The sequence below is a fragment of the Amphiura filiformis genome, chromosome 15, assembly GCF_039555335.1.
Source record: "Amphiura filiformis chromosome 15, Afil_fr2py, whole genome shotgun sequence".
NCBI classification, from domain to species: domain Eukaryota; kingdom Metazoa; phylum Echinodermata; class Ophiuroidea; order Amphilepidida; family Amphiuridae; genus Amphiura; species Amphiura filiformis.
This window is the reverse complement of record NC_092642.1, coordinates 10548638-10692816: the sequence shown is the minus strand read 5'-3', so window position 1 is coordinate 10692816 and position 144179 is coordinate 10548638. Positions and strand designations below refer to the sequence as shown.

Sequence of the window (144179 nt, the reverse complement as noted above, 5' to 3'; positions counted from 1 at the left end):
CATTTAAAAGTGACATACCGTTAACATTAATTGTAAAAGATAACAGACAGGGTGTTGGGATGTTGAATCCGGGTGATACAGAGTTATCATCAGGATAGCCGGGAAGTCTGAATGATTCACTTTGATAAAAGCTATATGACAGGGACATTGACTTGACAGGTTTGATAATATTGTACAATTAATATCCTGAGAATTACCAAAAATAATAGTTTTATTTGTAAATTTATTTGAAATAATAAATTGTTGCAGTGAAACTGAAATCCCATGGAATACATTTAGCATTTTTAGTGGATGATTGATATATCAGTAATGTTGATGTATTGGGGGGGGGGGGGTGTCTTAATGGAAAGGTGCATATGGTGATTTTTTGGCAGATTTGGGGGGCATTTTAGGAAAACTTTGGGTCACAATATTGTCAGTAAACTGGTTGAGAGTTGGGATATTTTTCAAAATTTTCTCCGAAACTCACTTGCAAAGACTTATCACAGTCTATCGCGGCGTATCGCCTAAAGTCACACCTGCATTATGCGTTGCTATGCAGATTGATTGGCGAATGAGGTGCTGAAGTGATGTGATTCAATTAGCCAATCAGAATCCGACTTTGTGTTTATGCCATAAACTGCGCCAAATCGGGCAGTGTAAAAGATCTTTGCAAGTACTGTAAAATCTGGACAAAATGCAGACCCTTACGCCAAACAAGTTGTAAACTATTTGGTAAGATTTTAGTGGGTTCGTCAAGCTTCCGTAAGGAGTAGCTCTGACTTCTTCAGGACAAAGCACCTAAGAATGAGACACGAGGCGCCTTGCCAACTGGTGGCTCTGAAAAGAGCCTTTCACCGAAGACTGATATGTACTAACAGAGAACAAGCAGACCTCGTCTATCTGCTAAATTAAAGATTTGATGACTGCCCTTGTTAACAGAAAACAAGCAGACCTTGCCTATCTGTCAATGCAACTGCCTATCCCACAATACGTTGTAAACTGTTTCTGAACATCGGAAAGGTAAGAATGCTCTGTTAGGAATCTATAAATGTAGGCTCTTACACAAGATATCTGACCATTGCCGGTTTTGATTTTGATTCACACTTCCTGGTTATTTAGTTAGCTGATTCAAATGTGTTTGAGCAAAATTTGCAAACGTGAGAATAGTGCACATTTATTGAAATTTTGAACAGAAATAATTGAAAATTAATATTTTTGGATCTTTTTTCCCCATCATATTTGGTATACTTTTGGTGTATGTTTTTTGAATGCCAGAGCCTCTGCATATCCTTGCCCAATCCAATCAAGAATCCGCCCTTGTGGATGTAAGTGAGCTAAATGACTGAATCATTTGCCATTTTACTGAACATGCCTATTTTTACAAATTCATAAGAAATTATTTTGTCATCATTTGCTGCATCAATGGATATTTATTAAATTATCTCTGTTTAAAATCAAGTTAAAACCATACACCCCTATGGAAGACATGACCTTAATCTCCCACACAGGGAGTGTGAATTTCAAATGGGGTTACCCGAATGGGTGACTTCATTTGAAATGTACAACCTATGTGTGAGATTTTCCTCCCACACCCAGACAGAAGACATACACCCTATAGAAGACATTATCTTAAAAGATACTGTCTTCTATAGAGGGTGTATGGATTTCAACTGAATAGCCCATTTCTAAGAGGACCAAGAGATAATTTTACACATTGGTTACATATTGCCAAGTACCACTTGTGAAATACTGTAAAAGTGGAAATTTTCGCGGTACATTATTTTTGTATTTTTTTTGTACAACACAGCTTCCGCAAAAAATTTTAAACATACATGTTCTTTTAATGTATAGGTCTGTGTAAGAAAACTCAAAATCGTGAAATTAAGAATTAGTAGTTCAAAATCGGTAAAGTGTGAAAAATTACACACAAAGATGACCACTTTTACAGTAGTGTAGGTGGTGTATATAACAAAGTATACCATATCTCTCTACTGTCTATGAGTATACATACCTCAGGGAACAGGAAATAAAGGGTAGCCTAGAAACAATATAGGACTTACTATCAACTACATGTTAAGAGCACCAACATAGGTATATGTTTACCATTGACTACCTCACTGTTCAGTTGTGATTACTAAAATGGTTTTGATCACTAAAATTTGATTGCAAATATGTGTATTTTCCATTAATTACATTTTTACAACAGGTATAAAGATTAATTGACACACCAGCAAGTGTACATGAGAATTATACTCCCACATCCCACCAGCAATTATCAATTAGGCTACTGGAGCAGTAAGTTTATGTGGACACAGTCTAAAAGTATAAGGTATCGGTACTTGCATACAATAGAACAGTAGAAAAGAAGAAAAAAACAAACTAACACAAACAAACAAACCAAGCAAAAAAACAAAAACAAAAACAAAAACAAACAAAAAAAACCCCCAAAAAACAACCAAACAAAACCCACACAAACCAAACAGCAAAACACAAAAAACATTCGCAGCTCGAAAGACAAAATTGCTTGAGCATGGCATGCAATGCTTGACATTGCATGCTGTTTGTGATTTGAAATGTTTTACAGTGTATATCGACTGCTCAGTGCCAGAAGTGGGTAAGTGCAATAAAGCTGCCCTGTAAACATTTGGCAATTTACACACAGTATATTGTACTCATCTACACATGGCAGCTATTGCACTTACCCAATTCTGGCACTGAGCAGTTCATATGTAAAAGTTTGTAAATAATAACCATTGTAATGTTTTTATGTTTGTCTGTCTATTTGCGATTGTATTAACCAATATCATCTTTTCTCCTTGCTCCCGTCAGAATTAAAAAAGGAATTCATAGCTGCCGTTGACCGACGGTCAGTAATCAGTTATGCGTCACTCGCAGCTAAAGCATCATACATCCAGAAAACCAGAGGTAGTATGCAGAGGCGGCGCTTGAAAAGTGGCGCCCCCTATCTGGGATTAGGTCGTATGTCGTATTCCAGTGGTGATGAGTTAGATGACGACGATGATGATTCTGTTATAGGTGATAACTTTGAATACTGGGATGGTAAGATAGATGCATGACAAATATATTTACCCATCATGCATCGTGCTCAGTAACCATATAGTAACGCATTGTTCCCAGCATGCATCTTGATCTTATAACACTATTAAAAATATGTTGCATGTGATGTAATGTTGAGCATAGACCAGTTCCATAGAATGTAATTCACATGATTAAAGGCATGTTACAGGATATTGTGACAGTTTCATTGACAACATTTCATGTCACATATAAGGAAATTATATTAAGTTGATGTTGATTTGGGCAATTTCAAAGATTTGTATGCATGGAATGTGATTCTTGCAAATGTTCCAATTCTACACAGTTGAATATTTGTCTTGCCAAATAATTCCAGCAAAATTCCTTTGCAGAATCAAGATTGATTTGCACACAATGATATTCATTATTATGTTTTGATGGATCCAAGTTGTGATAATATTGGATCCAAAACATAATAATGATAAAATTGGAGGCTTTACGCCCAATATTTATTGGCCTCGCTATGAGTTGTAAAATATTGGTCTCGACTTCGCCTCGTCCAATATTTTAAAACTCATAGCTCGACTAATAAATATGGGCTCAACCGATCCAATTTTATATCAAACTTGCCTGACATGCAGGAACTGGTCTTGCTTTAGCGTGCATTTTTTATGTTAATCATTTACTGATATTTTTTCTTTATTGTTTAATTTGAATAATTTAAATAATTTGATTTCAGTATTGTTGTATCATATGATTGTTCCAATTGCCTGCTTTGGAGCTTGGGTGCACATAATCCATAAGCCTTTTTGTTTATTTTTACATACAAGGTGGAGCTTTGAATTCATATAAATTACGAAGGGTTTTATTTTTGTTTATTTGCATTAAGAACAAGGTGTGATAACATTCTGTAAATAATGCGCACCATACACTTAATATGGATAATACATGGGAAGTTTTTCTACCCATTTTAATATTTTCCTTTGTAAAACACACATTTAAATGAAGTATAGGCCTACCTGTACTTCTATTATGTTTACTCAACTTCACTGTTTTTGATATCCTAAACAAGTGCAGCACAGAAAAACTACTCTTTTTACATGTTTTAAAAAAGAATAAAAATAAGCATGAAATTCACCCAAAATACAAGCCCCATTAATACAATACAAGTTCCAATTTCACCAGCTATTTCAGGTTGTTACTATGAAAGTTCATTCTCACGCCCATTATTCAACATGTTATACACATGCATTGTATATAACCAGTGTCATAGTGTCACAGGGGCACAAGTGAATGTGCCCCCCTCCCCATTTATTTGATGGCATCCTGTTTTAGATTGGATGTATAAAAAACTTGATTTATAATGAAATTAAAAAAATATGAAAGAAATGGTAAAATAGACAAATAACTCCAGTCAGAATTGAACAATGAGCAGCAAAGTTCATAGGTTATGTTTTCATTTTCTACTGGTAGTTTCATTGTGCTGTGACATTACCAAGAATTAAACAAATGAATTGAAACAAAAAATTACTAGTTTCAAGTTCTGAAAATATTAGCAAATATCATCCTCGTGGGCCAGAGGTTGATTCAATGTAATCCCAGCATGCAGTATGATAGTATGTGCAATGTGATAAAGGAGCCATTTCAACACCATTTCACATTTAAACTCATGTACAAAATAAGAACCAGTAGATTTGATGGAATATTCATCACGACTTTTATGTTTTGAATTGATAATTGGGTACTGGTAATGTTTGTGGATACATTGCTACCAAGAAAGTTAAAAAGTCGTGTGTTTTTAAAACAATTTTAGATATTTTAAATGCTTGGGAAAAGAAGGTGGAACCAGCAAAGTTTTCTTGCACATGCATGCATGAAGACACATAGCCTATCTTGTTGTATAACAACCTTGACCATGCACAGCAGGAGTCCAGTTTGATATTTTCTGAAAATAACCATGTGTTTCTCAAACATGCTGTCAGTGGCTGCAATGTATTCTGGGCTTACATTTAAACAACCTCTGCTCGTGGGCTGTGGTATTGTGTTACTAAATAGTATACAGGGTATTTGTTTTGAAGTTAGCATTTTCCAATCAAATTTGTGAATGATCTTGTTCAATTAATAATATATCAGGTGATCAGTATTTTGATTTCTGATGCCAAAATATATCCTTGGTTTATTAAAACATCAGTGTGTGGAAAGAAGGAGGGCAATTTTCTCATGACATTGTACAATTAATATCCTGAGAATTACCAAAAATAATCGTTTTATTTATAAATTTATTTGAAATATTAAATTGCTGCAGTGAAACTGAAATCCCATGGAATACATTTAGCATTTTCAGTGGATGATTGATATATCAGTAATGTTGATGTATGGATGTCTTAAAGTGGAAATTTTTGGACAACTTTGGGTCCGAATATTGTCAGTCAACTGGTTTTTAGAGTTGGGATGATTTTCAAAATTTTCTCCGAAACTCACTTGCAAAGACTTATCACACTGAAGGACCTAACGCCTAAAGTCACACCTGTGTTACGCGTTGCTATGCAGATTGATTGGCTTAATGAGGTGCTGAAAAGTGGAAATTTACGTAATTTCCCCCCTTAAAAGTGGGGGGGGGGGCAAACTGGGGGAAAGAATAAAATTGGGGGGAATTCCCCCTTGCCCCCCCCTGACATTATTGGGGGCTGAAGGGTATTCAAGCCACCGCACCCACCCAAATTATTGAAGGGAGGGGCACCCAAATTATTGAGGGAGGAGGACTGGGCACCTGCTAGTATGCTCTGTTCTGAAGCTGCCTATGCTTGACTGATTTTCTAAAACTTTGTGAGTTTGAAACTGTGAGTAAAATATCACCTACAGAACACTCAATAGAAAAAAAACTTGAAAGCCAAGTATGGTGAGACATAGAACGTACTGTTCCAAATTTGGAGAATTGGGTAAGCTGATAAAAAACCTGTTATTTCTAAGCAATGGCCCAGCTGAATTCTGTAGTGCAAGAAGTTAGTAGTACCAGGGAAGTGGTAGTACCTTTTATTATATTGTTCGGTGATCAGAATTATATGTCTTTGATAGTTGCATCTTTCAACAGTGATGACGAAACATGCCCACAGTTGTTATCTGTATTGGACTGATGACAACTGTAAAGCTTGTTTGGTGCCAGTTGAAGGAATACTCACAAGCTCCTGCCATCAGTACATTTGGTTAATCATGAAAAAAGAAGTTGGACTTTTCTCCTGGGTGTTGACCCCAGGACCCCTCGCGTGCCAAGTACTCCATCGGCGAAGTGTAGCCATTGGTGTTTCGCTAGTCCAGCCAATGAAACCGTGCGAGTATATACAACTTTAGATTGATTGCATCATGGTATCACTTGGGATGCATGTGCACTGGTTTTGCTTTGTAAGATTTTGTAAGATTTGATTGAGTTACAGAGTTAACAGGTTTTAAGAGGGTAGAGATTAGAAAACATGGTATTGACTTCTGTTTTAAGTTCTGTGCATGTTTGTGTGTTGGGATACAACTGATTTTTGATTTTGTTTTTGCTGAACCATGAAATGGTATCAGCCTATACAAGTGTATGTTACTTGCTTACTTTTACTTACTTTACTGACTCGCCTTTTGGTCTGAAATGGACATATCTCAAAATACCATGATGTATGACTTCCCCCCCTCAAGTGGTGTCAAATGAATCCTTTTCATATCTCGAAATGCCAAGAAGGTATGACCTCCTGAGTGCAAAATTATTTCCCCACCGGGTGCGACAATCCTCAAAAGATCTGGGTCAATAGTCATATTTTGGGTCCTTTTCATATCTCGAAATGCCAAGAAGGTATGGCCCCGAGTGGCGTCAAATGAAAGAGAATAAGTAAAGAATATAATAAAAATAATTTTCCCATCCGGGGGTAACATTCATCATAAGACTTGGGTCAAATTCATATTTTGGGTCCTTTTCATATCTCACAATGCCAAGAAGGTATCCCAAATGTTGTCAAATGAAAGAGAAAGAAGTGAAGAATGTATTAAAATCATTTTACCGGGAGGTGAAACTCCTCATAAGGCCTGGGTCAATATTGTGCCAAATTAGTGATAATTTAGAAATTATTTTGTGCAATCTTGAACACAGTAAAATAAAGTTACATCTGCAAAATTTTGCTGAAAAACCTTTTCTGGCTTATAAAGGATAGATGCAATTATAAAGGGGTAGAGTGCCGAAGGTCTTTTGAGGTAATAATACTTAGACAGACTTTAGACCAGCTCGATGCCTTTTTTTTGGTTTTTGACTTGAAACGTTGTTAAATCACCATCTAAATATATGTATGACTAAAATCATTATTATTAACTGTTGGGATTGATTATATCAAACACCCTTGAAGGCCCAGAGGAAACATCTTTTTCTGTGATTGGCTGAGTAAAATGTAGTGTGTTGCGTTTCCAAAATTGGCCAAATATTAAAATTTCTTTTATTGCCAGTTAGTGTTCCAACTAAAGAATTAAAATTGAGCTGTTTTAGTTGACAAAACAGGATAATATTGTTAAACCCCCTAAAATTAGTGCTATAATTGAGTGAAATCAAGAGTATATTATTCATTGTTTACAGCATTCTAAAAGTGCAAGAACAAGAAAAGTCTTTAAAAAGGACGAAACGGGGGAAAACGACATGTGGCGAATAGTTAAGGTTGGGATTGATGAATCGCTGATTGTCCTTATAAATGTTTGGCAAGCTTAGATGTTATTGACCCTACGTGTACATGTGTATTGGCACGCGTTGATAGACACAGGATGCAGTATTAATGGATTGCCCACTAATTAATGGATTAGACAAGGTTGCATGTGTAAATTAATTAACAAGTCGTTAGTACATCACTGTGGTGTCCATGTGGTAACTTGGCAAATTTGTTGTTACACAGGTAATACATGGGGCAGTTTCCGGCTCATGTAAGTAATCGGGTCAAAATATCTACAATTATATGCTTATTCACTGTCATAACCAGGCCAATCATAGCTTGATTTTTCTTTGCTGTATGCAGTTAATAGCAGTCATTTTTTGACTGATAGTCAATTGATTTTGACTAAAACATCTTGTAAAAAATTCATAAAATTGTCAAAAATATATTTGCGAAATTTTTTCAAATTTGTAAAACTTTCAGTGACTTTTTAGGGTCATTTAGCCTTTGCCACAGAAGTAGAGCTTGATCGGTTCCCTTGGATCGCCATGTCCAAACAACGAGCATGTTAGCATGAGTAGAGGTGTGTAAGGAGATGGGTCCACCCCCTTGGGCCACCCCTCAGCATAGTCAGTTGATTGCTAGCTATTAGAGTTACCACAGAAGTAACAAAAATCCTGACCAACTGACCCTATACTTGGCAAGTCCATCCGCCCGTAGAAAGAGGTGTTGATTTTTGTTGCCTGATGGGCAAGTTGATCAATGCGAAAGCGATATGTTCCACCTGACTGATACAACTGTTGCAATTATAGAATTGTGGGCTAATACAGACCTGACTTCTTCAGTTTGGACGGGAACATGACAGGCCCACTTCTGACATTAAAAATCCACTTGTGTAACCTTTGTGTATATTTTTGGTACAATTGCTGCATACAACAGAGGCTTCGGAAGATATTAAATATTGGGGGGCAATGGTGCCTGGCCCAAATTATTGGGGGGCCCAATGGTACTTTTCCATAGCCACCAAATTATTGGGCCCTCCACCCCCCCGGTTCCGGAACCACTGTGCAATATCTTTATATGAAACACAAAAGTAATTGACTATTTTGAACCTGATCCTCATCAAAATGCTACTAATACTGGTGTTCCTGCTATTATGGCCTCACAATTGGCTAAATGTGAAAAATATTTCTTCGTGAGGTCTGTGGACACAAAGTTTGATATGGATTAAGTTGTAGGTCTCAAATTATCTATATACAAAATGTGAAAAATATAGGGTCCAACACTGCAATTTTATTGTACCAGAAGATTTCAACATTGGGGTGTATCAGGAACCAATGTCAAAACAATTTTTACTTAAAAGAAGACAGTTGGTCTGAGGCAACAGAACGAAGAGTCTTCAAAATCATGCACGGGAAGCTTTTTTTTTGCAAATATTTAAAAAAAACACCATTTTTTTTCGCAAAATTAAAGTGAAAATCATCCACTTTGGCCAAAAAACGGTATTGTTGTCATACGCTTTCAGGCTTTGTTGTCATTACGTTTTTTCCATCATCTAATGGTAAAATTGCAATTGTTCAATATTACCGAATGCATGGTCAAAAATTGCGTGTGGCTTTCGAAACTTTAAAACTAAGTACGGTAGTCCGGCTCACATTTCATCAGCTTAATTCTCTCTATCATTCAATATTCTATTATTGTTCAATAATTTCAATCTTTAATTCATTAATTATATCCGTAATTTCCTCACCTCAAGACCAGAAATCTCAAACTTCCTTGGGGTTTTGTGACCTTGGTGGGATAAGGAAAGCTATATCCAGCTGTTATTGTGGACTTACAATGAGTCATATTTGAAACCTGTTCTCACAAAATGAGCGGAAAGTCATCAGTGAAGAAAAGGGATATGGTTCATTGTATGTGCCAGAAAACAATGGAAAACAAAAGAATTCTTCATTGAAATATTGACTTTTGAAGACCAAGTTAGGGAGCAACTGTGATAAGTTATATATCATATTAAAGCTTATGATCCAGAAAATCTGAATCGGGACATAACTCAAAATGAAAATTTGCAACTTTCCTCTTGTGGAAACAGGTCACATTTTTAGATTTTTAGATTCACAACCTTGAAAAGACAAGCAGATTTTCGTGCCTGATGTGAGGCTTTTTCTTCTTCATTTAACCCACAGCCTGGTTATTTTGGGAGCCATAAGTGTGCCATCTGGTGAACATGATCTACTAAAACTTTCTTACTCCATTGGCCTGCCAAAAATACAAAATGCATGTTGCCTTCTTTCAATGTGCTTAAACAATCTTTGCCACCCCCATCAGTCTTTGCAATGCCAAAAGCATTTATTTAATTTGATTTGAATTATAAATTGTCTAATTATGCTATGAGAAAACATCATACAGGGTAACTTTTGCTTATTTGGTATGTCTGTCTTCTACGAAAACATGCACCCAAAATGGCTGCCAAACAGTGGAGTAGCTAGGACTTTTTAAGGGAGGTAGGCAAAGGGGGGAGCGGAGGAGACAAGTCAACTTGCTCCTGTGGCTACATCACTGCTGCCAACATGGCTTACCCACCAAAACATGACTTGCCCCTCTTTGGTGTGTCACAAATGCTCCCCAGTATTCAGTCTCAGAAGATGCTCATAATGGGAACAGTCCATTATACTTTGATCAGCTCGTAATAGGCGGGAAATGTTAGGCTTTTACCACTACGCTGAAAAATAGACCCAAGTTAAGAGTCCTATTAGTTGACCTGTCTGGTCTATATTTTGTGTGTAAAGAAAGTAGACAAAGCATAAGACTTGGACTAATAATTTGGGATGCTTCTGGTGAGATGTCACAAGACAATTTTCAAAGTAAAATATTTTGATATTAATCCGCGATGTTATAAGGCCCGCCGATTACGAGCTGATCAAATATAGTCCAGAAATGGTTAAAATTAGGGTGTAGGACATTTAGGTTAATTACGATTTAAAGGTTAGCGTTTGGGTTAGCATTAGCAGAATGGTCGACTGCAGATCCGTCAGATAACGCCCCGGGATAACGCTTTTTCAATGGGAAATGAACTTTGCTGCTTGGATGATGTCACAATGAGGTTAGCATTTATTCTGTATTGAAAAGCGTGTTCTGACGGATCTGCACTCCACCGGCCTCTTAAAGGTTAGGGCCTCCTATTATCGGCCTATGTTTTTATGTGCGATTTATCATTTTACCAATACTCTTCATAAATGCAAGTCAAAGCAACTATGATGAGGTTTTTTAAAATTCTTCTCCCCAAAGCAAATTTATGGTCGATCAGAAGTCTTTAGGAAATGGGCTGAAAACTGAGGGGCCCTGGTTCAAAGCTTTGTTGGTCTATGCACGGTGGTATATGGCAAGATTAAAACTGGGCAGGGCATGTGATTTCATAAAGAGTGGAGAAATAGGAAGGCATCTTGTCAGGCTGGATTAAGCTCCTAATCTTATATCAAACCATATGATCTTGACATTGACATTCTTGTACATGTTATCGGACACAAAGTACATGACAAAGGCTTACAGATGCCCTGTCACTACTAGCCAAAATAGTCTCAGATTGATTGCATAGTTCATCAATCTGTGTCTAATATAACAGCGTGAAAATTGACCCTTAAGTTGGGGGTATGAGTTTTGTACCCATTGGTCATTCTATGAATATACAGGTATGACACAAGCTACATGACATAGGCTTACAGATGTCCTGTCACTACTTGCCAAAATGGTCTCATATTGATTGCATAGTTCATTAATCTATATCCAATATAACAGCTTGAAAGTTGACCTTTGAGTTGGAGGTATGAGTTTTGTACCCATTGGTCATTATATGAATATACAGGTATGACACAAAGTACATGACATAGGCTTACAGATGTCCTGTCACTACTAGCCAAAATGGTCTCATATTGATTGCATAGTTCATTAATCTATATCCAATATAACAGATTGAAAGTTGACCTTAAAGTTGGGGGTATGAGTTTTGTACCCATTGGTCATTCTATGAATATAGAGCCTACAGGTATACCTGTGTTACAGTGTGTCCTGGAGGATAAGGATGTCTAATAGGATGACACTCACGATAATGACATCGGCACAGGTGGTACACACCTGTGGTTATATAATTATAAGGTAATATTGATGACATAACAGTCTATGTTTAGTTCATGAATTATAGCGGAGTGTGAGCCAAGTTCATTCATTGTCAAAATTGTGTCAGCTGATTTTCTCTTATATAATGCTTTGAAAAATATCTTGTTGTTTACTTGTCAAAGAATTGTTATTATTATTCGCCCAGAAGTGGCGAAAGGGGCTATGGCAATGCTAGGCATTCGTTTCTTTTGATGTTAAAATCACTTTGAATAGTTTTAGTTTATCTTAAATCTACCAATTGAAATGTGAGTATCTAATATCTTTGGCAAATATTATTAAAGATGCATCAACAGTTTTCATTGTAAATCCTACATTTTCAATCATGAGAAATCTAAAAGGGAGAAAGAGGTAGATGTTTCCTGTGCCAACTTGAACCAAAATAAAATTAAGTGGCTTATATATCTTTTCCTGACATATTATCAGCTGTTGCTGTAGCTGATGTCAGTTGCTGATCAATGATTTATCTTTACAGGTGTTCTTATGATTCACAAAGAATTTTCACCTTTCTTGTTATAGTTAGATAATTTTCATGTTTTATTAACATATTTTTCCTTCGCAACTTGCTCCCCTGCACCTCCACAAATGGGTGCATAATATCAGCAATTGTAGCCTATTTGAATTTAACCACTTAAAGGAGGATTTTGTGATCCTAGCATCCTCTTTTTATGACATTTGTCAGTAGATATCCACAAAAAAAGCTTATTTCCAAAATTTCAGTTGATTCCGATTTTGCGTTTGCGAGTTATGCATGATTATGTGTATTACACTGCTCCATAGACAATGTGTTGTAATTTCGTTCTGGTGCACCAGAACAAAATTCAAATTTGGCGATATTTTTGCTAAACGAATTAATCTGCAAGAAATATTTGGTACATAAACATTATGTAGCCAGAGGTATCCAGTGGTGTAAAAATCTCAACTTTTTTTGGAAAAGTGGGGGATGAGGCTGTGGATCACGAAATGCCCCTTTAACACAAGTCTTTGGAAACAAGCTGCCCTTGCAGTGTGTTACCTGACAATATTTTGTTTTTCTGTTTTATCTCGCAAATTGGGGGTTGCTGAAGCAGATAATTAAGTGCACTACTTAGGTGCTGAAAGCTGATTCTCTGCAATTATGTAATTAAGTCCCCTTTAGTTTAAGGAACGGGATACAATCGGTTCCGCCGCAGTGACTGTAAAAATTGTATAGTCCCTATGCGTGGTAAATAATGAAGTGGTAGATCTGAAGTGGATTTGACATAAACACTTGGGTACACCAAGTTGACATCAACATACAGCGTAACTGATGATGAAGACTTCAATAAACACACAGTATCTTATAAAGTCTGTGCTACAGACCATGTACCTGCACTCTACTCACTGTGGGGCATCACGGTTTGTGACTCACAGCTTGTGTCCCCCTAAATTGCGAGTAGTCTTTGACAAATATTATATCTTATAATGATGTATCTTAATATCACTAGCAACAGCACATCTTCAGAGCAATAACATCCGCTGATGATGCCGGTTGAGGCAGCCGTGAAAACTCTCCGGCAGGTATAACCAAAATGTAGTAGCATAGAAGTTTAAAATTATCTCCTTACATTGTATCTTAATTATCACAAAGGTACAACTTCGTTTGTATCCATTGTAACATTATGATAGCTTTCTGATATAAATCCCTATACTTACTATAGTCTGTCCACTTTAAATAGAAGTACAAACCAAATCTGTGGCATCGGGGTCGATGCTTTGCGTCACACGCGAGTGCGACGCGATGCGTAACAAGCGTGGTGCACAAATCGCGCAGCAGTTGGCGTGCCAAAGAAGCATTGCACTGAAATAATTATTTTCATACCTCCAGTTTCCGAGGTCTATTTACTTTGTACTTCTAAGTGGACAGACTGTATGAGAGTGGCAACTCTTCTTGATGTTGATCCCACTTTTACTTTCAATGCCTTGAGTTGCTTTTTTGAGTTTTGTTTTCTGTGTCTTTGGATCATGCTGTATTTATACCTTGAAAGCAAACAGGATGGTATACATGGTATATATATGAGACAAGGCTTGGTCCATAACATTCTGGATAATTTTGATAAAATGAAAATTACATTAACATCTTGTGTTTTCAACATTTTACAATGCCTGTTTTAGCTTTATTTGTTTACATCTTATTCATTCTTTTGATTTTTAGCATATTAACTCGTACTTTTATTACAGTTACAATGGGGACAATTTGTTTATGTATTATTTATGTATTTTATCTGTTGATAAATGCTTTTCATTTTGTTTGTTGCAATGTACTTTCTTTTATAATGTTGCTTTTAATTTTACTGATTTCTTTTATTTGTTTATATATTTTCTGTTTATATAATTTGTTTTAATTTCTGTTTGCACAATGCTATTATATTTTTTTTTTTCATTATTTTCTTTTGATTTATAGATTTCCTATCCAACAAAGATGAATTTCATGGTAAAGTTAAACCAAAGGGCTTTCAAAGCACACAACCAGGTATGCATGCAAATGTTTCATCTACATTGGGAGCAGTTCTTTAATATCCCATACGCATCTACCGCTGTGAACTTATAGCATATTAGAACTTATAAGCGCAATAATATTAATATGGCGTAAGTCATGAAAGTGTAAAGCATCCAATAATGTTATGCTTATTTCTTGATTTTTACTAAAAACAAGGCTTGTGCTTAACTTTTTTAACAACTGGAATCAGTTAGTCCTTTCTTGTTACCAAAAAAGCTATGAGTACCATCCAAAAAGGAATGTCTAGATGCAAGTCTTATGAAATGGCATTTCCTGAAAGACGTATAACTGTATAGAAGTTATACCAACTTGGCATAGACTGGGGATGGGAGCAGCAACCCACCCTCTCCTATTATTGGTTGTTGTCGAGTTCCTACGGGAAGATCATTTCATTTAAAAAACTATAAAACTGGTCCACTGTTTCAGCCCGAAACAGTTGGCAATTGAGTTGGAACTAACAGAACAATGTGAGTGAGACGGCCATATGAGGAAAGTTTCCTCCTAGTTCTTGTTGTGACAATTTCCCCTTTTTTGGCATTTTATGGTCTTTATATACTGGCCCACTGATAAGAGGGAGGGGTAATTTAATTGGTGGAGGTGGAGAGCACACAAAGCCAAGAAGTTATATAGCCAGTTTCAAATATGTTGCTTCTGGGTTGCTTTGTTTCAAACAGTTTGCTTTTGAAAATGTTATACCACTTTGGTATAAAATAATTATTATTGTTTTATGTGCACAAAAACAGGGAGTGTGTTTTATACATTTCTGACGTATTCTACCAACACTTACTGTTCATATACTCCTTGGCTTGGTACCAGGGCCAACTGGAGGGAGAGGGGGGGGGGGAGGTCTTGGCCTGGTACCAGGGCCAACTGGAAGGAGGGGAGGAAGGGTGCTCAAGTTTGGTTTGGGTGTGCTACTGATAATTTGAAAGTGTACCCATCATATATATACCAATTTACAAGATATTCTGACCCATTGTTATACCAAAAGTCAATTTTTTTAAACTTTTCCCAAAACGTAAGGCGTATGTTGAAAATTACAGTTAGGCAAAATTTGGCTATTTTGGAAAAAAATGGGAAAATTTTGAAAAATTACCCATCCGTGTACCAAAATTGGCTAAGAAAAAGTGGTCATTGATTTACCAAATTGCTAAATATGTGACTCATGTTTGCAGCACATCCAGTATGGTCATTTAAATGTTCTGAGTAATACGTGGCCAGCTCTCAAAATTGGTTTTATCACAAGTGTGGAAAGGGTAATCTATGTTGCATCATGGGTTCTGGTGGAGGTATCAAAATTAAGCGAAGAAGTGGTTCTCATTGTTGCTTCTAGTTCTCAGTCACCGTAGAAAAGTATGTTTGTACTATTCACTTTAACAGGTCAGTTCCAAGATCCGACTAGGAATGGTAGTAGTAACCATAACAGCAATTTACCCATAAACCATTCTGCACCAAAACCAGGTATGCATGCTTTATAATACCATACGTTTTGTGTCTTGTTATTATTTTTTTTGGTGTTGAATTATATGGGCATTAAAGATCAGAATAGATATATGAACCATCTTGAGCGATTTTACCATTTTACAAACAATAGACTTTGATTTTTAATTTAAAATTTAATCCCCAGGTGTGGATTTACAGGAAACATTAAGTTGTCCTTGTATTGGTTGGACCAGTCTCATATAGATTGGCTAGTCTTCCTTTTGCACTACACACATAATTTGCCCTACACGTAGCTCATGTAGAATGCATGCTATAAGGTGCACAAAAGAATTAAGGTACCACCTATGTTTATCCATGTATATCCTATGTGTAAAAATTAAATACCTGTACTCTCTTTAATAGCTCTGATTTCTTGTTGAAATGGTTTATTTTTAAAGAAACGGTGATCTAAAACCTAAGGAAGGAACAAAATCAAAAGTTGCACTTTTGTGTTCAAATCAATGAAACCACAACATTGGTTTTAACGTGCTTATAAATGGAAAGCATGGCGTTAGAATGCTTTGTTCAAGAACTCTTTGTGTTCAAATCAATAGGGCATGCAATGGAGCAAACAGCAACTTTCGAATTTGCATCTTCCTTGGGTTTTTGGATTGTTGTATCTACATTTCATGAATGATTTCAACGAATGAGGTCTTCAGGAAGCAGCTATTGGCTGCTAGTTCCATTTATGACATATCTGTCTTTGTTTAGGATGTACAGGTGGTGAATATAACCTTAATTCTTTTGCATACTGTATATCAATTTCCAATGATAGTTCTGGAATGGGCCAACCAGTGGCCACCTTTTGTTGTTATTTTAGTTATTTTGCTAAATAATAATTCGCTGCCATTTAGTCCATTATTCCTCATTGGCCAATGGTTTATGTGAATTTTGTCCATGGTTTACGTGGACACAATTATGAGACCAGAGGAAATGTTGATTAAAATACATGTAAGCTCTAATCATTAGTGCAATAGAAGATATGTATAATGCTTTCTAGATTAAAAAGTATTAGGTATTTGGTCAAAATGCTCTAATTTATATCTGAATCAGCATCTTGTCCTCTCACAACTGTATGGTGTATGATCTTTAATTAAGAAATAAAGGGTAATGCATGATCCTTTACAAAAATAATGTGTCCGAGGCAGTAAAACGTAAATAATGGGTGAGGCGGCCAACCCATTATTTAAACGATTTACTGCCGAGGACACATTATTTGCATGTAAAGGATAATGCTGCACCCTTTATTTCTATTCTATTACCACAAAATAGTGCGATATAAAGAGAAAATATCACATTTTTTGCCCAAATATTTCAAGTTGTTTACCTCAAGGTGTAGTAGCGCCTACACGTAGCCAAAGCGTATGCACATTCCAATAACACAACCCAACATTCCATTCTCCCCTATAAGCAGGTATGCACATACAATAACACACCCCTGGCATTCCATTCTCCCCTACCTAAGCAGGTGTGCTGTGCGCTTTGCTATGCGCTGTGATGATATAAGAACATAAAGTTCGTTGCCCTTGACACTTTATCGCTAATTAATGGTCTGTCACGTGACGCGTTCCAACAAATCACAGTGTGCGATTTTGAATAATGGGTCGTGGGGGTAATAGAATAAGGATTCATGGGCTATTTTTGTGAGCCGATGAAAAATGTAGTCTTTGTCTTCCACATATGGGCACCATTCCTCTGCATGCAGATTTCAGCTCTCCTCAACATGGCATTCACATGGTCTGCCCTGCCTGAGGATGTCAAATTCTGCAATTATGCATCTCTGGAGTTCATCAAGGTCTGCTGGAGGAGTTATGAAAACTTTTGATTTCAGATAGCTCCCCGAGAGAGCTCCACAAGAAGAAATCCAGTGGTGTAAGATCAGGAGATCTTGGGAGGCGTTCCACTTGGTGATTTGATGCAATCACACGATTACCAAACAATTCAGCAAGGTGTTCTATCACAGTTGTCTTTCTGTGTGGAGGAACGCCATCTTGTGCCCAACTGCATTGATTCATGCAACTGCATTTGTACTCGGTTCACAAAAATGGCCATTGAGTCTTTATTAATGGTCATACACCAGTGATTTGACAGTTGTGGAAGGACAAGATTTTGATTCAGCTATCAATTAGTGCATAAATTTGGACCAAATACCTCATAATATAGAGGCAATTTTAAAACCGCTTACTTTATTTTGATTCACCCTGTAGTGATATTTTGTAGTGTCATTCAGGTTTACACCTGACAATTAAATATATTTTAGAAAACTTCTTGGAAGTTTGTTTTAATTGGGGCAGTATTTATGGTAATAAGTGTCCAACAACCATCGTTTCTTAATTTCGTACATTGTTTTCTTTTTCTCCTTGGCATAGCAGTAGAAGAACCTATTAGAGCAGAGCAGTCGTACAGTACAGAGTCCGCCTTGACTATGCTAGATTCAGATGAAGGTAGCTGTAGTTAGGCTATACACTATGATAACACTATTAGTGGATAATGGGTTGGCATGATAGTGGGCTTGGTTGTTCTTGCTGCTGCGTTGTGTATGATTCTGATCGCTTTAAGAAAGAATCGGGCAGTAACTTTTTCGCCAAATTCCCCTCTCTTTGCTAGTTGTGCCACTGATAGTGTTATAGGTGATACACTTAGTGCAATTATTGGTGGTCATTGGGTCTAAATGTTTCGCACTTTTATTTTTATATAATAAACCAAAAGAACAACAAAGTCCTATGAACTATTTTCATTATCATTGGTTTGTCTCAAGTTTGGTAGTAATGTAGGTGCATATTTTTCTGGCCACAGTACTATAGCAGGCAGAGAGTTAATCGAGCAGAGCATAATACAGGGTGTATCAAAATGATTGGTACCCATCCGTTTTGTTGTCTAATGAAACGGCTGCTTCTCCCAAATTCAGCATTAGATCATCTTGAAAATAACTACCATTTGTAGTTTTATGGCCTTTTATTACATAAATCTACAAATTTGGTACATGATATGCTCTATTTTGATGTGGCAGTCTTGGCCATGCTCATTGGATATTGATGGGTACCAATCATTTTGATACACCCTGTACGCACCTGTACTTGGGCAGCTTCTCAGTACGCTTGTAGCGCAACTGAGAAAATACATTGATGTCACTACCAAACTTGAGGTGAACCAAAGAATAAGGAGGGGTTTGAAAATGTTGATTGTGTTTTTCCTATACTCTAAAACACATCAATGTTATTTTCACCCACTGCCAGGTTTCTTTAGAGATGGGTAAGGTGGGATCAGCTATGAAACAAGACTATAGTTACGTTTACAAGACTACATTGATCTTTTGGGTTACAGAACAACTCAAAAGTTTGCTGACATCCTATGAATGAAATTGCTTTTGTTAGGATGCTGACCCTCTCCATCCTTTTCAGGATGTCAAAAATATTGAAAGAAAAAAAACCTTTTTCTGGAATTTCCAAAATTAGGGTCGGTATTCATTTGTACAATAAAAAAAAAAAAAGAAAACAATTTTTTTCCAGATTAGGGTCGGTTGGAGAAGGACAAGCAAACAATCTTTTTTTGTGTGGCTTAAGTGTGAAATATTAAAAATTCCAACCTCAAAAGGTCAACTTTGACCAATATTCTAACTAGTTTTTACAAAATTAGTCAAGACTTTTTGACCCCCTTCCTTCTAACGAAAGGACATCATCAAACTTTTGGTTTGTTTCACTTATGAGGAAAGATCTGCAATGCATATTTGCCAGCTGTACAGTAGTATTTCTGATGTCTATAATCGGTTTGATGCACCCCTGGGATGCACCTGTGATATTGAGGGATCAGTGCCACACTGCCTTATCTCCACTAGCTCTCAGGGGTAATGTTATTCATAATCACAATTGACCTTTTTCGGTAAATCCCACAAGCCTTTGAGTAGACCTGAGATGTCATCATTTGACATCACGCCGATCTGTGCCCAAAACGCACATTGTGATGTCAAATGAGGACATCTTAGGTCTACTCGCAAAGGCTTATGGGATTTATAGAAAGGGTTTATTGCATTTATGCACAACATTACCCAGGGGATGGATGTGGGGCCGTGTTGCACTGAGCACTCAAATTATAATAACTAGTACCATCTTTGTGTTCCCCCTCACTGATTTTGAGTTTTGTGTGATTTGATATCACCCCTTGGATATTACATGTGGTGTTACTAATACTGTATAAGGGTTGAAGATCTTAAAAATCAGATCAGAGACTCGATGGCATCTGGAATGAGATTGTCACAGCACTACCTCACTATGTAAGGGTCTAACAAGTGCCCCCTTCTAGCTATACCTAATGCATATTTGCATTAGTCAGGAGAGGGCAGTAGAACAACAATTTGAACATGCTAACTGTAGCTGCTGCGATGGATTATGCCCAGTTGTCGCCACATGGTAAACTGATTGCTTGATGCAGTTTCCTGGGGCAGGTTTTCTCTTTTTTGTGCTGTCAAAGTTGATCTAAAATAATTTAAATAATTACAATTGATATGAACCTGCCCTTTTCTTTTTGTTATTTGATAATTGCATGTATAGTCATATGCATTTGGCAGTTGAGGGCTAAGTTCATTAGCATAGTCATATGCATTTGACAGTTGAGGACTAAGTTCATTAGCATACCTGCTGAAACAAGTTATGGATGCACTTTGACATATTGGGGATATTAAACTGGGATATTAAATGATGGGGAAAAACCTGCTAATTGTACCTGTAAGAACTAATTTCACCTGTATATCATACCATAACTATAATATCTTAACTACCAAACACTTAAGATAAATCTTAAACAATATATGTTGTGACAATTTTTGCCAAATTTAATAGAAAAAAGAGTAATTTTCATGGAAAGGAAGAGTCATAGATCATTTTTCATGATTAGTGGTGATGGGTTGCTTTCTTCTTCACAGTGTAGTTAATAGTATTCAATATTAACACTCCATTACTCCCACAAAACAGGAACATATCAGCAGATCTATGTTTTAGAGAGGACTTAAAAGATACATAATTTTTGTCAAATTTCTGAAATTTACTTTTTGGTCTTTTGGAGGTTGTACCCAGGGTTCGAATTCAGTCAATTTTTTTGCATCGCAGTTTGTGCTATGCAAAACACATGTTTGCATAGCAGTATAGCACTTTTAGCTATGCATTTTGGAAAAGTGCATAGCAGTTGATGGAAATTGCATCGCATTTTGCGATGCGATACCGTCGAATTCGATCGCTGGTTGTACCTATATTTTTACGTATCCAAACACACAATAATTTGGAAAAAAGGGAGCTTATTTAATCAAGAATTGTATACCTACTTTTGCAAAATGTCCATTAGGGTGATTCACAAAAAATGAAATTGGTATTTTTCAACGGGACACCCCCTCATTTTGTTCATTTTGGTAATAAAATTATACCTGCAAAATATGAAAAAATTCAAAAAGTTTAGGGGTGCTACCGGTCAATGAACTTTTGTACACAAAGTCAATGGGATTTTTGTCAAAAATTTCAAACGCTTATTTCAGGGCCTAAAAAGTCTACCAGGCTTGCAAAACTGAAGTAAATGTTCAATGATATACCTAACTTTGTGAAAACATGGGTTTTACCAAATTAAAGTTCATAGTTGACTGTAATAATAAAAAATGTTTCAAAAGTGACAGAGGGAGTGTAGCTCAAGAAAAGAATACCCTGGGATATCCCCTGGAATCCCACCAGGCACCCCAAATTTATACCTTATTGAACTGAACTGTTGATAAAAAAAGATTAAAATTCTTCACATATTAGTTTACCCCAATGGTGATACCAGCTTTTGAAATCTTATGTAATAGTAACTATCAAAATCCATACATCTGTATCAGGGGTGGTCATTATGGCCATACCTGATGAAGATTTGTATTGTTTGAATTGAATGACCACAGGAAGGATTAGATTCACCATGGTTGAAAAGAAATGTATATAAATTGGGGTCACAACATTGGATAGTGGCCAGTTCAAAACTACACCATAATATTTTGGCTGTTCCAGCAACTGCCTTGCCCCAAATGTAACAGTTTTCAAAAAAATGCAATTTTCTGGAAAGCGGGTTAACATTTTTACAATTTTCTTTAGCATTTCTTTTAAGGACATTACTCACACTATGATCAAATATTTTTGGCACAATCAGGGAAAATTAACATGGCTTTTTTGTGTTGTAAAGAAAATGGCTCATAAATCCCATTGACTTTGTGTACAAAAGTTCATTGACCGGTAGCACCCCTAAACTTTTTGAATTTTTTCATATTTTGCAGGTATGATTTTATTATCAAAATGAACAAAATGAGGGGGTGTCCCGTTGAAAAATACCAATTTCATTTTTTGTGAATCACCCTAATGTCCATTCAGTGCTGTTAATGGAAAACTCAATTGGTTTTTGCGAATTGCTTATTAATTAAAAGAACCCTTGACAAGTTGTACCACATTTCAAAAATCAAAGAACAATATCCCTAAAACTTGGACAGTTTGACATGTTCCATGTTTTGTGGGATTGGGTCACAAAGTCATCTTGTAGAATTATGATTTAACTGTTCTAATCAATGCACATATGTATTCATTTTTTACCATTTTTCACTTTTTCACTTTTTGTTTCATTCATGCACAATGTTCTTCACCACGAGCAGGAAATAACCTAGCGTCTCGTATCGCAATCCTCACAGCACCGACTCTCCCACGACAGCATGCAGGTATTAAAAACAGTTTGACTTTCACTTTCTTGTTTTTATTTCCTTCTATGAATCTAAACTTGTGATCCCATGGAGTTCCTAGACTTGCTTGTAACATATTATAGAAAATTGTGTATGTTTAATTAATTCTTTATTCCAAAATTGCATTTTGGATCCTAGGGATTCAAATTGCCAGGATTCAAAAAAATCTATAAATTTAAACTTGTGGTAGTAGAGTCCTAATGCTAGATTGTAATATATAGAAAATTATGATATTTTAAAGTCTTTACTCTGAAATTGCATGGAAACATATCATTGTGTTCTTCTTCGCAGTGATGAGTACCAGACTGCTATTCTAAATGGTCATAATCAGTGAATTGCCCAATGAGGTGGAACCTATAAAAGAGTATTGACTCCGCCATGTTTGTGTGTTGCTCATGGAGGGCAAATCTGTACCGCTTGATTTTTTCTCTATGCACCTGGCATACTCTGATTCTAAGTGTATTGTTGTTTGCATTCAGCATATCGTGTTGTGCAAAAAACCTCGGGCAAAAAACATGTCTTATACACTATGCTCAAGCTTAAAGATGCCATTATCATTCCATTTTGGGCTTTTAGCCAGTGAACTGGAGGTACACTATTTGCCCACCATGAGCTGCAAACCAATATGGCAAATTTATCATAGCATTACACACTGGGCAATTTTGGGTTAGTACAATCTCTTTGGAAGTTCTTTGTGTCAGATCAGCTTTACACTGCAAAATGTTTGATTATGTCGCCCTCATTGGTGGCAATAACACAATGGGTTATTTATAATATATGGGATTGGTCACTATGAAAAAACATTAACAATAATTATGATTTTGCAGCAAACTGTATCATTTTAACTTTTATTCACAGTTTGTGCAAAAGAAAATGATAAAGTTGAACCATTATTTTGTCAAGTGGGGAAGGGGATGGAATAAAATTGGTATCCACTGCAGAATTGTGTATATTTTTTGTAGCAGTTCAGAAACTCAAGAAACTACATCGTTTGTTTCTATAACTGGATATGGATCACAGTTTTTGACAGCGATGTGATCTAAGTATTTCAGAGTTTATAGACTTCCCTACTATAAGTACAACTTTTTAACTGTGTTTCAATGGAGAAATGTTTTATTCAGAGAATAATAATGTTTTTCTAGAAATGGTAGGAGTACAAAACATAGTATATATTATTGTTAGTTTGACCGGATCTTAAATCAGACCGTTTGGCGGAGATCTGATCTATATATTTCATGCTGATAACCCTGATAACCCTGTTTTAAACTTGTGAACTTACCAGGCCTCTGAGTCTGCAGTAACGGATGTGGTTATGCAGTCACAATGTCATAAAGGAATGTCACTTCTTGGTTTTGATTCCTAAAATTAGATACTGGGATAGTAGCTGGTATCAATTAAGTTATAAGTGACATTAAACAGTGGTTGGGACAGCTTTAAGATCATAATGTTAAGGTAAAGGTAAAGGAGACGATCCTGTATAAACAGTGATCGGAGTGCCCATCTCTCTTTCATTGGCGATTGGGCTAGACTCCTCCATGTAATGTTGCTATAGGGGGGGCGCTCCACCTCCTCTACAGTGAGTCTGTTACCTTCCCAGCATTTAAGAATGCCGGTACCCATTTAAACACCTGGGTGGAGAGGAGTAATCGAGATAAAGTGCCTTACTCAAGGGCACAACACGATGGCGTCGCCAGGGCTCGAACCCGCAACCTTCTGATTATGAGTCAGTGCCCGTTCCGCTAGGCCACCGTGCTCTCTAAATTTAAGCTCACCAGTCAACTTTTTGATCTTGTTCCAGATATTACTGGTACTAGTAAGTGAAATTAGTAAAATATTTTTCTTGAAATTGAGAGAAAAACCTTTTTAGTTTGTAGTTTTGAAAAAGGGTGGCAAGTTACGGCAAGCAAGTATTTGTTTACGCATAATTGTAACTGATATAGCACCCTCTGTTGTTCAACATTCCCATGAACCATATGGCATTGTCTAAAAGGAAGTGGAATATTAAGTTGATGACACAAAAATAGACTAAGTAATTCGCTCTTACACGGTACCATCTGTCTTTGACATGGTTACTGAGGTCTTCACTGAGTAGGGAAGGCCTATAGACAGATTGCATCATTACAAAACATGGACTGCTATAATATGTTAAAAGATACATGAAAAGACATTATTTACATAGATTTAGTTTAAAGCCATATTGTAACATTTGCTGAGGAAGATGCCCTCAATATTTTTTTTTAATTCTGTTTTGAAACGATTATAATGTACTTTATTAAACGAGCATACCCTGCGAAAATCAAGACTTTAAGTTCTGTGGTCTGCCTGTCGTCTATCACATGGTAGAGGATAGTAAAAACAAAAAAAATCCTATCGTTTATTCTCTAATTACATACCGTACATCACAAAGGACCGTGCTGTAGCATGACTGGCGGAGTGGCACGCATTGGTGATATTGGCACTGGTAGTAAATTCCAATTTTCTTTGCTTTACCTCAGTTGTTCGGCTCAAAATTAAAAGGGGACATATCTGACAGTAAAGGCTAACATATGGAAAAAAAATGCTAGTCTATTGTTTTTTTATGGAAATGTTACAATATGGCTTTAAGTGTGTTATCAAATCGTTGGGATAAACCCTTTCCTGGGATCTCCATGTTTATTTGCTGAAATGAGCAATGTATTCCCAGGGGTATTAATTATTTTTCGATGGGGATCATGGATGTGCATCTCCTGCAAAACCCTAACCCTAACCCATTTCTAATTAGGGTCCCAGTGAGCACCAGCACCATTCATATGCTTTTTGGGATATCTCACCTCTGATCAGATTAGCAGTATTAAAAGCTATTCCAATTGAAATCCACTATCACCCCCATATGGAAGGCATGACCTTAATCTTCCACCAAGGGGCTAGTGTGAATTTCAAATAGGGTTACTTGAATGGGTGATTCCATTTGAAATCTACACTGCCTCTCTGGGAGATTAATGCCATGTCTAACATAGGGGTTGTATGGATTTCAGCGGCAATGCCCCGATGAGCCAGTGCTAGGTGATTCAGGTTAGTTAAATAGTAATTGTAAACATTTTTGATGGCTACTGTGCCTCATTTGGAAATGAGTAACCATGAACTGGATCATTGCCTACTTTAGATTGCATGGTTGTTAACAAAGGAATTGAACATATCAAAAGCTATCAAACCAAAACAAGGGTACTGGAGCACTGGAGAGTATAAACCTTATATAGTGACTAGCCAGATTACATAATAATGCGTAATATGGTTTTACTATACTACCTTGTTATTGGATCAGACCTGTGTTATACTTAGGGTTTGCTGGTCATCACTCCTCTTACACAGTGAATTTGTGTAATAGCCCATGTTGTATAATAGTAATATATACTTGGGTGGAGTGAAGCAGATTGAGGTGAAATATGCCTTCTGTATGTTCATGATATACTGGTGTTACCAGGGGCGGAACAAGAGATCACAAGCTATAGTCTGTTTACCTTTCTCGCGAGTCAGTAATTTAGATATTGTTTTTATTGTATAAATGTTATGAAGTATGTGTAAATATTCAAAATTAAACATATTCAGATGCAAGGAATGAATCCAACAACAGATTCCTGCAAAAATTAACAGTTTTTGAGAAAATACAGACTATACAGTGTTACTGGGAATGAAGATCCAGACTGTGGCACCACCTTAAGTGAAAGCGGTAAAGCTGTTGAAAATCATCTTTAAAAAAGTAGATTCTGACATATTCAGAATTGCTTGGAATCTTTATGATTTAAGCTTCTAGTAGATCTGGAACATTGTACCTGTTTTGTATAAAATACATGTAAATAAACTAAGATAAAATAAGATGTACCTGAAATTTTTGGCATACAATTCATAGATAGAAATGTTCCAGAACATGTTTATGAGTTATATGATGAAAGGATTTCCATGAATCATTTAAGAAAACAGTGGGTTCAAGGAATTGGAACTTTATTTATTTTTTCTTTATTAGGCCATTACTAAGTTAGAAAATATATGTGACAATGACTTCTAATTAACAGAATCTTATGCGTCTAAATTAGGTTCCAAAAAGTGCATGGATTGTATTTATGTAGTTTTAACAACTTGAATTTGTAATATTGGTTGACTTTAATTTTTCTACATTTTTTTCACAATCTTGTTCATGATGTTGATTTTCAGCAATTTTGAAATATTGCATGGACTGCGCATCATGTTTGAATGTGCATTATGCCATCAGAAATATTGATAGAAATGGAAATATTTATGTTTGCATTTTGATTGTCCAGTTTGGTGCACGTTAAAAACCTAAAACAGAAGTTCAGTAAAGAAGTTTTCTTGATGTAAATCACATCACCATATAAGTGTGGCAGGTATATGGAGGGTTTGAGCTTGTTTGAACAAAACCGGTAGGCTAAATTTATAATACAACCTAATAGAGGTTAGAGAGACTCACAATCACATCACCATGCATGTCATAAGCATGGTAAGTATGTTGATGGTTTGTAAACACGATTTGTTCCAGTTTCTTAGAACAAAACCCATAAACTAAATTCATAATATATACAACTAAAGAGATCAGAATAATGGAGTTGAGAGATTGCCATAATTGCATGTCATTCATGAAGGGAATAGTGAACCTCTGAAGCTTTGAGTTTAAGTACATGCTTTTGCATTCTCTATTTAAGTAATGCATTGTACCAATTATAATGCTAAGTGATATGTGCAAAAATCTTAGTAACATTCATTCCTGAAGTTGCCAATTGTTCAATTTTGGGTTTTTGCTGAAAGTTCAAGAGGTAGACTATTTTGGTCCCTGACTTGACAATTCAATATGGCTAATGTCCCATAGTGTTATTAACAGATGCTTAGTAGCATAACCCTCACAGTCACCTGCACATAGGCTTGTGTATAATGTGTACTTACATTTTCTTTGTTCATTCCATCCCACCAACAGAGGATCCAGCAGATGATGAGTGTCCCTACAGTGATCTCCACATAGTCCCATTAAGGGAAAATAAACTCCTCAAAAATGAACTTTTTATGGATCGCAGACGATCCAGATCGGTCGGTGACCTAACTGGGATGTTAAAAATCGAGAATGTGACGGGTCTATTTCAGAAAGCGGTGGCAACACGGTGCACAAGCGATGCATGGAATAGGAGGAATTGTAAGCTGACTTATTGATATATCTTGCTTCTATCTCTGCCTGCACACTGCTTGCTTTCTTCTTACACCCTATGAGGGAATGGGTTTAAATAACATGGTTCAGAGCAACTTTAGTATAGCAGTCACTACTGCAAACTTAATCCTAATCCTAAACTTAATCCTAATCTTAATCCTAAACCTAATCTTCACCATAAAACCTTACCCTAATCTTAAACAAAAACCTAACCCTTATCCTTACTATTTAATCCATTTGGTAACCTTGAGACAGTAACATCTGTGTGTCATACATGCGCAATCAAAGGCGGTGCATCAGTAGCGTGCGATGCGCCACCCTGCAGATACACCGCCTTTGATCATATGTAACACATGACATTATGAAAGCTACTGTCTCGATGAAGCAAAATGGACTGCATGTATATAACCTATATCTATAAACCTAATTCTAATCCTAAATCCTAACACTAATCTTAATCTCTTGGTGTGGCGGATGACTTGTCTTTAACTTGAACTTAATCCTAATTCTAACCCTAACTTCAAATTTAATGTCTTACACTTAACTGTAATCCTAAACCAATCTTAACCCTAAAACTGACTTTTGTATATAAATGTATTAAATTTAATGTAATTCTCCGGAATTAAAATTCTTCTCCAAGGGAGTAAGTCTCAGCTTTGACAGCAAAATACAAGACAGTGTTCAAGAGAGAGTTACCTGTCAGAAAAAGAGGGCAATAAGTTTCACTTTCAGATTACTAAATTTAGAGGTCTTCTTTTTTGTAAGGGTAACCTAATCTTAACCCTGAAACTGTCGTCTTCTCAAATATGCCTACATCTACTCTATTCCTAACCTAATCTTAACCCTAACATATTTATCTTTTGTATAGACATGTTCAACTGTATTATGTAATACCATTTCATGCTTGATGTGAATAAGTTTTTGCAATTTTAGTGCATGTATAGTGTTCATTGTATAGTGTTCATTGTGTAAAAATTATGTATTTGCTGTCATTTACAATGTACTGTTCATTTACTCATTGTCATTGTTCCTAGTGGTATAGCTAGTATTTTGTTTAACTCTCTTCACGCGGGTGTCGACTGCAGATGACAAGTTTCAAAAATGTTTTAAAAATTCAAAAATTTCAGAAATGTAAATTTTCATGACCATATTTGGAATCAGCATGAAAAATGCATTAAAATGAGTACAAACAAGCCTAGTATTGATTCAGTAGTTCTTAAGATAGCTCTTGATATTTTGAGAAAATAATTTGAAAACTTGAACTTTTTCCATTGAAGTGCATGGCTAGCACGGAGAGCATTAACATTTGAAGACTAGATAGTCTTCACCTTACTCCATCAAGAAGTTACCTTTGGTTTACTGGGCACCTAAGGCATGAGACGAGGGTCCTTCTACTTTTGCTATTACATGTGTGGAAAGGTTGATGCAAATTCCAAACACTGATAAAATATATTCGCCATAGTGATATCTATTGAGATGGGTCAAGGGCTTAGTTATTCAGACCATTTGCACCATTTTCCAATACCTTTGGTTGAAATATGTACCATTTTCCAATAATTATTGATCATATTCAATATGGGAGACAAGGCAGATCAATGTAGTTGGGGAAGTAAAGACCAGCTTTAGATGTAGGAGGATGCCACAGAACCCTGAAAAACCTGCAAGAGGGAGTATGGACTGGAGACCTAATGCTTGTTATGTAATCAGGGAATGGCCAGGTTTTGAATTTTGGGACCTCAGGTGTGAAAAGCATGGACAGAAGTACTATGCTATAAATTCACTCCCCCTCATCTGAGATGATGTTACTTGAAGGTGATAAATTAAACATGTCATTTTATTATTATATGATTTTATAGCCAATATCTTTCAGCAGAAGATGACCTGTATGCGAATTAAGATCCAAAAAATAAAACAGCTTGATACATATTAACACTCAAACTACAAATTAGTTAAATTAAATGAATTGGTCATCAAATAAATGTAGACTGATGGGATACAGGTGTCCAGAGTTTGGTCAAAATCTATTCAGGTTAATTAATGTAATACAATTACATCCACGCAATGATGACACAATCGCCCTAAGTGATATATACGCACGGTTTCGCTGGCCAGCGAAGCCCAAGACCCGTGGCAAGGTGTCGCCGACCCAGTGCTTGGCATGCGAGGGGTCTCGGGTTCGAATCCCACCCAGAGCAAACAACTTCTTTCTTTCTTTTCTCTCTTTATTCCTTCCTTCTTTCCCTTCCCGTCGCGAAAAAGCCGGTTGGGGGTTAGGGTTAGGTTAGTGCTATCAAAACTCAGTATAGGCTCAATTAACCCTAACAGGACCAAGTACTACAAAAATACTACTTGATATAGGCCTATGCGCTGTTCATGCGTGCATCCCACGTGGTGTGATGACGCAATCGCCCTAAGTGATATATAGGCACGGTTTCGCTGGCCAGCGAAGCCCAAGACCCGTGGCAAGGTGTCGCAGACCCAGTGCTTGGCATGCGAGGGGTCTCGGGTTCGAATCCCACCCAGAGCAAACAACTTCTTTCTTTCTTTTCTCTCTTTATTCCTTCCTTCTTTCCCATCCCGTCGCGAAAAAGCCTGTGGGGGTTAGGGTTAAGATGTTTCAGACATTGCTCTATAGCCTCTTATAGTCAACTGCCGTACAGCTTTTCTATTTGAGACATTGCTCTATAGCTCCTTACCCTTTCCTAAATCCTAATTAATCTTTATCCAAAGTCATATTAGCCTAAACCTTAAATTGACTCTGGATCAAATTCATCAGGTGGCATCATCAGGTGGCAGCAAAATTACTGCACTTTGAATCCTCTGGAAAAATGCACTATATAAATTCAAATTTTTAGCTGTGGTTCTTGTACATTAATGAGGAATGAGCAAGTATGAGGTTACATGCCGGGATTTCATGCCTCTGTATTTACATGACGTGTAATGATATGCACTTTTGAAGGCGCGCAGTGACCGACACAGTGTGAACATCTGTTAGATCCCACAACCAAGCTGTCAAAATCTCAAGTTCCAACTTGGTCAGCCACCAGAGGTCATTCTTTCCATCCTCAGCTCACCTTTGGATTGCTCTACCTGATCCAATTACCTCTAACCAGAATCGGCTGAGCTTTAAACGGGAGGTTAACAACTATTTTGGCGCCAACCTATCAGCGCTATCATACCGATAGCAGCTGTTAATGCCTTGCATAGTTCAGACATTAAAAAAAATAAAGAAAATATGATTGGCCCTCATTAAAGAATGAGGTGAACTTTTCCAATCTTTTCCTTCAGTAATAATCTCTAGGTTGTACACATATAATTGAAGACCGAATTAAAAAAACTAGTGTGCGTCTGACGTCAGGGCAAAGGCACAGCGTGAATGGTTGCTGACCTTAGCAGTACGGCATTTTTGGTCTGGTTGACAGGACGTCATTAAGTCTTTTTAATTCTGTCTTCAATTATAGGTCGTAAGTACAATGTATAGTAGACCCAAATTAGCCATTTCCCAAAAAATGACATAGTGACAATACAATTGTTTGTTTAATTTAGCAGGAAATCATGTTTTTAGGAGCTCACCTTGACCAGAGGATGGAACTCCTATGAAATGACTGTCCACATCGGTCATTGTAAAAGTATCTGAATGACCAATAGGGTATGTTACGGTACACTTGATTTGTAGCTAAGCCAAATTCAGGTGATTTTTGGCCCGGATTTTTGGCAAAAAGTTGTTGCTATGGATATAGAATGTCTGATGAGATGGATTCAAAGAAAACTAACATTAGTTGGATGTGTCGTGTCATGATGGTTTTTCACCGAATCAAAGGTATGTCGTGTTCACATGGACACAGGCTTGTTTTAGGATTGTCTGGTGTCTTTAATGCCATGTAAATACATTGGGCTAATTCAGTTGAAACTTATACACCCTATGGAAAACATGGCCTTAATCTTCCACACAAGGAGTGTGAATTTCAACTGGGATTACCTGAATGTTTGATTCCATTACATTAGTGCTTCCATTTGAAGTCTACAATTCCAAATGCATTAGCACATAATTATGTGCAGATCTACATACCTCTGAGGGCAAGCAGTAAGTTAAGCAATGATCTTATGGCTTTGTTACTAGATATCCGAGTTAACATTTTGTTAATGCCGAAAAGCTGGTATTTTAACTTATGCTAATTCTGAACTAAAATATGTTCCCATCATACTCATGGCATATTAAGGCTTTTATCTTCTGATGATGACTAGACTGATAAAAATGTTGGGGTACAATTACTGAATAGGGTGCAACTTGCTAGACTCTTATAATAAGACTATAGTAGAGTTGCACCCTATTCGGCAATCGCTCCAAAATGTTGGAGTGGTAACTCCATTGGAGTGGTAACTTTTTCAGCTTTGAAAGTCAACTCACTTGTCTTGTTATACTTGGAGGCTCTACATGTACAGGTCTTGTTCCTGTAGAGATGATCACTGCCCTCACATCACTGGGGCCAATAATTGATTCTTAAGAAAGCAGGTATTATAGCAATGCTGGATGTAACAGACCACAGACCACAGAACCAATTGCAATCTAGTCACCTTGTGTTCTGTGTGTGCTATTCGAGGGCTGTGACTTTTCTCTAGTCCAAAGGTTCTCTAGTCCGAGGGTTGCTAGTCCAAAAACCAAATTAAGTTTGCTGATCCGAAGGTTCTCTAGTCCGAGTATGGAATATGGGTATGGGTATGGGTTAGAGTTATGGTTAGTGTTAGTGTTAGTGTTAGGATTATGGTTAGGGGTTAGGGTTAGCGAGCCTTATTATATATTGGGACTAGAGAACCTTATTTTTTATTCGAACTAGCGAACCTTCGGACTAGAGAACCTGATATTCGGACTAGCAAACCTTTTTCAGAATTCGGTCTAGCGAATGGTAAATTACATGTTCGGACTAAACGAACCTTCTGACTAAGGAGCCTTCGGACTAAGGAGCCTTCAGACTAGGGAACCTTTGGACTAGAGAGTTGTCTCCTTCGAAGGCATGGTGATCAGAAGCACTGAGCCACTTCTAACTGTTACAATTGTATGTGATGGTGATTCTTTGGAATAGCCTTTATTTCCTTCAATGCCTAAAATCAGTCTCATACATGTAGCTATTGTTTCATATTTTTGAATGTAGTGAAAGTTACAAATACCAAATATATGGAAGGTTTGTAGTAGTGTATTCCTTTGCATTTTAGGTAACCTCAATTATTTTTTGGCAGAACATTTTGATGGATAAACAGGTTGTAGTTCAAGCCACAATAATTACCATTGGTTGTCTTTTGGAAGGCAGCATCTTTGGCGTATTGATTTGTGAATGCATTTACAGTGGTATAAGAGTGTGGGAGGAATATGTAAGAGAATGAATCACATATATATCATCATTGCAGGTGTTCCCAACCTGTTTTTGGAACATGGCTCCATATATTGTAGTCAGACGACTCATGACCTCCCCTCATGTCAAAAATGTCACATGTCCCACCTGGTGACCCCACATTGGGTTATTTCAGTTGAAATCCACACCCCAATGGAAGACTTGACCTTAATCTCCCACACAGGGGGTGTAGGTTTCAAATGGAGTCACCCATTCAGGTAACCCCATTTGAAATTCACACTCCCATGTGTGGAAGATTATGTCTTCCATAGGTCGAGCCAGAGGTGGTGTATGGATTTTAACTAGATAGCACATTTGAAATCAAAGATGGGACCATGGTCCACTTTTTGGGAATTGTTGATCTGCCAGAGACTCTTTTGTATTGATTTATGTTTGATTGAATCTTAGCCAGAATTGTGTCTAATATGTGCAATCAATTAAGTTTAAGAGAATGAATCACATCATCATTGCAGGTGTTCCCAACCTGTTTTGTTATTAAGTTTAGTTATATAAATAATACTCTGAGATGATGAAGCTGTTCAGTTTAAGATGGTATTTAACAAGAAACTTGTGAAATGTTAGATACATCATCTAAATTAATCATTCTGATCATCACAGTATGGTTACATCTGGATACAATACTCACAACAAAAGCTAAGGGCTATGTGACCTTTTATCAAATATACATTACTTGGGTCTACCATTATTTTGCATTGGCCGTGTGATTTGTATTGGCCATCACTTTTGGCCCTGTGTAAGTCTGGTCCTGTATGTAACATGCACTTGTATAATGATCTTTTCATCTTTCTGTTGGGCTACTCCAGTTGAAATCTATGCAGCTATGGATTTTGGAATTATGTAAGATCTAGTTCTAAGAACTCTTCCCAGCTTTCATTTACTACTGATAGTGGTGATTTGACTGACCCTGATGATATTGCTTGCGCTTTTAATAAACATTTTCAAGTAACTTTGGGACATCCTCTACTATTGATGTAAATTGTCTTCCTAACTCTCCCCCCTCTCATGGTGGTGCTTGTCTCTCCTTTGACATGTTTTCTGTTGATGAAGTTGTTGACATTCTTAATGGGCTTGATACCAACAAGTCTCCCGGTCCTGATAGTATTCTTCCTGTTTTCTTAAAATCATGTGCAAGTGAATTAGCTCCTGTTTTGTGTACCTTCTTTAATGAATGTATTTCAAAGGGTGAAATTCCATCTGCCTGGAAGTGTGCAAATGTTGTGCCTATTTACAAAGGTTCTGGTAAGCCTAAGAATGACATTTCGAGTTATAGGCCAGTTTCCTTAACAGCAATCCTTTGTAAGGTCCTGGAAAGATTGGTTTGTAAACGTCTTCTTGGTTATCTTGATGAGCATGGCATTCTTTCAGATAATCAATTTGGTTTTCGACATGGTAGGAATTGTGAGCAGATGTTGGCTAAGTTTTATCATTTTCTCAGTGGTAACCTTGATAACAGCAAATATTGTAATTTGGTGGATGGGATTTTTCTTGACTTTAGTGCTGCTTTTGATAGGGTAGATCATACAATTTTGTTGCAAAAGCTTCATTACCATGGTATCAGGAATAATGTTCTTAACTGGATTAAAAGTTTTCTTTCAGATAGAAAACAGAGAGTTATCTTTGGCGGAGCTAAAGCTGATTGGGCTTCAGTTACATCGGGAGTTCCTCAAGGTTCTGTTTTGGGGCCCATCTTGTTTCTGTTATTTGTAAATGACATTAATGAGAACCTGTCCACTCCCTTATTTCAATTTGCTGATGACCATACACTTGTACGTTCTATTCGCACTTTTGAGGATCACCTTGCTCTGCAGAAAGATCTTGACAGAATTCACAGGTGGACCATTGAGAATAATCTCCCCCTTAATGCTTCTAAGTGTGCTGTTGTTCATTTTTCGAGGTCTAGGGCTTGCAGTCTTTTTTACATACAAGTTAGGTGGTATTCCAATTAAGGTTGTTGATGAGTATAAACTACTTGGTGTTGTTTTCAACTCTTCCTTATCGCTCACTTCACATGTTGATAATATCTGTAAAAAGGTTTCTCGCCTAACTGGTTTTGTCATCAGAACTTCTCGCCATATGCACTTCAGTGCTCTTCTGCATCTATTTAAAGCATTGATACTCCCTCATCTTACATACTGTGCTGTAATTTGGAATCCTTGTCAGACTGGCCTGCTTGATAGGTTAGATAAGAGTCAGAGAAAGATTTCTAAAGTCTTGATGTATAGGAAGAGGTGTCCTTCTGATCTTTCATATGAGTCTAGATTAGACGAATTTGGATTACTTAAAACATGCAACTTATTTGATTTGTTAAGGTTGATCTTCTGCTTTAAATTGATTAATGGAATTGGTCCTTTTTCTTGCTTTTGCCAATTTTTCAAGCCTTCTAAGGTTAAAGAGCTTAGATATCTCCACTGTAGTTCTCATACCAATGCCTTTTTCAATTCTGTTTTTGTTTCCTTTCCACGTTTATGGAATGAACTTCCCACTGATGTCCTCTATGCGCCCTCCCTTAACTTGTGTAATGCAATGTGTAATGATCATTTTATGATGTAATTATGTTTTTCATATGCATGTATATCTAAAAATGTTTTGGAAACTTACATAGTTCCAATAGTTGTATAATTTGAGTTACATGTAGGCCCACTCTAAGGTAGTAACATTGTTCACATGTGTATTAATTTATTTTGCTGCCATGCGCCTATCTTGTGCTCTGTTGATACATCCTATGTGCATATGTTATGTCTTAGAGTGTTCACTCTTTTTTTTTTTTTTTTTTTTTTTTTTTCTAAAATGTTTTTTATTTTAATGTGTACATGTATCTTGAATTTATTATTATTTTTATATGTCCTTATAATCAGGAAAGAAGAACACATTGTGTTTGGACTGTTTAGTCTATTTCTTCTTTCCTGGATTGTCATTTAAATTGCTTTTAGTGGTTTTTTTTTCATGTTTGTAATTTATGACAATTGAAATAAATATTATTATATTATTATTATTATTATAAGACAACCACACAGGGGGTGTAGATGGAGCCACCCATTCAAGTAACCCCATTTGAAATTCACACTGCCTGTGTGGAAGATTAATGTCATGTCTTCCATAGGGGGTGTATGGATTTCAACTGGACTAGCCCATTTGGTGGTACCTTGGGTCCATTTGATATAAACTGGCTGATACACACCTATCTGAGGCATTGCTTGGTACGGAACTGTGGATCTTACCCTTTGAACAGGGTATTGATAATGAGTACACTTTGTAAAGTAAATGATAAATTTGCATAGTAAGATTCCTTCAGGCAAAGCTGTGGTGCAAGTTTATATTAGCGAAATAAAATATTTCATTATGTGCATGAGAATGCCAGTTTGGAAACTTTTAAGCATCTCAAAACTGAGTTTGAGCAGGTGGAAATAGAAAAAATGCATTTGCACTAGATTAATATTTGCAAGCTCAGAGACTTTTTTTTCAGAGACAATTTTTTAGAAATCAGATTTTAACTTTAGGCATTGTTCTTCTTCCAGCCTTTGTTTCTCTGCAAGCCCGTGAGCAGGGTTCATTGGGGGGATGTCAGGCTCAAAGTGGAACTTTTGAGAATTTTCCCTTACAAATTTTTTTGATTTCAATGTTTTTACTAAAAAAAGTGAACTTTTTGTGAAAAAAGGACTGATTTTATTGTTTGCAGAAAAATGTGAAATTTTTATTCAGATTGGCATGTGGGGTTTATCTTTTTTTCTACAACTTTGTTTCTCTGTGTTCAATGGTTGTCTTCAAAAAAAAATTACTGCTTGAACTGAACTATGCTTTTTAAAAACTAGAGGCAGCTATTAATAGAAGGGTTTTTTAAAGGCAGCTTTATTTTGAGGGAATCACTTTCTGAGACATAGAACTGGACAGTTCAATCTTGCTTCAGATAGCAGCAACAGCAGTAGTATCCAGCCCTAGGTCCAATTCAGTATTAAATCATTTCCTTGAGAAGCATGAGACGTCATGGTTATAAACATAGTAATATCTACCACATGATCATTTTTGTGCCCATCAATGAATAAGAAAAATACATTGTGGGTGTTTCAACTGAATTCTGCTTATTTTTTTTTGCTTCTTTCATTAAGATAGCAATAGAACTAATGTAACAAAATAATTCTTTGCACAACGTAATATTTATAATCTTCTGAAGTATCAGAAAAGTTTGAAAATTATTTTACTGTGAAAAATGATAATTTTTACAGTAGTTTGTTTATTATTTCAACTTGGCAACCATTAATTAGGATCTATTTGCGTATGAATGCGTAAGATAGTACAAGTACTTGACTCGTCAAACTATCATCATTCATCCAAATGGCAATGTGATTAACAGCTCATATACTCAAAAGAGCTGTGACATTTTATTATACTGTATGATTACACTTTTTCAGTGGCGGTGCCAGGAATTTTTTCCAGGATGGGGGGTCATTAAGGGGAAAAGTGAATTTCAGGGGGGGCAATATCAAGAAATTTTGCGCAAAATTACAGCAAAAAGGTGAAATTTTCTTAATTTTGGGTTTTTACGGGGGCAAGTGTTCTGACTGGGGGCATTTTCCCCTCATGCCCTCCCCCAATTACCAAAACTGGGCAAATGTGACCTGAAGGCTCCGACTGGCCTTAAATGCACTAATATCTTGTTTCAACTCAAAAGTTGGCATTAACCATTCATTAGTAACAGTCTGAGAGATAATTTGCATATTATACAATGACAGGAAATCAACTTTGGGTATTTTAAGAAGTTACAGAAGCTTTAGTGTTGAACGCAGATTTTTTTAGAAGCGAAGATTAACTGCTTTGAATTCATTGAATTTAGAGTCCTATTTTTAAGTCAGGATGAAGCATATAGTAAATGTTAAGGAGACTTGGGCAGGGACATCACTCTCTGAGTTCAGTATTTGGATTACAGTTGGCATTATTAGGATTGTGTTTATTGAGCTTTGAGCAAAATGATTAGGGTTAAGATTTGAGGTTGGCAGGGATAAGGATATAGTGACGGCAAAAAGTGCCAGTTTCCCAAATCACCAACCCCTCCCTCCAACCCTCTCCCCCAGAGAATATTCCTGCTGCAACCACTGGCTGCAGCAGGAATATAGTGCTCATCTTTCCCCTGTATTATTTACCTTTATATAACCCTCTGAGCTGTTAATCAAGTATTGTTTATGTGCTCATTTCAATGTTTCTGGCTCTTGCACGCATGTAGACATATGTTGAATATCAGTGTGGTACAACCAGGGGTGCGAGAGACCAGATATTTATCTGTTTCCAGATATTTTTTTTCAATTTCCAGATATTTTTCTACACTTGTTGTGTACAAAAGTATGTATGGTTTAAATAATTTCAGATTTTTTAAAGCTAAAAACAGATATTTTTTCAAAGACACACTCTCAGACCTGGGTACAACTAGACTAGAGCTGAATAGAGCAGAATATATAGGCCTAATAACTGGTATCCTAGCAAGAAAAAGCACCAAGAAGTTTGTGCATTAAGTAGCGATTGTAGCCATGACCCCTGATTTCCCCTTCTTAATTTCCCCCTCACCTCTTCCTGGATATTCGCTGACAAACATAGCTTATACTAGCCGACTGACATGTTTGTGTGTTGCATTCTTCCTTCCTTCCATATCAGACTATAGGGTATGTAACAATACCCACAATGCCATATGGTATACCATAATAAAGTCATGTGACATAATGTTTAGCAGTGGGGTTTTATTTAGGTCAATTTAGGGGTGTTAACTGTATCTTGAAGCAAGTTGAGGACCCCAGATCTAAAACAAGATTAAGTCACAAAATCATGAATAAGGAGTTAGTGTTAGGTCACAAAATCATGAATAAGGAGTTAGTGTTAGGTCACAAAATCATGAATAAGGAGTTAGTGTTAGTTTTCACCTACAAGGGGTTCTCTACACCTTATATATGTAAGTTTTATAGTAAATTAATATAGTAAAAAAGTATAGAAAATTTACAATTTTTGAGGTAAGTTTGCTCATAATTTTTGAACACCCTGAAATTCACTTTGCCTCCCCAATGCCACCTCGATATTTTTTTCTTCTTATGCTGCCACTGAAAATGTGCCCTTATGAAGTAATATGAAGTTGCCTTTGGTCTTACCACTTAGAATGTTAGCATGCCTATCATCTTTACAAAAATACAAACATCCAATTTTTTGATAATTTTTTTTTGGGGGGGTGCCTTTTAATTAATAGTAACCCTAAGGCCCTTGCTAGTAGTGTGGCTAGTGTATACAGGAGAAAAAATCTGGATTCCTAAACATGAGCTGTTTTGATTTAAGCATCTCAATCGGTTCCCAAAGACTTGTAAATTGCAGCATACTCAACTCTCCAATACCTTATTGCTCGATTCCATTCAAACATACACAGTTTCCCCCAAGAAATCTGCATTGTATGTTTCTCGGATGACTGTTGTAAAACGTTTCAAGGATAGCTGTGAATCAGTTTTGGGAAATGAAAAGTTGTGTGGTTTCACAGAAGAGCTTGTAGGCAACATTGATTAAAGGTCAATTAATTTTTGCAGAGTATAAAATCCAAAATGCAATGCTTACATTCAAGATTGGAAGTGGAAACTCTGATCAAATATCCTATGGATTTCTGTGTGTTCATCTTTCTGTGATAAGATCTAATCAATGGAAAAGACAGAACAGGGAGTGTTTTGAAGTTGTTTTCTCAAAACTGAGAAAGGGATTTTGGGTTAAAACTGCTTCAAAAAGTGAGGGTATTTAAAAATAACTTCCATAATATACGAGTGGATATTCATACGTAGTGGTAGATAAAATGAATTAAAGTTTTAACTTCAACACTACACTATTTTTCGCTCACCTGGAACGTTTTCACTAGTCCGACTAGCGTCTTCAGCAGATGGTGAGGGGGCGGCGCTACATCGTAACATCCTATGACGTCATTCTGTCAATCATATGACGTCATCAGTGAGGAATATCCCGATTGTAGACAAGATATCATCGCAGCATCACCATCTGCTGAAGATGCTAGTCGGACTAGTGAAAACGTTCCAGGTGAGCGAAAAATAGTGTGGTGTTGAAGTTAAAACTTTAATTCATTAACTTCCATAATAATTATCATAATTAAAAAATACCCCTCCACGTGCATGGTTTAGGGTTAAACATTGGGGTAGGAATTTGTTTATTAGGGTTTAGGGTTAGGAATAGGGGTTATGATACAAGGATATCTGTAGTTAACTCTCAAATTTTCTTGTTTTTATTAATAGCCTACCAAATGTTTAAGCTGCAATAAGAAAATATTAGATTTCTGTGCCAAAAGCTTGTGCCAACTATTTTATTTGTTGTAATTTGGTGTGAAACAACATTGACTCATTGTATAGTTAGTAACTGCCATAACTAATTTCAAAAACCAAAATACTATTGTGAGATGGTGAATATGGAATGTGTAATTCTCCCAAGAGACATGTAGAAATGATTCATGTATCACGATGATGGTTTTGAGAAGTCAATCATCTGAATTCTCATTACCAGTGACGTCCGTTTAACACTTCTTACTGTGCTGGGTTGCTGGTTTTCGCAAGTTTCCTACAAGATTTGTGTAAAAATAATTTAATGGTATCAGTACCAGTTTCATAGCCAAGGGGGGGTGGGGAGCAGTTTCCCCTGGAAGAATTCTTGGGGGGCAAAAAAAAAAGGCTAAAAAGCACAAAAAAGGCCTAAAATCTTGAATATCAGGGCAGCCAGCATCCCACAGGAGAGGTAAAAAAAAGGGGGGGGGGGCAATATCCTCTCCACCCCCTTGGACATGTCACTGGAACTAACTGAAGGAGGGAGGGCAGACATCATGTCCTGAATGTTTTCAGTGATATGTAAAAAACCTTGGAATAATAGCGATTCATTGAATCATGCACCGGTACTGGAAATGCGGGGAAATAAATATAGCACCTGGGATTTGGAATGTTACCAATATGTTCAGGGTTGACATGAAGCTCTAATTACGTAGCTGCCTACCCTTTTTTGACTGAACATTGGGGACATCAATATATATGTAGAACTTATCAGAATTTCATGGGTATATTTGAAATTTTGATAGAATGTGTAATCAAAAAGAGTGCCAAAAAGTGTAATTTTGACTGTGAATTTTGAAATTAACAGATTTATTCGGGAGACTTCAAATTATTATTTTCTGTTGTAAATTTAAAAGTTAAATTAGGCTGCATGCGCAAGTCAGTAATCAAGCTGTGCCACAGTCCACTGTTCCACCATTACTAAATATGCAATAGGGGAAATCATAGACATTAAATCAAGGATCTTTGCTAATTGTGATATGGCTAATTTAAATTAACGATGACACCTCATAGAAGCAACAGCTTGGGCAGTGTTGCCGACTCGTTTCTGTCAGTCAGTCGGATCATAATAGCGTGAGTGAGTTAGTCTGGGCGGTGGTCATATCAGGGCCGGGATGTGTATTGTGTAGCAAGGGGTTGGACTATTACCATGGCTTTTGATTATAAGAAAGCCCGGCTGTGACTAATGCATTTTGGGATATGATTCATTGCCTTTCACTTACCATTTACTTGTTCAAGTTTTGATTGCACTAAATTGGAGTTAAGCTTGCCTTGTGGATCTTTATATGCGCGGTGCGGGAGCCGCTTACCTTGGATAATACCGGTAAATCATGTCTGCTGCGAGAAAGCCGCGGCCATACCGATGTAAGTCCATTTATATGATAATGTGGTATTTAGTGTGTTTCCAAGTGCGTATTTTATAGTTTGAGCTTATTGATGGATGATCAAACTGTCTACTTTAGGTTAATTTCTTCTGCATATGGCAGTGTTTTTGTTATAGAACACAATCGGAAACAATGGACAAGATAAGGTCAGACGTATTCGGTGAAGAATATGTACAACAAACTTTGGACTAATTAGTTAAAATGAAATAATACAAGCATTTGACACAATTTTGCCTGCTTGTTGTTTTGTGTTGAAATGTATATATCATTATTGTCAACTTGATCATGTTTATGAAGTTCTCGCGTGTCTACATTTTATGTTTTAAGGTACACATACCTTTTGTTTATTTTGAAAATGTAAAGCTTTAACCATGGAGCCCACCATGGGGGGGGGGGGACTTTGAAATATACACTGCAAAACAGTGTTTAGCATTTAAACACTTTTCTAAACACACTCTTGCCTTCACTTTGTAAATGCTTAAATACTAAACATGTTTAGACTAATGATGGGTAATGTTTAGCCATTGAGCATGGATGTTTAGGAATGTAACGTTTAGTTTCTAAACATGTTTACAAAGTGAAAGCAAGAAAGTGTTCAATATGGTTTAACACAGTTTTTGCATTGTATGGGGCATCCTGTCCAAATGGGTCTGTTTTTCACCACAAACCTCTATAGTCTGTCTTGTCTTAACTTGAGAGTAACGCCATATTGGATTTCTCAGTGGCAGATTCGAATCAGCATATGGACAAACCGCCCTTCTACATGTGTGTATATATGCCCCGTAGGATTAGATTAGTGTGTGAGATTCGAATCTGCCACTGCAGGGGCAAAATCCAACATGGCGTTATACTCAACTTGAGACGAGACAGACTATAGATACTGGGGTAGGTTTTCACAGATGAGTACAAATTACCCCCAGGTCCCACCTAATAGTTGAATGTTAATGTTTACTGATATGTGATTGAACAAAGTAAGAAATGGGAAATTCAAGATATTTGTCAGTTTGTTTTAAAGGAGGATTTCGTGATCCTAGCCTGGGGGGGGGGAGGTCACTCACTACTTGACTTGCTATGCACCCGTGTCCAAGAAAAACATCTAAAAGGGTATGTTTTTCACCACACAGCGTCGTCGACGTCTTTTTGAAAAAAGGGTACTTTTTTTAGAAGGCATCGCCATTTAGGGGTCCTTTTTCAGCCAAATCCTTAGACGTTTAGGGTTAGTAATATTATTGTTTGAGTGAGTTTGCACTAATTTGATAACAATCACCAATTTTTTAATTGATTCTTGTTACCTTTGTGCATGTTTTCTTTAGTATCTATAGGTCTGCAACCTCAAAAAGACACCCTGGGTATCAAATTAGCTCATTTTCCTGTTTACGCCACTTAGGGTATAATGTAGGTATTTCTCAGTTGACACCATTTAGGGAATGGTTTTTGCACGTGCTACGCCATTTAGGGTAGGATTTTGCATGTGCTTCGCCATTAAGGGTGCATTTCAGAGGTGTTCGGACGTGGGTGGGAGGTACTTTTGTGTGCGAGTGAACCCCCCGGGGATCCTATCATCCACTTTTTATGACATTTTTAGTAGATATCCACAAAAAAAGCTTATTCCGAAAATTGCAGTTGATTCCGATTTTGCGTTTGCGAGTTATGCATAATTATGTGTATTACACTGCTCCATAGGCCACTGTTGTAATTTCATTCTGGTATACCAGAACGAAATTCAAAGTTGATGATATTTTTGCTAAATGAATTAATAGAAATTTTTGGTACATAAACATTATGTAGCCAGAGGTTTCCAGTGGTATAAAAATCTCATTTTTTTGAGAAAAGTGGGGGGATGAGGCTGTGGATCACGAAATGCCCTTTTAAGTTGCCATGAAATATCAACATTTTATCAAACACTGTTTTCATACAGTCAACAAATGGCTGTTATTTTCAAATTATTTTCAAATTTAGTTTGATGACCAACTTTGATTCATTTTTGTCAAACCAAAGGCTTGGATCCAATCCCAGGGTTCAGTTTTTGCCGCAAAGTGGCAAATACTCATATGTAGTCAGTCAAATATTAAAAAGTAACACAGAAAGCTCATAAACAATAACAAACAACTTTTGATCAATCATTCAACATATTTTTTGTCTTGTCAAGTCCTTAAACTGGAAAAGTTTTGAATTTGATATGCCACATCTGATTCGTCTCAGTGCCACATTGCAGTTAAATGCACTATTGAGCAGTGAAAACCCATGCCTTTAATTTCTTAATATGTTGCTTATAATTACCAAATCTGGCCTTAATACACTCAGCAAATTAATTTTTGTAACTTAATAATTGTTTTGAGATGAAAAAAAGTGAACTAGTCATCCATCACCTTTTTGGTTTTTGCCATTTTTGCCGGCAACAACTGTTTTTGTCAAGTGGTTAAAACCGCAGTTAAAACCACGGTTTTTCCACCTGCAAATCCTGTTTATAAGAAATAAGATCTCACTTGATTTTCCAAGTCAAATTTGACCCAATTCGATACACAATTTTAGGTCAAATATGACTTGGGGTGTTTTAACATTATTCCATTATTAGATATATAAAGTTTTTGTTTAGGAAGAGATTATTACAATGTGGCAAAAACTGTAGTCACTGCTAGAGAAAAATAATTGTGTTTGGTTTTAAAGTTTTTGGGTTGTGATTAAGGGTTGGGTTATGATATGTTTGTAACCTTTTTTCTTCACTAAAATAAAATAAAACTAGTACAGAACTGTTAGTGTTACATGGAAGTATGTATCATACGGCCTCAGCATACAGCATACAGGCCTATCTATAAAGGGCTTAAGGGCTAATAACTGACAACAGCCGCTTGAATTGCACGGATTGTCCAATCAAACCCTATTAGCTTTGTAGCTGTTTGTCTGTGACACCATTTTGTCCGAGGGAATAGGATCTCAACGCGTATGGGCTGGGAAGATTAAACAACCACAAACCTTCAAATAGTCAATCAAATTAGCTTAAGATTGACTAAATTTTGACGTCATCATTGGTTTAGTACGTAAACACAAAACTATGAAAAATAATTCCAAAAGTTTATTTATGTTTTCAAGCAATATTTTATGTGATTACTAGTCTAAATCTGTAGGTGTGATAGTACACTTTTTACTGCAGTAGGGTGTGATAGTGCACCCCTGTATAAAGTATATAGTTTTTTTCGTTCAGTTCTATGTAGGCCTACCGTTGGGCAAGTAGCCAGTAGTTATAGCTTTTGCCTGTCACACAAGAATCACAGGTTCGAAAAGCAGCAGGGGAATTTTTTTTTCTATTAATTTTCAACCTAAAATTGTTTATTTTCATGTGAAAATGTACATATTGCATTGGGAAAAATACTTTGTGCCCTTTTTTCTGGAGCAGTACTACATGGTGCGAATGAGAGCCAAAAACACACCTCAGAAAAAAATACAGCATTTAACATCAGGGCAGTTTTGCCGTCTCATGTCTGTTTTGCAGTTTGCTTGCAATATTGGCTGTTGCTGCATTGAAATGATTGACTTGCAGAATTGCAACCAAAAATTAAATTTATGTTAAATTGACCCTTTTTGGACCCTGTTTCATCATTAACTTAGACACATCAGGTGAGATTGGATTAAGAGTTTCCTTTCTTTTGACCTAAAGGCTGATTAACTTGTTCATTTAATTTGATGGGAGCATTTTGTTTGAGCCTGGTCCCATCAGGACTCACATGTGTCCTCATGGACCGACCATTTAAACAAACATTATCCCAAAATGTCAAAGCTAATCATGAGTCCAATTCATGAGTAATTATTGGGCTATTCCAGAAAATAGGTGCACACCCCCTATAGAGGAGTAAATTTTCAATCAAAGAAATGTCCAGATTTCCAAGTCTGCTTTCTGTAAACGACTGGAATTCCATTTGCCAATGACACTTGAAAAAGCTTCGAAATCCAATTAAATGAAGGAAAAATCACGGAAACATCCAAAATGAGCTCTCAAATTGAGGAATTCTGATTTTGAACTATTTGTTTGCCGGATTTTTTTACCTTTGGACACTTTAAAATTCTGGATTGCCAACAGTCACTATTGGACAAAAAGTCCAGAAATCCGAACTGCACCAATGGCTTGGTTTGGACGAATGCAGGGATGATTGTTATACATTCTGCATATCTTGATAAGTTGATAGTATACAAATGATTGTTGAGTAGCATGCCAAAAGTAACAAATGCTTTTGGCAATTTATGTTGAATATACAAAAAGTGGGCACATTTCAGCCATGCATCCCCCAGTGAACTACCATCCCTCCTGGGGTTGCATGTTGGAAGGATTTTGAGAATGCCCTGAAAACTGCACCCTCATTAGAGAATGAATTTGGAGGAAACCTTCTGATAATTACAAACACTCACTGAGCAGCAAGACCTTCCTCTAAGCTTTTAATCCGATAAGCTGATTATCTATTTGTTTTCATGAATTGGAAGACATTCTTTGATGTATTACTGAGCTCAATCATCTGAAATTACTGGAGCGTGAGCCACCGAGGCTGGTGGCTCAGCATAGTATTTTATTAACAGAAGGTTTTCTCCAAATTTGTTTCCTAATGTGTATCAGAATTCTGAGCAGAATTATTCCCTGGGCCTCAAGGAAGAATAGATGATTGTGTTTCAACTATTTCAGTGTCCCAAACAAACAAAGCAATCAACATTTATTCAGGTACTTGCAGGTTCACCATTATGCACTATATGCGGGAGAGCCTCGAACTGGCAGCATACATGAAAGGAAGAATTATGTAACCTTACACAGAACGTTATGACTAGTTCAATTCCCATTCATGTATGCTGCCAGTTCGAGGCTCTCCCCGCACATAGTGCATAATGGCGGAACCGTGCAAGTAGCGAATAGTATAGAAGTGGTATCCTTGAGTGCATATGATCTGTGAAGTGCATTGCTCTTGGAAAAAATAAATCAGTTGCTATTTTTATAAGCATGTCACTGTTTGTCTATCATATGTTATTCTAAGGAAGTTAGATCAGGTATGGGCTGGTACATGTACAGGGTGTCCCAAGCAAAATTATTCCCATCGATGTGACAGTATTATATCCACCATATTTTCTAGACCATTAAAGGCCCATTCAGTGATTTCCTCATCAGGACGATCATAAAAATCGTGATCAAAAATCGGATCATAGACATGCTAACATAACCTGCTAGTGGTTCAGCCGAAAGCCGTGTATTTAAGACAAAATAGGCATTTACATGAATATGTTATTTTATACTGACAGTATATAAATTAGCTGTATGCATTTTCTGGGATCCTTGGATAGGACTTTCACATTATTTAGATTACAGTATCCAGTTTAGAGGTCATACAGCCAAGAGGACTCTATTTAACAATTTTGAGGTGCTTTGGGGAAACAAATGTATATCTTCAATACGAAATGTTAAAATTTTCAAATGGTGGCTGACTTTTCCTCCCAGCTACACACACTTTAAGTACATATTAGATTTATTAAGTTTACTTAGACTGAGGACTGTTAATTAATTGTCAAAAATATCATTTTCTAATAATTTGCCATAAAATTTGTATTATATTGCAAATTTCAAAAAAATCAAAATTATTTGATATCAGAAGGATATTCCACATATTCAGAATGCAATGCAATGTGGTGTGTCTAATGTGCTTTCATGTCCCACAAATGATACTGTGCAAATGTTGCTATCTGATCCCTTAAAGGCACAATGCGCAATCTTTTTCATTGAATTTGGTTATAATATTTTTCAATCCTGATTTTTGGCCATATTTTGTAATTTATTTATACATACATTTGTAGGTACCAAATTACACTTAATTGGAATCAACTAAATTTATTGTTTTTGTAGGACAACAGAGCAATTTTGAATTAATGTTGTTAAAGCTCCACAGTTAAGTGGCTAATGTAGTAAGCAAGGTTTTCATTCACTTTAGCTCAATGTTAAGGCTTAAAATGCACAGAAAACTTGCCTGACAGTTGTTATTAATATTACTTCACAAATTCACACTTACAAAGTCTTTTAATATGGATTTAACTTGAAATTATGTTTGTTAGTTATCAATCATGGACAAAACAAAAGCTGTACCTATTCATACCGTGTCCTTATAGCCCCATTAATCTGCCTTACCTTAACCACTAATCTATACTGTAACACTAAACTGATCCTAATACTTAACCCAGTTTGATGACTTCTCATATTGTAAGCCCTGAATTTTAGATTTCCCCTGATACCATTTAATATTGATGAAGGCTTTTGGATATATATGTCTAATACACTGTTAAACACTGAGCAAATGTCGTTTTAAATTGTGTTTAAATTATGTCCAAATTTGGGCTGTTTAAATTTTGAAATAATAACAAAATTACATGGAGATTTATAATGATGTACGATATTCATACATAGTAGTAAGCGTAAATAGAAAGCAAATTTAAACTTCTACGCTACTTGAATTTGGTACACTCACCGGAGTCAACCGGCATCTTCAGCAGATGTTATTGCTCTAAAGATTTGTTGTTGCTAGTGATGTTGTTGAGACACCTCCAAAGGTGAGTGTATCAAATTTGAGTAGCGTAATTTGAGTAGCATAGAAGTATAAATTTGCTTTCTATTTACATAGAGATTATTTATTTTCCAGTTGTGATTTGGGATATACAGACAATGTACCCCATATTGTTCAAACATTGTGAAAATGTTAACTTATACATTATAAGTCGTTATTAACGATTCCTTTTCTTCAGTTTATTAATTAGATCCTTTTACAGGAGTGAATTAATATGGTAAAATTCCGCTCTACAAGCATATATATGCCTCTAAACGAGGTTTTTTGACACAAGAGACAAGAGGCAGACACTCTCAACAAAAAACGTTATTTGGAGTTTGAACAACTATATTACTGATAAAGGCGGCTGTACAATCATGTATATTTGTAAGACCAATCTATTGCAATGTTTGTGAGAAGGGTATTGGCCTTTCATATCTTTCGTTAAAAAAAAACCTCGTTTAGGGGCATATATGCTTCTAGACGGAATTCTACGGTAGTTTTATTATGTAGTGTGGGGGTTTCAATTATAAATTCCTCTATAAATATGGACATTTATATAAAAAATATTAACTTTTCCTAGAATATGTCAAGAAGTTGACAAAGCGCTTGTCAACTAAAGTGTGACTTTAATATGATAGTATTTTTGTCTGATTTACTGATGTTATCCAGACCTCATATTAAGCTCTAGGACATTGTAATCACACAAAATTTGCCTGTTGCAATACAACTTTCAAATTGGGTGAAAATTGTGATACAAGTTATTAAAGTAAATTCCTGAAAATACATAAAGTACATGTAGCTTCAATTTTGAGCCCCAAGCAATTATTTCTAAGAATTTTTTGCCCCAAAAGGCAAAACAAAGCACCATTTCCTTCAAAATCCGATTCAGAGCCCACATTTCTGGGCATCACATACCCTGGCTGCTTAATTTTTTTCTGCAACCATAACGGGACGCAAAAATGTTATAACCCATAGGAACACATAGGAAAGGTTTAGGGTTAGGGTAAGTGTTAGGGTTAGGGTTAGGGTAAGTGTTAGGGTTAGGATTTAATGAAATTTTTACGTCCCATTATGGTTGCAGAAAAAAAAATTACACACCCTGGCCATACCTGTTAGTAAGTGTTTTATTGCAATCTTGTTAACCACTGAAATTTTTACCATTCAAAATCTATCAATTCTTTGTTTCCCCACTGGTTAATTTCAGTATGGCAATATGACTTCAAAGCTTTATCTGGGTTAATATTAAAATGATCTAAGTGGGCGGTGTGTGTTAGATTTTATAGATTGAAAGTTCAGGAACCGGTAAACGGGAGACATGAATGCTTGCATATAATCACTTTCAGGGCCGGTCTACTTGAAATAGACCATGCCCATGGAGGCCAACTCATGTGTTAACTGATGTCATACATGTTTTGTAGCTATTATGCATGATGTGATATGTGTAATATGTATAGACGAATCCGACGAGCCACATTCCTACACCTCACTGGCAGCCATAGCTGGGGGCCATCCATCCATTTTACGCGACGCCAGTATCATAGGCGTGCAGCGTGTTACCGCTCCTGTGACGTTGCGTAAGTGCTACGTGCTCCGATGCGCTCGTGATAGTGGGCATCGTGGATCGCAATCCAAACAAACTAAGCTAGTTTGGCGCGGATGGCCCCCCAGCTACGGCCGACTTAATCCTGACCATCACTTGGCTCGTTGGATTCGCTTTTAATTATAAAAACTTTTTACAACTTTTGCAAAATTTGATTCGCTTATTCAGGTCAATGGAGAAGATGTTTATAAGTGAAGTTTTTAAGATCTTAAATATTCTGTCTGTTTGTCTGTTCATGGTTTGTACACTTTGTGGATTCGTTTTTACTTATAAAAACTTTTTGCAGCTTTTGCAACATTTGATTCACTTATATTCAGGTCAAAGGAGAAGATGTTTATAAGTGAATTTTTTAAGATCTTAAATATTCTGTCTGTTTGTCTGTTCATCTGTTCTTGGTTTGTACACTTCCTATATCCTTTGCTTGTTTTGTTTGTCTTGGTGGCGTATAATTAATTCTATAACAATATTTAATGAAGTAATTTATAATAATATTTTTCTTTTAGGTTATTTTTTAGTTTTTTTTAAATATAATTGTTTATGCTTCCTTTGTTTGTTTGAGTTTTGTATTCAGAGCTTCACTCAGGATGAAAAATCAATTGGTGTTTAAAAAAAAAAATTTGTGGTAGCTTTCTTTTCTTTTTATGTTACTGAATGATTCATTAATTGCAAATAACATTTTATTAAATTTTACACATCTGAATTAACATTGATATAGTACAAATATTATAAATGCATGATTATGTTTACCATCTCATTCTGTTGCTTTATTATTGAACACCGGACAGTCATATTTTGGCATTGATTCATTTGAAATAACACTGTTGGTGTTATATTTTCAACACCTAAGATACCATGGTATTATCCCCGGGGGGTCACTCACATTGTAGCCTGTACATCATCCGCGATAATCAACTTTGAAAAGCACCCTAAACAAGGATTTAATCCTTGGCTAAAACAATACCCTAAACAGGTAACACGCACCTGTTTCACACCCTAAACAGGGATTTTATTCCTTGCATCAAATTTCATACCCTAAATTTCATTTCCGCGTGTTAGCAATTGCAATTTTGCTACCCTTTTTTCCAATTTTTCATCTTTTTGACACCCTAAACACGATACGCGCGTATCGTGCCTACCCACGAAAAACTACCCTTTTTATGCATTTTTATTATCGCGGATGGTGTACAGGCCACAATGGAAGTAACCCCCCACCGGGTATTATTAACCCTTCAAGTGTAACACGTGCATTACACAGACCTCTAGGAAAAAAAAATATCATTGATTGGTATGATTTTTTGGTAGCAAATATGGTGTTATTTTTTACACAAAAGTTTTTGTAGTAAGAATAAATCATATCATAAAAATTTGAAGCTCATCCACAATTTGAAGCTCATGCACTTTGCTTCTTCATTTAGGATGTGTTGAAGCAATTAAGTTGCATTTTTAATTTCCAAGCCTTGACTTGGTTCAAAATAAGACACATATTCACACTTGTCATATCATTAAAGGCAGTAACAATCATTAACTCTAATAGTTTGAAGGAACATGATGGTATCATGATTATATGTGTATAACATTACATTGCATAAAACATAATTATGTTCATTTTAGGAGTAGTTTGACATATATATATCCACTGCAGTTAACATAATTTGCTTACTAACAGTGCGGTAATAGGGAAGATTACATAGCATTTGCTATATGCTATACATTTATCATAGGTGAATGCAGGCTGGTACACAGGAGGCGGGGTGCAGCCCCACCCCCATATACACGAATCCGACGGGAGCTGTTTCTACTCCTCAACCGTGAGTGGCGATGTTGCGTCCGCCATTGCCGGGGGCCATTTCGCGCTTGATTCAAGTTCACGTGCACGCTGTATGTTCACTTTTCATCTTTTTAAAGCTATTTTAATCAGGTTAATACTACAATATTTTCATGATTAGGTCTACCTTATTTTGAGGAGCTGTGGTCGGAACATATTTTAGCATTTAGACCTACAATTATATTTGATGCTCAACTTTTGGCCTGGCATGCTAGGCCTTGGGCCTGACTAGTCATTTATTTTTGGTTGGTAGGCCTACTCGGCATTGACACGGGTCATGCTGGTAGCCGACCCTAGCACAACTCGCCGCTCTCACAACCGATATTGGCATGTTGGTAGTGTTATCATGATGCAGTCATGTCTACAGTAGAATTCACCTTGACCTTTGCAGGACTTAAACCCCATTAAAAGCTATTAAACCAAGATAACACTCATTAGCCGTGTTCAGACGTAGGGTATTTAACTCGAGTAAAGGGGTATTTACCTCGAGTAAAGTGCCCAGTCGGGGTAAGCTCGTGATAAAGGTCGAGTTTGTGCCCGTCTGGACAGGAGTCGGGTAGCTTATCCCGACCTTAACCCGACTGATTTACCTCTGAAAAAAGTCAGAGGTAAATCCTTAACCCGACCGGAGCAGTCGAGGTAGACGCACGTGTGGATTGCACTAGAGGTAACGGTCGAGGTAAACATGACCTTTTTGCCAGATTTGACCTTACTACAAATTAACCATCGGCGTTCAATCAGTTCTTGCTCTAAAACTACTAGATGAAGCAAGGCATAAAATGCGGTTTTTTTCCTTCGCTGATATGAGTGTAGGACAGTAAACCCAGCAAACACAAAAATGTTCTTAAAACGCTTATACAAAACTTTTAATAGCAAAAGATCATGAATACGTTTTAAAACGTTATATTTGGGCAAAAATTTTGACAAAATATTTGTCAACTGTTAAATAAAATTCTTTTATAATGTTTTGCCTCACGTTTTCAAAAGAGCTTCAATTTTACATCCATTTTCCGTTGCGATTTTTACTCAAATGAAATTGGGTTACAATCGGACTGCATATTTACTTTTAGAACCTGCACGCAACTTCCGGAAATTATCCCTGGGTACAAAATGGTCGTGGTAAATTCACGTCAGCGAGTCGTGCTAAAGGTCGGGGCAAGCTATACGTATGGACAATCAGTCGAGTTAACGCAAATATTTGTGATATCTTATCACGGGTTTTAAAAAATTTAACTCGAGTAATAATTCAGGTCTGAACGTGCCTATTGAAAACAGCTCAACTGATTAAATCATATCTTTTCTGGTTAAATACACACAACATATGTTTCTGCTTTACACGTACAATGGAGCAATGCGCTGGGATTATAGTTTCAGTTGGGTGAGCGAGCGCTAGAGAACAATTCTGTGTGGTCTTTGTATACGAAATGAGACAATACGTGCTTATTGTTAACCAGCGTTCTTGAAAATGAGACGCATGGTGGTTTGCAGACTTAACACGGTTTGGAAATAATTTCTTCATATTTTTGGTGTTATCTGTCGTTTACATATCCTCCTAAAACACCAAAGTACGCATATTTCCAAACATCTATAAATTAGCTAAAAAATTAGGACATGTTACAAAACTATATTTTCTAGAATTTTAGAAGAGTACTTTTAATATTGGCCGGTTATTTTTCACACAGCGACGTTAACTAGGCAATGTACTATTACCTATAACATACACTAAAACACCAAAATACGCATATTTCCAAACATCTTAATTAGCTAAAAATTTAGGACATGTTACAAAACTATATTTTCTAGAACTTTAGAAGAGTACTTTTAATATTGGCCGGTTATTTTTCACACAGCGACGTTAACTAGGCAAATCCCCATACTTTTAACGTAGGCTATTTGTAGAGGTCACGCGTCAATGGTAAGAGCACTGTGTATTATGTATAGGAGAACGGACAGTAACTGCAGTATGTTTTAGACAAGGTTTAACTTCAAGTGAGGGATCTAGAGGTACGTGGGATTCATTCATGATTTATCAAATAAACAATCGAAGCATACCGGTATACTTGGGCCCATGGGTCTACAATAAAAAACGTAACACGGTTTTTCATTACCCTTTTCCGTGTTTTTAAAATCCGTTCCGATTGTTAGGCCTACTTTCTAAATCGGAAAGTGAAATCACGGATTTACCGGCCAGCACATGCTGCTGATAGGGTAAATTATGCCACTTGCCCACTATTCCGTCGTCTGAAGGTATTTAGTTAACTATTTAGCTATTTTGGTGCAAAATAATAGGCCTACAAGATGATTTCCGATATCGTGTTCGTTCTGACTTTCGGATCATGCATGCACATTAATTTTTTAATTAATATACCTAAAAGATGATTTGCGAAATAATACTTCTGACTTTCAGATGGTTCATACACATTAATATTTTTTTGTTAACTAGGCCTATCTAGGGCCTAACTGCTACACATGCTATGTCGTGAGGTATTTAGTTAACTAAATTTATTTAGCTCTATTGGTGCGAAATAATAGGCCTACAAGATGATTTCCGACATCGTTTTCGTTCCGGCTTTCAGATCATGCACGCACTTTTTTTTTATTTAACATGTTTAATATAGACCTACAAGATGATTTAGGCCTATTAATTTTTACTTCAGACTTTCAGATGGTTCATGCACCCCACCCAGGTGCAATGGGAAGCTGTTAGGGGTAGTCACAGTCGTTGTACTGATGGACCCTCGCCACTTGTAGGCTGCAAACGTGGTTCTGACATATTCTAATGACAGCGGAATAAATGTAAAGCGCTTTGAGGCTGTTTACGGCATAAAGCGCTACATAAATATCTACATTTATTTTTTATGCACATTAATACTTTTTATTAAATATCTAACTGCTACACATGCTTTGTCGTCTGAAGGTATTTAGTAAGCTCTATATTGGTGCAAAGTAATAGGCCTACAAGATCATTTCCGACATTAATATTAACCATGCATAGACAACTGGTATACATATCCAGTATACAGAGTTTTCTAATTAACATTTATAGCACTAGTTTTTGGTTGTTGAAAACATGCCCTAACAAAACCCGATGTTAGGCCTATAATAGCAGCCAGCAGCCGACTGATACGATAATGATGTATTAATCAATGATTTTCTGAACTGGTTGATGCATGATTTTAGGTGTTTTCCAGGTATCTTTTTACCCCGTTTTGGTCACCTGAACCTCAGATTGGCTCTTAGTCGACCTGCTAACTGACCATCATGGAGCTGGTCTGAGGTTCAAGGGTTCATCTAACCTGGTCTAAACAGTTTCAGATCGCCTTTCTCATGCAGACTGGCTATAGGCCTACAGAGTAGAGAAGGGAAGGGGTTGTTAGGTCATCCTAAGGCGGCCCCTGGACCGACCCCACCCGTTTATTATGTCCTGTATTTGACTTTCCGATGTTGGCAGTTCTGCAACTCAACACCCAAAAAATGTATCTAACTCTATGATATGTGAGTGAGCATGGTGAGTTAGAAAAAGAGGTGATCCGGTCGGTGAAGGGGGAGGGGGTGGTTGGCTTCTGCTATTGTCATTTTTTCAGTGTGAAGGTGGTTGAACTAAAGCATATTTTGAAAGTAGAGTGCCCCTTAGCATGGTTAGGGTTTTGAAGTACACAAATAGTACAATTGTATGAAAATGGTTGGTGCATTATATACCAGAGAAAGTCACGGAATTCTTTAATTAAAGTCATGGGAAGTCATGGATTTTTTTGCTCATGAAGTGTAAGAACCCGGCAAAGATTTGTGCCGTCCGCACTTTTTTCAAAAAATCAATTAACTTCTGTGTAAAATTGCAATTGCAAAGCTTTGGCAACACATCATAAAAACGGGGAGACCCCTGAACATGTCTTTTCATTGCAACAATTTTAGAAACAAAGTAAGGGAGCAAAGAAGAAAAATAACAAAAATATTTTAAAATCTTCAAAAATTGGGCGGGGACGTTATTTATTTTCAATTGGCCTTATCGGGAAGTAGTCCTACCGCATCGGACTTTCAATTCGTCGCCGGAGAAATTCGTCAGTCAAAGACCGATAATTTTCTTGTTCTTTTGTAGCTTCTTAATTAAAAGCATTCATCATCCCGGTTCATCATTTGCATTTTTTTAAGTTTAAAACTCTACTTCTGATGAAAATTTTGCGATATTTTATACTACTTAAAAGTTAAAACTATTTTCAATACACCTGTATCCGGTTCTTTAAGCCAGAGCTAAGCGACCGATGCTTTTTAAGATTTTTCATACGGACGAAATAAGCTTATGTTTACAATATTTAGGCCTACGCTACGGCGAAAAAAGATGCATATTAATACGTAATTAATAAGTAAATTACCTTGAAATTCTAGTTTTGGCCAGTCTCGAACATCATCTGCCTAAGTAGCCATGGGCAATGGGCATGGCAATTTGATGATGGTGACAGTGAAGTGAGCTTAGTGAAGCATATCCAAGGTAATGTTGTTGTTTGCTTATGCTATGCTGCACAAATGGCCCCCGAAATGGCCCCCCGTAATGGCGGCGATGTAAGAGGGCGCCCTTTCGAGAGTGCTCGCTCGGATTCGTCTATATATAAAAAAAAATCCCAATTTGCGAGCGTATTGAGCAAAAAAAAATCAGGTCCACTTTTCACAAAATTGCCCCCCTCATGGAATAAAGGTTCACTTTTTCCAAATCTGCACCCCAAATTATCCTGTGTATGGGCCTGGGCATGCTGTAGGTTTGTTCTTAAAAAGAAAGAAGCTGAAAGAAACTGCTTCCTTACTAGCATATTGTAGAATTCCTCTACAAGCGTTATATGCCTCTAAAAAGTTTTTTATGAAAGCGACAAAAGGCAGACACCATTCACAAACATATTTGTAGAGCCATCTGTATCAGTAATATAGTTGCTCAAACTCCAAATAATGCTTTTGTGGAGAGTGTCTGCCTTTTGTCTCTTTCAACATATAATGCTTGTAGATGAAATTCTATGGTATATTGCTTTTTATTATATTTTATAGTATTCAATATTCATGTATATTACAGTGACCTATTATATAGGGTGTCAAAAAATCCTCACATAAGCATTAGCTGTCTTAGAAATTATTCTGAGCCAAACACAAGTGGATCCTGGGATGGAGCCAAGGAATAAAAAAAAGTGTCTTTTCTTCAAAAACCACCCACTCCAACAAAGATATTATGGAGATAAAATAGAATTTGGTGAAAGATATTCTTGTTTATTGGGTATTTTTACTGTAATGGCCAAACATGATTTGGTGGTGTGGTCAAATAATCGGTCATGCATGTGTACAATATCATACATTATTATATTTTCTGAATCTTGCATCCTATATTTTTGTACATAAGCTAGCTGTCCGATTAATTCACCACTCGAACAGAAGCTGCATTTTTTTGAAGGCTAATTATTCTGCTAACATAATAAATTGTTCTCATACATGAATTTATCAGTTCATCTCGCACAATATTTGAAAACTCCAGCTTGACCGATAAAGTCACATATCATGCTCAATCCATCCAATGTTATATCACAGCAAAGTCAGATTGTGTGAGCTAACATGGTTTGAAAAATTGAACACATTGGAGGACACACTGTAATTAGGACGTTCTTCAGGTTAATGGAAATGGATCGTTAGCTTCCAATTAGACACATCAAAATAAGGACGAGGTCATTTTTCATAATTCATTATTAGGTGAAGCTATACATAATGCACTGATCCAAGGTGTTGTTGTTATTGACATGCTTTGATTATATCTGACAGCAGGTAGAAATCATGTGAAACTGCAAAAAAAAAGTGCAGTGAACAGGAAAAAAATGAACATACATTTGTAAAAATACCAGTCTCTTCAAATGAATCATAATATCATTAGTGCATACTAAATATTTGATTATAGCATATACACTGTCACTGTTAACTGTTAGAATCATCAGGACAACAAGGATTTTATTGCCAAATTTTATACAAGAAATCATTTTAAAGAAAATTATTATTTTTTTAATTAATAAAAATTTGGCAAACATGTAAATTTGATTCAGGCAGGTAATCAGAAACTAATGATTCATTTCCATTAGGGATCAAATCAAAACTCGACCGCCGGTTCCAGGCGGTTCCGTCCGGTTTGAGCCGGTTTCTGTTGTTCTAAACAATGGAACATGGTAACCGCCACACCGGTCAACCGGCGGTCGGGTTTTGATTTGACTCCTTAGTCTTAGTTGTATATTTTGTATTGAAATTTTCTTTGTGATATCAGCATCATGGGCAAAGTTTGCTAATTCTGTTGTGTATTTTCTTTCCACAGCTGCCAATAAGCCACCGATAGCAGCTAAACCACAAATTCCAAAGAAGCCGCAAAATGTAATCACAAATAAACCAAACAACATCAAACCACCTGGAGTACGTAAAACATCAAACCCCGTTCCTGCTAAAACATTACAACCACCAACGCAGATTCTGCATAATTCTGCCCCTTCGACTCTGCATAATTCTGCTCCTACGACTGTGCATAATTCTACTCCTAATTTAGCCAACAAATCGTTGAGAGACAATCAAAATGGAGAATCTCATATTGCAACATTACAGTCTCATGAAGACGAGAACAATCCTCTTCATATATATGATGAGGTGTACACACAACCAACTCGTAGAGACTTGAAGAAGTTTTTCGGTGCAACTCCGACACCGGTTTCTGATTGTAATCTGAATAATAGTTTCCCACCTGCATTTGCAGAGAAACCCAAGAAGAAACATAGCAGAGGGAACAAAAATAGGACAGACTTACATCAAAAGATGACCCTACCCCATATGCAGTCAGCCAACCCCTGCACCCTGATAAAAAAGTTTTCATCGGAAAAAGAAAACAAGTCAGACATCGGCGGACAGGAGTGGGGACTCTGGTATTGCACCGGGAATACAGATGCTGGAGGTACCTAAAAGTACTATAAAAAGAATTGGCGGCTCTACCAAATCGGAAGATTCTGATTTTGGCAGTACTGGATCAGATCGAGATTCAGGCTCAGATGACTGGGATAGCTGGGATTCCACCTCAGATTCGCAGGTAAATAACTAGGTTATCCAGTTGAAATCCATACACCCCCTATGGAAGGTGTGATCTTAATCTTCCACACAGGGAGTGTGAATTTCAAATGGAGGTACCCATTCAGATTTACATGTAACTAATTGGGCTATTCCAGTTGAAATCCATACACCCCCCTATGGAAGGTGTGATTGCAATCTTCCACACAGGGAGTGTGAATTTCAAATGGAGATACCCATTCAGATTCACAGGTAACTAATTGGGCTATTCCAGTTGAAATACATCCCCTATGGAAGACATGACCTTAATCTTCTACACAGGGAGGGTAAATTTTGCATGGGGTTACCTGAATGGGTGACTCCATTTGAAATTCACACTCCTTGTGTGGGAGATTAAGATCATGCCTTCCATATTAAAGGGGTGTATGGATTTCAACTTGAAAAGCAATTTACAAGACTTCTCTCCCACGTAAGAATGCAGTGTATGTCTCCACAAATAAAGGACATGACAGATACTGGCTAACTCCATAGGAGAGCGACATCCACACAGGAATGCGATCTCTGCATTTTTCCTTAAGAAGGCTGAAGTATTGATTTTGTGTTTTTATATCATTGGTTTTTATTGTCACTTATCACATGGCCCCTTATCCAGCAGTAGGCGGTACGACATGCAGTGCATGGCATACAGTGCATGACGTGCAGAACATGATATACAGTGCCTGTATTCCAATTGGCTAGACAGTAAGTTATAACCGTTATATAATTGATATAGTTGTTACTATCAAGAAAACATTGCCAAACAGTGGCCTTGTGAATTTTCACATAGGTTGTTCACCCTAAGTTAAGCATATTTAAAAATGGGTTATTCTAATTAAAATCCACACAGCCCTTATGGAAGACATTACCTTAGTCTTCGATGCAGGAAGTGTAAATTTCAAATGGCCTGAATGAGTGACATCATTTGAAATCTACATCCCTGTGTAAGAGATTTTGGTCATGTCTTCCATATTAAGGGTGTATCGATTTCAATCGAAATAGCCCAATGCTGTCTGCACCACACATTTCAAAGTGGTGCTATATTAGTTTGCTACCATAAATTATTGAGCCTTGGGGTACTTTCCAGTTGATGGTAAATCTGGACGATATGATGAAGATTCCGGCCAGTGGGAATGCTTGACCACTACATGTGTATTTTGTTGACCTGATGGGTATTGACATAAAACTGAATCATCACTGGCCTTCGAATGACTATTCCAATTGAAATCTATACACCTCCTATGGAAGATATGATCTTAAATCTCTCACACAGAGAGTGTAGATTTCAAATGAAGTCACATACCCCATTTGAATTCACACTCTCTGTGTGGAAGATTAAGATCATGTCTTCCATAGGGGGTATATGGATTTTAACTGGAATAGCCCAATGCTACAACAAAATTTCTTTGTACTTAATTAATGAAATCAACCGAGGTACATGCATGGAATGCCTTTCAACTGTTTTGTTCCCAAGGTTGATTCCATTTCCATAATGTCACATGATCTGGTCCATCAAAGCCAATTGTGAAATTCAGATATAGGCAAAAAATAGGAGTGAAACTGAAATAGTATAAGACAACACTAGCAGGCAATAGACAAGCTCATAACTTTGCAATCAAGTAGGCCGGGCTGTAAAGATTTCATCAGCATTAGTACACTTGGATCTAGGATGTTAGCTTGCTACTTGTCCACCTATCATTTTGGATGGGCAGTTTGCTCCTGGGACAGGCAAATCTTAATTCTAATAACAATGCTTGAATAAGTTCTGTGAACTCAAAACAAGACCATACTTATAATAAATCAAGGCTATTGCAATAGCTATTTGAACTAACTGAACCTTCAGAAGCTGCAGAAGTCTGGTTTATGTTTTCATGGTCAACTTTTGGACTGGCAGTTTTGGTGAAAATACAGGCACTTTAAATTGTCAAATCATAACTAAGACCCTGGATGGATCTCCGGATGGCTCCTGGACAGTTAACGTATATAGTTTATGTTCAAAATTGCTTCCTCTAGCATATGTGGATGTTATAAATTGAGTTAACTTGAAATTCCCCTGGACAAGGAACTCACTGCTAATTTGTCTCGTTGTAACCCGTACGAAACTCGGGGAGCTGATCCTGGTTGCGATGGATATTTGTGGAATGTCTAGGGTGTGCGCTCTTGAAGCAGCAAAGTCCCTGATTTGTTGTTTAATGGTTTGTGGAATGATGTGGGGCCGTAGTGGTCAGCGAAAACCTGTAAAGTGTGCTGAGGCTTGTGGAGCAACGTCTAGGCGTTGTGCCTGTGCGTAGCGCACTATAAATCACTGCGCTTTTTTTTTTTTTTTTTATATAAGAAGTCCTGTCCATCAAGCTGATTTTGCAAATGCTCTGTACATAATGACAGCAGTGTAGTATATCACAGTCCTATATGACAGGGGCCAGATGTACTTTCCAGTAGTGGTATCTGATGAAACATGCTCTAGTTTCAAGTGCCAAAAGGAATAAATAGAATGAAATGATCCCAGTACTTCACACTTTACATCAATTGTGATTGTTTCTTGTTACCATGCCAATGTCCAACTTTGAATGTGTTAATAGATTGTATGCTGATTGGCTTTCGTCGCCAGACCTGTCTGTGAAAATAATATTTCATGTCCCTCCTCCTCTTCCTCCTCCTCCTCCTCAATAAAGTATATCTTGGACTCACTGACCAATATTCGGCATATCTGTACACCTTTTTATGCATTTCATAAATTTCGAAAGTACTTATTTGTTGTTGAAAAATTTGTAAAACAAAAGTTTTGTCAAATGCACACATTATCTTTGAAGAACAGGTTTAGCCCAATGTACTTTTATCTCAAACATGATGACTTCATAAATATGGGATATCATCAATTATAGGGATTTTGAACCAAAACCAAGGCACATCAGCATGAAATAGATCATAATAAGCTTGTAGAACTAAAAAGTCAGAGAAATATTTCCGGTAAAGCACATTTGATTTATGTTAGATATGATGATATTTTATGAATGAAGTTTGATGGAAAGTAGAGTAGGCATGTATTTAGGGATTCAATCATGTTTCACAGTTGTTCATCACCGATTAACAACGATGCGTCTGCGTCGTCTGATTGGTTTACTTCGCGTGAAGTCCGAGTGAAGTAAACCACGCAGACGAGCCGGACGCGAGTTGTTAATCGGTGATGAACAACGGCGAAACATGATTGAATATCCCTTTCAACAACGAAACAAGCTAAAGATGTCTAATTCACATGATTATTTCATTGAATGTCCATTTGTCATTGCCACTCAACCTTACAAGAAGATTGCGGTATTTCTCTGTTGATATCGGCAATAAAACTAAAGAATAAAGCGGTAATATTTAGCTGCTACCGCCAACATAAGAGAGTTCATGTTTACGCATACGTTCCAGACATGACGAATTTTACGCGTTCATGCGTAACGAGTACGCGTAACCTTGCGTTCGCGTATACGCTACTGGACTGTGGATTCATCACAGATTAACAACGGTTGGCTCCTGTACAAAGGTATAGGAAGAGTTGTTGAAATAGTATTCACTTAATTTTGGCACATATGGACATATGTATATTTTTGCCAAAATCATGCCATTTTCGAATAAAAACAAAAAAAATTCACTTGGCACACCAAGATTCTAGAGAGGGTGAATACAAGTTACATAGCAAATTCAGCAAAACTTAGTAATAGGAGAACACAATCAGGAAAATTACTGGAATTTAGAGGTGAGATTGAAATCAGATCTCCAGTTGAATGTGAAACCAACTAGTGATAAAAAACAAACCTACAGCCCCACATTATTCCGTAAACCATTTAACAACAAATCAGGGACTTTGCTGCTTCAAGAGCGCATACCCTAGACATTCCACAAATAACCATTGCAACCAGGATCAGCTCTGTTACAATAAGACACAGGATCAGCTCTGTTACAATAAGACAATTAGCAGTAAGTTCCTTGTCCAGGGGAATTTCAAGCTAACTCAATTTTCCACAAGAGCATACTAGGCACCGCCAGGGTTTGAACCCGCAACCTCTCGCACCATAGTTGAACACCTTAACGATTGAGCTATCTTGACTGCTAAATTATTATTATGGCTTATTTGAGGCATTCGTGTAACCTATATTCAATGTGTGCTAGGGTATGATGAAGACACTCTAGCAGAAGATTGATGTGATTGGAGAAGTATTGTAGTCACCTGCTACCCAGCTGAAGGATGATGATGATGATTATTTAAGGATGATGATGAGGATGATGATAAATCTTTCCAATTGCAGCTTTGAAATCAGGATATTTTCTCAGCAATCCATTTCAGAGTACAAAGTAACAAGAAATTTACTCACACAAACTCATTAATTATTATTATTTTAAAAATAATATTTGTTCCCCCCATGAATGTTGTTGTATGGGGCTAATATTTTGGCATAGATGGATTGTTGGTGCCCTTGTTGGTGCCCGTGGGAATTGGTGGCCCGTCTTTCTGTCTGTCCGACCATCCGGAAGCAAAAACATCATTAACATGCCTATAAATGACCAAATCTAAATGAAAGTCAGACTAAGTATGGTTATAGAGTATGATGACCTCTGGTGCTGTATAGTGGTGGTTATTATTTGCATATTTATGAATATTAATGCACTTATTTGCATAATTTTGACTTCATTTCCATGTATCAACTTTAGCACAAGAATACAATGGATTGACTTGATTGTGGAAGTTGATCAGCATTGTTATAGGGACCACCTTTACACACCATAGAATTCATGTTGTATACGTAAATCGTTTTTCTCCTGCATAATTTGATTAATAGCAGAGAAAGACAATTGCGGGCCCCATAGCCAAACACCTGTTTAGTGCTTATTAGACTAGTGTATAACAGCTACAATAGATTTTATAGGGCACTTTGCCAGAACTTTGGTAAAGCAATAAGGGCGGTTTGCTAAATAGAAAAATGATATCCTTTTAACCTCAAAAAGGATGTCACAAACATCACCAAGGTTACATTGAACTTAAGTGGCAATTCTTCATATTGATGGAAAACAAGAAAAAAATCATTTAATTGGAGTAGAAAATAGAAAACACAGAAATGGAAATGCCATTTAGCAAAATTAAACTTACTTTCACCTAAAATATTGGTTTACAATAGGGTTCAATGTTTGTGACAACCTGGAAAATGCCCTAAAGTAATTCCATAAGCACCTTATTGAAATTTGCTGCTGATAAGTTTAGGAAATTAACAGCATTTGTATTTTGCTGTGGGTTGCACCAAAATGTTCTTATGCAATTTGGGTCACAGTGAAAAAGTTTAGCAAACCTTGTATTAATGTGTACCTTGAAACAACCTGTCCAAAATGTTGTTAAATTGTTTTTGAAAATAAGAGCTTTAACAGCCCCTGTTCCCCACCATGCTGTTGAGTTATACTGAAGCACAAGTGTGTAATGATAATAGTACTTTGCGGACGACCTTCTTTAGTATTTTCCACCTTAATGACAGGAAGGGGTCATTCCTAATATAACTACAAAAGGCTGTAAAAGTAAATCTAGTGAACCTGTAGGGGGATTGATGATGGACAAATGTGTACTTGCTGATGCGACTCTATACTCTGATCAGCTTGTAATAGACGGGACTCATAACATTGTGGATTGATATAGAATGGCGTACACACAGCTGAGCACAGCACCTACGCGCGTAGGTGCTGCGCCCAGCTGTGTGAATGACGCATGCTTTTATGAATTTACACATGTGAAAGTTTGAACTTTATTGACCCGCACAGTAACAAAAACTGTATAATTCCCGCCTATTAAGCGCTGATCATAGTATAGAATGGAAAATATGGTTCAATATTAGGCATATGTAATTTTTAGACATCCACAATGTAATTTAGGAGTCCACCAACATTTTGAATAAAATATGCTTTGATACTATAGCCTAGAACAATGATAGTCCAGACCTTAGTTTTTTCTGTTAGTGGTAACAAGCAAAAGCTTCAAATATGATTGAATTTTTTTTTGGTACCCATGGTGCTTAAGTCGATCATTTTGGTGAGCAGCTATTTAAAACAATATACAAAGTTAAAATCAGTCACAATTTTTTCAGATATTTGACCAATTTAATTTGTTCATCAGGTACATCCAAAAGGGGGCTCTTGGACAGTTGTTGATTGAACATTTTTGTAGGGGTTGCTTATTAGGGGAGGGTTGCTTATTAGGGGAAGGGTGCTTATTAGGGGGGGGGTGCTTATTAGATTGAATACAGTATTCTGGTTTCCATTCTCGGATAATTTCACAAGTACTATTCGTTGTCGAAGTGACGTAATAATCGGATTAACTACCATAGCAATAGATGAATACAATTTTTTGACTATATCGCCCTGCACTACAATGTTCATGCGATACCTATACATTGAACCATATCATTCTGATTACTCGCATCTTTGAAAAGTATCTTTGAAAAGAGCGGTATTGTATTTAATCTATGACCAATCTATGTCATTTCGACAGCGAATTTCCAATAAGGTGTACTTTAACCATAAGGGAAAAAGTCAGTTAGGATGTCAATGTGGTCAACGTTTACCGTAACAAGCTTCATTCTTCATTGTCCACGGCACTCACCATGATTGAACACATTGAATAATGAATATTGTCATGAGCACAAACGGTCTATTGCCATTTGGTCTAGACCATTTCGTCTAATTCCCGTTAGTCTATATTCACTTGGTCTATAACCAGAACGGCTAATTGCCATTTAGTCTATAAGTCTAATCATATAGTCTAATGTCCATTTAGTCTAATATTGTTTTGTCTAATAAACGGTATGTCTACTATAACCATTTAGTCTAATATTTCTTTAATAATCATTTGGTCTAATACTCGTATGGTCTAATAACCAGTCTAATACCATTTCGTCTATTTATTAATAAACTAAATGCTTGTAAGACTAAATGGTGTGTAGACCAAATGGCAATTAGACCTGTTGGTTATAGACCAAATAGGTATTAAACTAAATGGTTGCTAGACTAAATGGTTTTAGACTTATTGGTTATTAGACTAAATGGTTATCGGACCAAATGGTTATCGGACCAAATGGTTATTGGACCAAATGGTTATTGGACCAAATGGTTAAAGGATCAAATGATTATTGGACGTAGTGGATATAGACCTAATGGGTTTAGATGAAATGGATGTAGACGGAATGGATATTAGACCAAATGGCAAATCCCCTCGCAAACAAATAGTAGTGCAACTTTTGAATATGTAGCTTCCATCTGTTTTAGTTTCATAACTTCGTTATTTTGCAATATTTGCTTAAGGGATCATATCACATTGTGAATACGAAGAATGTCTTTCTGATATCAAATAATTTACATTTTTGAAATTCACGATATAATACAAATTTTATGACAAATTATTAAAATTTGATATTTTTATGCCTCCACCGCGAGGCATACTGTTTTTTGCAATGTCGGTGCTTCCGTGCTTCCGTCCTTCCGTGCTTCAGATTTTCAGGATAGGTGGGTCATGGTCAGAAACTCTCGCTACTTTTTTTTGGGTGAGGTTCAAGGTCATATACTGAGGTTAAAGGTCATTTGAGGTCAGGGGCCCATTTTCCTTATTTACCTCTTTTCTCAGAGACTAGGGGTCGCACGTTCCTCAAACTTGGTGGGTGGGTGCATCTTGACCCCAGGCAGAACAAGTTTGTATTGGTTAGTGGGTCAAGGTTACCTGAGGTCACCCCAGGGGTCATCTGAGGTCAAATTAGTAAAAACTGTGGTATGGGCATGAAACTGGTGGGTACAGTCAACATTTAGAGCAAAATTTTTGAAGGTCATTTTGAGGTCATCCAGGGTCACCCAGGGGTCATCTGAGGTCAAAGTAGTAAAAACTGTCATATGGGCATGAAACTTGGTGGGTACAGTCAACATTTAGAGCCAAATTTTTGGAAGGTCATTTTGGGGTCATCCGGGGTCACCCAGAGATCATCTGAGGTCAAATTGATAAAAACTGCTTTGTATCAACTTTTGAGTGCCACATCGCTCCCTTTGGTGGAGGCATCACGGTCGACGCTGTGCGTCGAAAACCGCGACATCCGAGAACCGCGGTCCATCTAGTTCACATATATAACAGTCCTCGAAATCAAAATTAGTTGATATCAGAAGGACATTCTTTGTATTCTGAATGCAATTCGATATGTCTGATGTGCTCTAATGTCCCACAATAAATACTGTCCAAACATTCATACCCCACCCCTTAACTGATAACTCAATTAAGAAAAACCATCCTTGCGGTCATAATGGTCACCTTGATTTTTGAAGTCGAACCTCACTTTGGCTATAAATACATGATTTAGGAACTGCATCTGTCCTGACCATGTACTTCTCTCTAATAGGATGGATATAGCTAGATTTCCAAGTATAGTGGAAGTGGGACCACCTTGACAATTTTTTTTAAAGAACATTGTACTTAAAGACCGTAGAATGTGTTATTTCTAAGGAAACCATATTATTATATGACTCAGTGGCAGAAAGACTTATCTCCATTAGCCACTGAGTGTATATGCCTGCATATATGTATTGAGTGTATATACCGTAAATGTTCGCCTAATGGCGTACCTGAGCTCCTTTGCCTTGGGGTCAATTTCATGTACAAATAGAGAGCTTCCTCCTCTAAATATCCCAACAAGAATTAAGGGTATGTGCCCATATTTGCTGGTGGGATTTTTATTAGAGGGCACTTTTAGTTTGTGTCTATAATTCCAGTTATGTCAAGGGAGCCCATAGCGCCATTAGGGGAACGTTTACGGTATGCATTGAGTAGGCTATATGGAAGAACAGGGGAATACTTAAATTTTCAGGGGAATACTTAAATTTTCCCCTGAATATGGACCCAGTATAAAGAAGAAATAAACAAACAAACAAACAAGTCATGATTTTTTTTTAATTTGTGAAAGATATTTGCCAGAAATACAAATGATTAAGAGTAAATCATTTTGTCTGTATCCTTTAAACCTTCAATCTGTGGTCTATATTGTGTTACTCTTCTTTGGAAAAGGACAAAAAAGGGCAAAAAGGATTATTGAGAAAAGGTCATTGCTGAAATAGGTTCATGTTCAAGGTCTTAGAAAATGTAAATATTATGACTAGTCCATACGGGTTGGCATCAGGAATTACATCATAATTTTAAGTCACGTTTATCTTTCTACACAGAATTTTGTCTTGATGTTGTCATATTTGTCACTGGTTCTTTTTATCTTTGAGATTATTCACTGCATTTGTGTATTTTCATATCATGGTCTAATTAAAGCTATACTTTGGTTCACATCAAGTCTTGGTAGGAGAGAGAAAGGCCAGAGGTTCTCAGCCTGAGTAGATTCTCAGTGCAAAATATGCTAATTAATTTCCTGATTTGCATAATTTATGCATTTGGTTAGATTTTCTTTTCTTCAAAAATACCTGTATAATTAAAAGGCCTGCTAAGAATATATGCAATTTTGGAGGCCAAGATATGCATCTTGATTTTCCAAAAAAACATATGTGATTTCTGCCAAAAACACAAAAACTTTGTAACTTAATTGTGTTCACTTCATATTCTTATAATCTTTAATATATTCTGAAGTGAAGTTACATATATCCCCCCTTTTGGATACAAAATTGTAATTTCTTTACATTTTTTAAAAATCAACCAAAAATGATTGCAGCACTTGGTTCTTGGTCAAGGAACTCCCCAATCCATGAAAAAACAATACAAAATTTGTATTTATTATTTTTTTTTTTAGATTTGATCCCAAATGTAAAAAAATGCATTTGGAGCCAAAATACGCTATTTGCACCGCAAATAACGCAGTTATGTATTCTTAGTAGCCCTAACTTATAATAGGATGACATCGACAGCAAGAAAAGTAATAGGTAGTAAAGATAATAATGAAATGATTATAATTAATAATCATAATAATACCTAACCTACTTTTTGTAATGAAACAGGAAATATAGTCTTATTGTATTAAACAGTTCTCAAGTCACAATGCAAAGTAAACTTTGAAATTAAGGTAATGCTGGTGGTAGTTGACTTGTACAAGGCTTTTTGTCAGATCTCTTCTGCTTCTGTACCTTGCAATATAATCCAATAACCCAATCACCAAACATTTTATTTACAGAGCCCCTGATTGGTTGATTAAATGATGTAATTATTTGGGTAACCAATCGAAATAGAGCTTTATCGACAATTTTAAGTTTGATTCCCTTCAGCCCCACTGACTATTCTTACTATATCTCTGATTGGCTCAATACATGATATAGCCCTCCTTGTAACCAATCAAAACAGTTCTTAGAGGCTTACACTGTGCCCGTGGAGTTAATTCATCACTGTATCCATTCCAAATGTAGTGCTGTTTTGTCTCAAGTTGAGAGTAACTCCATTTTGGATTTTACAGTCTGTTGCATCTCCAGTGTAGGGACATAGGCCTATCGTTCTTCTACACAGGATTAGGTTAGCACTGGCAATTTGAACCTGCCACTGAAAAGTCCAACATGGTGTTACTCTCATCTTGAGATAAGACAGACTGTAGTGTTGAAATAAATATGCATGGGTGGGTAAATAAATGGAAAAACTGTTATCAAAAAATTATTTAATTTCAGAAAATTTTTGAAAAGACAAACAAACTACAAAACATGATATACCATAAATTATAATCACCATGTTGAAAGAAACCAAAACCAATCGTAATCATGGAAAAGGGGAAAGTGCAAATTAACTATATAGCTCACGTTTGCTGCAGAAATGTATGCTTCATACAGTTGTAGTGATGTCTGTCATTTCATGATGTGTGTATGTAAGGAAGTCAGGGGATTTCTACTTGTTGAAATAGTTTTCTTCCAAGTATAACTATGTGGGTGAAAGATTTAAAATGACTGTTTTCTTTAAAAGCAGATCAGATTGTAGGACAGTTCAAGGTCATTTTAGTTTGAGTTTTTGCTTGATACGTTGTGGGTTTTAAAATCTATGGTTTTAATTATCTTCTTTTTTAGGAATTGCACTTTATTTGTGAACTTTGTTGAGCATGATTATAGACATTGTAATATTTCATCAGCCATACTACAGTCAGTTTACTCTGAAGTACAAAGTACAGACGCGGACGCACACATTGTGCCGACTTTGAAGGCACGCATACATGCAGCAGATACGCAGCACTACGCACTGTTGTCACTATGTAATTCAGAGTGGACAAACTGTAGGATTGATACTGTCTGTTCGTTACAGTTTACAATGGCAGACTCTTGTTTTTTGGAACATTAATAAACCTTGCAGAGGTATATTCGTCTCAGTTTAAAACAGTGTGCCTTATGGTAAGTTTTGCACCTTCAAACATACAAACCGCCTCTGAGATAGGAAACTTTATTTCCTGAAGGCACCATGTTAACAATGCCAAGTTTAAGTACCGACTTTGTCCACCATTTTCTGCGATTCCTTTCCCCTGATTGTTGCACCAGCTGAATCATTACCTCCCTATTAGGTGTTACAAACCAATTACAGGCTGTGGGAGTTTGATTGATAGAATCGTCAGACGCAAACTAGTATCTTTATTTCTGGCTTTTATAATTGCTGTCTCTTGCCTTTCAGCTGTAATTCAGTGATTTTGATGATGCTAGCTTTCAATTGCATCATGCTTTATCCCACTTCCCGGTGAATTACACAGGTAGAACAAAATGTTAGTTTTGAACAGTGAATTCACCTTTTGATAAACCCTGTAAGCTTTTGCAGGTAGGCCTCTGATGTCATCACGTTGATGTGAACATTCTTAATTTGCACTTCACAGCTTCCAAATATAATGCAGTAACGATGTTCACTAAACGATGCGCACATCTGCGTGATGGCAAATGATGACATCTCTGGTCTACCTGCAAAGCTTAATGCCATAATGGATTTACTATGTTTAAAGTACCTGAACTACTTTGTGCAACAAACAATGTATATTGATGGTAGCCAGTATTCGATGCTTAACAATTAGCAATGTCAATTCTCTTGAAACTGTGGTATTTCCCAATAATATTTAAGAAATTTAAACCTTTATTCAGCAGTAGTGTTATCAAAGTATTTAGTATAATTTCTGCTTAGTCAATACACAGATCCTGGAAAGAAATTTGCAGGATCTGTGGTCATCAGAGGAGATATTTGACATTTCCCACAATGCATTTCTTCCCTGTACTGATTTGCTATTCAGTGCAACATGGGTCGATAGTGACAAGAAAAACCTCAGTTGCAAGATCTGGATGAGCTCTGTTATTTGAGGTATTTTTGTCACTTTTCACTATAGAAGTGATGATGTAACATGCCGTAGCAATAGGTTAAAACATTTTTGAATATATCGCCCAGCACTACAAGCAGGTTGCACTCATCACCTGTGTATGCAGGCAATCATAGATTAAATACAATACCACTCTTTTCAAAGATACTAATCTTACAGGTGTAAGTGATCAGCATGATATGGTTCAATGCAGAAGTACCACATGAACGTACTACTAGTGCAGTGTGATATATTCAAAAATTGTTTTAACCTGTTGCTATGGTAGTTAATCCTGTTACATCTATGGTGAATATACCCTGTGCTATGTTGCACTGAATAGGAAGTCAATTAGCCTACAGGAGAGAAATGCATTGTGGGCAGTGTAAGATGCCTTCTCTGCATGGTCATTACCACAAATACACAGTTCATTGAATTATACAGACATGTATCAAAAATGTGACTATCATTGGATACGCATTGTGAAAGGTTATAATACGAATCTATGTAAATGACTGAACTCTGGCGTGGGGATATGTGTGTAACCAGAGAAGATAAACAAAACAGGGAAGTCTACTCTCACTCCCCTTATCTAAACTTGTGGCAAGATATAGATATGAGAAACAAAACCAAGTTTGAGGCGGATGTTAACAAGCAATGATGAAGCTGCAGTTAGAACCAGCAAAGTGATTGGGAATTATTAATGTGTGACTTTTGAGTTTCTGTCATGGCAGCTAGTTTAAGCTTTCCTATATCGGATTGAGGAGGATGTTTTTGATGAGTCATTAATTTCTTGTTGCTAAGGGATGCATCATCATGGTAGGATTCATGGTGAGTGGATTGATATTTTACATGTGATCAAGACATAGCAGCAATATGTTAAAAAACATTCTAAAGATGTCTCGGACAGTGTTATATTATACTCATATGATTTAGAAGTGGACGAACAACAATATGCATCATCCTTCTGGCTTTTATGGAGCTATTATATTCTTGCATATTTAAGAGGGCTGATCGTTCTGTATAAGGCACAATATTGTGTGCCTTCACATGTACACTTGATTTGCACAGTCGGGTATTGAAAAATGCACATTGATGAACATAAAGTGAGTGTAACAATTTTGTCATGGGCAATTCTTTGGGCATGATTAACCATCATTAATTTTGCAAATTTGATTGATATACTTTTCTTTCTTTTTATCTATGGGTGTAGGTCAAAATCCATTGCACTAGTATAGGCCAATTTGTACTCATTCAATGTACTTTTCATGTGAATTCATATGATCATAAAATTAAAAAAAATGCTGACAAAAAAGTTCAATTTGGTGACAATTTAGAACATGCCACAAGTGCATGTCATGCTTAAGGGTTAAGAAATGACAGAAGAAATCAGTGGCAGGAGTTGATTGAGGATTGTGAGTCAGATGTGTACTTTGAATTAGTAAAAGTGATGAGAGGATATAAATAGACCAAGTAGTTTGCTCATTGTGATTCCAAAATGGTGTATTTTACTGAGATATTTCGAATAGGGCGTAATTTGCAGATGCACATCTAGTTTTGTGGGAGAGCGTGGCGCAATGGTATACCTGCCTTCAGTGCATGAGGTCCCAAGTTCAATTCCTGGCGGTGGCGATTTGCTGGGATATTGACTTGGAAAAAAAAACCAGTCTGAAAGTAATTGGCAACTTCTGTAGATTAAATTCAGACGTCTGCTCTCCCCATGGTTCATTTAGAATTGGGTGAATGAATCATGAAAGTACTCCGTCCTTCGGAGGGGACGTTAAGCCGTCGGTCCCGTGTGCAGAGAGGCATACCTGTACATATATTTCGCAGCCAGTTTCGAAAAGAGTAGCGTGTTAACTGTTCCTAACCTGTCCCGGTGTTCCAATGGACCCTAATGGAAATAAGCTTCAATAGAGGTTTTCTTGGGTTATTCAGGGTTGTCAAAACCCAAACAAATAAAAAAAAAGTCCCAACCCTAACCCTAACTTGGCGGTCGGGGATGATATTATTTGTTAATGGTATTGGTAGCACACACCTGTTACATTAGTCTGAAGAGCCTTGGAAGGTAGTGATGTGGGGTTTCTAGATATCTGGGACTTTCATGGTAAATGGGGCTAGAACTTGACTTCGGCTTCGACAAGCCATAATACTAGCATGACTGAGAGACTTTCTAGTCGCTGAGACGTTAATACATTCCATATTACATTGGAGTGTTGGGAAATGGTTAAAGGGCATTGGACCTCAACCATTGCCCCAATATAAACACATCACAAGAAATAAGTCCCCCTCTCAAAATTACGTCATAACATCGTAAAATAAAACTTGGAACCAATAAAACTAACTTGCACTCAACCACATGGGTTTTCCATTAGTAACAAGCCATGAATCAACTGTTGTGACAAGCGTAGGCCTACTTTGTGACTTTTGAAAAGGGCAGTTTTTCTCTTCAATTTGGGCTCATTCCGCCATGAAGTCATGGACATCTTCCATTTTCACGCAACACCTAGTAAACAGTCATATAATTATTTCAAAGTTAGTTTTATTGGTACAAAACGAAACCTTACACTGTTATGACGACATGTTGAGAGGGGGACTTATTTCTTGTGCTGTGTTACACACTAAAAACTACGGGGTTATATTTTCCGTGGTCATTTTGAATTGACCACGTTTGGGGTTGTTTTGACCCTTCAAGGGGGTTGTACTGTTTTAATTTGACCACTTTCACGAGGTCATTTTAGCCATGACGAACGTGGTCAAAAACTTAGTGGTCATTTTGCCGATACCGTCGCGCATTGATATCAGTTTCAATCTTCCGCTTTGAAAATCTCAATTCATAAATGAGTTTAAACATGAGCTGCAATTAATGTTTGTTGATTAATAAATAAAACTAATTTTTTTGACCGAAGTTACCCAATTTGTCAACTTTATAATGACTTGCATTTCGAACTATTTGCACACACGGTGTGCATCGGCTCACGTGGTCACATCAGCGCCATATTTGTTCTGATTGTGCAGCTCAGCGGATTGTCGTGTGTGCTTGTCTGCATGATGGAATATGAAAAGTTAGTTGAAAAGTGAGACTGCAAGGATGCATATAGACCCTTGTCTATGCACGCAAATTCATTCCAATTTCATGCTGTCGTGGCTGGTGTCTTGGCTGCAGTTGTTATAAGCTTATATCATGTAAGCTTATATTAGGTGTACTGTCATAGGCGATGACTGACTGTGTGTGAGTGTGATACACAGATGTATTTTGCAGTTTGCTGTTTATGTAATGCTTTCTCTGTGCAGAAACACACTTATGTCCTGGTGGGACCAGCATGACCATAGGCCTACTAAAAAAATCCAAACAACCCCTAAATGTGGTTATTGAGTAACCCTATAAAACAACCCTTTCAAATGGGTCATTTCATTTGACCCCGAAATGAGGTCATTAAGTAACCCAATAAGGCAACCCTTTTGAAGGGGTCATTTCATTTGACCCCGAAATGTGGTAATATTTTGACCCCAATGGGGTTACTATTTGACCCAAATACGTAGTCATTGCAATGACCCGACCAATGGGGTCAAAATGACCCCGTTAGTGGTATGGTGTTTAGTTGATAACTATGCTGGGGTCAAAAATGACCCCGTTTGGGTCATTTTTTGACCCCGTAGTTTTAAGTGTGTACCGGTACTGTTTACAACTGATCAATGTGGATTTAATAAGCCCCTCTATTGGAAAGGTATATTACCTGTACAAAAATATAAGTTATTACTATAAATGATGTGGAATGTTTTATTATAGGGCTGGTTAACTTGAATTTTCTGTGGGACTGTTAGTATAAACTGCAAAGGCTGTGATCAAGAGCTAGGATAAGACTAAAGAGGTACATGAGGAGTTCAGTGCAGACTTCAGGGATGTACAAAGCCTAGTTGTCATCAGAGATACTCAGCCCATGCACAATTGTGTCCTAAAACCTGTAGATCCAAAGACTACTCAATTTACATTACACTGATATGCATATGCCAACCAAGCTGCATTCCCCAGGGTGCACTCCTCATCCACAGATTCTTGCAAATGACCACTACAAGAAAATATAGTAAAACTACTTTTGAGTACTTCCGAGTACGTAGAATTTTCCTTCATATCTGATGACCTTGGATTGGTTCCAGAACCGAGGAAACTGCGGTGGAAGTCATGATAAATTATGCCTATTTCCACTGTGTTTCCAGTAGGTATAAATGTAGTTGTCATGATTTATATCTTGCAATGTTTTAAGCTTCAGTTTTATAAAACTCTCCATCACTATTAAGGGGGTACTACACCCCTGGCCAATTTTGTGCCTATTTTTGCATTTTTCTCAAAAATTATAGCGCGTTGGTGACAAGTAAGATATGTATATTATAGGGCAAGGACTACATCTAATGCACTGAAAATTCAGCAACTCAAGGCAGGTAGTTACTGATTTATTGATCAAATATTGGTTTTCCCTCATTTTTGACTGTAACTCCACAACTGTTGTCTGTGCTGAAATAAAATGTCCAGTGCAGTAGTTGTAGTCCTTGCCCCTATAATATACATATCTTACTTGTCACCAATGCTCTATAATTTTTGAGAAAAATGCAAAAATAGGAACAAAATTGGGCAGGGATGTAGTACCCCTTTAAGGATGAATATTTGTTTGGGGGATAGGGTAGCAGGTGCTTCACCATGTGTGTTTTTTGAAGGGAAAATGTCCAAAATGCATCCTCTTTATGCGGAGGCATTTATCTCTGCCTAAACATACTTGAGAGGTTTTCTTGTGATGTATGTACATTGTATGTGCAATGTGCAGCAAATACCATTAGCTTCTGTACATTGAACAATTGCACCCTTCACAGTGGCAGATCCCGAGAAGGGCACCAACACCCCTGGCAAATCTGTTGTGGGGGGGGGGTTGTGGTTTCGTTCTGAATTTAGGAAAATGACATTTTCCGGCCTGTATACAAAAGAGTAGGAATGTAGCTTTCACAGTCTGTTATGCATAAAATTAGCAGATCAATATGTATTAAAACACATCAAATCTCAAAGAATTTTTCACTGAGAAAGATATTGCATTTGTGAAAGCAAATTCAGATGAAGAAATTTGGATGAAAAAATATTTGGGTTTTGCATTTTAGCGATTGATGATGTACTGTATCTTGCAGCATATATGTTCACTATGTTGTCATTGAAAGTGAACATAAAATTGGCACCAGACGTAGTATATGCACAGATGTAGGATACGGCTACAGCTGTGTGTACTACTATGTAATATATACATACTTTTTTTGACATACCATTTTGATGGCATTACAGAAGCAAGTTTCTCAGTTGCCTAGTAAAAAAAAAACTTCCCCCAGCAAATTTGCAAAATCATGTAAAATCAGTGTACTTCAGGTGCAAGTATGATAGTGTACGCATGCGTGACCAAATTTTTTGTAAACACGAGTTTTACCCTACCAGGAAATTTAGCCCCCTAAGAAGGTAATTTAATTTAAATGAGTTTTTTTTGGCTAGCAAAAATGAAAAAAAAATGTACCCTTTTTGGATTTGAAAAGGTACCTTAAACAAGTTGTTCAGTTTCAGAAAACTAACCTTATTCTTGAAAATCAATGTTTTTAGACCCTAAATGCATCACACATGTAACTTGCCTTGCCTAAAAAAACACCCCTTCTTACTTGTTTTTGTTGGTCATGCATGCATACAGACCATTTATGTGAGTGGCCCCCTGGGACTTCAGGACTCTCACTCGTGGTAATTTGACCATTTTTCAAATCGATGATATGCTCTTGCTTCAGGTTCAAATAAAACATGCAACATACAGTCCACAGGGACTATGTTTAACCAATATGAAAGCTTTGACAACCTTACTGCAATCACTCAGTCACTTGGCACACAAACCCATTTAAATCATATCTATATCAAGAAAATAAATGTACCTTCACTAAAAACAATTGATCAAATATGTGTCAATTTTTTGACCCAACATTTTTTCCTGGGCATATCCAAATTTGGGAAATGACTTGGGTATTGCAGTCACATTATCTTTTCGGTTAGAAAGTGTTAATTGATACCTATGACAGGTAGAATGCAGCAGGATAGAATGGCAATAGTGATAGACTCAAGTCTAACACAAGATCTAAACAAGTGGAATTAAGCAAATTGTGTTTATAATCTATATGATGTATAGGAAGTATACATGTATATGGAATGTGTGGTCATTTCCATTGCAGAATGTCCAGTACTATATCAGAGTTGCAGTACACTCTGATTAGATACATGTGAAATGCAGTTCTGTTTACAGGTTTTGTCAGAGGAGAGCGGCACTTGTTTACATTTTGATAGCGTGCAGAGCATATACATGTGGGGTTCTGATTGGCAGAATCAATCGTTTGACAATCATAGCAACAGACCGATAATCTGATTTTGCCGATTGTGCGTTAAATCGTTGGTCGGGGGAAAGATCAGCGCCCTTGAAGTGAACACAAAGCTCAGCGTATGTCGCTCATTAACAGGGCATCCGCGTCAATCTGAGCAAGGGACTGCTGTTCTTCTCAGAAACCCAGTGTAGTTATTCGCTATTAAGCCAGTTCTCTATGCATGCAAATGATCACTAAGTAAAAGGAATTATATATTATGGATCTCTTCCTATATAACTGCATAGTGTGGAGGCATATAAACCTGTATTATTGCTTACCTGCACCAGGGTTGTAGCTACGCTGGGCGGTGGCGGGCGGACCCGCCCGGCACTCTTAATTTCCACCCGGCATTCATGTTAATATTGAGCCCAAATACCCGGCACTCCAGTCTCAAATGTTTCAAAATCAATGAACAATCAGTATAAAAATTAGCAATTCTTATCAAAATTTCAATTTTTTTAAAATAATGTTACTCCAAACAAATGTGGAACAATATAACTCATCATCAACATATGTGATGCGATCAAGCAAAATCAGTCGGAATTCGGAAATATTGATTTTGAGATATAGCCAAGCAACGGATATACTTCCTTTTGTTTCCTATTGTTTTGGAAACTCTTTCATTGCTCATATCTTTGGAACTGGTTGTTCAATTTCAATAGGATTTTCTGCAAAATGCAGCTTTGAGAATGCCTCTTACTATCCTATAAAAAACTGAAAATTTAATATTTTCGAGTTCCGACTGATTTTGCCTGATCGCATCACATATGACAATGCAGTCATTTCACTGTAAAATAATGGTTTTGTACTAGTCTCTCTTTTAAAGTTGAGAGGAATGCCATGTGGGATTTCGCAATGGCAGATTCAAATTGTGCAGGTTAACCTAATCCTGCGTGCATATACACATGTGTAGAAGGGTGATATGTCCATATAAGCTGGCAACTCAACCATGTAAATGCACAGATTTGAATCCACACTGCGAAATCCAGCATGGCATTACTCTCAACTTGAGTTGCTATACACACTATATCACCTTCGAGACTGAAATTACAAAATTCATATTTAGATACATGTACTATTTTTGTTTTTGTTTTGTTGTTGTTATATTGTTGCTATGCGTATAAATTATATGTGTTTGTGCTGTCAAAACTTTCTGTTTTTATTATAATTATTTTAAAGTCTCCTTAGTGGGTATATGTAGTTTACTTTGTGTCCATCTCCTGGTACAAAATTCAGAGCTTTGCAGTGCCCACGTGGGCTTTGTGAATGTATTTAGATTTGGGTATAGACCACTTGACATGTGATGTCATTGCCTGGCAGTATGCGCTCAAATCGAGGCAATTTCCATTGTTCTTTGCCCCCCAGTGTGTGTGCGCATCGTATTTTGCTCAGGGCACGTGATTTTAAATTGCCCACCACATTTCAAAAAGTACAAGAAAGCCATTGAACAGTGTAGCGATTCGTTCAAGCATATCAATAGACCAGTCCCTCACCTTTGTTGATAAACAATGATGTTAAGTGGTCTGTAGGAATTGGATTTAGATATAAGCCTTACTTACTGCCTATTGAGACAAAAATAAATCAGTATGACTTGAAATTGTGTTTAATTTTATTTTTAGGATGAGGCTCAAGCTGAGGTTTGTTTTATTTTTACTCTTTGTTGTGAAGGGGCTTTTAAGGACTGTTCTATATTTATGCCAGGGGTGTAAGTTTTATGGGGGAAATCTGATTTGTTTGGGTCTTGAGGGGAGAATTTGAACTATGTGAGGGAATAATAAGTTTTAAATGGGGAAAAAAAGGAAAACAAGGGAAAAATCCACATTTTTTGTCTTTTTTTCCCTTCAAAACTTCCATCACTACCCCTGGCATAAATAGTGACTGGTCCCTTTTGTTGGTATGCTTATAACTATTGCAGTGTAATTTTCTGCTGTTGCTGTTGCTTTTGATATTTTGCTTTAAAAGTTGCATATATTGCTGTCTGTTTTTGTTGTTATCTTGGGTATGGGCATTTAATAGAGACACAAGCCTGTGGTGAAATATTACTATATATAAAAGAACTTTGCTCTATTAATATGATGCAATATTAACAAGTGTTTTGTTTTTGTAAAAATAGTGTTTCCTCCTTTCAGTTTGACTAATCTGTCCTAGGAACCTGTCCTGTCTACTAGGGTAGCACTAGAACAAAACATTCCAGAGTTTGCAGGTACCCCTGAGCTTGCAGAAAATATAAAAAGTATGGGGTCTGTAGTAGGGTTTGGTGAGTCAGAGTTGCTCAAGTGTAACATAAATAGTGTGTCTGCTGGAATCTCTGAACTTGCAGAAAATTAAAAAAATAGGGGGGGTTCCAACTGGGCTATATTTTCTCAATATTTGAGCACAAACTCTGCTAGCTCAGGCACTGCTCCGACTCACCTTAAACAATTAATTATATTTAAAGTTTCCTTTTCCAAGAGAATTATAATAATAATGTTGGATTTCCTGTTGGAATTGAAGTATCAGCGTGACAGAATCAATAAAATGATTTTGCCTTTAATATCAAATTACTACTGGCAAGCAATGCAATGGGCAAGGGTGATCGGTATTGTGGCTAAAATTCATAGCCATCTATATTATCGGGCAAGAATAGCTCCAAAATGCCCCGAAACAGTGGCATAGCCAAGGGAGGTTGCAAGGGGGTAGCTGCCCCTGCCCTGTGTTAAGTCTTTCCCCCTCTTGCCCCCCTGTGAGAGGCCTTTTTTTGTAATGTTTAGCCCATTTTTGAACATTTTCGTGAAAGTTTTCCCTCTGGAAATTTAACTTGCCCCCCCCCCAATTCTGAAAATGTCCTGGCTATGCCACTGCCTCAAAATAGGCTGATTTTGCATGTTATGGGCATAGACCCCAGGGTACACACACTTTCATGGATAAACACCTGTGTCGTAATTATTTGTTGCATTTATAGCTGAATTTGTTTGTAAATGAATGCTGATTGGTTAAAAGAGATAGCTAACAACAAATTAGTTGCATATAAATGGGGCATAGCTGTATTAATATGTTGTTTGTAAAAGTTGGTACAACCTGATGTGTGCATTATACTTCTTTAGTACCCCCTACCCCTAGAACTGGATAATGGGAAAAATAAAAAAATCAACACGATAAAATATGTAACTAATACTGATCTGTCCAAGAGGTGCTTGCTGCTAATATTGGTACATATGGAGTGCACAATGCTGTGGTTAGAGTTCTTGCTTCTGGTGCTTTTCTGGGTTCATTTCCCAGCAGTGGTGATTTGCTCTGGTATTGACTTGGGGATAAAGTCTAAATTTAATTTACAACATCTGCAGATTAAGTTCAGACTTCCGCTCTTCCCATGGCAGATTTAGCTACCAGTCCTGGAACAGAGAGTTATGCTTGTACATGTTGTTCACAGTCAAAAAGAGTAGGATGCTAAGATGTAACCACTGACTGTCCCAATTTAACCCTCGGTGTTGGATGATTTGACTACTACCCTCCGCTGATGCGTCGGGAAGTAGTCAAATCATCCAACACCTCGGGACCAGTAGTTTTGACTACTTCCCCTGAAAACATGTTGTATTTGTATACTACAGACCATATACCTATATTATACATATGGAGAGAAACTAATGAGTACCACACATTCACAGAAACCAGAGTGGTACAAGCCGCTTTGTGGCTCACTGTCATAGCTTTGCTGCTTGGTCATGCTTTTGGTGCTCCCCTCACTCAATCCTCGATTGTGAGTTGTCCTTGACAAAGACTAATACACACATGGCTGCACTGATGGTCATGGTCCTGGAAGAACTGATCTGACTTTAATATCCACTACAAGCAGTGGTGTTTTAACTCCTCTGATAATAGCACTATACAAATCACATAAATAGAATATATAAAAAGAAGTGTCTGACTGATTACATAATACACTTTCTATTTGTTGTATTCCACACAGCAGGCCCCAGAACCAATCAACTTTATCGATGAGAGTCACAAGGTTGCGTATGAAGTATTAACATCAGAGAGGACATATGTGGAAAGGTTAAGTCTTCTTGATCAGGTGAGAAAGATCAAACTCCAGCAATGAAATAAAATTTTCAATATATTTCAAATTTAAAAAAAGTGGTGTTTGTTATTAATTATTGAATGATTATTATATACTGACTGGTAAGTTCATATTTCCATTATTAATAAATCTGTTTTTTAATGAAAACCAAAGTTGTATTTCCCAAATATTGCTTTTGGAGATTGTGAGCAAATATTGTAAAGAGGCATACCCTAAAAACTTAATAGTTAGCATTAGTGCTTACTATTGAGCGCTTTTGAAAACATAAAATTTTACCAAACTCCAGCATTTGCTAACTGAGCTAATGGGTTTGAAACACAAATTTGCAGGTTTACTTGTTCGTATATAACTAATCTGTATCGATGATTTGCTCAAAACCCTTTACACTTTTGTGGATGGGGCACTTCATGTTTGGATGTTTTAAAAGCGCTTGATCGAGTTTTTACGGTATATCATTTCACCTATAGACCATTCCTATTATTGTCACTTTCCTGTCGTTGATGGGGTGAACATTGATACAGTACTGCCCTCAAATTTAGTGATTTCCTTTCTACCTAATCTACAATATATCTCAGCAGATATGTGTCCAGCATGAAAATTGGTCAGAAGTTTCTTATAATCAGTCCCCCATGAGGTCTCATAAATATATTTATTAATACTATTTTTTCTGTTTCAGGCTTTCCTTGCAAGAATAGAAAGAGAAAATGAAAAGGCACATTGGTTCAGTAATGAGGTTGTAAAGGAGATTTTCTCCAATCTAAGGTCCATCTATGCCTTTCATCATAACTTCCTCCTACCAGACTTGGAAAATAGACTAAAACAATGGTAAGTGTACTGATTTATTGATGAAGTCCTCTTTAATGTATGACAATTGGAGATATTCACCATTCTAAGATCCATCTATGTCAATCGTTGTAACTTCATTCTTCCAGAGCGGGAAAATAAGCTCAAACAGCAGTAAGTAAACCGATTTATTAATGAGGTCCTCTTTAATGTTTGACAATTGGAGATTTTCTCCAATCTAAGGTCCATCTATGCCTTCCATCATAACTTCCTCCTACCAGACCTGGAAAATAGACTCAAACAATCGTAAGTGTACTGATTTATTGATGAGGTCCTCTTTAATGTTTGCCCATTGGAGATCCTCTCCAATCTAAAATCTATCTCTGCCAATCCTTGTAATTTCATTCTTCCAAAGCGGCCAAGTAGGCTCAAACAGTGGTATAATTAAAGACAGAGATAAAACGAATTTATCGCGTCTGACGTCATCTGTCAATCAAACTCGAGCACGGTTTGTTTACAAATGTCGTGATGTTGACTTGCTGAACGCGGCGGTATAACCGGGCGCCTTATTGTTAATTTTGCACTTTCAAACATGCAAACCATCTCAAAAGTTAGGTCTTTATAGTAGGAAACTTTCTTTGGCAAAGGCAACATGTCAGCAAGGCCTAGAAAAGCTGCTTTTTGCCTGGTAAAAATACGTATTTTTCGCCATTTGCTGCTGTTCCTTTTCTCCGATCAGCACCAGATAGATCGGTCTTCCTTTTACGTGCTATTAACCTGTGCTAACCAATCAAGGATCGTAATTGACAGTGACATCAGACGCGATAAAATCTTTTTATCTCTGTCTTTAGGGATAAATAAATTATAACTTGGATTTCAACTGGAATAGCCTAATACTAGAATTATTTGTGCATTCTATAACTTCTCTGTAAGGCACCAGAAACAAATTAGTTCCATCTTTGGATCGACTGTTGATGCTGCTGTGATGCTTGTTATTAATGAACTATCAACTAATTAATCACAATTAAAGCTTAATTTATATTGGTCAATATCAATACAGGCACAAATTCACATATTATCACAATTAACAATAGTCAATTAATTTATTTCATAAGTAATAAGGATCGTCCAAGCATCGATGGTGGATCGAAAGATCTAACCACTTTGTTTCTATTGCTAATTAATCTTGGAAATAGGCACAAATTATAGTTAGAAATAAGTTCAAAGGAAAATAAAAAGTGAAAGCAAGGTATGAAAGTAGACCTGATATATGTGTGAGAGGAAATTTCCCACTTTAGAGGAATGTTTTGATCACATTTTCATATAAGCTCACTTGCAGAAGTTAACTTTTAAAAATGAACCTTATTGTAATGTAAAATTAAACCAGTATCTTATGTTTTACATCTTCAAATTTCAAAACTTTTTAAAATTATTGGATATGAAAGCACTTATTTGTTTACTTGAGTTTGTTTCTCTTGACTGATTTAATTGACTGATCGATTTGTGAATTTAATCATGTTGTTTTTTTGTACATGTATGTCTCTCTATAAACGCAATGGTATTATTGGTGAATGGTACACCTAAATGCTTGTTAATGTAATGTATATGGAAAATATTTGAAGATATGTACTCTCAAGCTGTTATATAATCATTATTATTTTCCCCAGTGTAATAGTGTTGATGATAGAGTATTTATTCCAGATAATATTTTTTTTTATATTGACAGGGAAGAAAATCCAAGTATTGGAGATATCCTAAGGAGATTAGCGCCATTTTTGAAGCTCTACTCCGATTATGTCAGCAACTTTGACAATTCCATGAAGTTGTTGAATTTGTGGTCTCAGAAAGCACCAAAGTTTGGGTCCTTATTATCTGAAATTCAGGTGAGTAAAATGTATAAGTTATTTACCCATTGAACTAGTGCTGAGAATAGTAATTGCTTTGCATGAATTTCAATTGATGCAAAGAATTGAGATGAATTAAACACTCTGAAAATTAAAAATACAGTTCCTTTAAATTATGGATTAGATAAACTATTAGTAAGTTTTTTAGCAGGTTTGCCATCAGATAAGTTTAAACAATTCTAAACTTGTGCGATGGCGGACCCGCTAAAAACCTTACTAATTGTTATGAACTCCCGTCGTAAAAGCCTATCCCTCAAATTGGATAAACTACATGTAGTCCAAAAATTCAACAAAACACGAGAGAATGTAGGGGTCACTTTTACAATGATAACAAAAACGATTTAAACAGTATATTTTAATATTTGGCAATAAGAAAAAAACTAAAAACCCTAAATAACATACTATATGTGACACAATCTGGTCCATGGGGGCCAAAGATAATTATTATTACATTATACTTACAATGGGCAATTATTTACTGAAAATGCCAAAAGCCTAGCAAACTTGGTTCAAAAGTTATAAAGTTTTTTGATGTCTATTTTCTTATGCATTTTATTGTTTTTTACTCCATATTTTGACCTTTATCTTGGTTTCAAATTTGCCGCCTTTGGCCCCCATGGACCAGATTGTGTCACATATTATATATTCTTTCTGCTTTGATTTGAAATGCATTTTTAAACCAACAAATCACAGAAGCAAAATAAACATACAAAAATTCAATGTTTGTTGCTCACATAATACTATTTCTCCAGTTATGATATTCTCTTCATATTAAACATAGGACCTAGATTGAAATGAAATATTGTTTATATGAAATAGCTTTTGTTGGTTAAAAACATGCAATTTTATTTTAACAAAAGGTGCTTGATTAGTTGATTTATTGGCACTCCCACCCACAAACCAAAAAAAAAACCCACCACACCATATACCACACCATTGCATAGGAACTTACAATGTGACTGCACAGCACTTTGTCCCTGAAAATGTACTATTTCTCTTTGCTTAACTCTCTTCACACAGGTGTCGACTGCAGACGACATGTTTCAAAAATTTAAATTTTCATGACCATATTTGGAATCAGCATGAAAAATGCATTAAAATGAGTACAAACAAGCCTAGTATTGGTTCAGTAGTTCTTAAGATAGCTCTTGATATTTTGAGAAAATATTTCAAAACTTCCAACTTTTTCCATTGAAGGGCATGGCTAGCACGGAGAGCATTAATTTGTGAAACTCCTGTTTTTCGACGTGCAGATGTTCCAACATTTTTTACTGCTAATGTGATCCCCTAGCAGACAGTACATAGAGTGCAATTTTATTTTTACCTATGACACATACATGAATAGTATGTTGACTCCTAATGAGTAGTATTAATGTTGATCATGTCTGTGTTTTTTTCAGAGGCAACCACAGTGTATGAACCTTGCATTACAACACCATATGTTAGAACCTGTTCAAAGGATACCCAGATATGAACTATTATTAAAAGGTAACATGTAGTTTAATTGCTATGGGAGGCTCTGGGTAAGGGAGTGATTATATCAGTGGTTCCGTTTTTCACAACATCGTTGGGCAGGAAAAACCTTCTATGTGTTATTGGCCCCTGAACATGTTTAAAGCAAAACCTCCTATGTAACCTGGTGGCAGTTTTATTTTAAACATGTTTAGGGGTCACAAGCACATAGGAGGTTTTTCCTGCCCATCCAATTTTGCCGGACTTACTTGTTGCGACCCATGATCTATTATAGTGGTATATACCCTCAGATATCCAGGGGAATGTGGAGGACAGGTGAGACCAAAGTTTGAGTCTTCCAATTTATTAAAATGACTGAATTACAAAATTTACAAATGCAAACGAATTGCACACAATTTGCAATATTGACTTATAAAATAAGATGCAGCTTGACCTGAAATTATGTCAACGTATTCAAAAGATGCTAAATCGCACATAAATGTGAGAAAATTTTGAACCAAGTTTGCCTGAAAGCTGTTAGCTGAGTTAAGAGCTCAATGTGTGTGTGTGTGTGCCCCATATAGAAGTCTAGAAGAAGGAGATTAGATTTCCAAACAAATTTCAAACTTGTAGGTGAACAGAGTATGTATTGATAGTTATTTTATTCACTAGACCTGAATAAATTGGTCTAGTAAATTGTACTAGTAAATTGTATCACACAAACAAATGACGATCTTGGATTTAGATTGACTCTGATACTTGCTATGATACCACATGATATTGATCTAATACAAGGCAAGGCTACTTATATATCGTAGAGTTCCATGTACAAGCGTATATGCCACTAATGAGGGTTTGTATTGATCAAAGAGATGAAAGGCAGACACTCTCCACAAAAGCATTATTTGGAGTTTGAGCAACTATGTTACTGATAAACATGTTCTATTATAAGATAAATTGTAATGTTTTTACGGAATGTGTCTGCCTTTCGTCTCTTCAGTAAAAAAACCGTTGTTTGAGGCATTCTCATTTGAATGCTTGTAGATAGAATTCTACGGTATATTGTATGCCAAATAACACATAAATCCTATAGAATATTTGTCCTTGCTGTATCAATTCAAACACTCTACAGTGAACTTTTAGAGAGTACATTCAATTCTATTTCTCTGGCATTATTTTAGTAGAGAAGCAAGATGATGATTTTTCCATTTGTTTGTTTTTATGTTTGTTTGTTACAGATTACCTTAAGAGGCTTCCACAAGAGTCACTGGACAGGAAGGATGCAGAAGGTACGTTGACTTTTTACATCTATAGATTAATGACTCGACAGAATTTAGTTGTAGTCACAGAATTAAACCCAGGGAACCTGGACTCAACCACCATCTTGATACTCCCATGGAGCCAAAAATGGGGGTATTCGGTTTTGCTCAGAATGCACTTGAGGCAATTTTTGTCATGTGAGTGCGACATCACATACTAGACGCATTTGAAAGACACTTGATGCAACCTGGGCGTGAACGAATGTGTCTCCCCTTATTTTCTGCCCTTAAACTGTTTAAAATTAATGGCCATGCCTAAAGGAAACAGTTTTCTTTCAATCCCTTGGTGTTCCTTTCAAATTCATTTATTTAATGAAATAATCTAAGTGAATAGTAACCTCAATATGTGTGACTTTTCAATAAACTACTGTAAAAGTGGAAATTTTCGCGCTACATTTAATTCCATGTTTTTCGCGTTCCGCAAAATAACAACGCGCAAATAATATTCTTTTTGCGTATAGGCCAATATAAAGAAACTTAGAATCGCAAATTTAATAATAAGGGAAGCATTTCAAAATTGGCAAAATGCTAAAAATTAATTGTCGAAAATTTCCACTTATACAGTATATTATATAACATCTTGACAGTATCATTGTGGGGGTATTTTTACCTTACAATCATACATAAAGTGGTACAAGTGTGGATGATAGGCCTGGGAGGAATTGCAACAGGAAATTATAATATTTAATAAAGTTATATTAAGAGTTGAAATCGCAACTCTTTTGTATCAAAACCAATGAGTTTCATTAAAGGCCTATTTAGTGATTTGCTTGTTTGGAAAATCATAAAAATCATTAAAATTCAGTTTTTTGACATTTGTTCAGCTCAAAGCTAACAGAGAATTTTCTAAGAGTGAAAACTAACACTTTGTGGAAAAGAAATACAAATCTATTTCTGAAGGAAATGTTACAATATGGCTTTAAAGCATTTATTTAGCAAACATAATTGAAGAAAACATTTGTGTGATAAAAGTGGTTTAAAAAAGATTATTTTGTTTCTTTGCCCCATAAGACAGTTTGAGTTGTTGGAAGTTATAATATTTTATCTTAATAAAATATAACTTCCAACAACTTCAAATTGTCTTTTAAGAAATGGATCCATTTTCACATCGAGGTGAAGATTGGTACTATATGATAGTGTACAACTTAACCACAATTTTCTAAAAATAAATTATAATGTGCGCACATGTGTGCTCATGGTTTGGCCAGGAAATTGTTGACTCTGTACAAAGCGGACATTTTTAACAACTACCTTTTCACACCAAATTTAGGTATTCTTAGTAGTTTTTGTAACTTTGTAAGTTTTTATTTTTCCCTAAACCTTGATTAAAGAGACATTCTACTTTTATTTCAATATCTTTAATATAATGTGCACTTAGAAGAAAGTGCTATAGAAGTTTACAAAATATGAAGCAGGGAAATGTTCATTTTGTCATGAAACATGTGGTTGTGTGCTGTCAAATGAGACTTGTTATCACAGAACCAAAAAGGAGTTTGTAAATTTTCATTTTCGCGTCACCAACTCTATCAAAACTATCGCATGGTGAAATAGGTGGTGTCGTTTGCGATTGACCAATCAAGTGACATGATTTGCTCATGAATATTTATGAGATGTAATAATATGCTCTACAATACACACATATGTATGCTCAACAAGTGTATTCCTCCTCTGTGCGGTCACTGTCGATAGATGACACCCAAGCCCGCACCCAAGCACCAATGAAATTTAGCGCTTACAAGCTAAACCACAGATATTGATTAAGAATATCTTACCAAAGCTTGCACCACATCATGAAGACTTAAGAAAATTTGACTGTGTGATCAAATTATTCAGGTCTGTATGCACAAAACAAGTTTGACCTGGTCTAAGGTTAGACATGGTCACAGTCTTAATAAGGGGCCACTCTTAGGGAGAAATCTCTGTAATCTTTGCTTTCTCTTCTTACTCCTAATAAAGTCCTAAAGTTACACTGCAGCACCTAATAGCTGCATGGGATTGTACATCTATTTGCCCTTAGGCCCAAAAAAAAAGATGTTTGCTTGCCCTCAACCGACCGACCCTAATTTTGGAAATCATAAAAAAGGTTTTTTTTCCATTTACTGTACAAAAGTTTTTCGCCCCTATTTTTGGAAATTCCTGAAAAAGTTTTTTTTTTCTTTTCAAATTTTTGCATTCTGAAGATGTAAAAAAAATGTATTTTAGAGCTTGTGTTCAACATTGTAGTTGTTATGTAATGTTAGTTGATTCATTTTAACAACAAAATTGTCTGATTTTACATATTTGAGCCTTAATTAATACAAACAGTAGAGTTTGCTAGTAATTAAAAAAAAAAAAAAAAAAAAGAAATCCCGACCGACCGACCGACCCAATTGTTAAAATTCATTTGAGGGCAAGTAAACAATTTTTTTTCTTGGCCTACAATATCTACATTAATGTAGAACAAGTTATTTAAATTCCAAAATGTTCCTTGTAGGACTAATCTCCATATTTAGACCAGGTCCAAGGTTAAATATGGACTAACTTCTTTTTGTGCATACTAGCCTCCCTCCATCATTTTGGAATTTGGGTAAGGTGTTTGCTTGCTTTGTGATGTGCAATAAGTATGCTTTTATCAGTGTGTAATAATATTTTCTGCTGTTGAATGTCACTGAACCCTTAGTACTGAGGTTAGGTTCTGAAGTCTGGTTAATGTTTGTAAGGTTAAATTTAGTACACAGATAATTTATCTAAATCCTTCACTAGTCACTTTGTAGTTAAGGCATTGGGAGTGAATGCTAAAACCTAAGGCATGAGTGTTTGATAACTTACCCAGTAGTTTGCAGGAGTCTTCGTCTATCTATAACCATCTTTTTAACACTACCAAGACCATGGCAACAATTCTTGATATATCGTCTCGATTTGTTAATGAAATCATCCAAAATTCTGAGTTCAAGGAGTTCATTAAATCATCTCTGAAGGAGTCGGTCAGAGAGGAAATGCAAGCAGTGAACAAGGATATAAATCTCTTAAATGAAGAAATGAAGAAACTGAGTGATACAGTGGATAAACTTGAAGATGAAAACCACAAACTGAATAAAGCCATCCTACAAAGACAAATGTTAACTACAGATTTGGCCGAACAGTATCATAGAAGATATCAAAATATTGAGGACTTGAAACAAAATAGGAACAGAAGGATCAGCTACCCAAGTTATGTCAAGATGGAGCGAGTACCAGTGGATAGTGGTGGAAACTTGTATGACACCCCGTGTTACACCATTAAAAATCTAGTGAATGAAAAAATGAAAGAGCCTCTTGTAGAAGCAGATTTAGACAAAACACCTGAAATTGGAAGAGTAAAAGGAATACAAAGGGCAGCCTTCAACATTAAAAATCTTGTGAATGAGAAGATGAGAGTGCCTCTTGAAGAAGCAGATTTAGACAGAATGCCGGGAATTGGAAGAGTAAAGGGTAAAGTATCATGCGTGCATAAAGTTTATCAAGCAAAGCGTTCACACATGTGTATTAAAGGTGGTTTGATGACACGCTTGAGGCGCAATCACGAAAAACCATTGATGTTACTTTTACCAAAACTTGAGGCGGACCAAAGTGTAGTGGGACAATAACAATGGGCTATTCTGGTTGAAATCCTTGCACACCTATGGCGGACATGACCTTAATCTTCTATACAGGGAGTGTGAATTTCAAATGGGGTTACCTGAATGGATAACTCCAATTGAAATCTACACCCCCTGTGTAGGCGATTAATGTATTGTCTTCCATAAGGGGTGTTTGAATTTCAACTGAAATAGCCCAATATTGATAAAATAGCACATGGCAGGACATCACATTCGCCAGAAATCTTCATATGACCATCAGACTTGATTAAAAACATGTCCAAGCCTTCCTGTTGTCCACTCTTTTTCGCCAATTTTTAACCAAACACATTGTTGAGAGCGACAAAATGCGGGATGAAAAAGGACACAAGAAATGTGTTGAGACGGTATACTTTATGACTCAAGATCATGACTATATTTATAAAAGTGAAATATCATACTGCATAACAGGTGTTTCTGATTGCTGTTGAAATAAGAGTGCATCCTATAATTGAGTGGACTTGTCTATTAGGTGGAGCTAAATTAGAGACATACATTCTGAGAGAGACACATTTGGTTTGATTCTGAAGTATAATGAAAATTATGGTAGCAAATTTAGTGGAAATCTATGAAGAACAATTAAAGCCATAATGTACGATTTCCTTCCAAATTAAAAAAAATTTATCCAATTTCATATTATAAGATTGTACATTATGGCTTTCAATTTGCAATTTATTTATCTTTACTATTTTGCCTATAATGAACTAGAGCAATGTGAATTGCTAAGAAAAATTAGTTAAAAAAATAATTACTCTTCAAAAGTTAACAATATTTTTGCAGCAGGGGACCCAGAGGGGATGGGGACCACCCCCTAAATCTACAAAAAACCCATTCAAAATAGCATATTTCAGCCAATTTAAGTCTCTCTGGCCCTCTGATTTTATAATACCTTTGACAATATGTTGGAACTCTTTATTGATGCTCTGATCATTCAATGAAATTAGTAATTATGTTTGTTGAGAAATACAAACCTTTTCCTCTTCCCTCCCCATTCCCAATCAATCCATGTTGGGGAGACTGGGTAGAGGCAAATGACTAAAGTGCATTCCTCAACATTGGATTGGGGAAAGGGGTGGCGATTTACATTTAGTATGCCAGAGTGTCCCAACACTTGATTGTAGCTGCCTTCTTTTTTTGTGCATGTTTAAACTAGAACTTACTGCAAGGGGGGAGTATGTTGACTGCCTCTGCTCCATTCCAGGAGAGGCTCCAGGATTTTGTGGTATTTTGTTGCAATCTTTCTTTTCAGATTGCTTATTTTGTTTTTAAGTCATATGTATATTGTATTTTTTGGGCCTATACTATATCAGCTTTTTAAATCACGTTTTATCGTATGGTCATGTTTATGAGTGCTGGTTTCACTCTCTGACCTTTGTGTTTTTTATCTCTTTGTATATTTAATGCGGTTTATCATTGTTTTTATAACTTTTTTGTGTTTCCTGTTGCTTGAATATTTATGTAAAGCGCTTAGAGGCCTTTTATAGGTATTTCTGTGCTATACAAGCACCTCATTATTATTATTATTATTATTATTATTATTATTATTATTAAAAGGTCAGTTGTTGGTTGAATGATTTAAAGATGCAAAATGGTTCCATTAATGCAACTTTTGTAGAGTGCATGGATATGTATAGAGTGTAAATAATTAGACTTATCATTAATTTTGTTGTTATTGTTTTTGTCCGCATTACAGAGGCAATGACAAGAATAGCCCAAGCAGCCCACCATTCCAATGATATGATGAAAACAACGGTAAGTTGACTGATTCATGTGTTAGGCTATTCCATTTGAAATACATGCAACCCCTACGGAAGACTTGACCTTAATCTCTTACATAGGGGTTGTAGGTTTCAAATGGAATCACCCATTCAGGTAGTCCCATTTGAAATTCACACACCCTGTGTGGAAGATTAAGGTCATGTCTTCCATAGGGGATATGTACAGATATGAATTTGAATAGCCCGTTTTAATTGTCTTTGGAGATACACGTTCAGCATTTATTATCTTCAATGAGGAAATACATGGAAAAACTGGTTAGCTACATCAGCCAGCAGAAGGAACTGGACTAAATAATTTTATTGCACACACCAATTCTTAGTTGGTTTCGAATGAGAAGCGTTGGAAATATCTCAAGATTCAGATTCATGAGCTGACAATGTGTAGGCCTATATGTACATGTAAGGCAATAGAAACAAATTAGTTCGATCTTTCGATCGACCATCGATGCTTGGTCGATCCTTATTATTTATGAAATCAATTAATTCTCGCTATTCGCAATAAGTAGCGCCGCCAGCGGTTTGCGATGTAATCGTGATGTATCATGGGAAAAGGTCGACATCCAAGTCCGCATAATACTGAATATTACCATGCTATTACATAGGAACACGTGACAATATTTTTTAGTTTGTCAAAATAAAGGTGTTACACAGCGAATCGATACTCAATAATACTTAATAATGTGATTTGAAATGTGCACAATTAATTTTTCTCTATCGATTTGCGTGTAATACCGTTATATTGACAAACTAAAAATATTGTCACGTGTTCCTATGTAATAGCATGGTAATATTCAGATATGTGGACTTGATGTCGACCTTTTCCCATGATACATCACGCCCATGATACATCACGATTACATCGCAACCTGGCGCGCCTTATTATGTAATAGCGAGAATTGACCATTATTAATTATGATAACATACAAATATTTGCCTGTATTGATATTAAAAAGTAACAACTAAGCATTAATTCCGATTAATTAGTTGTTATTTCATCAATAACAAGCATCGAAGCAGCATCGACGGTCGATCCAAAGATCGAACAAATTTGTTTCTGGTGCCTAAGTAAGGTATAGTAGGGCATTGTCATGTTTTTTAATGCAAGTCACAAGAATGGTGCAAAACATGTTTGTGCATATCACATGCACTTGACCAGACTATTTTCGTGGAACTACCTTGTAAATTAGTAGGCCTATGTGGTTGCGTGGGTGGACAAAATTGACCTGGGATCTAGGTCTAATGAGTTGATGCATAACATATTATGATATTATAATTCAGCCATGCAGTGTTCAGTCTGTATGACATCCTTTAAGATCAAAGTAAATTGTTTTGACTGTTTTACCGTTAGTTATTTTCCCTGTTAGGTATTTTCCCCGGTTGTTAAATGATAAGTTTCACAAAAATGCAAAATACCTCATATAAAGAGAATCACTATACCAGAGGCTCTTAACTGCAACTGTTTCTGGTCCATTTTCCCCATGTCATTATTGATGTTGGCCTTTATTAGAATTTATATATAATAGCCTTTAAAATTTGTTATATTTTAATAGCTGGAAAAAGGCAAATGTAACAAATTATTAAAAAAATGCGGCTGCCCTTGCTACCCCTGCCACCTCACATGCTGAAGTCAATGAAAGTCAACTCATTGGTTACTATTCCCAGCCCACACTGATTTTTCACCTTTAGTAGGTATTTTTAGTATTTTCCATTATTTCATAATTTCTGATGGAAAATATACCATACTTAATTTTAGAATGTCACACTTCTCTAATTTCTCATGTTAACAGAGTATCATATTAGTGGAAGCATAATACAGAGTCAATAATGCAATTTGAAGCATTTCCCTTTCGCTCCTGAAGACAATTTACGTTGCCAACAAAATTATTAAAAAGTTGCCATGAGGAAGCTTGTTACTGTTAAACACTTTCCATGTGCTTATTATTAACATGATTATTCATGAATCTAGGTTCTTGTCCTGACTTCCACCATTGGCATTTGCAAATAATGAAATAAAATGAAATAATCACGTACCTCAGTCCTCCATGATCAAAAGTATGAAACGGAATCCAATTAATCAACAATCATTAGCCTAATGGCCAATGTTTACATCTGTTTGTAGAGTGATAATGAGTTAAAGTCTATCAGTCAATCAGTCAGTCAATCAAAGCATTCAAATTTATTTCCATGCGTTATGTGTTACAATAAATAATAATGATTTCCTGGAGTGTGATATAATGAGGCTATTTGTAATTGCTTTAAGATCTTTATTAATTAACGTTTGTGTCATCATAGCAATATTAATTAATTTTGCATGTCTTGATGTCTGAGATGATTTCCAGAATTTAGCATTGGAGTCATTAGCTAAATAACAGGCAGATGCAAAGTGCTATTCCACCAATTCAAATTAGAACATTAATAAGTATAATATATATGATCAAATAAAATCAAATACTACATTTTATAAGGAATTACCTAACGGTGAAAATCGATCTGTCCCGTTGTCTCTCTATGCTTCAGATTGGTTTAAATAGTGTGTACGAGTAATGCAGCGACATACGCTGAACTGTTTTTCATGTCATATATTATGACTATGATCAAATAAGATTGCAAGAACTTTCTCAAGTGTTTAAGAATTGGTAATTTCTATCGACTCACATGTTCATATCATATGGTCTGCATGTGGTAAACACTGATGATAACTGTATTGCAATCCCCATCTACTTTCACTTAAATCTCATGTGGGGATGTTACAGTGATACAAACTCATAGCAGGTGTCAAACTTTAAAATGGAATTTCCAAAGTATGTGAAAGTAAGAAATGTAGAAAATAAGATTGTATTGGCATTGAAGATTGCAAGTATGGTAAATATGGAGTTTTACATTCAGTTTTCTTTAGAACTGGTCACACTATAATTGGAAGTTGAATAAATGACACTTTCTCCTGATAAGGCCAAAAAAAAAAAGGTTTGTCTCAAAGCTTGCTAGCGTGCGTTTGTAAAATTGCATAATTTTGAAGAAAAAGAAATCACGGAAATTTTTTTATTTAAAAAAAAAAAATTATTTTTTAAGTTTTTTCCAGAAAAATTTCTTCTCAAAATACCATAAAAATACCACGTCGGGAATAAAAAACAAACAAACAAAAAACGCATTTTGCATTTGTTTTGAAACCGCTTGTGAGCTTTGAGACAAACCTTTTTTTTTTGCCTAACTTGAATGGACTGATATGATAGCAACTTCTTAGTATATGCACCCAGAAATAAATGAGGTCATGAAAACACTTCAACTTGGAAGTATTTGTAAATATTTTGATCATGCATTTGCCTAGTTTGGGCAAATGGCCAATTTGAGAGTGACCAATGGCCAAATTCAGAGTGACCAGTGGACAATGTCCATCGTGTGCCTGTCACATTGATGCACAAAAGTGAGCTATAGTATTAGTAATTATCTAGAAAAAGGTTGGGAAGCTTAAACTTTTAAGATTACTTGTTGAATTTGATGAATATAAAGAATTGCAGGACAGGTGCTGTAAGTAAACACTCCATGCATCACCAATAATAGTTGAAATTGAGTCAAATATTCAAACATATCTTGATTTCATTGTAATGTGACAAATTGGTGCACTATAATATACAGTGATTGAGACTATTCAGCAAATTCCTTCAACAGTATCCTAGGTCCCACGATGCTACGCAGCTTGAACTGCGAATGAGGTGCCGATGTGTTGATGATGTGATTCAATTAGCCAATCAGAACATGAAGCTAGCTTCATGATCAGAACCCCACTTCTGTGTTTATGCCATAAACAGCGCCAGATCTGCAGACCGCTGAAGAACCTTGCTGAAAACTATAAAAGTGATTAAGACTAAGGATAAGAATAGGGCAAGGATCATAGTAAGGTTATTTAAGGTTAGATTAAAATTGGGTTAAGTAAAGATTGAAATATGTCGAAATTGAAAAGGAAGATTAGGATAAAGTTTAGGTTTATGACTATAGGCTGTAAGCTGATGATTATAGGAATACGGGTCATCTAAGAGAGGGTTAGGATTATGGTAAGTTTTAGGATTATGGAAAGGATAAGGTCAGGGTGAAAACCATGATTAAGTTAGGGTTAGAAATTAGGACTATGGTTTAATTAAACGGGGTTAGATTACCATAAAGTGTGAATGTTAAATTTATCTTCTCAAAACACATATAGTGCATTGCGCACAGGTATAAGCCCACAAGCCTCCGCACTGCACAGCATAAACTCACAAGCCACAGTGCACTTTACAAGAATTCTGTGCCCAAAAACCATTTAGCTCACTTCTGGGATGTAGCTCTATACAAGCACATAACCCTAACCAGCCTACATTATAACCATCACAGCCAGGATCAATCTGTGTGTTTTGTATGGTTACAGTTTGCAGTAAATTCCTTGTCATGGGGCTGACAAGTTATTTAGCTTATATCACTTCAGTGGCTCAATCTTGAAATAATTCCCTGTATTGTGCTGTAATTTAGGATTATATTCACAATGCAGTAAGTGAATTTTTTGGGGAACAGTTAAAATACAAATTTTTGCAATATGGATAAAAATTGGCCGAATATCTGAATTTTAGTATAGCAGTGGGTCCCTATTTCTTGGAAAATTGTACTGGTGGGACCTTTTTCAAATTCTCAGTGGCACATCCCCATCCAAACCAAACTTGATTACCCCCCGCGCTGTTACATCAAATTCTGTAATCTGTTATGTAACGTTTAGTTTCCGTTAACGGGTAATTTAATTATTTTAAAGAACATAACTTGGCAAGCATTTTAATAGCAATTCAAGGACAAGATTTGCATTAAAATGCTACCTAATTTACTCCTAAAATGGTGGGATTGTATTTAGTTTGAAGTTGCAAGAATTATCAATCATGCTTGTAAACAGGTCTTCTTATTTCTGACAAGCATATATATTTTGACAAAAGTATGTTGAAAATACTATTGCTTTACAATTCTAAGTTAGAGTCCAACATCTACTGCAGGCATCGGTAATGAATAATACTACTTTGGCTCTATCAATGAATATATTATAGCCTTTTAATTGTTTTAGTGTAGCTATTTTTACCAGCCAAGACAAGAAGTCGTATAATCATTATGACGTTAATTAAAAAGGCTGACCATGTGGTGGGGAACGCGAAGGGAAAATGTGAGTTACTGATTTGCAAATTGCGAGGGGATCTTATAAAATGAAATGTTGCGGCGATTTATTTTGAAATTCATGTGTGCAAAATAAGCTAAACTGGTTGAGGTCAATGATCTATTCCATTTGAAATCCATACATCCCCTATGGAAGACATGATCTATATCTCATACACAGGGGGTGTAGGTTTCAAATGGAGTCACCCATTCAGGTACAGTCCCATTTGCAATTCACACTCCTTAAGAAGATTAAGGTCATGTCTTCCATAGGAGGTGTATGGTTTTCAACCGGAATAGCGCAATTTGGGCCCTTAGGTCTTAAATTCCAAGGCCCTGGTCATTTTAAAGGAAAGCTTTGATTTAAACAGAACTAATGGAGTAAAAAACATCAACAGAACTCTTGTACTTTTTGTCTTGCTGTCTTATGGTGTCTTAATTTAATTTTTTACATGTTCTCCAGTCGAACAAGTTAATTGGATGAGAGGAAATAAAAAAATAAACAAATATAAAAAAAACTTATTTTATACTATACAAATAAAGTACATCTAATGTGTATTTCAACTTCAAAACACATTGAAGGAATTGCGCTATAAACTATAAACATTTGATGACATCCCATACTTGAAAGGCCTTTAGTTAGAGGGAGAAGGGGGGGGGCAAAAGTCTGATTACATTTGTAAAAATATTCTTAATATATCTGTCAAAGTTGATCTTTTGGTTTGGAATTTTCAGTATGTCATATTTGCCTTTCAGATTGGAAGGGAGTCTGGCCTCCTGACAAAGGCACTTTCTTTTATAGAACGTCATTGAACTTTTGGTGTATTCCTTTATCCGTCTATAGCTATTACAATTATTGTAAGTTTCTGATCTTAACTTTGCAAGCATACTTCTTAGTAGTAGTAAGAGTATGAGCGGCGTGAGCCGCGAATATTCTTACAAACTAGTAGCACCCACCAAAATGCTCTTATAAGTAGGATGTGTACTCTTATAACCAACTGTCCTGGTCTCAAACTTGTCATCAACTCCAATTTGTTTATAAACCTGTGTATGACCATATTTCTCAGTGCCTGCCTGCATATCATAAGCACTTTGGCCATATTATATTAGAATATGTGATTGAATAAATCCTCCATGGCAAAGATAGGATGAATCTTAACAAAGTTGGGAAGTTTCCAAATACATGCTTTATAAATTTTCTCTCCTCTGTTGAAAGGTCACTTTGCGTGTATGAGTCACCAATTTGGCTTCAGGAAATTATGTTAAGCCTGGATGTCATTGGTAGAGCTACAACCCCACAATGCTGCAAAGTTAGAACCAATATTATAGCGAGAAGCGTAAATGGGGTTGACATTTTTTGACAGTAAGATATAAAGCGTAACGCTGTATCCTTTACACCCAAATAATGTGTCAGAGGCAATAAAAACGTAAATAATATGGGTGAGGTGCAGCGAAACCCATTAATTTAACTTTTTTTACTGCCGAGGATACATTATTTTGGTGTAAAGGATAATGATTTACAAAAAATGATGTTGCAGTTGAAGGTACCAAGAAAGGAAATTAGAACAACAGTCAAACTCACTATATAAGCTCATGTTGAATTTGCTAACATCTACATGCAATTATTCATCCGATACTAAACTTATGTGAAAAGTGGTAGACTGTTTGAAAAGTGCACAGGGATTCTATATATCTTCTAATAATAGAAGTGTTTATTAGGTCAAATACCGTCTAAGTCAAGAGGTCTGCGTTTTTCTAACAAAGATGACACATTTCAAAGAAAGTACTAGAACTCTCATTTATAAAATGACTGCAAAACAGTCATGGCATGGTATTTCATATTTGTGACTCAATCTGATCTGATCAATTTAGCTACCATCTTTGTCAACTTGCTATTACATCAATAAACCTATGCATTTGTGAAATTCTTATATCTTAGCATACTTAAAAAGTATGGGCTTGTAGAATGCTTGTCATGCTCCAGGTTATCTACAAACCGCGAAATTAATAGTTGGCACACTTGCACTAAACAATTGAAATGTGTGCCCTATCAAAATTGGAGAGGCGAGTGAAACATACATGCAGTATATGTGAAGTAGAGACTACCCCCTATATCTCACCTTTCCCCACTCCCCATCTTTCAATGTTGGAGGGTCTCACGGGCCTGTTGACAACATGGCTTGGTCCAATATTGAATTGGGGGAGCGGGGGTAGAGATATACCAAAAGACATGCAAAGTGTGCCAACCTTATTTTCGTGGATTGTAGCTGCTTGTTTCACACCTTACCATCAATCACGTAGCAGACTTCGCTCTGCTTCAGATACAAACCGGCTTACTGTACATAAATTAAATGCCAAATCTCTCCACTCTGCCGCCAATAATTAAAGCTTTTTTTCTGGCTGCTCCTGGACTGTGGAACAATTTACCCATCACCATTCGTATTGCAAACTCATTACCAGTCTTCAAGAAATTACTGAAGTCATATCTCTTCCCAAAAAGTTGATTGTTTTTATTGGTCACTTTGTTTTGTTATATTGTGTTTATGCTTTGAACTTGTTGATGCGCTGTGGTCTAGATGTAACGGCGCTTTTATAAAAGAATTGTGTATGTATATGTATGTATAATGCACATTTTCTTATAATGTATTTTTTTTCCTCCCCAATCCCGTGATATCAATTTCACCATTGCCACATTTAATGTTATTGGTTCAGAATGCATCATATTGTATGCTTTCAGTCTACTGAATGATATGAACCAATGTTCATAAATATATTACATTATAAAAATCATTGAAACGTTTGAGATTATACATCTCATTGAATAACTAGTAATAGGAAATCCTGCAGTTACCCGTAAACCTTTCCAACTCTGATACAGATTTAGGGCATTTGAGATCGTATCTGTAGCGGTCGTTACGGAACATTTCTCTAACAGGAAACTATTGGGTGACATAGCAGACATGCCTGTTAGTAAATTTGTAATGGCATTGAATCAGAACATATTGATACTAGAGTAGGGGTGGGAATGCATATGTTTTAAATCGGTGTTCCAGAAATAATCAATGAACATTACATGGTCAGATTGTTTAGATTTTGAAAAGTATGAAACAACTCTATGTATATGTCCAGTTACCTAATGATACACTCAGATTGCTAGAGCTGACTTGACGTCAAAAATTGTAGTTATTTTGATTTTTCAAAAGATAAATATTGTAAAAAAGATCTTTGCAAAATGTAAGATGCCTTTCAAAGAAAATCAAAATTAGTTGTTGTTTAATTTACTAATTTAGATAAAAATTCCATTTCTATTGAATATACTAGATCAACTAATTTTCAGAGTAAGCAAAATTTTCCCCCAACACTTTAACTATCTAGGATTGGATTTTGGTACTTAAAAAGAAAACAAATTGTGGCCCTATTAAAAACAAACAAAACAAAACAAAACAAAAGATGTTTTGAATATTTTAAATAGCTACTGCAAATTCCGTCAATTTTTGCTCTTTCACATATCATTTGATGGCCTAGTGTCTTGTCTAAATATAATCTTGGCTCACCACCAACGATTATCAAATTCTCCAAGGTATGCTGTGGTATGACACTGAAGCATTTATATATAGAACTACATAGATTTCTTGATAATTTCTTGATTTCTTGATAAGGTAAACAGCATCCCATCATGCAATGCTCACAGGTGTATGTTGTACATAAAATCCCATAATTCTATATGGTAATTTACTAAGTATAAAATATGGTTTAAATAAAGTATAAAGTTTAAATTGTATACATATATATGTGTTGTAAAGAGCACAAAATGAGGGTGTCAGAAAGTTACAGTTGCAATCTAGAGATATTTGTCAAAGTATTAAAACAAAATCATAACTTTCCTCTTTGCTGTATATACATGGAGACCTACAGCTAGTACTGCGGGTGCAATAGTTGAATTCCTTGACAGACAGATGCACCTAGCTAGTGTTATAAAAATTCTTTTCCTGGAATATGTCACAACACAACACGTTTTGTTTATTTATTTATTTATTTATTTATTATTCATTAGGCATTTCAACAAAAATATACAGCAAAATTAGACCAGCAAGCAAGGGCTGCCAGGGCCCAACAAAAGTGGCAAATAAAGCACTGACATCTAAAAGATGAGTGGACCCCACCCTTGCAAGCTGGTCATGAAAATAAACAAAGTATTGCACTATAAATACACATAAAAATTACAAAGATTATTAACACATTAAAAGTACAAACATTTTTTAAAAACAGCACTATGTTAAAACTAGAAGCATGAAGCCCCAAGATACAAGAGACACAATATATTGCACTTAGCCAAGCAGGAAAAAACACACCACAACATAATGAGATAATGCCCCCCCCCCCTCCCACCACAACAAAACATAGATGGCACCAAGGATTAAATTTCTTGAATGGACTGAAAGTAGTCTCTCAAGTGGGATTTGAAGCAGTTAAAGCTATTGCACAAATAAATATCAGTGATGTGACGGGGGAGGTCAGACCATTTTTTGGGGAAGCGTTGGATGGAATGATAAAGAAAAGCATCAGTTTTGGCTTTGAGATGGTGAAAAATAAGGTGATGGGGATGCCTACTATTTGGACGGATTTTATTTAAAGCAGGCATAGCATTGCAGCAGTCAACATTGAGGAGGCATTTGGAAACAAGTGAAATGGACATGTATTCACGTCTTTGGGACAAATAACTGAGGTCAAGGCAATAAGCGAACATTGTACTCCTCCTCGCGACGCTTCTGATGGAGAATAGCCCTGGTGGCTGTCCTTTGAACAGCGTTCAAGAGCATTTTGAGGCGCTTTGTGTGGGGCATCCAGACAGGGAGCAATAATCGAGGATGGGCAAGACCATGGTCCGATATAATTGGAGGAGAACCTCTGGGGGAGATTACCCGGCGAATAAAACCAAGAAGTTTGTTGCTTCTTGCTATAACATCCTTAACATGAGCATCCCAATTAAGCTTATCTGAGATGATGACACTGAAGAGGGGATGATTATTTATCTGATCTAGATTGATGTTGTTAATACTATACACTGATGGATATGAAATGCGTTTACGAGTGATAGATATAAATTTACATTTGGTAGGATTCAATTGAAGTGAATTACGAGGCGACCATACTGAAAGCTTGTCAAGATCCATTTGTAAATCCCTTACATCATTAGCATTGTAAATAGCACGATAAAGAAATGTATCATCAGCAAATTGCCCGATACCAGAGGTCAAGTGCTGGCCTAGATCATTGGCATAAATGGTGAAGAGCAGGGGCCAAGAACAGAGCCCTGAGGAATTCCAGAAAGGACAGAGACCCAATCAGCACTCTGCCCTCTAAAAGTAACCCTCTGAACACGACCTAAGACAAAGGAACTGATCCAGGCAAGCAGTTGACCTCTGATACCATAAGTTTTTTCAAGTTTAGAAATTAGAATGTTATGTGATATACAGTCAAATGCTTTGCTGTAGTCTAGAGAAATGAGGTCAACTTGAGTAGATTTACTGTCCATTAATTCCAAGAGTTCATTTGTTTTATCAAGTAATAGTGTACAGCATGATAAACCAGGCTTAAAGCCATGTTGACTTAATGATAAGAGATTGTTGTTACCTAGATGGACACGAAGGTTGTCAGCCACGATGCTTTCAAGCATTTTACAGACAATACTAGTCAGAGCGATGGGCCTGTAATTGGCAACATTTGAACGGTCCCCTTTTTATAAACAGGGACAATATTGGCTTGTTTCCAGCCGCTAGGAAGGTGACCAGAACTAAGAGAAAGATTAAATAATTTGGTGAGAATTGGAGCAACCTGGTACATGCAGAGCTTAAGCATCCTCGCTGACAAACCATCGGGACCAACAGCACCATCAGTTTTAAGTTTTTTGATGCGGTGTATAACTTGGTCTATGGTTATTTGGAGGGAGCATAAGGGGGTCACAGGTAATAAGGGAGATGTGATATCAAAGGCTGGAGAGGTGGGGGCAGTAAAGTAGCTAGCAAAAGTTTGGTTAAAATTGTCAGCAATAACGGCCGGGTCAGAGCACAGTTTGCCGTTGACAACAAATGATTTAACATCGGGTTCTTTTTTGCGACCACGAACAAAAAAGACCAAAAGCGTTTTTACTGTCGTCAGCAGTGAGGAGAGAATGAAGGTAGTTACTGTAAGCAGCTTTTATACCATTGGATACCCTGTTACGAGTTTTTTTAAATGCAGCCCAATCAGTTTGTGATTGAGAAGACTTCGCCTTGCGAAAAAGGGCATGTTATGAGTTATGAGTCTGTGCATTTCTGGTGTAATCCAGGGCTTGGGACGTTTTCTTTGAGTGCGAGAAGGTATGGAGTCCCTAACACATGCCATGAATAAATCGAGAAATTGATCCCAGGCACCATCGATGTCGAGGGGGAGCAAGGCGTCCCATGCAGTCCGGAAACAAGATTTTGCAATTTAATCTTGTCAGCCTTTGCATAAACAAAGCATGTCCGGAGAGGGTTTTGAAGGCGACTCGGAGTACCACGGATGCGAAATTTCACACCCAAGTGATAAGACTTGCCAAGCCCATCAGTGACGTCAACGTTGCAAATACGGTCCGGTCTTGATGTAAACAGCAGATCTAACATGGTACCATCGTCAGGGTTCATGGCAGAATGGCGGGGACAAGTAACCTGATTTGGGAGATTTAACATTTTCTTTTGTGCTAAAAATCATGTAAAATCAGCATTTTTTTGCCCAAATTGATTGATTTTGACTGAAAATTTTTGAAAAAAATGTCAAAATACAGGTCCCCTATTTGAAAAAAAAAACCCATCAAATTTTTGCCAGATTCTTGATGCTTTCAGTGATATTTTAGGGTAATTTTCGCCTCAAGAAAAATGTTTAAAAAGCCTACCGTACTGAAAAAGTCTGCCCACCAGTTAAACAAGCATTTTTTTGTTGCCGAAAACAAAATTTGCAGAAAAACTATTCAGCTCAAAAGTGCTGAATGGCCCTTTAAAATCAAGTAACTTTTCGTCAGGGTAGGGAAAATATCTTAAAACCCGTGGTGTGTGATTGAATTGCAAAGCTGTAAGGATAGGCGAATAGGAAGTGAATGAAATGAAGGGGAATTGAATGGTTCCTGAATCTTTGCCAAGAAAAGGAAGAATGCACACACCCACTCGTACTTGTGCAAATTATGAATCTGTTTTAGTCTGCTTTAGATTTGCATCGCATTCCGCCTAATAAGTGGCCCACCCCTTGTGAACTTTTTTAAACTTGCATTTGTTTAAAGGCCCATTCAGTGATCCCAAAGAAAGTGTTAAAAAGTTTAAATTGTGTTTAAATTGCTTAAAAGTGAATGGGATAGGTCATTAGAATTGTCTTGCAAATTTATGTGGGACTTAAATCAAGCCTGTGGATCTCCTTTATAGAACCCATTCCTCTTTTGTGCCAGCTTTTTGTCTCAATATGCGAGTACAAATAGGATGTAATGAATTGACTTTCTTTGGCCTCATCGGAGAACATCTTCAGGTGTACAAATGATCTCACACTATACCATTTTTCACCCTCATGTGGCAGTGATGTCAGTGCGCATATCATTGGGCGCAGCTTCAAATCGCTAGTGTTTACTCAAAGCCCTGTTATACACACGCACATGCTTAAAGATGCCGCATAGATGAGCATGCGAAACAGCTGCTTTAGCGTGTTGATGTCACTGCCACATCAGGGTGAAAAATGGTATAAATATCGATACCAGATAAATAAATGTCAGCTTTAGTGGGAAAAAATGTAACTTTCAAAAATAAAGAAAATCAAACCCAAACTGAACATATAATAAAGAAAATAATGATGTAGACTTTGGTCATAGTGCACCATTCAATAATCATGTATTAACTTTAGGCAATCTTGTGAATCTGCTTCCTGCCATTGACGTCATTATAAATTATGATGATGTCATACATGTGAATGTTACTTCCTTATACTGAATGTACTAACTTCATGTTCATCTAGGTTGACTTGTTTTGAGTGACACTCCTTCATTTGAACTGAAGGTCTCATATGGAGAATGTGGTACCCGGCTGAGGACCATATGGGATATTTAACAATCAACAATTTTAGTACATGAATTGGTTGTTTTTTCAAAATTTTCTCATTTTACCTCACAGAAAACAGCCTCATTTAGCCGAAATACTTGAAATTTTACAAGGATTTGGAAAAATCATGACAGACAGGGCACAATTTCTTAACCATAACTATCTCACATACTACATAGTATAAAATACTACAGCGCTAAGTCACTGTGCATGCATGCATGCCACGTGATGCAATGATGCAATTACCCTCAGTGTCATATATACACACAGTTTCGTTGGCCAGGCCAGTGAAACACCATGGCTATCAGTCGCAATAAAACTAACAATTCTGAAGCTATATTTATAATTCTCTTAAGGATCTATTCCAGAAACTTCTGAAACTGAATGAGAAAATAGAAAGTTGCTATATGAAACATGCAAATCTGAATCCGTATTTATTTTTCCTGTGCAGGATCAGTTCCAGAAACTTCTGAAACTGAATGAGAAAATAGAAAGTTGCTATATAAAACATGCAAATCTAAATCTGTATTTATTTTTCCTGTGCAGGATCAGTTCCAGAAACTTCTGAAACTGAATGAGAAGATAGAAGGTGAAGACATCATAGATCCATCCAGGCAGCTTCTGAAGGAAGGCAAGATTGTCAAGATTGCTGCAAGGGGTGGAAGCCAACAAAAAGAAATGTACTTGTTCCTGGTAAGATGCATTCTTTCTTAGTTATTAGAATAGCCAACATTCGTGGACCTTGTCCCCGTTGTACACAATTTCAGGTGCAGAAGGTAAAAAAGGCTTATATCTACACCAAATAGTTTCTTACTGGTTTAATTATGCTTGCCCAGATATAACTTTCTTTCTTCTGATCTGAAGTGCTAGAAATTCTCCAGAAAACTGTAGCTTTATAAATGTATTTTGGTAATCTCCAAAAGTGCCTTAAAGATGACTCTTTGCAGATGTCAGATATACAATAGTGATCTGTTATGCCAAATATTGCAAATGGGTGGAAATAATTGGGATTCTACTCGGAATACTCTCAGCTGTCATGCAAAACAACATGAAGACAGAAAGCAGACAATATTGTTTAAAGCAGACGACAAATGTCCAAACTTTTGTTAAATTGTTGCAGTGTCTATTGAAGATTTTGTGTCAAAAAAGGACAAAAAAGGACATATATGATACTTGATTGTTTTACTTGGTTTTGGAATAGATTTGTGATATTTCAGAGGATATATGTTTTTGTTTATTGTATTCATAAGATGAAGTAGGTTTCTTTTTAGACATTTGTTGGATATTCGTATGATTAGAACCCCTGTCATTTCCTGGGTGTGATCCAAACTGCTACTGACATAATTGAGGCAATTCTATATCATTGATTGATATTGAAGACAGCAATAGAAAACATCAATCTGTTACAAATAAGTATATTACTACCGGGATTACTACATAGTCATATTCAGGTCATGTTCAGAATCCCTGACCCTAAGCTTTACATAATCATTGAGACTCATAACATGCATGACGTTGTATTTTGCGTGACTGCACACGTTTTTTTGTAAACAAATAATTTTAGGTATTGAACAAAGTGTAAACATGTTTGTGCAGCTCCATGGCCAATGGCAGATTAATATATTGGGATACATATTTTCTTAGATCAATGTAAAAAACCTGTTAAAATCTACTAAAAATCCCACAAAAAGAAGCATTTTGTATACAAGCATAATGCCTCTAAATGAGGGTTTGTGCAGATGAAAGAGACAAAAGCAGACACCTTCCATAAAAACACAATTTGAAGTTTGAGCAACTAAACGCATCCCAAAAAGAAAGTATCCAGTTTGATTTTGGTCCATAAGTCAAAGATGGGGTCTTAAATCAAGACCTACTAAAAGTATGTTACAGATAAATGTATTCCACACATTTTGATACCTCATTTGTCCAAATTGATGCAGAATTGATGACACAATGATCTTTTGAATGCAATCGCCTCAATTTTAAAAGTTGCAGTAAATTTCTATTAATTTGGTCCTGCTACTCAACATGCTCAATATGGGCAGCGATAGATCAAGGCCAGGGCGCATCAGACGTCTCGCTGAGAGCATGCGCCGCAGATGTCTGGCTGGCAGTCATTGATGCAGCAGGAGGACATACCAGATATTGACTGCGAAGAGTGAATGGTAAAATGTTGAGGAAGAAGTAAAAGAGCATCTGTGTTGAATAAAACACATGAAGTGAAGTCAAACAGTCTTATACCGTCTCTGTTATTGTGTACCTTTATGAAGAATCTTGAGAAGCAAGAAAACCACATGAATAGGGATTACTGCAACTTTTAAAATTAAGGTGATTGCATTTAAAAGGTCATTGTGTCATCAATTCTGCATCAATTTGGACAAATGAGGTATCAAACTGCACGGAATAAATTCATCTGTACCATACTTTTGGTAGGGGCTTGATTTAAGATCCCATCTTTGATTTATGGACCAAATTCAAACTGGATACTTTCTTTTTGGGATGCTTTTATATTCCTGATACAGGCATCTGTACGAGCATGTATTATTGTATTGTAAGACCAATCTATTGTAATGTTTTTGTAGAGAGTGTCTGCCTTTCATCTCTTTAGAGGCATTTAATGTTTGTTAATGTGTAACTGTTTAGACAGAATTCTACAGTATGTACATTACCACTGATTGGTGGAGAGGAGGAGGTCGATGATGAAAGAAGTATTTCATCAAATCCTCAGACCAGTATTGTGTAGTTACCAGTAAATTAAACACAGATTTACATTATTAGATTTTAGGCAATACAGTGATTTTTGTGATTAATCATGCTTTTTTTTTTTATTGCTGCAGTTTAACGACATGATGCTGTGCTGTGTACGGGGTAAGATCCTGAAGAGAGTCAATTACACTGTTAAGCATAAACTAGATGTGGATGGTATGAAGGTAAGCAATATTACATGTATAGTTTGTATGTGTGTGCATGTAGGGGTGCTGCATCAAATTATGTGTGTGGAAAATTAATTGTGCAGAGTGTACATGTATGAGGGTGGTTTATTGGTACGCTTGTGGCACAACTGTGAAAAAGCAATGACGTCCCCACCAAACTATAGATGAGTTGCCCTCAATGTTTATCAACAAAGGCAAGTGACTGGTATATCGATATGCTTGAGTGAACCCCATGCAACCACTACACTGTTCAATATCCTTATTGTGATGTGGCGGGAGTTTTAAAAACACAAGTCCTAAACAAAATATGATGCGTGCCCATACTGCCAGGCAAAAAACAATGCAAATTGTGATGATGCGTGCGGATACTGTCAGGCATTGACGTCAGAAGTCAACTCATCTATAGGTGAACCAACGTTTAGAGTCACATTTCCCAAGTGGACAAGCATGACAAGGGGCAGTCTACATTGAACAACCCTTTTCTGAGCCATCATGTTCAAAAATATTTGTCCGGAAGAAATCTTAGCTTAAGAACTGATAGCAACAGTTTTGAAACCATCAAATGTGCAGCAGAAACTTGATGTAGGCAAGGGACATGACTATAGTGGTTTTGAAATTGAGAGTGATATATATGCAGTGTACACTAATTTCTTTGATTAGATTTGTTTGGAGGGTATGTATACAGGTATATTCATTTGAGCGTGTAATCAGACTATGTTAGATTATTTCATATAAATGGATAATATCATAAAATAAGATATCACTGGAGTGATTTTGCAGGTCTGGTATAATTATGTAGCTAGACAGAAAAACGATTTCAATAATAATTGAAACATTGTGATTTAATATTATAGATCCTAGATGCTGAGGATTGCAAGTTCAGAGTGGAGAGTAAACAGAAGGCATTAGAGTTACAAACTACCTCAGAAGAAGAAAAAGAGGAATGGATGAAGGTAAGAATAGGGCTATCCCAGTTGAAATCCATACACCCCCATTGAAAGACAGACCTTAATCTTCCACACAGGGAGCGTGAATTCCAAATGGGATTACCTGAATGGGTGACTCCATTTGAAACTACACTTCCTGTGTGGAAGATTAAGGACATGTCTTCCATAGTGGGTGTATGGATTTCTAATGGTTTAGCCCATTGCATGATGACATATGGTCTTTCACACATCTACCCAGCTAGAGCTCCTAATTATTTGTAGGGCTCGTACTATTTTGGGCGGCAAAGATAAACTCAGAATGTTAAATGCATCTACGACAGATTGTAGAAATGAGCTTGCCACACCCCACAAGGATGACATTTGATGCAATATTCCAAGTTTATCTCTATGCGCAACTATAGATGAGTTGATATTTTTATCAACAAAGGCAAGGAGCTATTCTATCGATATATGCTTGAGTGAACTACTACACTGTTCACTAACTAACACTGTTCTACTAACCTTATTCTGATGTGGCTGCAGTTTTAAAAGCACAGTTTCTGCCAGGCAAGGAACAATGGGCATTGCCGACAGACAAACTGCCTGGCAATGACGTCACAAGTCAACTCATATATTGAATGCAAATACACAGGAAGTACCTATTCCTTCTTGGGTTGGGAATTATAGTATTGTTGACATTTGTAAATCCTAGATGACAATAATCCTATCCATTGTGTGTACACAGGCAGGTGCAGGGAATACCTGTGCTTTCCTCAATCACACACTAAGTAGGAGGATTCCTGGTCTGTCCTGTGCCAGCAATTTCACTATTGCTGCTGACACCAGAGGTACACTGCTGCCCAGTTACTTTGTGGCTACTCTAGAGTACCACCTCACCAATCCAGTGTACCAGTGTGTGTACTGCACATGTGATTCCAATATGTGTACTTTAGACATGCTAGAGTACACACACAGGTACTAGAGTACCCACATAGGTACTAGAGTACCAATGAAGTAGCTAGGTAGTAGTGTACCTCTGGGGTTGTAGCAATGGGAATCTGGCTTTAGCATATTTGACATGAATAATGGATGCCAAGTTGATAAGTTTCTAGTTTTACCAAGTAGTTGAAAGTAACTGGTTTCAAGGCTTAGTGGTGATTGGTCTTTTAATATCATGTAACACTAATATGTTATTAAGTTGATAAGTTTCTAGTTTAACCAAGTAGTTGAAAGTAACTGGTTTCAAGGCTTAGTGGTGATTGGTCTTTTAATATCATGTAACATTAATATGTTATAATAGTTTCACTTTCAGAATTAAGCTGAATTTATACTCAGCTAAGTATAAGCGATGAGCTATTGCTATTTGACCAATGCAAAAGCACTCTTTCTCATTTGCTCAAAACCAATCGATATCGCACAGCGATGTAGTATAAATTCAGAAGTATATATAATTGATACAGATAAGATGGTTATCAGTTAGTTGCTATAGTAACCAAACAGTGACCCAGTTATTTTTGAAGTTCATGGTAACAGGACATCACCACAAGATACAAACTTTAAGCCACAGTGAAATCAGAGTGAGATCAATTGTAAAGTTGGATCTGTACAATTTGTACAATTCAATACCGCTTGTTGACAAGTGATCTGCATTGGGCATACTTGGCCATGTGAAGCAATAGTCTGTGTCAACAGTTAGTGATCAATTAGTGATTAATTAATCAATTAATTGCTAGTTGTTAATAATTATATAAATTAATGCAAGGTGATTATCTGTTCAAAAAAATGCAAGTTAATCAACAAAACAAAGAGAAAATTCACTGACCATCCAGCATTTGAAGCTGGGACCAATAAGCTTATGAGTCAGATGGAGAAGAGTAGTGATGTTATGATCTACAGTAAGCAAAAGAATTAAGGTACCAGTTACACACTAAAAACTACGGGGTTATATTTTCCGTGGTCATTTTGAATTGACCACGTTAGGGGTTGTTTTGACCCTTTAAGGGGGTTGTACTGTTTTAATTTGACCACATTCACAAGGTCATTTTAGCCACGACGAACGTGGTCAAAAACTTAGTGGTCATTTTGCCGATACCGTCGCGCATTGATATCAGTTTCAATCTTCCGCTTTGAAAATCTCAATTCATAAATGAGTTTAAACATGAGCTGCAATTAATGTCTTTTGATTAATAAATAAAACTAATTTTTTGACCGAAGTTGCCCAATTTGTCAACTTTATAATGACTTGCATTTCGGAACTATTTGCACACCCGGTGTGCATCGGCTTCCCATGTCACATCACAGCGCCATATTTGTTCTGATTGTGCAGCTCAGCGGATTGTCGTGTGTACTTGTCTGCATGATGGAATATGAAAAGTTACTTGAAAAGTGAGACTGCAAGGATGCATAGACCCTTGTCTATGCACGCATATTCATTCCAATTTCATGCTGTCGTGGCCGGGTGTCTTGGCTGCAGTTGCTATAAGCTTATATCATGTAAGCTTATAATGCGTGAACTGTCATAGGCGATGACTGACTGCGTGTGAGTGTGATACACAGATGCATTTTGCAATTTGCTGTTTATGTAATGCTTGCTCTGTGCAGAAACACACTTATGTCCTGGTGGGACCAGCATGACCATAGTAAAAAAATCCAAACAACCCCTAAATGTGGTTATTGAGTAACCCTATTATAAACAACCTTTCAAATGGGTCATTTCATTTGACCCCGAAATGAGGTCATTAAGTAACCCAATAAGGCAACCCTTTTGAAGGGGTCATTTCATTTGACCCTGACATGTGGTAATATTTTGACCCCAGTGGGGTTACTATTTGACCCAAACACGTAGTCATTGCAATGACCCTGACCAATGGGGTCAAAATGACCCCGTCCGTAGTATGGTGTTTAGTTGATAACTATGCTGGGGTCAAAAATAACCCTGATTGGGTCATTTTTTGACCCCGTAGTTTTAAGTGTGTATGTTCACCCCCTGTAAATTCTAAACAAAGACAGATATGCCTTAATTGGAACCAGCAGCCAATAGCTGAATCTTTTACCTTGAATTTAAGACCTCATTCATTGAAATTGTTCAAGAAATAAATGCATGATGAATCAACGATCCAAAAGATGCCAATTCAAAATTTGCAGTTTGCTCCATTGCATGCCCTATTGATTTGTACACAAAGCGTTCTCAAACAAGAGAACTAGCGCCGTTCTCTCATTGATTAGCATGTTAAAAGTGGTGTCATGCTTTCACTAATTAGAACACAAAAGTGCAACTTTGAATTTTGTTTCTTCCTTAGGTTTTAGATCACAGTTTCTCAACCAATTTCAACAAATGAGGTCAGAGCTAGCTTGTTTGAATTTTGACATAATTTGAAGAGCTTATTTCCAAACCATGTTAAGTAACAGACACATGTGTTTGATTTACCTGTGCGATATTGCTATGGGTTGTGATGCTATAGGTATTATAATTTCAGTTGGATGCACCATTACAAAGCAAACAGTGGATGGACACACATTAACAATACTGTGTGAGGCATTTGATTCCCAAATGAGAACAATAGTCTGCATATTGTTAACCAGCATTGTTGTGGTAAATAACAGCTTGTTGATGGTACATCTCATTGTTGCTAATGTCTAACTTGTCAAAGTATAAATTGTGATTGTATCACACAAGTAAATGAGAAATTTGTGGTTGTGGACTTAATAACACGGTTTGGAAATAAGCTCTTCATTTGTCTTTGTTTAGGATATACAGGGTGAACATAACTGGTACCTTAATTCTTTGGCTTACTGTATAATTTGCGTTCAGTTCAACACCCATTCTCTATCATCTTCTCACCCAAGAAGCTTTGTAATGAAACCTCCCTAACAGCTGACCAGGTTTAGGTATAACTGTGTGTTAACAACTTTGAATCATACAAAATAGTTTAGATTATTTGTATGACATATGAAGTAAACAAAGTTGGCAGCTAGATGACTCATTCATCTTGACAGGGGTCATTAGTACAAATTTTGAATGATCTCAATCCGTATTTGGGAATATTATTCAAGGTTACAAATATTATTACAAAGCAAAGGAGAAATACTGCAAATGAGGCCTCGGGAGAATCTGTGTGACTGCATGATATCCGATATCCGTGCATGATTTTTGTTTAGTCCATGTCAATCCACACATCAATCAAATTGATCTTAACCATGCATTTCAGAACTGCAAAAAGTCTGATTTCTTGATTATACCACACCTTGAAAAGGCTTATGCATTCATAACAAGACCATCAAATGTGGTTGAGCAGCCAAGAGTGGTTTCATCACATTACAACTTTTACAGAAGATGATTTTTTAAGCTTCTTTTTTATCTTTGCTTGCTTTATTGATAAACCTTGAGACACCTGTTCCTCATCTTACTGATTACAGTAAAGTAGCAGGTCAAATTTTGCTGATGACATGCCTTTTCTGCAGTCAGAGAATTTCTCAAATAGGCATTTGCTAGAACAATAACATTCTTTAACCCCCTGAGCACTACCTACAAATCTAACATGGCCTCTGATTGGTCAATTACATGATATCTTCATTTTAATCACCAATCAGAATGGAGCTTTGCAAATAATTCACCCCAACTTTTTTTGTGTGGTGAAATTATTCTAACAATGTTGCTGATTGGTCCAATTGATAATGAAAATTTCTTCTTGACCAATCGGCAGGTAGTTCTCATGGGGTTAATACTTCAAGCAATTTTATATTTGTGATGCAGTACATCAAAATGGGAGACGTTGCAGGTAAAGTCAATTTTGAGTGAAGTATTTCTGCTTTGAAACCATTTGTAACCTTTTTGCAATAACACCTCATTTGCTAAAACTGATCAAGGCATTCATATTTTATAAGTGAAAAAGCATCCAACATTCTTGGTACTTTCTTTTTTTGTATTTTAATGTATTTCTTGAAAAGCACTTTGTGCAAAATTCCCCTTTTTAATGCACTGCATCACATTTTTGTCACATTGTACTTTTAATTCAGCTAAAGGATTACAAAACAAATCATCTCAAAATGTCAATTGTTAACTCTCTTGATTGCAGACGACAAGTTTTTTTTTTTTTTTTTTAAACTTATACATTTCAAAATTGTAAATTTTCATGACCAAATTTGGAATCAGCATGAAAATGCATTAAAATGAGGACAGGCAAGCCTAGTTTTGGTTCAGTGGTTCTTAAGATAGCTTGATATTTTGGGAAGATATCCCAAAACTTCGGACTTTTTGTGTTGAAGCCTTTGAATCACTCAACATACTAAGGGATATGTATGTAATTGTGATTGTAGGGAAACAGGCCTCATATTAAAAAAAGCATGATGTGCAAAGTGGTCAAAATCCCCAGTGGAAATCAGACTTCAAAACTTGGCTTTAATGACTTCATCACTCATGGTACAGATATGTCTTATGTAATTTTTTGTATACTGTGTTCACACATGCATGATATCTTAAGATTCAGCTGACTTGGTTTAATGGGCTATACCAGTTGAAAGAGGAGAGTAGTGAATTTCAAATGGGGTTATCTGAATGGGTGACTCCATTTGAAATCTAGACTTGCCTGTGAAACCTACACCCCCTGTGAAATCTACACCCCTGTGAATTTTATACCCCCTGTTGGACGATTAAGGCCATGATGGTCTTCCATAGAGGGTGTATGGGTTTTAACTGGCATAGCCCAATGGTGATAATGGTTGTATTATAGGAAAAAAGTGTGAAGAAATGTGTCAAATTTGGGGATTGGTTGGAAATGTACACCAACATATTTTGTTTTTTTGTTTTTCAGTCTATAATTTCAACGGTGCATGAAATGCATAGGAAGAAACAGACATTTATCAACAATGATGCCATGAATGATAGACCGGCTAGTGAGGAACTAGGAGAAGGGGTGAGAATATGATGCAATGGTTTAGGTGCAAGATATCAACCAAAGATATGTAAAGTTGTAAATTAAGAGATTCAAGACATTCCAACAGTTGATGTTCTTTGTTTGAAGATACCTGTATTATAGAAATATGTGCTGTAATGAATGGGACAGAATTGAATACAGAGTACAGCATATTATGACCCCATTCACAAAGGACATACTACTGACTATACTGGTGTCTGCAAACAAAGAACAGCAACTCAACAATTGGAAGGTTTCAATACTACCAACTTGCAAATTTATGCTCATTTCGTGGGAGCAGGTCACATAAATCCAAAGGCTGCTTAGCTTTGTGTATTTATTTGTATTCATATTGCTATATTGTTTGAAGAGATACCTTTGGTAGTGGTTATTCAGGGCAAGACATCAAATACAACAAATGCGATAATATTTTTGAAAACTATGCAAAACACTCTAACATTATCTTATTAAGTGTTGACAAAATCTTCTGCAAAAATGTTGGCCAACAAATATTTTGCAATAACATTTTGTTATTCAACACTTTTATAATGTTTTAAAAACATTTTTGTGTTTGCTGGGCTAACGGTCAAGTTTAGCCTTTCGAATCTTGCATTTGACATTGGTTTTGTCACGCAAAGTGGACCAGAATGACATTAAGTACAAATACTGTAAAAGTGGTAATTTTTGTGGTACATCAATTTTTGCGCTCAATGCAGCTACCGCGAAAAAAAACACCATGCGAATATGTTCTCTTTATGTATAGGTCTATGTTATAAAACTCGAAAGTCATGAATTTCAAAACTAGTGAAATGGTTAAAAATCTGCAAAACGCAAAAATTTACACACACAAAAATAACTACTTTTACAGTATGTTTAGGGAATCCGGTTTGGGCTGCAGTGGTTGAAGGCAAGTGCTTTGATATCAATACCATCCCATCCCAGCAGGTGGTATACATATCAAAAAACACTTGAAACTGCTATAGATCTCCACACATTTCTATAGAGGTTGTGCATGAAATTTTTGATTGGCTCCAAACAAAGGATTTGAACCGGTGTCCTTCACCGTAATCATGGTGCAGTGCAGTCTATTCAATCAAATGTTGTCATCAACCTATCTGATCGTAGTGCATTTGTTATGTGTGTGAGACGAACTGTCGCGTTAGATTTACGGTATGATACGTCATATGCACAGTCTCTTTAGAACAGTTTAGTACAAATTCCTTTTCTGGAGGATTGGGATTTTTTTCCATTGATGCATAATGGGTAGAATCTCTAGTAATAGGGATCCTGCAGAAAAAGAAATTGTACCAAACTGATGAAATGAGGCTCTATTGTACTGCAGAATAAAGAATGACCGATACATTCGTGCGTCTTACAATAATCTGTGAAAGAACATCAAATTATATGCTGACCATAACTTCTTGTACGTTTTTGTTATTCAGCGTGAATTGGGCATGAGGGCGCCTCGTTGGATCAAAGATGAAGAAGTAACAATGTGTATGAGATGTGGTACAGACTTCAAAGCTATCACAAGGAGGAGACATCACTGCAGAGCGTGTGGGGCTGTAAGTTAATCTGATGTCTTGTAGATTTGCTGTAGATTTGCCATTACCAAAACAAATTCCTGGAAATTTTATTTGGTAACATAACATAAATTCCAGGATATATTTGAACTTTTTACAACCCTATTTTAATGGTTTGTAAATTGTTTGACTAAGCCTGGTGATAGATCAGTGAAGTTATTGAACAGTCGTACACAGCCTGTATTCCTTGTAGTGTCTTCCTCTGTGAGTGGGGGTCACTAGAATAGCTGCTTCTTTGTAGAAGAAAGCTACATACAGCTTCCTGAACCTGTTTCTGTATGTGAATAATAGTGGGTTATGAAGTATACACAAGAGGCAGCTATTAGAGTTGCTGCCTTCTGTGTAAATACCTGCAAGTGTGTCTTTGTAACGGTCCCAGGAAATGACAGTAAATGACACCTCACATGGATATTTTTAACTTTGCCTTAACAGGTGGTGTGTAATAAGTGTTCCAGCTATGAGGCCCAGCTACCGTACGATGACAATAAGATGAACAGAGTCTGCTACAAGTGCTATTATACTTTCAAAGGGGAAGAGGAAGGGGCCAAAGAACAGATGAGAAGAGTAAGTGACATTAATTATTAGACAGACGCCCTCATTTGTCAACGTTCAGGGTTGGCGACTGACTGAGGACACATTTTTTTTTATAACAGCAGAGCGTGATCCAGTCACAATGGCGCAGTAGGACATGTGTGGAGTCATGCTATCGTGCAAGACAAATAACATGTGCTGTTGTAGACGAAGAAGGATGCAATCTACTGTAAAAGTGGAAATTTTCGCGCTACATTAATTTTCACGCTTTTCACACACAACACAGCTACCGCGAAAATAAAAACATGCGAATATGTTCTTTACATGCATAGGTCTATGTAAGAAAATTCAAAATCGCGAAATTAAAAAAAAGCAATTTAGTTCAAAATCAGCAAAGCGTGAAAAATAACATGCGCGAAAATTATCACTTTTATAGTACATTGATTATGTCCTTGTCACTCAGGGGCAATGTACTCCTTCATTTACTTAGCATGTTTAAGTATGTGTCAAGGAGTAATGTACTCTGCATGCCTCAAGAAACTATGGCGCCAATTAATGACATAATCTGAAGGCCATTTGAGGCAAATGGGCTTGAAAATTGAAGGAAATGTGGACTGAAAATTAATTGAACAAAAAGCACAAATGCACTGAAAAACAGTGTTTGAACACCTTTCTAAACACTAATTTTTTTCCTAAATACCAATTAAAATCTAATTCCAAGACTATAAACAAGCCACAAGGTTCCTAAACATGTGTAACTTTTGAACATTTTTAGAAATGTAGTGTTAAGAAAAATGTTCAAGACTTATCACTGTTTTACAGTGTATGCAGATCACCATCAGGGTTCAATCCAGCATTATGATAGATGTGTAATTGGATGTCTTTATGATGTGTATGTCTGTTGGTTTGTTTTTTGTGTTGTTTGTTCTATATAAAGTCCCTTAAACACCTGAATGCCTTGCACAAGAAATGCAACAGGCTATTCCAGTTGAAATCCATATACCCCCATGGAAGACATGTCCTTAAATCTTCCACACAGGGAGTGTGAATTTAAAATGGGGTTTTCTGAATGGGTGACTCCATTTGAAATCTACACCCCAGTGTAGGAGATTAAGGTCATGTCTTCCTTAGGGGGTGTTTGAATTTCAAATGGAATAACCCATTGCCTCATAGAGACAGGTAAACAGGTATGCAGACAGAATGCAAAGACAGACAAACAGAAAGACAGGTAGGGATATAGACAAGACATGTTACTTCAGACATGCGTCTAGATTTCAAGGCATGAACAGAGAAACGGACAAATGAAGATGTGGAGATATTTTAACCATTTCAGAACATTCAAATGTAATGAGATGGTAGTGTTAGAATTTCAGGCTTTGCCCTGAGTGTTTTCAATTAACCACACCTATGCCTTAACACCAGTTAAGGCATAGGTGTGGTTAATTTCCAAGGAAGTATCCACAAATTATTTCTACTCCTGAGAGGGTAGCTTGTTTGTGTATGCTTGCTACCTTACTGGGGTTCAATAAAAGGTAATGGGTCAATATAAGCATGTTTGTTTACAAGCAGTCAAAGTAGCTCAATGGGTAAGGCCTAAATTTTTTTTTTACTTTTAAAGCTGTAAATGGCATTTGAAAAAGGCCTTGGAACTTTTTTTCTTCTTTTTTTAAATTAAATTAAATTTTTTTTGTAACTTTTTTTGGTGGAAAAAAAGGGCCGGGTCTGGCCTGTTTTTAGGGTCGGTCAGGTTACGCCAATCAAACAATTTTTTAGGCCTAATACATCAGACTCCAGGGTATTGCTGTTTGGTGATGCAAATTCAATCCCTGGCAAAGTCCATGTATGTTCTCATGAAATAATTGAGCTTGAACTTGAAATTTGTCTGGAAAGTCACCTGGACATGCAACTAACTAATTTGGTTACCTGTATGAGAACTCTGGGAGCTAATCCTGACTGTGATGGTTTATTGTGGTATGTATGGGGGTGTGCGCTTCTTAACTGCAAATCCTTGAGTATTACTAAATGGTTTAACATGGGCCGCAGTGGTCATCAAATTCCTGTGTGCTGATGCTTGTGGTTTTTATGCCTTCGGGTAGCGCACGATAAATCAATGTATTGATTTTTTTGCTTTTTATTTGCACAATATCAGCATCTTGACAATATTTGTATATGATATGTCTTTGTATGTGTCTACTTAGATATCCCATTGGTTTTGTTCGTTTTCTTGGAATGTGAACAAAATGAACCAAATTACATGGGTTTACAGCAGGCAGAGAAATAATAGGCCTACTGCTACACAGGTATGCGAGGAATGGATAGACACTGACAATGTTAACTGCATGAATAGGATTCTGTAGTTATTTCTTTCCTGCTACTATACGTTTCTCAAGCTAATTTTCTGTCTTTATTGTTTTGTTTTTCCCAAAACTCAGAACATTTGACAGTATTTATTTATCTGGATTCCTCTGACTGATCTTCTGTCATGACAAATTAAATAAATAAATAAATGTAGATAATTATATAGCGCTTTATGCCGTAAACAGCCTCAAAGCGCTTTACATTTATTCTGCCGTCATTAGAAGATGTCGGAACCACGTTTGCAGCCTACAAGTGGAGCATCAGTACAACAACTGTGACTACCCCTAACAGCTTCCCATTGCACCTGGGTGGGGTGAGGCAAGCGAGGCAAAGCGCCTTGCCCAAGGGCGTAACACGGTGGTGGGACGGGGAATCGAACCCACGCACGTCAAGCAAGCTCTCACATTATGAGTCCAAGGCCGTAACCACTAAGCCACCATGCCCTCTACAAGAAGCAGTTTATTGAATAGCTAATGTAGTTTAAGTGTAAAAAATTTGAATTAACTACATCACAGTCATCATGCAGAGAAGATATTTTAAACTTCCCATAATGCATTTCTTTCCTGTATTGATTTGCTATTCAGTGCAACATGGGTCGATAGTGACAAGAAATACCCCAGTTGTAAGATCAGGATGAGCTCTGTTAATTTGAGGTATTTTTTATCTCTTTCAAACCATGTTACACCGAATAGCAAATCAGTACTGGGAAGAAGTGCATTGTGGGAAGTGTAAGAAATCTTCTCTGATTATCATCATTGTGAAAGAAAAAGAGAACAAACAAGGGTTCATGATTACCTCTTGTCACTAATATCTTCCCTGTTTGAGGCCATAAAAACTTTCATTCTTAATATTCCTATTATTAAAACTCAAAATATTTGTGTTGGATTAATAATAATATATTATAAAGCAGGATTAGAATAAAAGCAGTACCGTATTTCGTCAAATAGTCGCCCCCCTTAAATAAACGCCCCCACTATTTTTTTCAACCAAGATGTTTCAAAATGCTGATATTTCCATGCCATCTTATGTAGTAAGCTTACCAAGTTCCCCACATGGTCGTTAATAGCGTCAATAATTGGCGAAAATCTGGATTGGAAACCCGGAAGTGAGCCAGAAGTCAGTGTTTCTAGTTCATATTTCGTCATTTTCCCTTGGGAAAATGTAACGCCCCCGGGGGCGTTTATTTGACGAAATACGGTATTTCTGGATAGGGTATCAACATTTTAGTCCTGTTTAGGGTCACTTTGACACCCATGGCATGAGTATTTGAACCCAACCATGACACTTGTTTAGGAAGCGATGAAAAAGTGGTACAATGTACTTTAAATTGACAAAGTTATTCCAAAACAAGTGTCGCTTAACAACAGGAAGCTATATATTTGTATTGGTGTGATTATAAAATGAATTGACAGACTCAATTACACCATTGTCATTTTTTGCGCAGATCAAGCATGAGCAACACGAAGATGTAAGTGATGTGCATTAAAAAAAGGCTATTCCATTTTAAATCCACACTACCCCTGTGGAAGATTTTGGAAATATCTTCCACAGGTGGAGTATGAATTTCAAATGTAATGAACACATTATAGAGCTCCATTTGAGTGTCATACACCTTCTGAGAAAGATTCAACCTGAATCTAAGGAGGGTGAGTTTCAAATAGAGTTGGTTTATGTGCTAATTCCATTTGATATTCATACTCCCCCTGTGGAAGATATTTCCAAAATCTTCCACAGGGGGAGTGTGGCCTTTAAATGTCTTAGCCCAACCATCTTGCTGAACAACACCATGCTATAGGTTATGGGTATATAGGTTGTGGGTAGTCTATAGGCCTACTTAATAGCAGCACCACTTCATGCACCATACACAGCAAATGCAGTATAGTATATAAATATTAATTGTCTATGAGTGTAATGGTTGAACTATAACTATGATATAAATGGATTGCTCCATTCCACAAGCTGGTATGGCCAGTGAAATGTGGAGATGCCATGCACTTTTCAGGTTTTAGCCTGAATTCAGGTTGTTTGCAAATCCAAATTCCTGTATTTTTTGTTTAGTTTTGGGCTTCTTGGCCTGCATTCACATGCCTTTTCAGGTTTTTCTCATCAGTGTCAGGTTTTTTGAGTGAAACTGAGTGGCATCTCAGGAAATGAAACAATCCATCAATCAGCAATCATCAAGTGATTATATTTCTACTATTGCCCAAATTTAAATAGTTGATATTTGTTTTATATCACTCATACATAAAATTTGTTTTAGTCATTTGTCAACACAACACAGAGTTATGCCAGCAGACAGCAGTCTCTTTGCTGCACATGCATGTCACACATGCTACATCTGGCTAAAGGCATGAATGGTCATAATGTATTGAACATCATAAGCATTGTTTGAATGGTAAACTATCAAATGGTGTTGGTTGATGGAAAAAATTTTGAACAGTAATCAACCAATGGGTTGTGTAGAATTAACGAGTGATATAATAATATATGAATATAATATCAATCACCAGCAAGCACAGGCACATGCTAACACAGATGTATGTGATATTTCAAAGTGATTGTACATGAAGACTACAGGTGGTATCAGAATGATTGGTACCTACCAATTTTGATGTTTCTTCCAACATAGGATACTTTTGAAATGTCTAGAAATTATTTGGATCTTATGTTAAAGTTTGATGTGTCCGACTCATCCATTATCAATGAAAACTGATGGGTACCAATCATGTGATACAGCTTGTAGCAGCATACAGTGGAACTTGACATTATTAGTTCAGTGTAATGGTTTTTTTATTGTTGCTTCTGACTCAGTATGTACAGGGTGAATTAGCATTACTATAATCATAATATTGTTAGCAGAATGCCAGACTATCATAAGTACTTATTTATATATTTATTTGTATATTGCATCTATGATAGTTTCACATTCCTGTGACAATAATTATGTTTTTGCCAATTTGTCACCTTTACCTTTTGTTTATTGGAGGGGATGAATGTATAGTTTAATGAGACAGGTGCCCTGGTCAGTCCTTGACTGGGCTATTCCAGTTAAAATCCATACACCCTCTATGGAATACATGACCTTAATCTCCCACAAAGGAAGTATGAATTTCACATGGAGTCACCCATTCAGGTAACCCTATTTGAAATTCACACTCCCTACATGGGAGATTAAGGCCATGTCTTCCACAGGGAGTGTAATTATTTCAAATGAAATATCCAATGCCATAATAATACACTCTGCACCCTAACATTAACCCTTATAGGCACTATCAGTGATACCAGCAAAGAAGTAAAAACATGAGATATTTCTAGAAATGGTTTGGAAAACTAAATTTGATTTAACAAATTACTGATAGTGTCTTTAAGTCTAACCCTAAACCTAACACTATCTAGAACCTTTAACCTAGCCCTATACGGTGCAGAAGGTATAACCTGTTTTTGCATTTAAAACCTGCTATTCTAGTTGAAATCCATACACCCCGATGGAAGACATGAAATTAATCTTCCCACAGACTTTCAAATAGGGTTACCTAAATGTGTGACTCCATTTGAAATCTATACTCTCTGTGTGAGAGATGAAGGTCATGTCTTTCATAGGGGTGTATGGATTTCAACTGGAATAGCCCAATTGACAGACCTCAGAATGGATCCAAATTTCACCAATAGAGGTGCCAAGTTGGCAACAACTTATAAAGTTCATTGTTTTATGCAGGTTACAGGGGAAAAGCACTAATACACTATTGTTGTTTTCAACAGAAAATTTCATTTTGCGGAAAATGATCTGTTTTAATGTAAAGACACATTTTCACAGTAATAAAAAATTATATTATCATTTTCTTTCTTATACTAACATAAAACATCTTCTATCTGCCTCACTATTTTCTTTAAAATTTGACTTTACATTTCGTCATTTTGGTTTGATTTCCAAAATGACCAGCTGAGCAGTCTTCGAATTATTTTGTTTACCTTGGGGTGCACTTTTGCACCATTTAGAAAGTTGTGGTGCAATGTCATCTGACGCAGTGCAATTTGAAGTGCAGTCTCAAACATTTAAGGCCAATGGAACTCGATTATTAGTTTCGATTGGATGTTTGAAAAAAAACGAGGTGGCTATTTCATTATTCATTATTCGGTCTCTTTTCATTATCCATTATGTCAACAAAATCAATGATTTAATGAAAAGCTTTCTCCAAATTTAGGTACCCCACCAGTAGCAAAGTATATTATTGTTGATGAAAGACCATTTCAAAACAGGTATTAATGCTTAGATCATCATTACAGACATTTTGCAACAGATTGAGAAAAGATTTGAATTTGTTTTTATTAAAATGAAAAGAAATTTGCAATTTTTGTAATCACTAGAAACATGAGGTAATCCGTAAATTTCCATTATTTACCACATCCTCTACCCCTACAACAAAGAAAAACTGCTGATTATGATCAGCAGGGGATGTCAGATATTTTGAGAGTTTCAATTTTGATTATTTCCATCTCAATTTTCAGATAATTGACTTTGTACTGAAAATAATGAAAGTTTTGGTCAAATTGAAAAACGGACGCGGGCGGTCAATAGGAAACTAACAATCGAGTTCCATTAGCCTAACACATAATGTCAATAAAATGTGGCATCATAATTTTGCACTACACTTTTAAAATTGTATTGCAACAGTCAATTTTGGGGTGCCATTGTAGTTGACAAATTTATTTTCCACTTAAGTAGTATATCTGTTATCTACTTATGTAGTATATCTGTTGTTAACTAACTTGTTCAACTGTTTCCACATTTGCGACATGTTTTCTTCTGCTAACAATCAATCCTAATAAAATGTACAGCATATTTCTGACTCTGAATCAACAAAAAAATAGTTACGCCTTTCAAAATTTGTAATATATGCAAATATCTGTGATATGCAAGAGATGATTTTGTAGTTTGTAGCAAAATATAAATATTGCTGCATTGAGATATACTAAAGCATTGTTTGACCATGCACCTTTTCTTTGCTGTCATGCATTTTTCCTTCATGCATATTTATTATGGACACCAAGCCATTTCAAATTATGACAACATTTTCTAAAGTGAATCAAATGATATAATGATATTTGGATCAAACTAGCTGGACATCAAAAGTTTCATTACATTTCAAACAAAAGCAATTTCTTCAAGAAGTGAAACTCTTCAAAAAGTGAAACTCAATACGAATATTAAAATGGATAAAATTGTGTCCATTTTTATACCTCCCTTGGCATGATGTTACTAAAATTCCAAACAAAAAGTAACTTTATGTATAATATTTTTATTTGAACTCAACAGTCACTGATTACAGAAATAGATGAAGAAAACTCCTATAGCAGCTTTCTGAATGTCTTACAAAAGCGGGAATGGGTACGGTTCTGGGTGGTGGCAACGAAGCAGGACCTGTTTGCACTCAAAGCACCTAAGGTATGTACTAAGGTTGCAGGAGCCATATTTTCCTGGTATTAGCTATTTAACTAAAAACCGACATTGTACCACCAAGGCTTGGGATTATTTTGCCATTTGGATTTAACGTGTGCGTGCTTGTTTGATTTCTGTGTGTACTACATAGCTGCGCTCATGCACACAAGGTGCTCATGCACACAAGGTGCTCATGCACACAAGGTGCTCATGCACACAAGGTGCTCATGCACACAAGGTGCTCATGCACACAAGGTGCTCTTACGCAACAAGTGCTCATGCACACCAGGTGCTCATAATATGTATATCTTTGTAACAATCAAGCATAAAGATGCCAGCTGCTGTTAACCCAATGAGCACTATCCGCCGATCTAACATTGCCTCTGATTGGTCAATTACATGATATCTTCACTTTAATCACCAATCGGAATGGAGTTTTGCAAATTAAATAATTCACCCCAATTTTTTTGCATGGTGAAATTATTCTAACAATGTTGCTGATTGGTCCAATTAATAATGAAAAGTTCTTTTTGACCAATCGGCAGGTAGTTCTCATGGGGTTAACTGATATTTTGTCATTTCATGTCACAATAAGCTTACACATTGTTGTATGTATCATTTGTGTCACAGGATGTACGTCCAGTGCTGACATTGCCGATCAAACTCTACAAAATCTGTGAGATATCCGAGAGTGACAATGTGGATAAACCGCATGCATTTAAACTTAGCGATGGAAGCAGGTCACAACATGTATTTGCTGCTGACAATAGAGAACTCAAGAAGAGGTAATTGAATGAGCTGTGTAAATCTGCAATGGGTCTGCTCTGTTTGTAATAAAAAGCAAAATTGGGCCAAAAATGTCAAACATTTTGATAAATTTACACCAAATCCTGAACTTTCTATGATATTTGTTTTTAAAAAAAATGTCTACTTTTGGCCAGAATGAAGATTTCATTGATATGATCCATTAAACTTCTCAAAAACTCTTTTACTGATTTACTGAAGCAACAGGGACATAATAATATATCAATATAAAGCTTATTTTGAGGAAAAGTTGCCTGTCCAATATCTTAAAAAGTGGAATACTGACCCTTTGTGGTGAAATATTGTCACCAATATCCTCATAGCGAACAAAGGCAAAAAAAAAAAGGTTTGTCTCAAAGCTTGCGCACTCATTTGTAAAATCACGCGATTAGAAAAAAAGAAATGTAGAAATTTTTTTAATTTTTAAATATTTTTTTCCAGAAAAATTGGGCGAAAATCAGATTTTTCACCTCAAAATATTATAAAAGTCTGTAATAAAAAAAAAATGCATTTCGCATTTGTTTTCAAACCACTTGTGAGCTTTGAGACAAAACTTTTTTTTTTGGCCTAATACATTTGTGTAATGTGGCCAAACACCCGATTTTAAAGCATGCTTTTCTTTCTTTTGTTTTCAGGTGGCTGATGGTATTTAATGATGGTGTAGAATCAGTGCTGAAGACTAAATACATGACGGTATGAATACAATGCATTGTTATATTGTAATGCCAGTTAGGAGAATGCTTAGGCATTGTTACAAGTAGTGGTTGTCAGTGTAATACCACTAATTGACCACATAAAAAATAAATTTGTTTCATGTCCCCCACCCTAGTTACTTTCTGGCATCAGTTCATAAAAAATTGTATTTTTCAATTTTCATTTTAAATTTAAGTTTTTAATACCTAATCAAAATTTCAATGCTGCTGATATTATTCAACATATATCACTTTCAACTGTTTTTGTGGAACTCAAAAGGGTACATGTATATACCTTCATAATCTTAAAATGAAGAGGTCCTGATTGCTTTCCTTGAAAATTTTGAAAATCGCAGTGTCAATTTTGTGTCAAAATTGCTATTATTTTTTGTCAATTTTGGCATTAAAAATAAAAAACTCCCTCCCTCCTCACTTTTTCAAGAATGTGGGGACCTGAAACAAATTTGTAATTTTATGTGGCCTATGCCATGTTGATTTTAATCAATAAAAAGTATGCATTGTGTTGGAGCCTGTTGGATATGCTAATGTATTTGTACACACACACCCCCCCCCACACCCACACCCCCCACCTAGCTAACAACAAATGCCTAACCTCACCCAATACCAACCCACCCTTGACTACTCCTAACCACTCCTACACAGTATAGCTTCATCTAGCTGCAAAGGGATCACCGCACTGAAGACAAACCCACCCCATAGCTCATACAGTGCACCCCTATCCCTATGTGCACCCTACCCCGACATCCCACTGACGCACACAGATCATGGTGAAATTAACTGAAACTGAAATACACCCCCACATGTGATCGCCTCCGAACATGGACGCTGTTTAGGACTATGCAAATACAGACATTTGAATCCGTACTTAATCGACATACCAAGGACTTTCTTTTTGTGTGTAAGTATTTTAATATTAAATTTTTTCTAGCACTTGCTGATGTTATATCTCGCATATGATAGATGTCGTATCTGGTAAATGCATTATACATGCAATTGCAGACTTCTTTGAATCCAGGACGGTCCTTCTTTGCAGAGGTCCATGGTTTAATAGCAAAATGCCACGTGTGTGTCCTTGTTTGCAGGCATTTCCCAAGCACATATATGCACATTCTAGGAAACATGGACACTCAGAAATCCACACTTTGAATGTTATTCGCCTCACCGTCTGTAGTCGCACAAGTGTGAGTTTTATACACCTCACCATCTATACTGCGCCAATAAAGTATCCTTACAGTTGGAAAAATAATCACAATTTCAAAACTGAACAATATTTGAGTAAATTTGTTTTTTTAATAGATGCACTATTTAATCCTGCACATTATGACACCACATTGAATGCAATGTGACTTCAAGAAGCAAAGTTACAAGCATTTGATTAGACGAAGGTACAGTTTTAAAAGTGACAAACTGTCCTATTCAAAACTCCACAGACTAGACATCTGGTTTGAGAGTGGTGAATGGCTAATTTATGCATTTGGCTTTAATTTAAAACAAAAGGAACAAAAGAAAACTGAAACAAAAGAACTGACAAATAAAATGAAAGTTATGAAAATGTACAGAGAAGTAAAAACTGAAATAAAAACTGCTTTAAATAACGCTTCATTGAAGAAACTGTGTTGTCTCTTTGTTGCGCTTTTTGCACCTTGTATAGGCCAGTTTGTCACTTTTAAAACTGGACCTTCGTCTATTCAATTGCTTGTAACTTTACTTCTTGAGGTCACACTGGATTCAACGTGGTGTCATAATGTGCAGGATTAGGTAGTACATCTATTAAAAAAATTAATTTACCCCAATATTGTTCAGTTTTGAAATTGTGACTATTTTTCCAACTGTAAGGATACTTTATTGGCGCAGTATATATGGTTACACAAGTTTTTAAGTTCACCTCACAGTCAATGGTCATGCAAGGGCCTCCTTTGAAATCAGTGTTTTGACATTGAAGGAGCTACCCTGGGTAAAGAAAGTTCAAATAAATAAAGAAATTATTCACCTCACAGTCCACAGGCACACAAGTTTGGGCCTTACTGCAGGCTGTTATACTACACTCTCAAACTGTGTCCATTGTGTGTAAGTTTCATTCTATGTGCGGTCCAGCAAGCATATACTTGAGGTCGGTGTGTGTCAGCAATTTGTCATGTGTGGCCTTATTTGCTAGGTATTTGAAAATACCCACCCTCACCCATATGCACACACTCCCACACACCCCACATTGCCACTGACACAATAATTGAAGTTTTCTATTCTATTTCTATTTCTTGCCAATTAGATTTGAATGAAGAGACAAAGCATGTGGAATAATGTAGTGGCTTGGTTGACATGGTTGGCTAAAAACTATTAGCATCATATTGCATGTGTAGGGCTTCCTATCCTATCCTGTGTTATGGGCAGACTTTGTGGTATTAGGACACAGTGAATTTGTCATTATAAGCAAGGAAATCTGCATATTGTTCTTTCGTACGAGTTCGACCACATGAAATAAAAATTATCATCTTTGATTAGGGCTTACACCTGGGAAATTCTAGACCAGTGCTTTTACCACTGAGCTATCAAGCAGAAAAGATGACAAAGAATAATTTGAGATTATTACATTAATATCTAGAACAACGAAACCATTTTAATTAAGTTATTCAGTTTTACTGGCAATGTCCAATGAACTAGTCTGTTTCGCTGCTTTGGTTCCGTGCAAAAAGTGCTTATTAATATATCCATGAAAAGAGTTACCGACAGGAGATATATTATGTGTGCTGATTGGTAATTTATTTCTGAAAAGCAGCAATAAGGAAAGCTATTGACCAATCAGACAAAGCAATAAATGGAGGGAATGTTGCTGTATCATTATGAAATGTATTATCATCCAGTCCAAACAAACCAGAATACCACCAAGTCCCCCCATAATAAAAACTATAGGACAGCCTCACTATGGATCAAAATAGCCTCATCCCAATGGCATAGTCCAATAACCTCAATTACATAATCATAGTGCAAAATTTGACCTCAAGTTGCAGAGTATGAGTTTTTGTATCCAAATTTTCAAAGGTCATTCAATGAATGTACAAATGTATTGGGTTTAAGAATTGTGCCCCTGATAGATGAGCATGTTGTGGATCCTAGTGCCTGTTGTTTGTTTCTCTGATGCTATGAACATAGATGCTGTACATTGTTAAGCTGTTATTTCATGAATATCCTAACTTACTCTGATGTATATGAACATAGAGATGCGTAATTAGATGCGTAATTGAAATTGGTATATAATTCAAGTCCACCAATGAAAAATAAAATCAATAAATTAAAAGTTCTCAAAATATTGGAAATTGCAACTTGTATGAAAATAACAGCTTTAGTTGTATATACAAAATGATATTGCTAACATAGAAACTAACAACTACATGCATGTTAGCTTAATTGCTAGAAATCACAGTAACAAAAAAGCTAAAGTCCTCATTGCATCTCTAACTATTTCAATATTCACATTCCATCATGCAGTGTACGCTCTTCATATGATATTACCCGTCTTACAATTCCCAAGATTAGTAATACTGCTGCTGGTGTCAGGAGAGTCTACATCACTGCTGCAAATGCATGGAGCTTACTTCCTCTGGGCATTAAGGCTACTACAATTACGCACTTCAAGACTCTTTAACCCCATGAGCACTACCTGCCAATTTAACATTGCCTCTGATTGGTCAATTATGTGATATCTTCACTTTAATCACCAATCAGAATGGAGCTTTGCAAATAATTCGCCCCAATTTTTGTGTGTGGTGAAATTATTCTAACAATTGCTGATTGGTCCAATTGATAATGAAAATTTCTTTTTGTTCAATCGGCAGATAGTTCTCATGGGGTTAAAGACTTTGATTGCTTGAGTTTGTTTCTCTTGATTGATTGTGTAATTGAATACCTGAGTGGAAGAAGGGCCCAACTCCATCAAAACTGTTTTTGAGATATTAAGAAAAAACTTAATATTTTGAAAAGTTTTATAGACAGAGTGTTTTCATCTTCAGGGGACCTTTAATACATAAACATACAATATTACATACATTCAAAATTATATTATGATGCTTCCATGGCAACGGTACAGGTCTTAATACGAGCTGGAGTTGGGCCCTTCTTCCACTAATATACTGCAAGTGCCAGTTTCGTAAGCAGATGTGTTATAAATAGCTACAGAATTTTGATAATTATCCATTAATTGCACAAGTAGAAGCAAGCAAGAAAGTTTATTATAGTGAAAAGCAGATTTCATGGATGAACAAAAATTCCTCTTTAACCCAATATGTGTGGAAGAAGGGTCCAACTCCATGGAGTTGGGCCTTTCTTCCATGAAAACCATGATTAAGTGTACGTGGAAGACTATTTAGAGAGTGGATTTTGGCTCATCTTTCACACACAAGGAAGAACAGTCTGCTGGCAATAAAATGCTGGGCCTAACTCATTTTTGTAAAAAATTGGAGTTGGGCCCTTCTTCCACTCAGGTATTCAATTATGTTTGTATATCTTTGTAAGCGTTGTGGTATCTTTTATAAATGGCACCATAAATGCCTGTTGATATAATGTAACATTAAGATTGAGTACTACTGTAATGTTTAGGTTATAAGCCACATAGTAGTGACCATGAATGTCTGTGAATAGGTTTATTTGTTAGCAAATTAGATTCAAATATTAAAGCAAAATGGCCAAAGTATAGATGACATGATTATTAGTTGCAATCACCATATAAATGTGTGATGACGTGTGTCCACTCAAAAATTGGCATAAGCCGTGGCTTATAGTCTGGATATTACAGCAGTCTCTGTAGTTTTCAACACAAACAAAATCAAGCTTGTTTTCAAATGAAAAGATACAAAATAAGCATATTGAATTATTTTCATTTATGCAATACTTTTATATTTAATAAAGCTAAGATGAAACTTTGTAATTTCCAAGTTTAATCATAATATTGTTATAACAATAGTGTTCAAGAATACAATTCTAAGTACTAAATAATCATGCCGTTTTTACCATTTTACATTTGCAACTCAACTTTTCCATTTTACATATTTAATATTTCCATTCAATAATATCAAACTTCTTTAATTTAGAACATTTTGATTTTTTTCAAACTAATCAAGTAACAATAATTTGTTTTAACATTCTGAGAGAACCAGTTTTCCTTCAATTGTATGCATCAAATTGATACTCTTTTGCTAAGAAACACTATTGGTCTATTCCAGTTGAAATCCATACACCCCCCTATGGAAGACATGACCTTAATCTCCAAAACAGAGGGTGTAGATTTCAAATGCAGCTACCCATTCTGATAACCCCATTTGAAATGCACACTCCCTGTGTGGGAGATTAAGGTCATGTCTTCCATATGGGGTGTATGGATTTCAACTGGAATAGCCCAGTACAATTTATTACTTGGATATTTACTCTCTAATTATTAGAGCATTTCTTTTTCAGTAAGGACAAATCATTGGGTCAAACATTCCATTTTCAGACAATCACTACTACAACTTAACATCCAAGAAATAATGATCAACATTTTCATAATAAATTAAAAAAATTTAACAAAAATTCAATGAAATGTAGATTTTGAAATTTTTTTCAATTATCACAAATTTTGAATTTTAAATCCGACTTGCACCGGAATCAGTACAAATATGAGAAACTGCTCCCAGAATTTTAAATAAGTCTGTATCATTTTTAATTTCATGATGTATTTTCAACCAGACACAGTTCAATAATTTTGATCATGCAATCATTGTAACATGCTTTAGAAAAAAAGATTTGATAGCCTATTTGTTTATGAGAGCAGAAATGGATTTGAATCACCTAGCTCTAGATTCTGTGTGCTCTCTTCCTTCTTTTTCATACGAAAAAATAAGCAAAATATTAACCTCCAATCAAGATTGAACAACTACAAGTGCGGACAGAAATTGATTTAAAATGTGACATTTTACTCTTATTATGCTGCTTTTGGTCTTATTACATGCAGGTTATTTTAGCACACATATACACTTCACAAAATGCATAAATCTGATTTTTTTTTTTAATGATTTTTTAGATTTTCTGATTAGCCAATCACTTTAATAGCAGTTTTGTTTCTTTTATATATTTATGTTTTTTCATGTTTCTTTTATAATTAACATAACTACAATTATGATCAGCAACGTTCTGCACTTTCATACACATGCCCTGTTTATCATGTACATGAACAGGGTGAGGTGCGATGCTATCTGCCTTGGTTAGCGAATGAGGTACCAAAGTTTCACAACTTTTTATGATGTGATTTAATCAGCCAATCAAACTCCAATTCTGTGTTTATGCAGTGTACCCGCCAAAAGTGTAGAATTTTTCTGCTAACTATTGTATATTTTTATTTTTAGTTTATGATATTTTCCAATCAGTTTTGTCACGTAACCATGACGATCATAATTCATTAACCCATCCATTTATTCATTTGCATCTATCCATTCTATAGGAGAGGGTGAGGTGCGATGCTATCTGCCTTGGTTAGCGAATGAGGTACCAAAGTTTCACAACTTTTTATGATGTGATTTAATCAGCCAATCAAACTCCAATTCTGTGTTTATGCAGTGTACCCGCCAAAAGTGTAGAACTTTTCTGCTAACTATTGTATATTTTTATTTTTAGTTTATGATATTTTCCAATCAGTGTTGTCACGTAACCATGACGATCATAATTCATTAACCCATCCATTTATTCATTTGCATCTATCCATTCTATAGGAGAGTGATGACGTGTTTATGGATGCCCCATCATCTTCACCAGGATCATTTCTTTCCTTCTCATCATCTCATAAATCATATACAGTCAATGCAACGTGATGAAATACATGTGGTATGCATGTGATATGAATATGATATGCACATGATGCCCTCATATGGTATACACATGGCAGGCACATGGTATGCATGTGCTGTGCACATCTGTAGATAATGGGTATACAAATGATATGCACATGGTAAACACATGTCATTCACATATTGCCCACATGGTATACACGTGATCTGCACATTGTACATATCAAAGTGTTCAGATGGGTATTAACATGTATCTATAAGATAAACACCCAAGTAAAAGTGTATATGCCACATGTTTACATGTGGATTTTATGTGATGTACATGTGACCTATTTGTGTTATAAATGTGCTATGTATATTAAGTACATATGCAATAGTATTGATGCACACATGCTATATATTTCATGTGCATATTGAGTACATTTGCAATAGCATTATGGCACACATGCTATATATTTCATGTGCATATGACACACATGGTTTACAGGTGATATGCATATGGTTTGCATACTGTGTAGCCCATTGTATTATGTAAATTAAATTCCAGATTTTATAACCGGGTCTAATCTACTATGCCAAATAATTTGCGTCTTTCATAATGTGATATACGTGTAATGTTAAGTGATTATTCTTGAGAAAATAATTGTCAACCACATAAAGGCTTTTATAAATTGATAGAAGTACTGTAGAAGAGACAATGCAACAAAAATTGTAACTAAAGTCAATTATGTGCTATTACATCAAAACTTGATAGTTCAGCTATTTCAGTTTACCTAGACCCTGGTCAGACGTGCATAATTGCGTAATCCGATCAATCGTTTTCTTTACCATGGTCCGACTATAGTTGACTAAATAACGTACGGTCACAGAGCAGTGTATTATAGTCGGATAATGGTACTAAGACCTTGTTTTCATGCTGAAATGCATGATCGGATGACGCATTGTGTGGGTCACAAGGTTGATTGTTTGTACTGACTGTAGTCCGACCATAGTAACTTGGGCGCTAACAATGCTAATTAGCATTGTTGGGGAACGATAGTACAATGATAGTCTGACCATGGTCGCTTGTGGTCACACACTACCCGTACCATGGTCCGACTATATTCCGACCATCTTTACTTGGTCCGGGGTCCTAGATTGTGACAATTGCTTATGTGTTTGATTAGTTGTTTACAGTGGCATCATTATGTCAATCCAGATATACTCCTGGATGTACCTCAGCATTAGCTCTGAGATGAATATAATCATAGAGGGATCCAAGTGCCCCTTTTGGTATGTGTTCTTCTTGTGTGCTGTACCCAGTGATGCCAACGCCGCGCCTTAGGCGCACAATTGGGCTACTTGGCGATCACTTGCCGCTACTCAAAAAAGCATGCCGCTACTTGTCTAAAATTGGGCTACTTTTGCCAGTCTCAGGCCGCGGCACTAATTTGGTGTATTTTCCTTTCAATTTAGCCGATTTATAAAGGTTTTGAGTCTTTGAAGCTCCAAATTGATATTACAATGGGTTTTGTGACCATTTATTGATCGGTCAGTAACTTCCCAGTAAGTACCGGAAGTTTCAAAGTCAAGTGCTTTTCCGCCCAATTGGGTGTTTTGCTTCTAAATTGGGTAAATCCGCCCAAATATCCGGTATTAGGCGCTTTTTGGAAGCTTAAAAATTGGGCTACTTGAGAATCCTTTACCGCGGCCTGGCGAGTCAATGCGCCGCGCCTTGACACTGAAAAGTTTTGGCAACACTGGCTGTACCTCGCCAATCAAAACTGGCTGGTAAGCACACAATTTAGCTTACTTAATGATACGCCACTATACTCTCTGTGTAGATTTCAATTAATTGTTAAAACTTATGATCTCAACACAAAATTAAGATTTTTGGTTGTGACAAATGTTTAATCACCAAGCATTTCCAAACAGTTGACAGTCCTGTTGACATCACCTTTGACATCTATTGACACAATTTATGTCCCTTTTATTTACATGAGTGTTTTTGTACGATGCTTCATAAAGTGGTCTTGAAAAGATTCAAAGATACCCTCTCCCCCAGTAATTCCTCCGTTGACTGCTGAAAGAAAATTGTATGGTTGAAACTCAAGTCTTCAAATGATAGTCACGTATTATCTATTCCAGCTCCAGTGACACCTCATTAATTTCACTGGATGATGACCTTTGGAGGTTATCCACTTCACTCATGTGTGACTTCTAACAAAAGACGCTGCTTCCCGTAGTATTCCTCATTCAAAGGAATTCAATACACGACCTTGATGTTACCTGCATGACTTTGGCGGGCTATTTTGAAACAGTCATGGTTACACATGCAGGTACTTCTTTTGAAAGTCCTAAACAAGGTGTAACAGTCGCTGATAGGATATGCAGCTTATAGAACACGGATAACCTCTATAGGTGTTAGCATTTTACTTTGTAAAATCAATATAACAGGGTTCTAGTGCTTGTTTTCATGCCCCTCCGTGCAGTAAACAGTGGCCTAATCTTACCCAGGAGAATATGTATGAGGTGTCACTGGATTTGGAATAATGAGCAACAGATGCAGCAACAGATAAATGACTTGACTTGAATTCCACAGTCTCAGTCCAACTATGATCTGAGGTATGTGGTGCTCAACCTGAATTTTGGTAGGGGTGTGCGGCGCGGAGGGCCGAATTTTGGGATTTAAGAACTGATTTTCGGGCAAAATAAGGGTTTGATGAACTGAATTTCAACAGTTTTGGGGAGTCTAGTGAACTAAAATTGGGCCAAATTATAGGCTGTGGAGCCAAAAAATTCAAAATTTGAGCTAAAGAGCTACAATTGTTAAGAGTTTGAGGCTCAAAGAATTGAAGCATGATCTAAATGTGGGTCTTAATGAACTGCCAGAGAGCCTGAAAAGGGGACTCTTGGCCGCCGCATATACCTGTACCACCTTTGCATGTGAGTACCCCCTTCAGGATGCTCTGTGCAGAATAAAATTTAAATAGGGTTAAAACAGGACAGCTGTAAGAGATACATACATATCTTCACATACAGCTGTGGTAATAGAAATAATTTGCTGTATTTGCATTACTTGCAATAATATAACAAAGTGTGATTTTCTTTCATTTGTCGTGCCAAAATAAGTAAAATGTTTTCCAGCTCTTGAATATTTGCCTACTAATAAAAATATGCAATAGTGCCAAATTGCCCTTACAAATAAATCTTGCCTAGCAACTCAGTTCGGTCAGTAGAAAGAATATAACATAGGGTACTATATGACAGGTTGTTATTAATAAACATGCAGTATTTATATTATCCAAGGTTTATAAGAATAAGATGTTTTTAAAGTATTAATTCTCAAATCTTAAGGGTGGGTGGCGCTATTATATTATTGCTTTGTACATTGCATGGAAGCCTGTTACCCAAACATTGATAGTCCAAGTTTTGAGTAAAATTGTTCCACTGGTTTATTTGGATATTAGAAACAAAAAAGTGAATTTTAGTGGACCCAGAGGTGCCACGTTTCAGGTTTGTACCTGAATTCCTGTGTATTTGTTTATTTTAAGCACGTTTTGGGCTTTTTAGCCTGAATTTATGTGCTTTGTTTGGTTTTTCTCACCCTGTTCAGATTTTTTGAGTGAAACTGAGTGGCATCTCTGAGTGGACCATAGAGAAGTACTGTTCTCATAGACAAGTACTGTTCTTGGCTGGTATACCACCCTGCTATCATAATGTTCGAACCATCTAAATAAAATGTATTATCAGGTTTAAAATTTATTATGATGAGCTTTCATCTGATGCCGAAATCTAAATTCTGATACGGTAATGTTTTTAGAAACTTTTTAATGATGATGTTAAAGAAATGTAAATGTAGGTATGAAGCTTGCCATTCAAGGGGGTAGGTTTGTTTATGGAGTATGGTTGTTAAATATTGAGGGTTGAGAACCAGAATTCCTTAACTCAAAAAGGATTGTGAGTTAAGGAACTCACAAATGATTGTGAGTTAAGGCTTTCTGGTTTTCAACCCTTGATATATCCTCAGTGGCATGCTGAGCAACATTTCAAAATGGGGACAAAATTACCAATTTATCCTTCTGATCCACTACCAAATTTGACTCTGCCAGGTCATAAGTGTGCAAAGATTTTCAATTTTTTTGTCCTAGTGTTTTGAGGGGTGGGGGATAGCTTATAATGTGACAAGTTGAAGATACATATAACTTGTATGCATTGGCTACTGCATATTTATTTAGGGGTCATCCAGAATTGTCACAAATTGAATACATGCAATGTAGAAGAGCAATAATTTGGATCATGTACTGGTATTGGAAAGTCTGACAGGGTTTGCATCATTGTAACCTACAGTGTATTGTGTCTTGTAGTGTTTTATACTTTGTTAACAATATCTGTCTAGCTAGACATGTGAAGCAAAATTGTGTGGATGAAATATGCTGTATTGCTAAGCTGTGCATTCATGTCCCATTTCCACAAGCAAGTTGTGATCTTGTTTTTGATACAATTTGCAATCATTATATTTGATCGAAGAACTACAGTGGAAATTTCAATTGAATGAACACAGCCTGACATAGCGTGATGATTTTTGCGTACACTGTGTGATGTATGCCAGCGTGTGGGTGTGTGTGTGCGAAACAGGGAAGTTAATCCAACCATGCCAACTCACTCCTTATTGGCCATTATATCCAAGGTTGTGCGTTTGCGTTGTAGTGTGAAATATGCGACATACGAACGCAGTTGGATCACATACAGCTCATGAGGTTTTGAAAGCTGTGTTCCAACAATTGAAATTTCTACTGTAGTTTTAAGTTTTTTATGCATTTTAAGAAGTCATTTGCAATTTTCGAAATTCAAATTGGGGCATTTTTGGAGTATTTATAAATGTTAACATTTTTATGAGTATACTCATGTAGTATCGTTACAATCATTATTGCAAAAGATTGAAACTTGGCTTAAAGCATTTCTAAAAACTACTGAATTTCTCAATTTTGTTCTGGTAAGGCCTCTGAACTTCGCCATTTTCAGGTTTTAAGAATTTTCATAAAGATGTACTGCTGCTATTCTTGCATGACTAAGCTTGCCATCAAGGAACATAGATGACATGAATATCTTGATAAATTTAATATCAATGTGTAGCTTATTCTAATTATTATGTCGCAAGTATTTAGCTATTCTATTTAAAATCCACACTCCCCTTGCGGAAGATTTTTGAAATATCTTCCACAGGGGGGGGAGCATGAATTTCAAATGTAATGAACACATTAGGCAGCTCCGTTTGAATGTCATACACCCTCTGAGAAAGATTCAACCTGAATTTTTTACAGAGGGAGGATGAGTTTGAAATAGAGTTGGTTAATGTGGTAATTCCATTTGAGATTCATACTCCCACTGTGGAAAATCTTCTTCAAGGGAAATATGGACTTTAAATGGATTAGTACATTTGTAACATCATGGAACAAAATGCAATGTATGTGAATTATGTCTTTACCCTTCAAAAGATTATATATATATTTTTTATTATGAAAATTGTACAAAGTGTTTTAAAATACAAAAGTCAGTTATTTTATACAGAATTAATTATGCATGTATAAAAGGCAATATACATTATAGTTCTTTCATGGTCAGAGAATGTCTTCCGTGTACATTATCATCTAATCCAGCATCGTGTATATATTGTTATGAAATCATTATTTTATACAAAGACCAACACATGTATATTTGTATGGGATTGATAGCTTTCCCTAGGTATTAATAGTGCAAATAATAAAATTTTGAATATCTTTCAAACTATCTATATGCAATTTGTACATTTTGTTAATATATGCCGTAATCACTACTTAAAGGTCATATCATACTATGCAATCGCAAGGAGCTTAGCTTTTTTGTGTTACATAACTTATCGGCAAAGTGATTATTTTATCTGATTGATAAGTGGCTAGCAAGCCTTAGCGCCAAATTGGGCTATTCCATTTAAAATCCACACTACCCCTGTGGAAGACTTAGTTAAAGTATGCCACAGAGGGAGTATCAATTTGGAATAGAATAGACAATTGAGAAACTTCCATTTGTAATACTCACTCCAGTTGTGGTAGATATAGGTAAAGTCATAATGCATGGAGAGTATGAGTTTCAAAATGATTACCTGTGACCTATTACATTTGAAAACCCGGGGGGGGGGGGACTCGGTACAAATGACCATACGGGGACGTGGCGCAGACATGGGTAGCATTTTCAGCCTTCTGGTATATCAATGGCCCCTTTTCAAAGCCTATTTTGGTATATGAATGGGTCCTTTTTTCAACATTTTCTCAATTTTTTCGGAAAACAGCCCAATTTTTCCTTAATCTAGCCAAAATCTTCAAAATTTTGGGAAAATTTAAATTCGGCCGAAAATGTCGACTTTTGGTATATCAATGGGTCCAAATTTCTTGAAAAATTGGTATATTTATGGGTACACTTCCAAAATCTCAGCAGCACGTCTCTACCAAAACCAAACTTGAGTACCCCCCCGGGTGAAAAACATACTCCCCCTGTAGAAGATATTTCCAAAATCTTCCATGGGGGTAGTGTGGATTTCAACTGGAATAGCCCATTGCAACCAGTTGACTTGAAGGCAACATCGCTTGCCACTACTGGATGCTGGTTGTGATTGACCTTTTCGGTAAATCTCATATAAGCAGGGTCGCATCTGACGCGTCCAGGGACTCCTTTTTTTTAAATTTTGGCCATTTTGGACTCCTTAAATCGCAAGTTGAAAGTGACCAAAGGGTCCGATAAAAACTGTATGGTCTCCTTATTCTTACGATGCATGGAGGCGTGAATCATTATAAGAATTAGAGTTTCAGACAGATGGACTCCTTAAATTCTCATTGAACCCCTTAAATGTTGGTTTTGCAGGTACCAAATGGTCCAGAAAAATTAAATTGGACCCTTTGATTTTTTGTGCTCGCGCTACCCCTGCTCATAAGCCTTTGCGAATACACCTGAAATGTTTCCATTTGACGTCACACCAATCATTTATGTAACATCGTTACTGCACATTACAAGTCATCGTGACATCAATATTGACAACATCACAGATGTACTTGCAAAAGCTTATGGGATTTACCGAAAAGTTCAATTGTGAAAATGCTACTAGCATTTGATCACTAGTGATTAATCTGTTGCTGCTATTATATGTTCCAGCTATGGTGACACCAAGTATTATCACGCTGGACAAATTCTGTTCACTGTGAGAGGAGGTTTGTGGGTGTGAATGCAATAGAGCAAATCAATACAGCATTGAACAGGGTACCTGTCTCATCAAATAATATGTCTTTGAAAGTCCATTGAGTAAACATAAATACAACGACAAAATGCGTACACACAGGTAATTTTAATCGGCAATTATGACACGAACATGCTAAAAACCGGCCCAATGATGGAAATTTTCATTATTTGCGAATGATGACAAGATTGTAGTATGCTGACGGCATTGAGCGGACACATGGTTCTAATTATATCATAATACAAATATGACACAATCATAATCGACAGTAAAAAAACACGCTCGTGTTGACCGGGTCGTGGGCTTCCCATAATACAGTTCTCCCATTTCAATTTTCTGTACTGATTTGCTATCTGTGCAATGGGTTGATAGTGACAAAATGTACCTCAATGAACACCCCACCTTTGTTCCATAACCATTAAGGTATAGGACATGTTTTGTTTTTACTATAGCCCCTGAATGAAATGTATTTAATTATGTTTGTACTCACTCAGGTAGTATTGTGTGTGAATTTTACATCCAAACTAAGTGCTATTCTTTTTTATGGGCATTTTAGTGTCTAAAATGGCCCAAAAGGAGGGTTTTTCAATATTGCCATCCATTTCTAATCGTTACCCCCATAGACTTTACATGTAAAATAAAAAGGCTCATAAAAATTTAATAGCACTTAGTTCGATGTAAAATTCACACAAAATGCTTTTTGAGTGATTACAAAGATAATTAAATACTTTTCATTCAGGGGCTATGTGGAATTTTTTTTAATGTGTACCTTGTACAATGACATTTCACAATAAAATGTCCATTGGAAACAAAGGTGACCCATCCAGATCTTGTAAATTATGTTTATTTCTTGACTATCCACCCATATTTAGCCAGTTTATTCTCAAAATGAAAACAAAGGAAACCTGTTCAAAAGTAATGGGAGTGCCATTTGATAAAATGAGGTTACAAATGGTTTTGGGAAGGGTAAGATATCTTCCATACGTGTATCTTGACATAAAAACTCTGTGTCTAGGCATGGAATGTTTCTGTCACATTATGTGACATGATCAAGAGGAATAAGTTGGATGTTGCTAATATTGATTTTGAGATATTGGCAAAAAGCGTGTTCAAATTCATTTGTTTTATTTTGTTTTCAGCCATTGATAAATTGCTCATAACCAGATCTCCGATTTTGATGGGGTTTGTATCAAAATGTAGCATTCGTTAGCTGCCAGAAAATGATGTAAGAAACTTCTTATTGAAAATTGCCAACAGCTGACTCATTCCCCTTGATCATAGTTACACATCTATCATGTTACGTATAAACACAGGGTCTAAGTGTGAAATTGCAACTTTTCCTCAATTTCAGCCCTACACTTTCGGAAGAATATGACATCCCTACAAAAGGGTTCTTACTAGGCCAGTTCTTAAAGCTTATGTTTTATTTTTATAAAATTGGAGACTTGGTTCCGAAGGTTCACATAGTTTCATGAACCAAGTAGTCAACATGAGCCAAGGTTAGTGATGGATCAAATTGCCTTGTGTGAATGCCCCAAATTTGAATACATTTTACATGAAAGAAATCTTGATAATGTTTTTACTCATGTACACAGATAATAAATCTTTGTAAATGTACCAAGTACTACAAAATTGTAAATATTCTAAATATTATGCAAGAGTAGTATTATATGAATAATTTTCTTGGTTTTATTTTGTGGTTTTATGAATGATGAAATCAAATACTATTTGCATAAAATCATGACATGAAATACTTTAATTTGAATGTGTTTTATAAGCAGAATAATAGGGTTTTTTTTTCAATAGTTCATAATAAGTCAAAAATTCAAAGAGCAAATTGAGTCCATAAATCATTTTTTAACACTTGTTAATTTTCTAACACACCAAAGTCAAGCTTTTACATTCGTTTTATGTAAACAATATTGTCATATATGTGTGTATATACAGTATTTATTAATATATGAGGATCGTTTAATATGTAAATTGACTTTTAACCCCATATAAGGATTATTTTAATGATTTTTTGATTTATGATCACATAAAGACTCTACCTTTATCTTTCAAAATAAATGATGCCACATACTTGATTACGTAAAAGCATTCGAATAAGCTAGTACAAAACAGTGCAAATTAAAGATATCATGGGGATTTTATATTTATATTACTACCATTTGAATGGTTGGGTTAGTCAACAGATCTGGTAAGAAATTTTAAATTTCCACTTTCTGCAATATCAAAATACAATTGATAGAGGAAAGACATGTTTTTGTCAAAAGAACACATATTTGATAACGCACTATAAATTACCCACCAAAAATGTCTAGCTCTGAAAAGGGTGTTGTTTCATCTGGAAGTTTGTGCCCTACCACTGTTTCAAACGTCAGCAATCTCCCTACTTATATTCCTGGGAAAGTCTTATCAATATAACTATACCTCATTTTGATTTTGGCCTGTTTAGATCCATCCCAAGATACCACACATTTGCATGCAGTGTCTGTATAGACTACTGTGTGCTTTGAAAGGAAAAACAACACAGTCTTCAGAAGATCATAAAGAAATTTCATCAAAATAATCTGTATGTGGGGTCAAAGATCAACTTTCATTACATACTGACGGACCCTCATATGATTTGGTTCACCTCAAGTTTGGTAGTGACGTCAACACTACTTTGCGTTTAAGCGTGTCAACAAACCGCCCATGTACGCGTACGTTTACACTCTGGGCGTTTAACTTTACACACGCGATTTGATACTGCAGCGAGCGAAATACGCACATACGTCACTACCAAACTTGAGATGAACCAAAATATAGTAATTTGCCTCTATGTTTATGAGATAAAAGAAGAAAATACATTAATGTTGGAAGGTTATCCCGGGGTTATCCTTGCAGACCAAGGATAATATTACCACTGTCGTAACATAAATTACTTTTAGAAACTGTAATATGATTTTTACAAGGTAAATTTTGTTTAAATAAATGCTCAAAGGTTGAAAAGAAGATTGTGTTGTTTTTATTGTTATTTTCTTCACATTTCA

General features: G+C 36.3%; 1 protein-coding gene across 7 annotated transcripts; it reads left to right on the top strand.

Moving 5' to 3' along the window:
- Window positions 1-58698: 58698 nt before the first annotated feature.
- On the top strand, window positions 58699-134082 carry LOC140171240 (FYVE, RhoGEF and PH domain-containing protein 4-like). 7 transcript variants are annotated; one of them, XM_072194463.1, is made up of 19 exons: window positions 58699-58981; window positions 79328-79345; window positions 81655-81759; window positions 82442-82590; window positions 84275-84431; window positions 85853-85940; window positions 87143-87193; window positions 92552-92610; window positions 106439-106585; window positions 108730-108822; window positions 109680-109778; window positions 115562-115663; window positions 117106-117228; window positions 117679-117810; window positions 121580-121603; window positions 125450-125578; window positions 126203-126357; window positions 127012-127069; window positions 133824-134082. In XM_072194463.1, the coding sequence occupies exons 1-19, from the start codon at window positions 58841-58843 to the stop codon at window positions 133920-133922; spliced, it is 1929 nt and encodes a 642-aa protein (XP_072050564.1). In that variant the 5' UTR covers window positions 58699-58840; the 3' UTR covers window positions 133923-134082. The 7 variants fall into 7 exon arrangements, with proteins under 7 accessions (XP_072050564.1, XP_072050565.1, XP_072050569.1 ...); XM_072194464.1 differs by having other exon boundaries at window positions 81658-81759; window positions 133824-134081; XM_072194468.1 differs by lacking the exon at window positions 133824-134082 and adding an exon at window positions 130573-131307.
- Window positions 134083-144179: the final 10097 nt, after the last annotated feature.

Coding starts and splice junctions, on each gene's coding strand:
- LOC140171240 (XM_072194463.1), top strand. CDS start 58,841: ATGCTGGAGGTACCTAAAAGTACTATAAAAAGAATTGGCGGCTCTACC. Junction 82,591..84,274: donor GAAAATAGACTAAAACAATG/GTAAGTGTACTG, acceptor TTATATTGACAG/GGAAGAAAATCCAAGTATTG. Junction 117,811..121,579: donor CCAAAGAACAGATGAGAAGA/GTAAGTGACATT, acceptor TTTTTTGCGCAG/ATCAAGCATGAGCAACACGA.